Below are 144,179 nucleotides of genomic sequence, written 5' to 3' on the forward strand. Positions count from 1 at the left end.
GCTTTTCTTTTCTTCTTGACTAGATTTATTACAGTTTTTGTACACCACAGTTCCTGTACCCTACCATAACTTCCTTGTCTCATTGGAACGTACCTATGCAGAACTCCACATAAATATCCCCTGAACATTTGCCACATATACTCCATTTAAAATATGCCTATCTTTCTATTCTTCCTGCTAAAATGAACAATATCTTCTACCAGCTCTCCTATTGCACATTTACATTATTGTGTCCTTGTTAACCTTTTACACTCTTCTTCCAGCTCACATCCCACATTTTGATCATTAATAAATCTGCATACTTTACAATTCATCATACCATCTAAATCATTAATCCCCAAATATATGAAACTCTAGTAATGATTCTTGTGTCTCCTGACATGACTCATTCTTTCCTACTCTCATTTCCCATCTTTAACGTACAAACTGATACGTTGGAAACAGTCACCTTCCCTTTCATTCAATAGATTCATCAATGATGGACTATAACCTCAGCTTGGCATTCCTACCTATCCCTTCACCCTCTTGCTTATCAAGATACTATTGTTGTTATTGAGTGCTGTCCGTCATTGTCGACATTGGACGGTGTAGTTGTCCACTGGGTTTTTGTGTAGATTGCCAGGCAGAACTGCGCAGGTTGGGACCCGGCCGGGTTCGACCTCAGTGCCCTCTGCCTCAAAGTCCAGTGCTAATGCCACTACACCACATGCCAGCCTCAAGATACTATTACCAGGGCAAGTAAAAGCACTCAAAGACTCCGTTTTCACTTTTCTTTGAAGATAAGAGCCCCAATCCCCAAGGCATTCTACGCATATGTGAAGAAAAGGAGGATGACTAGAGTGAGGGTAGGACCAATCAGGGGTGAAAAAAGGAAGCACGTGTCTGTAGTCAGAGGAGGTCCTTAATGAATACACAAGGACCTTGACGAATGTGAGGACGGCATAAAACAGGCTGGTACACTTGAACATGTTGAGGTTAAGAAAGAGATGTGCTGGAACTTTTGAATAGACAAGTCCATAGGGACAGATGGGATGTACCCCAGGTTAGTAGAGGAAGTGAGAGAAGACCTCAAAAGCTGAGCCTTTGGTGAGGATCTTTGTGTCCTCACTGGCCAACAGGAGGATGGCGAATGTTGTAACTTTGCTCAAGGAAGGTAATAGGGATTATTCTGATTTGAATTTGAATTTATTTAAATCTTACATCTGTCCCACAACCTCAGGCAGTAAAAATCTTTGCGTTATGACTCTGTCGCAAAATACAGACAAGTGAATTTACAAGTCTAATGGCTTGTAGGAAGAAGCTGTCCCGTAACCTGTAGGTCCTGGCTTTAATGTTGCGGTACCGTTTGCCAGACGGAAGCAGCTGAAGCAGTTTATGATTGGAGTGACTGGTGTCCCCGATGATCTTCCAGGCCTTCGTTCTGCACCAGCTGCTATAAATATCCTCAATGGAGGGAAGTTCACATCCACAGATGCGCTGGGCTGTCCGTACCACTCTCTGCAGTGCCCAGTGATCAACGTTGGTGCAGTTCCTGTATCAGGCGGTCAGGATGCTCTCATGGTGCCTCTGTAGAAGGTCTTGAGGACCTGGGAGCTCATGCCAAACTTCTTCAATTGCCTGAGGTGACCAGTGAATCTTACGCCTGTGTGGGCAAACTATTGGACAGGATTCTTAGAGGCAAGATTTACAAACATTTGGAGAAATATAGACTGATTAGGTCTCATCGCAAGATCTAATATTGGTCCCTCCTAAGTACCTTTGTCTCCTCCTAAAGTCCTCTTGACAACACACTCACCTACCCACTTGTTAAATAGCTATTCCACAGAAAGCTTCCTATCCAAATGCAGCTCGGTAGGGCCATTACTCTACCCAATATCACCAGAAAGTGCAGGGGGTAGTGCCCTCAGCTCAGTCCATCACGAACACCAGCCAAAGGTGCCTCCAATTCCCGTCATTCTCTCACCATCCCACAGCTTCTGCTCCACCGCTAGACGCCTGAACAAACGGCGGTGATGTACAATCGACCTCACCATCACAGTCCTTGCATCCCATTGTCTCTCTGTATGGTCACGGTGTCAAACAGCATGGTGACGGGTGCTTAGGCTGAACTGGTCCATCACAACCACAGCATCCTCCCAGCTAGTCCCAGTTGCCTGGGTTGGGCCTATAACCGCCCCCCAACTCCCCCCTCAGCCCTTCCCCTCCAGGCACTCACCCAAGCCTTAAAAATGAAGTGGTTGACCCGCATTGTAAAGAAGTTACCCCTCGGATCTCATCTAAATCTGTTCCCTTTTAGCTCGAATCTGTGCTCTCTAGTCTTGGACTCCCCAGCACCGGGGAAAGGGCTATGACCATCCACCTTATCCATGTCCTCATGATTTTAACTTCTTTCGAGGTTGCCTCTACAGTCTAAGTAAGAGATAAAGGTCCAGCAATAACTAACCTCTCCCTATAACTAAAACTCTCATGTCCAGGCAGTGTCCTGATACCCTCTCCAGAAAGGTTATGTCATTTCCATCACAGGATGCCCAACCCTGTGCACAATACTCCAGGTGCCCGCTCACCAACAACTTAGGTAAGTGTAACATAATGCCCCTGCTCTTCGGCTCAATGAATGCCAGCAAGCGAAATGCCTTCTTCACCATCTTGTCTACTTTCACGGCAGCTTTTGGTGAACTGTGCCATCATACTCACAGTCCCCCTGTTTCTCAACACCTGTTGGTGCTCTGCTATTCACCAGATAGTCCTACCCTGGTTTGAGGGTCCAAAATGTAGCGCTACGCACTTATCTAAGTCGAATTCCTTTTTCCTCAGCTCAATTCCCTAACTGATTGAGTTTTTTTTGTAATTCTTTGTAATCGGCTTCATTATCAACAAGAACCAGCACCTCCCAATAGAAACAGAAAATCTACAGCACTTTTTTTGACACTGAACAATAGAAACAGACTCTTTTATGTTGAAGTGGAAATAGATCTCTACAAAGTGATCTAAATTAATTATAAACATATAAAACTTAACATAATTGATTACACAGGTATTCACCCCCTTCAAGTCAGTATTTCATGTGAGTTCCATCTGAGATTTCAAATGAGTTTTTTTCAACAGTGGCTTTCCCTTTCCCACTCTCCCATAAAGCTGCGACTGGTGAAGCACCCGGGCAACAGTTGTTGTATGCACAGTCTCTCCCATCTCATCCACTGAAACTTGTAACCCCTCCAGAGTCGTCATTGGTCTCTTGGTGGCCTCCTTCTCCACTCCCCTTCGTACACGGTCACTCAGTTTTTCAGGACGGCCTGCTCTAGGCAGATTTACATCCGTGCCACATACTTTCCATTTCTTGATGATTGACTTAACGGTACTCCAGGGGTTATTCAGTGACTCGGGTATCTCCTGACTTGTGCTTTTCAATAAGCTCTTTGCAGAGTTGCTTTGAGTGTTCTTTTGTCTTCATGGTGTAGTTTTTGCCAGGATACTGACGCACCAGCAGTTGGACCTTCCAGATAGAGGTGTAATTTTACTACATCAATGGAAACACTTTGAATGCACATGGTGATCTCCATTTAGTTAATTATGTGACTTCTAAAACCAGTTGGCTGCACCGGTAATAATCTGATGTGTCATATTAAGTGGGGGGGGGGGGGCGAATACTTATGGAATCAATTATTTTGTGTTTTTATTTGTAATGAATTTAGATCCCTTTCTAGAGATCAGTTTTACTTTGACATGAAAGAGTCTTTTTCTATTGATCAGTGTCAAGAAAGCCAAATTAAATCCACTGTGATTCAACGTTGTAAAATAATGAATTATGAAAACTTCTAGTGGGGGGGGTGGGTTGAATATTTTTTATAGATGCTGTAGCCTCTTAGGTCGATACTCTCACAGTGTTAGCTACATTGAGCCTTCTACTGCCAATATCATGACATTTTCAGGACTCATTCATTTTACTCGCCCTTCAATTGTATGACTTCACTTTCTCCAACAATGGATTTATTTGTCACCTAATTTTCCGTGACCAACGAGCAACCAGCAATGGGAACTCAGTGTGTCAGTGGCATCCGTGGGAGGAAAGGAATTATTGGTGATCAGCATCGAAACCCCCGCTTTAGGATTTCGTTAGTACAGTACTGTACCTCACCACTCTTGTCCACTTCACTGCGTTTCCAGAAAGTATAAGACTCTCTAATCCTTTATTCAAATCATTTATAAACAAAGAGTAAAGCTGAGACCTGTCACTCATTCCTGAAGGAGATCAGCAACCATATGCGGTCACAAAAGGCACACACTCAGCGAGTCAGGAGCAATTCTTCCCCTCTGCCATCCGATTTCTGAGTGGACGCTGAACCCATGAACATTGCCTCTCTTTTTGCACTATTTTTTAATGTAACCTTTAAATAAATAAATTACACACACACACACACACACACACACACACACACACACACACACATGTGTACACTTCTTATTGTAATTTAGTTTTAAAAATTATGTATTGCAACGTATTGCTGTAGCATAACAACAAATTTCATGACATATGCCAGTGGTATTAAACCTGTTTCTGAAATTATTTATTCACTATTGAGGTTTTTGATTTTCTCATCTGATTATGTCATTTGTGTTACGGGGAAGCAAACATCAAAATGCGAATGTCCTGTGTCATACCTGCTTGCGTCGAAGCAAGTGGAGACCAGTCTGGTCTTGTATCACACCAAGATCTCTGACGATATGTCTGAGAAGCAGGATGAGGAAGTTGGGCAAGTATTGCGAAGGTGCAGGCTGCACACTTGGAGCATCACTGTGATGTAAGAGGAGTGAAAGAGAAAAGAAACGGGAAGTTAGGTTCTCTGCAGATGTTCTTGGAAAAGGAAATTGTCTGTAGTAATGATGAAAGGAGTGAAAAGGAGAATGTGTCATAAATTACATACAACCCTCTAACTTCAGAATTGTTATTAATAGTTTCCAGGGATTAATAGTTCCCAGCAACCAAAAACACTTGAGTCATAAGTGAGCCTCTGTTGGTGAGGGTCAATCATGGCTGTTGCATCCTAGCTGTCGAGGACCCTGCAATTTATATTCTCAGTATTTTCCCTTTCTTCCTTTCTTTCTCCACAAACGACAGAACATCTGCAGACGCTGGAGATCCGAGCAACACACACAAAATGCTGGAGGAACTCAGCAGGCCAGACAGCATCTGTGGAAAAGAGTACAGTCGACGTTTCGGGCCAAAACCCTTCATCAGGAAGCTGCCTGGCCTGCTGAATTCATCCAGCATTTTGTTCCTGAAAAGAAAATGAAGTTACGACAGAACCTCTGAAAAAAGAGCGCATGAAATTTTTTGCTAACGCTGCATGATAGGGTTTAAACTAGAGTTGCAGGGGGATGGGAACCAGAGTGCCAGAACAGTTAGAGGAAACAAGTGAGACCTCAGACAAAGTTGGGAATCAAAAGGTTGAGCATGGTGCGACTAATGCCCTGAGCTAATGCAAGAGGTATCGTATGAGCTGAGGGCATGGATCAATTATGATGCTGCAGCCACTAGTGAGACTTGGTTGCAGGAGGGGCAGGACTGGCAGCTCAATATTCTCGGGGTTCCATTGCTTTAGATTTGACAGAGTGGGTTGGATTAAAGGAGGAGGTGTGGTATTACTAGTCAGGGAAAATATCCTGGCAGTGCTCCATCAGGACAGACTGGAGAACTCATCCAGTGAGGTGTTATGCGTGGAACTGAGAAATAAGAAAGGTATGACCATGTTAATGGGGTTAAATGGGAATTGAGAGGAACAAATTTGTAGAGAGTTCGCAGACTTTTGTGAGAAACATAAGATTGATATAGTATTGCATATTGACTGGGAATCCCATACTGTAAAAGGACTAGATGGGATAGAGCTTATAAAATGTGTTCAGGAAAGCTTCCTTCATCAGTATGCAGAAGTCCCAAAGAGTGATCGTGCAATACTGGATCTGCTATAAGGGAATGAGACAGGGCAGGTGACGGAAGTTTGAGTCAGGGAACACTTTGCACCCAATAACCTCAATGCTATTAGATTCAAAGTACGTATGCAAAAAGATAGATCTGCTCCACATGTTGAGATTCTGGATTGGGGCAAGGCCTATTTCGATGGTATCAGAAATTATCTGGATTGGGACAGGCTGTTTTCCTGCAAAGGTGTACTTGGTTAATGGGAGGCCTTCAAAAATGAAGTTTTGAGAGTACAGTGCTTGTATGTTCCTGTCAGAATAAATGGTAAAGATAGCAAGTGTAGGGAACCTGGGCTTTCAAGAGATATTGAGGTCCCAGTTAAGAAAAAAGAGAAGGTGCATAACAGGTATAGGCAAAAGGGGGAAAGAAGGTGCTTAAGGAGTATAAGAAATGCAAGAGAACATCTAAGAAAGAAATCAGGAAGGCTGAAAGTTGATTTATTTAACAAACCCATTGCAATCTTTGCAAAGATTATCTTTTAGATTGGAAGAATATGGGAAAGTATCAGGGTATAAAGTAAATTGTGATAAAAGTGAAATCTAATTATTAAAAAAAAAGGAAGGCTGAAAGAAGGCATGAGGTTGTTCTAGCAAACACGGTGAGGGGGATTCCCAAGGGACTGAATTGGGTCTCTGGAAGATCAGAATGGTAATCCACATGTGGAGCAAAAACAGATGGGGGAGATTTTAAATAATTGTTTTTGCATTGGTATTTATTCAGGAGATGGACACAGAGTCTACCGAAGTGAGGAAAAGTGGCGACCCTATATAGATGACAAAGGAGGAGGTGTTTGCCACCCTGAGGCAGTCCAGGGTGGATAACTGCCCAGGGCCTGATGGGGTATTCCCTCAGACCCTTTGGGAGCCAAGTGCAGAAATTGCCACAGCTCGAGCAGAGATGCTTAAATCATCCTTAGTGACCGGAGAGGTACTCAAGGACTGGAGGACAGCCAACGTTGTTTAAAAAAGGCTCTAAACATAACCCAGGAAATTATAGGCCGGTGAGTCTGACATCAGTTGTGAGAAAGTTATTGGAAGTTATTCTAAGGGACTGGATATGTAAGTATTTGAGTAGACGTGGACTGATTAAGGATAGCTAACATGGCTTTGTGTGTGGCTTGTCAGCATTTAAGAGAAGTTTGGATGGATACGTGGATGGTCGGGGTATGGAGGGCTATGGTCCCAGTGCAGGTTGATGGGAGGAGCCAGTTTTAAATGGTTTCAGCAGGAACTAGATGGGCCAAAGGGCCTGTTACTGAGCTGTACTGACTCCGTGTCTCTAGGAATGATTTGCTTTCAAGAATGTTGTATTGCAGCAGCTAAACTATAACATAACCATTCTCAGTACATTTTGAACGTATGGCTTAAAAAAGTATTCATGTGGACTTTAAGGAGCATCGAAGTAGGTGTAAGAAAAGTTATATTTGCACCATCTAGTTGTCCCTGAAAGAAATGCTACTTAGTTCTACCCCTTAAAACACTGATGTCTCTTGCAGGTATTTACCAAAATTGGCAATAAATATTACAGCTCCTGTGATAATAAACAGTTCAGATCACTGATTTAACACAGTCACCCTTGGGCAAGGTGTAGCACCTGCTTGGGCCCCGATCAGGGTCACGTGAAGCCGGGGGAGCAGATGGTGGATGGTCGTACGAGCAGCGGGTGCAAATCACAAGTCCTGGTCATGTGACCACTGGCACCAGGCAGACCATCTCTGAGTGGTATTGATAATGGCTGGGGAGTTTGGGGAGGGGGGGGGGTCATCCATCTTGTAAAGACACTGCCCGGAAGAGGGCAATGGCAAACCACTTCTGTAGAAAAATTTTACAAGAACCATCATGGTCATGGATAGAGAAGAGAGTAAGAACCACAGATGAAGTGGGCCTTTCCCACAGGCAGATTAAAGACAGATGGAAGACTACGGTCACCCACATCATACGACAGGGCACATAATGACGATAATGACCTACATTTAATAAAGTCTTGCATAACAGTTAGCTAATACACGAATACTTACATTAAAGTCAAATTTAAAGCATGGATAGGAAATTGGTATCGGTTTATTAATGTCACATCTGCCAAGATACAGGGAAAGCTTGTCTTGCATAGTGTTTGTACAGATTAAATATTTACACAATGCATTGAGGTAAAACAGTAACAATGCAGAATGAAGTGTAAACGCCGCTGGAAGCATGCAGTGCGGTAAAGGATAACGTACAAGGTCATAACAAGGTAGACTGTGAGAACAGGAAGACCAGCTTTTTGCGCAAGATTCTGGAAACAGAGGGATAGGAGTTGCCCTTGAGTCCGGTTGTACATGCTTTCAGGCTTTTGTATCTGAGTGATGAGGGCCGGAGAAAGATTGCCCTTTGACGAGGGAAAGAGGGCATCTGTTCGTGATCGGCCACTGTTCCACCTCACCCGGCCAAAGGCTCCGCTCGATGAGACGATGAATCTTGTCTTCACTGTTTGCCTTTGTTGTGGGGTGCTCCCTAAGTGTGGAAAGCAGCCAGTGCTTATCACATCATGGGCTTTTCTTGTTGGGGGGCAGTAGGGAGAGGTTGTAGAGGACACTTGATTTGTGGATCAATCTAAGTAAGTTCTCCGTCCACTTGGTGTTTTTGTGTGATGCTAGTCTGTGAAAATTCAGCTGTTCTGTCTGACATTCTGAATCAAAGGAAGTTCTTTGATTATTTACAGGACAGGAATGTTTTAATGGCACAATTAAGAACGGCGTAAACTTCAAAAGTTCAGACAGTCAGGAGTAAGCTGCTGATGGGAAAGCAGCAAAGGTAACAGCTTCGCCCTCTAGTGGTCAATGCGGAGGTGAGCACGACTAACGAGAGCAAATGGACTTCATTCTGAGCATAAATCAAAATCACCAGCTATGTCGTGAAATTTATTGACTCTGCAGCAGCAGTACAATGTAATACATGATAATAGAGAGAAAAGACTGATTTACAGTATATATATATATATATACATATATATTTAATAGTTTAATTAAGATGAGTATGCAAAAAAGAACAATTTCTTTTAAAGAACAAAATGCTGCCAGAACTCGGCAGGCCAGACAGCATCTATGGGGCCTGCTGAGTTCTGCCAGCAGTTTGTGTTTTTATTTCCAGCATCTGCAGATTCACTCGTGTTGAATTTTTTTTAAAAATTCCATTTAGAAATCAGACGGCAGAGGGGAATAAGCTGTTCCTGAATCACTGATTGTGTGTCTTCAGGCTTCTGTATCTCCTTCCTGACAGTAACAGTGAGAAGAAGACATTTCCTGGGTGGTGGGGGTCCTTGATGATGGAAGCCGTTTTTCGCAGGCACCACTCCTTGAATTTTGTCTTGGACACTAAGAGACTGAACAGAGGTACCTCACTCTTCTGATTATCCAAAAGGAAGGGCAGTTTATTGTGCTCCCTCTGTATAAACCATTGGTGAATCACAGGTGAATCTGTGGAATTTGTTGCCTTGAGGGGCTGTGGAGGCCAAGTCATTGGGTGTATTTAAGGCAGAGGCTAGATTCTTGATTAGTCAGGGCATGAAGGGATACGGGGAGATGACAGGAGATTCGGGCTGAGAAGGAAATGGATCAGACTCGATGGGCCAAATGGCCTAATTCTGCTCCTATATCTTATGGTCTTATGCTTGGGCCTATATTACCAGTCTCCAGGGCTGGCCTGGAATACAACATCAACCTCTGGGAAACACGAGGAAATCTGCAGATGCTGGAAATTCAAGCAACACACACAGAATGCTGATGGAACGCAGCAGGCCAGGCAGCACCTATAGGGAGAAGCACCGTCAATGTTTCAGACTGACAGTCTCTGGGATATTGCTGAAGAATCCTAGGGGCTTTAAAAAGATTATGTTACTATATTATGCATATTCTAATGTATCAGAAGTGGGAGACAGTCAAATATCCTCTTGCTAAAAATGACTTACCATTTAAGGCTACTTTTTTTCCCTTCCCTTTCTTAAGACATTAGCTTGTTATTTAATCTTTGCTGTAATAGTGTACAGAAAGATGATAAAATGGAGCTCAGACACTATATATCACATTAAAAAAAATCTTCAAGAGGAACTCGGCAGGCGGAGCAGTATCTTTGGGGGAAGAAGGAATGGCTGAAAGGAATTCCTCCAGCAGGTCTTGTTGTTCCAGATTCCAGCGTCTGCAGTCAGTGTCTCCACTAATACTCCACTCCCCATTTGCTCCTGTTGCCAATTTAATTTCTGGTTGACGAGAAGGCTGATTCTTCTGCCTGCAGTTGGTACCTCGTAAATAGTGAAGCCCTGGGTAGCGTCATTAACTTTGAACCACACACTAAACCTGCTGGTTTAACGCTGAAATGCTATCTCACTCTTCATCAATTAATTGATTTCAATTAATCTGTTAATTTGATCTCCCTGCTGGTAATAGAAACATTGACTGTATACTCTTTTCCACAGATGCTGCCTGGCCTGCTGAGTTCCTCCAGCGTTCTGTGTGTGTTGCTTTAGATTTACAGCATCTGAAGAATTTATTGTTTGTGACTTTCATTTAAATTGCCTCTCTGGCTCACACAAAGTCCTTGTTAAACTTCTGTATCCTGCCCCATGTGCAGCACAACTCCCACCATAAGGCCATTCAATTTAATTTAATGTTATTTTATATATATTTCTAATTGAAATTTGTGCTTTTTTTAATACATTGCATTGTACTACAACCATAAAATAACAAATTTCATGGCATCTATCAAACGAGCTTTCAATAGAAGTGGTAGAGGCAGGTTCGGTATTGTTATTTAAAGTAAAATTGGATAGGTATATGGACAGGAAAGGAATGGAGGGTTATGGGCTGAGTGCAGGCCAGTGGGTCAAGGTGAGAGTAAGCGTTGGGCACAAACTAGAAGGGCCGAGATGGCCTGTTTCCGTGCTGTAATTGTTATATGGTTATAATAAACTTGATTCTGACTATTGACTTTGTTCAGGAGTCTGGCAGACCACACCACACTCCAGGTCTGATGTGAATTATCGCACCACAGGTGAAGTACCTCGAGGTTTCACACCATCTCGGATTGCAATTACACCATCTCGGATTGCAAGACCCTGCAGCGGATAGTGAGGTCAGCTGAGAAGATCATCGGGGTCTCTCTTCCCGCCATCACGGACATTTACACTACACGCTGCATCCGCAAAGGAAACAGCATCATGAAGGACCCCATGCACCCCTCATACAATCTCTTCTCCCTCCTGCCGTCTGGGAAAAGGCACCGAAGTATTCGGGCTCTCATGACCAGACTATGTAACAGTTTCTTCCCCCAAGCTATCAGACTCCTCAATACCCGAAGCCTGGACTGAAACCTTACTGCCCTGTTGTCCTGTTTATTATTTATTGTAATGCCTGCACTGTTTTGTGCACTTTATGCAGTCCTGGGCAGGTCTGTAGTCTAGTGTAGTTGTTGTGTGTTTTTATTTTCTCTGTGTTGTTTTTTACATAGTTCAGTCTAGTTTTTGTACTGTGTTATGTAACACCATGGTCCTGAAAAACGTCGTCTCATTTTTACTATGTATTGTACCAGCAGTTATGGTTGAAATGACAATAAAAGTGACTTGACTTGACTTGAGGTTTCAAATGCACCCAAGTCTCTAAAAGTTCATTTCATATTACATGACCTCGATGAGTTTGTTTAATGAAGTACTGCAAATAAAATAATTAATTGTGCATATAGACACAGCTATGATTTCAGAATTGCTGTGGTAAAGAAGACATTCATTGCTACCCCTCAACCATCAGGCTCTTGAATAAAAGGGGGTAACTACACTCACTTGCCCCATGTTTGCAATGTTCCTACAACCAACAATCTCACTTTAAGGACTCTTTATTTCATTATCTTAAGTTCTTGTTTCTTATCACTATTTATTTACATTTGCGTTTGCACAGTTTGTTGTTTTCTGCACGCTGGTTGATCCTGTTATAGTTACTACTCTAAGTTACTGCTGCTTCTGGGCGCACACGTTCAGGACTGGAAAGCAACGGGAAAGATGCCAGGTTAGGATGGTTGCAACATGCAGAGCGGCCTGCAGGTGGCAGTGTTTCCACAGGTCTGATAGTCTTCAATGTCTTGGTGGCAGAACTTCCAGCTTTGGAGATGCTGTTGGAGAGTAACTCCTGAGAAAATGCTCTAGATGTCTTTGGTTTCTTAACCCTCCACAGAATTACAGCGTGGTTATAACAGGAAATGATGCCCCCAAATCAAAACTCGTTCTACATTAAAACAATTCAGTATCTCTCTAAACCCTGCTTTTTCTCAGGCCTACCCTGAATGTCAAGGGTAAAGCTAACACTTTTTCTATTTCTATTTGTGCTTTGTCAATTCTTCCATGACGATATACAGTGTTCCCTTATCTTATACCTGTCATTTTATATTGTTAGAGCAAACTTAGGATCTTCATGTTTTATCATTGACAGACACTGTAATCACATGTATCCTGGATGTATCGGGGAAAAGACAGGACAATGGAGTTGAGTGTGATAACAAATGATGGAATGTCGGCGAGGATGATGGGCCAAATGGCCTAATCGTGATCCTATGACTCGGTCTTATGGGGCGGCACAGCAGTGCACAACGCTGTACAGTACAGGGGACCCAGATTCAATTCCCACCGCCGTCTGCGAGGAGTTTGTACATTCTCCCCGTGATCGAGTGGGTTCCCTCCAAGTGCCCTGGTTCCCTCCCACAGTCCAAAGATGTACCAGTGGGTAAATTAATTGGTCATTGTAAATTGTCCCGTGACTAGGCTAGGGTTAAATTGGACGATTGTTGGGCAGCATGGCTCGAAGAGCCGGCAGGGCCTATTCTGGCGCTTTATCCCAGTAAATAAATAAACTACAACACACACAAAATGCTGGTGGAACACCGCAGGCTAGGCAGCATCTATAGGGAGAAGCGATGTCGATGTTTCGGGCCGAGACCCTTCGTCAGGACGAAGATTTCCTCGTGTGTGTTTGCTCGCTAAATAAATAAACTAGCTGTTCTCAACAGCTGTAATTTTGATACCTATCTCCCAATTCTCCCACAAAGCCTTTTATATTGTGAAAACAATCCTTTGAGAATGCCTCAACCTTTCTGACACCTCTCCCGATCTGCAGTTTGCAATACCTAACTGGCCTGTCTAGGTGAGATGTTCCTTTCTTATCTCTCTGTTCCATTTGGTTTCCCATGGACATATTTACTTTTTTTTCCTCCTTTCTGTCACACTCTGAGCTATCTTGTGGAGGTCAAGGAATCAATAATCTTGTTATCAGCATGTATTCTGGGTTAGAGTGTCATTCTAAAGATCTCTTATCCTTTAAATAGCTTGAAACTCTAAAGCTTTATTCATCTATACTTCAAAATGAAATAATCAGTTTCTACTTATCAGTTCTGTCTACCGCGGTTTTGTGGCCCAATTTCATACCGCTACATGTTGATGACATGCTTTTCGACACCGTGCCCTGTGCAAAAATCGCCACTTATTGATCATCTTGCTAAGGTGTCTCCCCAGATAATGATCAAACATTTCTTTAGTTTCGACTTAATAGACCCTAAATAGCCATCATGTAATTAATGTTCTGAATGAGCAAACATTCTAAAAGGTAGAGGAGATTTCATTCAGTTATTTAACATTATAAGACCCTAAGACCAAAAGATATAGGGGCAGAAATAGGTCATTTGGCCCATCAAGTCTGCTCCGCCATTCCATCATGGCTGATTTATTATCCCTCTCAACCCCATTCTCCTGCTTTCTTCCCATAACCTTTGACACCCTTACTAGTCAAGAATCTACCAAACTCTGCTTAAAATATACTCGATGACTTGGCTTCCACAGCTGTCTGCAGCAATGAGTTCAACAGATTCACCACCCTCTGGCTAAAGAAGTTCCTCCTCATCTCTGTTCTAAATGGACGTCCCTCAACTCTGAGACTGTGTCCTCTAGACCAAGACTCACCCACTATAGGAAAGGTTCGCTCCACATCCAATCTATCCGGGCCCTACAATATTCAATAGGTTTCAATGAGATCCTCCCCTGATTCTTCTAAACTCCAGCAAGTACAGGCCCAGAGTAATCAAACACTCCTCTTATAATAAGCCTTTCATTCCCAGGATTATTTCCATGAACCCTCTCCAATGTCGGCACATCCTTTCGTAGATAAGGGGCCTAAAGCCCCCAGTCTTTTTTCCCAGTCCTGATGAAGGGTCTCAGCTCAGGATGTCAACTGTTCACTCTTTACCACCGATGCTGCCTGGCCTGCTGACTTCCTCCAGGTTGTGTGTGTGTTGCTTTAGATTTCCAGCATCTGCAGGTTTTCTTGTGTTTGAGAACCCTCTCCTCTTCCTTAGCACTGAGAGCAGGTAATTTCCGCCATGGAGTTGTGAAGGGTGGGGAAAGTGAAATACCAAATACCGAGTCAATGAGCAGCACACACACAACACTGGAGGAACTCGGCCTGCCCCGCTGAGTTACCAGCATTTTGTGCACCTTGCTTGGATTTCCCAGCATCTGCAGATTTTCTCTCGTTTGTGACAGAGGAAACGAGGTCTAGTTGACGGAGATTCAAAGAGATAGAGCTAAATTTAAAATGCAGAACCTTAAAGATGCCTTATTCCTCTTTCTTGGCACTTCCTTAGGGCTGAGGCCAGATTGTTTCCTCTCTGGTTGTGTGAAGGATGGGGGCGAGGAAAGAGAGCGGGTGCACAAAATTGAAATCTGTTTGAAAATGGGCACAACAGACTCAACGGGCATAGAGCAGGGGACAGATTATAAAACAGGACAAGAAAAAAAGATGTCAAAAATGAAGTGAAAGTTACTGCTTTTGAAGAATGAGATGATATTCACCACTGTATCAGTATTTATAATGGAAAGGAGAAAATAAATGCAACGAAAGATTGTAACAAACCATTTACAGTAGGTGGCTGTGGGTAAATCAGAGTTGGGACTTAAAGAATACAGGCCACAGTACTTAGAAATGGAAGAAAAGGAGTCATGGAAGGTGAATGGTTGTGCGAAACATAATGTTAACAGGAAAAAAATCATTCCTGTGGGCAATAAAAGACAGCAAGGGTTAATCGCTGCATTGGAGTAGAAATGTACAAATTAGGGAAATCAGTAAAAACAGAGAATAATATGGTGGTGGGGTGGGGGGGAAGAGTCTGCGATTCTCGAGTCGGGTGAGCTCCCATAAACGTAGCTTCAGATTGTAACATCGAAACAGTGATGTTTCACCTCCCCTTCTCGCTGTTGAAGGGGAGTCTCCTTTCTGTCGCTTGCTGGGGAGAGAGACTGAGCCCGTGGCATATCAGAGTGCTGGGCTATAGACTGGAGTTTTTGATGGGCCCACGTCATGGTCTGTTTGGAAACTTTGCTATTGCATGCTTGGTGGGTGGTGGGCGATGCTTCCTGCTGGAACAAATGGGGGAGGGGAAGGGGAGGGGGAGGGTTGACGCTTTGCTGCTGCTTGTGCGTGGGAGGGAATGGACGCGGGTTCTGGGGCTCTAACGTTTTCTGTCATTTATATTTTGGGGGTTTCTTGTTTCAAGGATGTCTGCAAAGAGTAAGAATTTCAGGTTTTATATTGTATACGTTCTCTGATATTAAATGAAACCATTAATAATCTTAAGTGAATTTGGCTTCCACAGAATGAATCAGCCTGAGGAATTAAGTGAAGGAGATAAGGGAATGGAATTCTTGTGATGAGTGTATAAATAGTTTCTACACAATATGTTAGATGAAACAAATAATTTCTCAATGGTGGTGTTGAAACAGCATTGCATGAGGAATGAAGTTACCTCCTGTCTACTATTCATACTTCCTGCATCTTCAACCATTGCACGAACATCCACGTAAATTAGTTGGTTATACAGTGTGAATTATATTAAAATTAAAGGGTTGCAACTTTTGGAAGTACTTGGAATGAGGCCAGAACTTATTACACAATTAATTAGTTCATGGTCTTCTGGTGTCCAGTTTCAAGGCTGGAGGGTTGGGGGATAGGGGAAAACAGAGGCCACTAATATGACAATCAATGGGAAATAAAATTGGGGTTTTGAAAGAATTGGCTTAACCCAGTGTACGCTCAGCTCATAAAACAGGCTAAAAGGAGAGAATAAGATAGATGGCAGTGGCGACAGAATTCACTAACGAAAGACTGAATCAGGGTCACTTGGAGTAGATTTGCTTTGTTAGAACAACTTGTTTTCTCACTGTCAGTGAAAAGGACCAAAGAAGCAGTAGTCATGATGATTAAAGGTAGTTGTTTTCCTGATGGGCTGGCGTGCACTCAGCGAAACAGGAACCGACGCTTCTCCTCCGTCAACAGATTTCTGAACGGTCTGTGAACTCATGAACTCTGCCTCATTATTCTTTTTTTTTGGCACTATATACTTACTTTGAAATTGAGTTTGGATTAACTTTATTTATCACATGTCTACCGAAACATCGGAACGTACAGCGATCTGCGACGTTCTGCGGCAGCTCAAATCGGCGAGGGTTATACTGGGCAATTCATTAACTCTGACCCGTGCATCTTCGGACTGTGGAAGGAAACTGGAGCACCTGGAGGAGACCCACGCAGCCATGGGGCAAACATTCAAACTCCTCACAGGCACCAGTAGGAATTGAACCCTGATCGTGGGTTGCTGGCGCTGGAAAGCAACACGCTAACCCCTAATGTCTTTGCTGCCCTAAATTTCACATCACGTATCACAGTGATAATAAACCTGATTCTGATTTGTCGACTTGATGCGAAAATCTCCTGGGCTATAGATGGAAAAGGTACAACTCCAAGTGACACTACAATCTGTGCTCAGAAGATGATGTAAATTGGCCATCTTTTTATGTTTTTCTTTAGGTGATATAATTCCTGATTATGTATAATTTGTGGCAATCAAATTTGCATAAATAGCAATCCCAGTCAGAAAATAACATGTAAATATTTACTGACTTTTTCACAAGCGGGCTCAGTTTGAGCTCTAAAACATTCTCTCATTTTTATTAGAGGCTCTGTAGGTAAAACTCTTCTTGCGAATGAACAAACCACTAAGTACACAGTTGCAGAGTTGAGACAGAGAAAAGGCACACTGTCCCTTTAAATGTCATCCGAATGCTTCTATCATGGAACTGAAGGTTTTGTCGTTGCTTGGCAACTGGGAATTACGCCTCCTAGCAACCACTACACCAGGTATACCAATGTACTTACTCTGTTTGTAAGCAGTGTTACTTGAAACTGAAAAATGAGACTTTAAATTAGGATTATCTTTCAAACCTCTCTGAAGTAAATGTCTGTGAACGGACTATACCGGGGAGAGTACTTGACATCATTTGAACATGGTATGGTATCAGCATTTGGGGAAATCAAGCTACATGTCTTGATATACTTCTCGAAAGCTCTGAGAGTCTGAGATGGCTGGTGTTTCTGTCTTTGTAGCTTTTCAACAACAGATGAAGACTTTGTGCTTGAATGATTTCCCTTGTGGGACTGGCAGCTGGGTAAGGGAATTAATGCCTTTTGTCTACTTAAAGGCTAAGTTAAATTTCACTCAAGTAACTTGTCAAGGAGAAAATGACTAAGTGTTTGAGAACCTGAAATCAACTAAATCTCAGTGAAAATTTTCCTAACAATTGCTCCCCCCTTGTTGTTTGTAGTTTCTTCAAGTTGAATCCCAGAAACGTTAATTCTGTTGCTCACAGGTGTGTCACTATTTCCATCATTTTCTGCTTCTTCTCCGATGGGAATGTGTGAGTTGTTGGTAATTGTATCCCCAAGAGTTATAAGCAAAACCTTGGGATTTTCATCTATAATTCATTCCCCTACTCAACATTGCCTTTGAAATTGTTTTATTAAAATACAAATAAGCATTAGTGTCACAACAAAACAAACGATTGATTCATTAAGTGTAGAAATGGTGGGTGATATATGGATTTTCAGGATTTTCTAAATTTAGATACAGCCTGGAGTAGGCTCTTCTGGCCCTTTGAGCCACGTTGCCCAGCAACCCCCGATTTAATTCTAGCCTAATCACAGGACAATTTACAATGACCAATGAACCTACCAGCCTTCCTTGTACTGCAGAGGGAGACCGGAGCACCCGGAGATCTCCGGGAGAACTACAAACGTTCAAAGAGAAAAAAGTATATTTGCTCCAGAAAGTTTGAACCAGTGTAGCTGCGACTTTGGTTTTTCGGCCTCATTAGAAGAGTAGCAGTGAGCTATTCTCGGCTTTGGAAGCAGCCCACCTCTAACAGAGAAACAAACAAACAATGTTCTTCGTGGGGCGCTGTTGGGTTCAGGAAGGGCCGTCGTGGAGGCAAGGGGGAAGAACTGGGTGTTAAATAGTCAGGGGCAAAGGGGTTAGTCAGGAGGCACGGATTGTTGGCAAATAATGGCCAACTGTGACTTCCGGCTTCTAACTAGATCAGCTTCTGTCGTTTGTTTCAGGATCAGAGGGTATCCCCTTATGTCTAATGAATCGTTGCTGGTATAATCACGGACTTGTGCTAATTCAACAAAGAATGGTGTGGATGTAGATTTGCTTTGGAAGTGAATGTGCAAGGTATAGTTAGTGCCTCTGCAGAAGACATGACAATTAGTGGTGGGATTAGCTGATGTCTGTCACACTGTGACAGGAGACTTTAATCAGGTTAGTTTGCAGAAGCCCCTGCCTAATTGCAACCTCACCTGCAATTCTAGAGCACCCAACACACCCGACCACTGCTCTACCCCCATCAGGGACGCTTACCGCTCCATCCCTCACTCACACTTGGGTAGATCCAGCCACCAGGCATCTGCCTAACATACACACAGAGGCTGAAGAACTTGTCACCAGTGAGGAGGACTACAAACAGCTGGATGGCAGGAGCAGAGGAGTAGATTTGACATTGCGTTCAATTGGACCCTCTTCAAGGATTCACCAGTGGACCTAAATGAATACATAAATCGGTGTCTGCCTTAGAAAGGATCTGGATCCATTCTATCTTAGCCTACCACCACAACAGGTCAACAGCAGATGCGCCTTCTCTGGCTCCTCTCTCTGCTCTGGACCATTTGGACAGAAACTGGAGTGTAGGACTGACATTCATTGGTAAATTCAAGCACAGCACCAGGCTTTAAGACCTGGGCCCCTGGTCCTTCCTATGCAACTCCCTCATCGGCAGGCACCCACCAGCGAGCGTTGGATCATCAGCACGAGGCTGCGTGCTTAGCTCTTCGCTCTGCTCTCTTTGCACGCAAGACCGTGTGGCCAAGTACAGCACCAGCGCCATCTTCTAATCTGCTGATGACGTGATCGTGGTTGGCGGAATCGCGGGGTGTGGTGGCTCGGCTTACTGGTGTTAGATTGGACGTCTGCTTGAGTGGTGCCTCGAAAAACAACCTCTCGCTCAGTAGTAGCAAAACTAAACTTGTTATCATGCTGTATTTCTAAATACAAATAAATAAGTAAATTCCTGGGTGTTAACATATCAGATGTGGCCTGTCCAGGGCCCAGCACTTAGATGCCAACATAGGGTGCCGTCTGGCCCATCAGGCCTGCTCTGCCATTCAGTAAGATCATGGCCGATCATCCCCACTTACCTGCCTCAACATCCATCATCAAAGATCCCCACCAGCCACCTTTTCACGTCTAATACCGAGCAGGAGGTGCAGAAGGCCGATTTCCAAGCACCGCCAAGTTCAAGACAGCTGTTTCCCTTCAACCATTCAGATCTTGGGCCAACTGGCAAGGCCCCAATCACTACCTCAGGGTAGCAACACTATGGTCTCTGTGACCAACTTGCACTACCGTTCGTTGTAATTGTGCTCAGTTTACGTTTTTCCCGGTGAACGTTGCTTAAGTGATGCGATGCTGGTGCAGGTAAGTTCCTTGTTGCTTCTGCGCAGACATGCAGTTGTGCAGATGACAGTAAACTTGACTTGGCTTTGCTGTTTCTGCGGATGGCAGGAAAAGTTTTCTAATGCTACGACAGGATGTACACCAGACAGAAAGTTGGGCAGATGGAGTCTGAGGTGATTCATTTATGAAAGTCACGTAGGGGTAGTACATTAAGAGTAAACTATAGGAGACTCAGGAGCATTGATAAAGATCCAAGGTTATCGTTTTCTGAAAGAGGCAACACAGGTAGGTGTGTTTTCCATCGAGCGGAGGAGGCTTAGGAGGCACCTAATGGAAGTGTTTAAGATTATAAGAGGCGTAGATAGGGTGGACAGATAAAATAATTTTCCCATTGTAGGGATTATTATAAACAAGAAGGCATAGCTTAAGGTGGGAAGGAGGGGTTTTAAAGGGGATCTGAGGGGGAAGTACTTTATACAGGATTGTGTTACCAGAAGAGGTAATGTAATCAGATAGAATTATTAGTCATATTTAAAGGGCTTTTAACACACGTAAATAGTGAATGCATAGAAGAATCCTGACCATGTGTGAGCAAATGGGATTACTATAACTAGGCAAAAAGATCCACATGGATGCGCCGGGCCTGGTTCTGGGCCTATGTTCCGGGCCTGTTTCCGGGCCTATGACTCTAATCAAACAAAAGGGAAAATAAGACAGTTGTTACCTTATTACAGTTTCACGATATAGAAATACTTGCAATTTAAAGTCACAAATTATTTTGTTTGAGTGGGAAAATCGCGTATTATTTCAACAGTAAGGCCCAGTGTGCTTGAGAAGTGAAAATCTCTTTATCTTCTTCTAGAGCAGCGGTAGCCAACCTGGGGTCCATGGGCCCCTTGGGAAATGGTAGGGATCAATGGCATAAAAAGGGGTTGGGAACCCCTGCTCTAGTGAATTTAATCATGTTACCGATAAAGATGAACTTTATTAACTTCTAAAAGATATATCTTTCTAGTATTTACTGAGTTAGTCCATGTCTTTTCAAGGGCACAATGTCATGAACAGTCATTGTAACAATCATAGGTGTGGTGAACTATGTGCCTGTCGGGACATGCCCCCTGCTGACTGCTCCTTTGGCTCCTCCCACAGGCCCCTGTATAAAGGAGATCTGAGGCCTGACGCTCAGCCTCAGTCTCCAGGACATTGTATGATAGACACTCACTCCTGGTTCCTTCTTCCAGTCAATAAAAGCCGATATCTCACCTTACATCTCAGTGTGAGTTATTGATGGTGCAGCAATAGGCAAACACAGCAATGTGCTGCCGACCTTTGTTTCTTTACATATTTAGAACAGGCCCAGGAGCCCAACACAGGGGGCCAGAAGCAGCAAGCTACTGAGATACCATGGAGAGGAGGAAGAGGAGCAGGACAGAGATGTACACGAGGAAGACCAGCGGGCACTGAGGGAATATCTAACGGATAAGCATTCACCTTGGAATGGTGAGGACCTGAGCCCGGAGAATCAGCATCTGAGGGAAATGGCAATCTCTTCGCCATCACTCGTGAATTTAAACTTCTTTTGCTCTAACTTAAAAGCCTTAAGACTTGTGAATAAACAGGTGAGCTGGCTACTTTATTCAAGTTCCTTTCTAGGAAAAGAGGATGTTATGTCTATTTGTTTCTCTTTAATAATCTGAATGCGTGCCAATGGTTTGGATAAACACTGTTTATGGGCATTTGCATAAGTAGCTCTAAACTTCTACACTTCCCTTTCAATTCAGTGCTTTTAAGGCACTTTAAGAATAGTCTCACTTCTCTACTGTCTTTTACAGAATCTAATATTTCCTTCCTGAGAGAAAAGCTAAGGCCCTGATGATTCTGTTTATTTCATGTTATCAGCTGCTGGCACTTCTTCATTTAACCTGCACAGACACCAGAATTTTAATAGCACTGTACAAGATAGGAGCAGAATTAGGCCATTTCTTCATACTTGATTTATTATCCGTTTCAACCCCATTCTCCTGCCCCCTCCCCATAACTTCTGACCCCAGACTGATCAAGAACCTATCAACTTTAAATATACCTGGTGACTTGGCCTCCACAGCTGTCTGTGGCAATGAATTCCACAGATTCACCGTCATCTGGCTAAAGTGTAATATTCAAAGTATTGCCACAGAATTTGTTTCCAGCTGTAGTTACTCTTCCCATCTACAACATCATCCATCCAATACATTAAAAAATCTGCATATGGCAATAATATTATTCCCAGCCAGGTGGTGATTGGATAATCATCATCATCGTCATTCTGTGCCATGTTGTATACACCCCAGGGTTGCGTGCTCAGTCCACTGCTGTTCACTCTGCTGACCCACGACTGTGCTGCAACACACAGCTCGAACCACATCATCAAGTTCGCTGATGACACGACCATGGTGGGTCTCATCAGCAAGGACGATGAGTCAGCTTACAGAGAGGAGGTGCAGCGGCTAACAGACTGGTGCAGAGCCAACAACCTGTCTCTGAATGTGAACAAAACAAAAGAGATGGTTGTTGACTTCAGGAGGGCACGGAGCGACCACTCCCCGATGAACATCGACCGCTCCTCAGTAGAGATTGTAAAGAGCACCAAATTTTTTGGTGTTCACCTGGTGGAGAATCTCACCTGGTCCCTCAACACCAGCTCCATAGCAAAGAAAGCCCAGCAGCATCTCTACTTTTTGCGAAGGCTGAGGAAAGTCCATCTCCCACCCCCCATCCTCATCACATTCTACAGGGGTTGTATTGAGAGCATCCTGAGCAGCTGCATCACTGCCTGGTTCGGAAATTGCACCACCTCGGATCGCAAGACCCTGCTGCGGATAGTGAGGTCAGCTGAGAAGATCATCAGGGTCTCTCTTCCCGCCATCATGGACATTTACACTACACGCTGCATCCGAAAAGGAAACAGCATTATGAAGGACCCCATGCACCCCTCATACAATCTCTTCTCCCTCCTGCCGTCTGGGAAATGGCTCTGAAGCATTTGGGCTCTCACGACCAGACTATGTAACAGTTTCTTCCCCCAAGCTATCAGACTCCTCAATACCCGAAGCCTGGACTGACACCTTGCCCTATTGTCCTGTTTATTATTTATTGTAATGCCTGTACTGTTTTTGTGCATTTTGTGCAGTCCAGTGTAGGTCTGTAGTCTAGTGTAGCTTTCTCTGTTTTTTTTTATTACGTAGTTCAGTCTAGTTTTCTGTACCGTGTCATGTAACACCACAGTCCTGAAAAACGTTGTCTCATTTTTACTATGTACTGTACCAGCAGTTATGGTCGAAATGACAATAAAAGTTGACTTGACTTGATTTGATCATCATTCTGTGCCATGTCATATGACGTAGACGATCATGGTCTTTCATTTGTCCATGACCATGATGGTTCTTGGCAAATTTTTCTACAGAAGTGGTTTGCCATTGCCTTCTTCTGGGCAGTGACTTTACAAGACGGGTGACCCCAGTCATTGTCAATACTCTTCAAGGATTGTAGGTAGGATGGTAGGGAGACCCCTATGATCCTCTCAGCCATTCTCACAGTCCCTTGTAGGGGCTTCTGGTCCGACGCTCGGCTGCTCCACACCCGATGGAAATGCCACCTGTCAGGACGGTCTCATTGGCGCTCCTACAGAATGCCATTAAGATGGAGGTTGGGGGGGTGGGAGCCTCACTTGCCTCAATCTCTTTAGGAAGTGGAAGTGCTGCTGTGCCTTCTTGTTCAGGGAGGTGGTATTAAGGGACCAGGTGAGGTCATCAGTGATTTGAAGTCCCAGGAACTTGGTGCACTTAACTCTCTCTACGGACATGAAGCTGCCAGTGGTATTCCTTTCCATGCGGGTCTCTACCCTTGCAGTAGACTTGCCACGGAATCTGGGTGCCTTCAGCAACTTAAAGAGAACAGATACCCACTCTCAAGGGAAAGGTCCACGCTGGCTAATACTGCCAGTAGGCCAACTGATCATTTGTCTCTTCACCCCCACTGGAGATCATTGTCTAATACTGGTACTGGCTGCCGTAGATGGCCGTAGTTGGATTGTCCTCTGGGGTTGGACCATTTACATATCCTTAACACCACGTGCTAGTGTAGTAAGAGTCGGGGGGAGCCCTCTTTGCAAAAACTACCCCTGAGCAGCTGGTGCTCATTGTAAGTCCTGGTTATGTGACCATGGGTGCCAGGCGGTCAATCTCTGAAGAGTACTGTTCATGGCTGGGGTCACCCGTCTTGGAAAGACACTGCCCAGAAGAAGGCAAAAGCAAACTACATCTGTAGGAAAATTTGCCAAGAACCATCATGGTCATGGATAGAGAAAAGAATACAGGCAACTTAAAGGCAGATGGAAAACAATGATCACCCATGTCATATGACACACCACTTAATGATGACAAGTAACCCCGCCCATATTGACTTTGTTGTTTCCAACAAGACTAGCTAAAGCAGAAAAAATGCCAGTTATTTCAACAGAATCAGAAAATAATGAACATTTTAACAGCCAATTATAATTTCTTTCCTCCTGTAGATCACTGAGGTTGACAAGGACTTGTTGAAATTTCAGAATCTGGAAGAACTTACACTAAGTGCGAATAGGATCTCTACATTAAACTCAGCCAATCTTCCAAGAAAGCTGAAGGTAAATGAGGGATTGCACAATATCATTTTAAATGTGTGACTGTCTCTGCCTCTGTTGCCTGTAGTAACCAAATGAAAAATGTTTATGTTCCACCACTGTGGAAAATGGAGATCCACGTGCAGGATGGTGCAAAATAACATTTTTTTAAAAACTTGTGACCTATTTGCAGATTCTAGAGCTCTGCACCAATGAGATTTCCTCTCTAAATGATCTGGTCGTCAGCCCACCTCCTGGGTTACAACACCTGGGGCTGTCATACAACAAGCTTTCGCTTGACTCCGAGTACAAGTTCCTCTCAGGCGAATTCTGGTAAATATTTTGACACTCTGATAAGTATCTTGAATGTGATTGAAAATGTACAGAAAATATTCCTCTTCCAACCAAATACAGTAAAATGGAGTACATTGATAGAGTAATCCAACATGGAACCGGCCCTACAGTCCAACACATACCTTCTAGCCCATTTAGCCAGTATCCCTCTAAACCTCCTCCCTAACCATGTACCTGTCCAAATGTCTTCTGAATGCTGTTAAAATATGTTAAATGATGGTTTGAGTCATAGAATCATAGAGCCAAACATTGCAAAAGGACTTCTGGTCCAATTTGCCCATGCTGACCAGTGGACACCCTTCTTCACTCATCTCATCTCCGAGCACTTAGAGTCATAGAGTCATAGAACACTGCAACATAGAAGCAAACAGGCCCTTTGCTCCGTCTAAGTCCGCGGCAAAACCATTTAAAACTGCCTACTCCCATCGCCTTGCACCTGGACCATTGCCCTCCATACCCCTGTATCTATCCAAACTTCCCTTAAACGTCAAAATCAAGTTCACAATTACCACCTGTGTTGGCAGCTCGTTCCACACTCTCACAACCCTCTGAGTGAAGAAGTTTCCCCCTCATGTCCCCCTTAAACTTCTCACCTTTTACCCTTAACCCATGACCTCTAGTTGTAGTCCCACTCAACCTCAGTGGAATAAAATCTGCTTACGTGTACCCTATCTATACCCCCCTCATCATTTTGTATACCTCTATCAAATCTTCCCTCAATCATCTACATTCCAAGGAATAAAGTCCTAACCAAATCAATCTTTTCTTGTAACTCAGGTCCTCCTCTCCAAACAACATCCTTGTAAATTTTCTCTGTACTCTTTCAACATTATTTACATCTTTCCTGTAGGTAGGTGACCAAAACTGCACATAATATTCCAAATTAGGCCTCACCAGTGTCTTATACAATTTCAACATAACGTCCCATTTCCTGTACTCAATACATTGATTTGTGAAGGCCAATGTGTCAAAAAAGCTTGCTTTACGGCCCTTCCTAACAGTGATGCCTCTTTCAATGAATTATGGACCTTGTTCCACCATGCTCCTCACTGCCCTGCTGCTCACGGTGTAAGGCGTGCCCTGGTCGGTACACTTGGTACACTGTACTCTATGCCTAAGCAATTCAAATGCTTACCTAGTCACTCCTTAGGGTGCCACAGTAGCATAGTGGTTAGCACACCGCTTTACGGTACAGGAGACAAGGGTTCAATTCCCACCATTGCCTGTAAGAAGTTTGTACCTTCTCCCTGTGACCATGTGGATTTCCTCCGGGTGCTCTGGTTTCCTCCCACAGCCCAAACCACGTACAGGTTGGTTGGTTAACTGCTCATTATAAATTGTCCTGTGATTAGGTAGGGAGCAAATTGGGGAATTGCTGGGCAGCACGGCTCAAAGGGCTGGAAGGGCCTGTTTCACACTATAGCCCCATAAAACAAATGCTGGGAGTGACCAATCTCTGGGTGGAGAAGGTCCATTCATATTTTTTTATGTTTTAAAAAATTTTCAGCCTTTGTAGGCTGAGCCGGCATTTAACTTCCCATCCCTCCTCGTCCTTGCACACCAGACCAGTGTGAGATCATCCATTATGTAAAAACAAAAAGGCAAAAGCAGATTCATGAAGGTAGAGCTGCGGATGTGGTGTATATAGATTCCATGAGGGCTTCTGACATGGTGGACTCATTCAGAGAGTCAGGAGACATGGAATCCAGGCAACTTGGCTGCGTGGATTCAGAAATGGCTTGCCCTTAGAAGAAGGTGGTTGATTTAGTTGAGGTTCTACATATGTTCTACACTCCTCTTGACTAGGGCTTTGCGATGAATAAGCAGCATCATCAGGAGAGTTTAAGCACAACACGTTATGTGCTGACCCCATACTTTTCAATTGTGATTGGTGCTGCATGTCTTCTTAGGCCTTCTACCCTCGTCTGCTCCTAACTGGAACCCTGGCACTTTGAAGGCCATCGTAGCGCAGCTGCTAATCCGACACTACTGCAGCTCGGTGCGTTGGACTTCGGAGCGCAATTCCCTGTGGGAGTGTGTGGGTTTCCTCCGGGTGCTCCACTTTCCTCCAGTTTCGGAGGTTAGTCGGCGTTTTGTAAATTGTCCCGTGATTAGGCTGGGGTTGCTGGTTGTCGTAGGTCTGCAAGGGCCTATTGCCTGCTGTACCTTCAAGAAGAAAATGCATTTCTCAGCTGACTGGATTTATGTTGCTCAAAGAAACTCTGAGGTAAATTGTACATTCACCACTGCATAGATCATCATCAGCCTCCTGGAAAGTCTGTATATTGTGAGTTAACATGCTCAATATTTCCATGAAATACACGTCTAGGGTCACGTGATTAGTTCCCAGAGGAGCAAATGAGCTTCTGTATTTATTAATTTCCATCCATCTGGACACCAGCTGGTTTGCTTTCTAATTGAAACTAAATAGCTTGAAAGATATTTTAAACAGTTCTCTTGTGTATTCTTCTTAATGCCAAACATTAAAATTTACGAGATAAAGAATTGCTGTCAAACACACGAATCCAGAGCATGCATTTAAATAACAAATTAAATTATTCTGTGATTTATAATGTAGTGCATACCGTTGCTGTAACATCAGCTTCTACATTTTCATGCAGTCAGCATGCTTGTTAGCATTAGGATTGAAGTAAGCTGCAGAAAGTTGGGAAGTTAGTCAGCTCCATCATGGGTACTGGCCTTCGTAGTATCCAAGACATCCTCAAGGAGCGGTGCCTCAGGAAGGCGGTGTCCGGCACTAAGGACACACACTTCCCAGGACATGTCCTCTTCTCATTGTCACTGGCAGGAAGAAGGTACAGGAGCCTGGAGATACACTCGCAGCAATTCAGGAACAGCTTCATCCCCTCTCCCATACAATTCCGAAATGGACATTGATCCCATGAACTTTTTAAAAAAATCTGTTTTTGCAATATTTATTTTAACTTAGCTATTTAATATACATTATTCTATGATTCAAAGATTCTATAACACTGTAATTCAGTCATATTAGATCATAAGGCCAAAAGATGTAGGAGTGGAAGGCCGTTTGGCTCAACGTCTGCTCCGCCATTTCATCATGGCTGCTCCATTTTTTTCTCTTAGCCCCAGTCTCCTGCTATCACACCCCTCACCCCATATCCGTTCATACTCTGACCAATCAAGAATCTATCAAACTCTGCCTTAAATATACATAAAGACTTGGCCTCCACAGCTGCTTATGGCAACAAATTCCTCAGATTCACTACTCACTGCCTAAAGAATTCCTCATCATCTCCATTCTAAAAGGACACCTTTCTATTCTGAGACTGTGTGCTCTGGTCTTCGACTCTCCCACCATAGGAAACATCCTCTCCACGCCCACTCTATCAAGGCCTTTCACCATTCAGTAGGTTTCAATGAGATCACCCCCTCATACCTCTGAATTCTAGTGAAACCAGGCCCAGAGCCACCAAATGCTCTTCATATGACAAGCCATTCAATCCTGGAATCATTTCATGAATCTCCTTTGAACCCGCTCCAGTTTCAGCACATCATTTCTAAGGTGAGGGGCCCAAAACAGTTCATAATACTTCGTGAGGCCTCATCAGTGCTTTATAAAGACTCAACATTACATCTTTGCTTTTATATTCTAGTCCTCTTGAAATGAATGCTAACATCACATTTGCCTTCCTCACCACAGACTTAACTTGCAAACTACCTTTAGGGAATCCTGCACAAGGACTCCCAAATCCCTTTGCGCTTTGGATTTTTGTATTTTCTCTCCATTTAGAATCCACACTGTATTCCATCTGCCGCTTCTCTGTCCGTTCTCCTAATCGGTCCAAGTCCTTCTGCAGCCTCTCTATTTCCTCAGAACTACCTGCCTCTGCACCTGTCCTTGTTTCATCTGCAAACTTTGCAACAAAGCCATCAATTCCATCATCAAAATCATTGACTAATAATGTAAAAAGAATTGGTCCCGGCACAGACCACTATTTACCGGCAGCCAACCAGAAAAGGCTCCCTTTATTCCCACTCTTTGCCTCCTGCCAATCAGCCACTGCTTTATCCATGCTAGAATCTTTCCTGTAATACCGTGGGCTCATAGCTTGATAAGCAGCCTCGTGTGTGGCTCCTTGTCAAAGTCCTTTTGCAAATCCAAGTACGCAACATCAATCAATTCTCCTTTGTCTATCCTGCTTGTTATTTCTTCAAAGACTTCCAACTGATTTGTTAGCAAGACTTTTCCTTGACCATGCTGGCTACAGCCTATTTTATCAGGTGTCTCCAAATACCCTGAAACTACATCCTTAACAATTGACTCCAGCATCTTCACAACCACTGAGGTCAGACTAACTGGCCTCTATTTTCCTTTCTTCTACCTCTCTCCTTTCCTGAAGAGTGGAGAGATATTTGCAATTTTTCAGTCTTCCAGAACTAATCCAGAGTCTAGTGAGTCTTGAAAGATCATTACTAATGCCTCCACAATCCTTTCAGCCTCTTTCAGAACCCTGGGATGTACACCATCTGGTCCGGGTGACTTATCTACCTTCAGACCTTTCAGTTTCTCAAGAACCTTCTCCCTAGTTATGGTAACTTGACCACTGACACCAGGCTGTTCCACCATTCTGCTAGCATCTTCCACAGTGAAGACTGATGCAAAATACTTATTAGTTCATCTACCATTTCCTTATCCCCCCATTTCTACCTCTCCAGCGTTGTTTTCCAGCCGTCCAATATCCACTCTTATCTCTCTTACACTTTATGTATCTGAAGAAACTTTTGGTATCCTCTTTCATATTGGCTAGCTGACTTTCGTATTCCATTTTTTTATCTTCTTGATTACTTTTTTTAGTTGCCTTCTATTGGTACTTAAAAGCTTCCCAATCCCCTAACTTCCCACTAACATTTGCCCAGTGGATTATCAGCACCCAATTGCCCACCATTAAGAACATCTGCCATAAACGCAGCCTGGGCTGGGCGAAAAGCATTATCACGGATGCATCTCACCCTAACCATGGACTTTTTATTCTCTTGCCGTCCGGTAGGCGCTACAGGAGCCTCCGCTCCCACACCAGCAGGCTCAGGAAGAGCTTCTTCCCTGAGGCTGTGACCCTGCTGAACCTCACATCACAGCACTAAGCAGTATTGCACCCACATTGTACTGCCTCAGTACTTTTATATCTGTGTGCTGTAGCACTTACTTCTTATTCACAGTTATTCTGTAAATAATACTATTCTTTGCATTTCTGGTTCGATGCTAACTGCTTTTCATTTGGCTTTGTATCTGTACTCGGCACAATGACAATAAAGTTGAATCTAATCTAATCTCTGTTCTATGCCCTCTCTTCAGCTTTTATGTTGGCTTTGACTTCCCTTGTTACCCACAGTTGCGTCAACTTGTCTTTAGGATACTTCTTTCTCTTTGGGTTGTATATATCCTGTGCCTTCCGAATTGCTTCCAGAAACTCCAGCTGTTACTGCTGTGCCGTCATCTCTGCCACTGTTCTTTTCCAATCAGTTTTGCCCAACTCCTCTCTAATTCCCTTTACTCCACCATAATACTGATACATCTGACTTCATCTTCTCCTCAGATTTCAGGGTGAATTTGATCATATGATGTTCACTAACCCCTAAGGGTTCTTTTACCTTAAGCTCTCTAATTAAATCTGGTTCGTTGCACAACATCCAATCCAGCACGACTGATCCCCTAGTGGGCTCAACCACGAGCTGCTCTAAAATGCCATCTCACAGGCACTCTAGAAACTCCCCTTCTTGGAATCCAGCACCACCCTGATTTTCCCAATCTACTGCATACTGAAACTCCCCATGTGTATTGTTTTGCTGCCACAGAGTTGACCAATTTCATGACATATGCCAATGATATTAAACCTGATTCTGACAAGTCATATTTAAACATGAGTTAATTAAGAGAAATAATTGGTGTTCATGGGTTGCTCCTTATTTTAAAAACAGAACTTCTAAAATTTCCAGTTGTCTGACAAGGATCCTCAAACAATTAACAATGCTGTTACCTTCCAGCATCTACAGAACCTCGTGTGTCTCTTATCTTCACTCTATCTTGTCAATGGTTCCAAGCCCGCCACACGTTTTCTCCAACTCCTGCATAAGACATTCATTTCCCTGTGAGATTACACAAATGTCAAATGAACGACATGCCTGCATTTTAGGAACATATCGTTAAGAACTGGATTGAAACTCAACATTACTGACGGTCTGAGTAGTGGTGAAAGACGAACCACCATCCAGTTTTCCCTGGTTATCATTCCAAGAAAATCACCAACAGCCCAAGGTCCTCAGTTCTCCTTGATCAGCAACATTTTTATGGAACAATATTTATTATTAACATTCTAACAATCCTTAGTTTCTCTCTAAGCTCCAAGTGCTTCTTAAATACTTCCATTGAATCTTCTTCAACAGCCTCCTTCGGCAGCTCAGTTCACATACTCACCAACCTCAGCATGGAGAATTGCTCTTCACGCCCCTTGTAAATATTTCTCACCCTAAATCTATGCCATCTGGTTTTGGACTCCCTACACTGCATCTCTACACATCTCAGAATTCTAAACCTTTCTCTAAGGTCACTCCTCATTCTTATACATTTCAAGGCATAAGGATCAAGTCTGGCCTATAAATTGGACTCTCTCATCCTGTCAACTTTCTTTTAACTTTTTTCTGCACTCTTTCCAATTTATCCACATCATGTCATGACGTGCCACATAGACATTACCAAAGATTGAACAAATCTGTAGTTAATGACAGAAGGGAAACTGTTATACATGAACTATAACAGGGAATTTTATGCCCCCTTATAAATTTTCCTACTCAGAGGATATTTTGGCATAAGATAAATTGAATAGTTTGAAATATTTCTGATAACATTCAAAGTTTCAACTGTTAGAAATTTTGAGGATAGTTTCATGAGCACCCTGGGGTTCATGTACTATAACACTTAAAGAAGAAAAAAATTAAAACTTGAGTTTTAAGTTGAGTTCTATAACATGTGCTTTTTTTAATCATTCGGAAAACAGGCCCAATCTAATATCGCTTGACTTGAGTTTTAATGACTTTGAGAATTTGCTGAATATAGTGGCTCACCTTACTTTGCTGCCAAAACTGAAAAACCTTATTCTCCTGGGAAATCCAATTGCCCTTCTTCCCAATTACCGGGGTTATATCATTGACACATTGAAGAACCTTACTGCCCTGGATGATGCGTTGATAACCACAGATGAAAGACATATTTTTAAGCACTTGTCAAAATATGAAGGTAAGTGTTTCAAGCCTTTACTGACCATGTATTGAGAACTTCTTTTATTTCTAAAACTTAACCAATGCAGTGTAGCACAAATTGTCTTGAAGCCAATATTTGTGCCACTTAATATTCTACGAGGGGTTAATAACTCATCTGGGGTGATTGATAAGCTTGTGGCCTAAGGTGGAAGGAGATGAGTTATTAACTTCAAATTTTCTGCATAATCACTCAAAGAGTTAACCTGCATGTGCATGTTATGAGAGCTGTATAACTCATCTCCTTCTACCTTAGGCCACAAACTTATCAATCACCCTTCTGTGGACACTTTCTGGAGGTCCAAGATCCGTATGCTCCATGACTGCTGGACTAAGTGTGTAAATGTAGAAGGAGACTATGTTGAAAAATAAATGTACTAGGTTTTCTAAAACTGACTCCTTCTATCTTAGGCCATGAACATATCAATCACCCCTCATAGTTGACATTCATTATTGATCTGCATTTAACTTTAAAATAAAGTTTTACAGTAAATAAAATGAAATTGGTTTCTCATTGGCATTACTTTCATGTTATTTAACCCATTGATTTAAATATTTAAATATTTCAAGAATTAAAAAACAGGAATAATACGGCTTGGGGTGTAAAATGGATTTATGACTTGAGTCCACCCTGTCAAAGCTTGTTTGTTCTTATCAGTCTGAGGCTCCCAGAGACATTTGCTGCCACCTATAGCCCAAAGATGTATCGGTTATCAAATTAATTGATCATTGAAAATTGTCCGGTGATTAGGCTAGGTTAAATTGCGGGTTACTGGGCACTAGGCTTCAAGGGACCAGAAGGGCCTATTCCACGTTGTATCTCAATCAATCATTGAGTAGGCGCGATTAAAATCAGATTGGCAGAGTTTGCAGTGACACAACTCAGCCAAGTGCACTGACTGGGATGGATTATGATTATTTAGGGTGTCAACTGACGGCCAACCCCAAGTTAAGATCATAGGAGGATTTCTGTGCATTGTAAAGATCAGATGAACATTGAGACAGTTCCACGATGAGGAAATCCAGCGACTATAGATAGTTCCCTAGAGAGATTGCAACAAAAATGTTTACAGCAAGAAACAAAATTAACAAATTAATTTTGATAATTTTAAATAATTTGATAATCAAATTATAAATTAAATTAATCAGAGTATCTGTCTATATCAGCCTTTGATCACATTAACTATTGGAGTGCTGTGATTAATATATTGGAATTGGTTTATTATTAGTACATGTACTGAGAAGCCATATAAAGCTTGTCTTGCATACTGTTCATACAGATCACATCACAGTGAATTGAGGTAGAACAACATAAAACAATAATAGAACAGTGAATAAAGTGTAACAGCCACAGAGGAAATACAATGCAGTGTAAGATCATAATGAGGTAAATTCTGAGGTCAAGAGTACATCTTATTGCACTAGGAAGCCATTCAATGGGGCAAATGCACTCAGTGACCACTCTATTACATACTCCTGCACACCTGCTCATTGATGCAAATATCTAATCAGCCAATCACGTGGCAACAACTCAATGCACAAACACATGCAGACATGGTCAAGAGGTTCAGTTGTTGTTCCGACCAAACATCAGAATGGGGAAGAGATGTGACTTTGACCATGGAATGATTGTTGGTGTCGGATGGGGTGGTCTGAGTATTTTGGAAACTGCTGATCTTCTGAAATTTTCATGCACTGCGGTCCTGAGAACTTAAAGAGAATGGTACGCTAAAACAAACAAAAATAAATCCAGCAAGCAGCAGTGTTGTGGGCAAAAGTGCCTGTTAATGAAAGAGGTCAGAGGAGAATGGCCAGATTGATTCAAGCTGACAAGGTGACATTAACTTAAATAACCATGTTACAACAGTGGTGTGCAGAAGAGATGGGGTCCAGCAGCAGAAGACCACGAACATACAGTAGACTCAGTGGCAAACTTATTAGGTTCAGGAAGTTCATTATCTGTGAGAGTTAAAATAATAATGTGGAAAATTGAAATTGAATCTTTCAATTTCTCGAATCTCTCAAGCAGTTTGAGAACATTTTATAAGGCTATACAAAGAAATGCTCTGTATAGAAATAATTCAGCCATGAATGGTCCCAAGCCCAGCTGTGAAAGGAGGATGACTAGGTATAGAGCTAGTAACTTTATTCCATAAAATCCAGAGCTACAGAAACACTAACCAAAGCTTTGAAGACCTCGTCCCTAGAAGACTTGTGAAGTCGAGTGGTGACAGGGCCAATCAACCTTCTACTGGTCCAGGACAGAGGACTCTGGTGAGCTGCTGTTAGCAGCCAAGGTCCCAGCAGGGGTGACAGGTGCAAGAAGAAGGGGACAATATAGAAATGTATAGTGCTTATTGAAAGCAGAACTGGGCATGTTTGAGCTTATGATAAATAGCACTGCAAATCTACTCAGGAAACAAAGAAAATAACTGAAACTGAACAAAATGAAGTAATCTCTTCAAAAAGGAAGTGAGTGGGGAAACAGAACATTAAATGGCCTATGATAAGCCACTGAAGTGCAGTTTCCAAAACTGATTAACAAGGGAATTACCCCATCCTCTCCCTATGACAAGGAATTATGTTGTCATTGCATGTGGCTATAAATTACAGAAGTACATCAATATTCAATCTATATTTGAAGAAGACTTTCATCAGAGCAATATTTAGGTCAAATTCCAAATCAAACTGTCAATCTACCATTTCCTTCAGACACCAAAGCTGGTGTCTACCATTTCCTTCAGTCACTTTAGTTAGTAAAGTATTAAATGTTCATTTAATAATCTGTTTATATTTGTCTATATAATAGCAAAGTGAGTCAAGTCTTCACCTATTTGAATTCTCCCTTTTGATCCAATTTATATCCTACTCTAGAATTTACAGTTAATCTTACTCGGGCAACAATAAGTGTAGGAAATGTAACGGGCATTCCCAATCCCATTGATCCCCTGGAGGAGTTGCCAGAATTCCCAATTATCACCAGGAATTACTTTGTAACCTATGACTTTCTTGAAGATTCACGAGGTTTTGAGATAAGTACTGAGACAACACAAGATAAAAAGGTGAGTGGCAGTCAGCTCTTCCGATTTCATTTTTCATTATAACAGAGAATTTGGAGGATGGCTGGGGTCTTTAATTATGCTGGTTGCTTAACGGATAGAGCAGGAAGTATAGATAGTCCATTAAACATAGTTTCACTGGAACAAGCCCTTCAGCCTACGACATTTGTGCCAAATGCTTAGTCAAAATTAAACTAGTTCTCTCTTGCCTCCGCATGGTCCACTTCCTTCCATTTTCTGTACGTTCATGTACCTACCTACAGTAAAAGTGACTTTTACACAACTGTTGCACCTGCTTCCATCACTACCACAGGAAACCCATTCCAGGCTGTAGAGCTTAAATTTTCCCTCTCTCACCTTAACTATAGTTTCCCCAGTATTTGACATTTCTACCCTAGGAAAAAGATTCTGACTGTACCCTATCTATGTCTCTCATAATCTCATAAACTTCGATCATGTCTCTTCTCAGACTTCAACACTCCCCTGAGTAAACAACCCAAGTTTGTTCAGCCTCTCCTTATTCCCTCTAGTCCAGGCAGCATCCTAGTCAACCTCCCTTATATCCTTTCTCCATGTCCTTCCTGTAATGGAATAACCAGAATTAACAGAATGCTGCAAGTGAAACCTAGCCAAAGTTTTGTACAGCGGCAACGTGACTTCCTGACTCATAGCCAGTGCCATGACCAATGAACGCAACGTGTCATGTACATTCTTTACCATTCTGTCCACTTGTGTGGCCTCTCTTAGGGATCTCAAGATCCCTCTGTACACCAATGCTATTAAGGTTCCTGCCATTATCTGTATAATTTCCTCTTACAAAAGTGGCACGCTTCATACTGGTTTGGATTAAAATCCATCTGCCTTTTATCTCTGTTTGGACCAGTTATCATATAACCAATCTACACCCTGCTGGGACAGTGGACTGGGCCACGTTCAGGGACTCATCTGTGGATCTGAACGAATGGTTGTCACGGACTTTATGAAACAATTGTGTCCTCACAAAAAACATTGAGAGTCCTCCCAACCAGAAGCCCTGGATGAACCATGAGATCTCCAAACTGCTGAGGGCCAGATCAGAGGCGTTCAACTCCGACCCCCGGAAAGACATCTCATGGGCAAATTGGCAATTCCAAACTAAACTTGAATCAACAAAGGATGCTCAACAGTTGTGGGAGGGCTTGAACGCAATCACCACTTATCAAGCAACGTAGGTGACCACAGGTGAGCTCAATGCCTTTTATGCTCACTTTGGCTGTCAAAACATGGAGCAGCCTTCATGAACTCCCACAGCTCCCGATGATCCTCTGATTTCGGTCTCTGAGGCTGACGGGCAAGCAGCCTTCAGGAGGGTGAACCACAAGAAACATGTCCCAGATGGGGTACCTGGCCAAGTTCTAAGGTCCTCAGCTGATCAACTGGCTGGAGTGTTCACTAAAATCTTTAACCTCTCACCGGCAGTGTGTGGTACCCACCTGCTTCAAGCAGGCTTCAATCATACCGATGCCAAAGGAGAACGTGATAACCTGTCTGAATGACAGGTAGCAGTTCTGTCCACAGTGATGAAGTGTTTTGAGAGGCTGATGATAAAACATATTAAGTCTAGCTAGAGAAACGACTTGATCCGCTTCAATTTGCCTACCGGAGGAACAGATCCATGGCAGATGCCTTCTCATTGGCTCTTCATTCAACCCTGGAACATCTGGACAGCCAAGATGCATACATTCAGGATGCTCTTTATCAACTGCAGCTCAGCATTCAATACCATCATCCCCTCGAAACCGATTAATAAGCTCCAAAACCTCAGCTCAATACCTCCTTGTGCAATTGGATCCTCAATTGCAGACTCCAATCAATTTGGATTGGCAACAACATCTCCTCCACAATCTCCATCAGCACAGGTGCACCACCAGGCTGTGTGCTTAGCTCCTTGCTCTACTCATTTTACACTTACGACTGTGTGGCTAAGCACAGCCCCAATGCCATATTCAAGTTTGCTGATGACGCCCCAGTCGTAGACCAAATCGAAGGTGGTGACGAATCAGTTTAAAGGAGGCAGATTTAGAACCTGGCCAAGTGGTGCCGCAACAACTGCCTCTTACTCAACGTCAGCAAGACGTATTGCCTTATTGACTTCAGAAAGAGGAGATCAGAAGTTCTTGGCCCACTCCTCATTGGAGGATCAGAGGTTGAGGGGGTCAGCAATTGTAAATTTCTCTGTGATATCATTTCAGGTGATGTGTCCTGGGGTCAGCACGTAAGCGCAAATACGAGAAAACACAGCGGTGCCGCTACTTCTTTAGAAGCTTGCGAAAATTTGGCAGGACATCTAAGACTTCAACAGACGTTTATACACGTGTGGTGGAGAGTATATTGACTGGCTGCATCAGAACCTGGTGTGAAAACACCAACTCCCTTGAACAGCAAATCCTATGGAAAGTAGTGGCTATAGCCCAGCCCGTCACGGGTAAGGCCCTCCCCACCACTGAGCAGATCTACAGGGAAGCAACATCCATTATCACAGGACTCCACCAACCAGGTCATCCTCTCTTCTTACTGCCACCATCCGGAAGAAGGTACAGGAGCCTCAGGACTCACCCAACCAGGTTCAGGAACAGTCATTACCCCCTGAACCAACAGGCTCTTGAGCCTGAGGGGATAACTTCACTTGCTCCATCCCTGAACTGTTCCCACAACTTAGAGATTCACTTTCAAGGTCTCTTTGTCTCATGCTCTCAAGATTAATTGCTTATTATTATTATTATATTTTTTCTCGGCTCAGACTGGTGAAACATGAGATACGGGCATAGCCAAACTTGCTCATTTCTCAATTGCTGGGAACTTTCAGACTATTCAAGTGGTGTTTAGTATTGTGGCTTTCTGAAGATTTACGTAGATATTGCTGTGTAGCCCTAATTGTTTAATGAGTTTGGGATGACACCAGTTGTAGATATTACTATTGGGACAATGTATGCCCTGTTCATGTTCCAGAGTCTTTCAATTTCCTCTACTAATTCAGCATATTTCTGGTATTTTTCACTTGCTGATTTCTGTGCGTTACGTGAGTTTGGAATGGCTAAATCTATTAAATAAATAGTTCTTGCATGTTTATCCTGTATTATTATTGTTGTCATTATTATTATTTCTTTCCGCTTTCCATTTATATTTGCACATTTTGTTGTCTTTTGCAGACTGGTTGTCCACCCTGTTGGTGTGGTCTTTCACTGATTCTAACGTGTTTCAATCATTCAATAATATCAGAGAATGTGTACAATAGAAAACCTGAAATTCTTGTGCTTCACAGGCATTCACAAAAACAGAAGTGTTCCCCAAAGAATGAGGAATAGTAAAAAGTTAGAACCCCAAAGTCCCCTACTCCCCCCCTCCCACGGGTAACCAGCAGCAAAGCAACAACCCTCCCCCAATTACACCATCAACACTCTCCACCTACCAAGCAAACAACAGCAAAGCCCCAAAGATCAGCAGTACAACAAAAACTACTCATTCACCCAACAATTGGACATGCCACATGCTCGCTCTCTCTCTCCCTAATAAAGGGAGAGAAGTGTCACCCTTTCAAAGCGAGAGGGAGACCAGCAAAGACAAACAGCTGGCTGATTTGTGATGTTAAACTCTACCGCGTTGCTTTTTCACCCCTGCGTTCTCCGACTCAAGGATCAGCAACAAATTCTCCCCCACTAGCAAGAGAAAGAGAGAGAGAGAGAGAGAGAGAGCACAATCCGAGTACAGGGCCCCTGACAGCCGACCTGCTGCTCCTGCTTTCAGTTGCCGGCACCAGCATAGAATCAGCTCGTCCCCAGGGCCACAAAGCCTCAGAACCCCAAAGGTATGCTCATCTTCTAGGCCGCAATATTGAGAAACGGCCAGTCGGTGAACCGTCGCCGCAAAGTTTCAGCGTAGCTCTAGGTCAGGGTCTTCGACAGAACCCCAGCCACCTTGAAAAGGAAAAAGAGAGACATTAAAAGTAGAAATTAAGCTGATTCTGCAAGGGAGTTCAGAGAAATTGCTGTCAAGCGCCATCATAGCTCTTGTATTTACTGTGAATGCCTGCAGGAAAATGATAATAAATTTACTGTATTTTGAAGTTGGATCATATGAGGATCAAGGTGTTGCATTACTGTACATAATCCGCCTTATACAGCTGACGAACTGAAGGGTTTTCCCTTTGCACATTTTGTCATTGTGAAATGAGCAAAACAAGATGGATATGTCATGGGTTGGGTGGATGTTTACACTGAAGAGAGACACAACATGACAGTGATGGAACTAGGAGCAGTTTCCGGGAACTTGCCATTCAAACAATGTTGTATAAGTGATTGTAACAGTTTATAACTGTGCTTTACATTTGGTTTTAATGGCCAGCCTCCTCCTAACTTTTTTCCATTTAAGCAAAGTGAAAACTCCTCCAGTGAAATGGCTGATGAGACTGGTAAAGTTTCCACATCAGCAGCTCCTGACCCTGTCACCAGCCCTCTCCCAACAGCACAGGACCAGTCTCAAGAAGGTAAAATGAATTCTGTTAAATTACTACTTCTAAACTCTTAAAACACAGGGGGCCACGGTCGCCCAGTGGTTAGCGGGACGCTATGACTGCTCATGGGGTGGGTGGGGGGGTCGGAGTTCGGAGTTTGGAGTTCAGTTCTGGCAATCTCTGTAAGAAAGTTTGTATGATGCTCTGGGTTCATCCCACAGTTCAAAGACTTACCAGTTAGAAGGTTGATTGGTCATTGTAAATTGTCCTGTGATCAGGCTAGGGTTGTCGGATAGCGCAGCTCAGTGGGCTGGAAGGGGTCTGTTCTGTGTTGTATCTCTAAATAAAATAACGAAAATATAAAATCAGGGAAGGATTCGGGCATTTTATTTAACCCTGAGGTGACTTATGGGTTCCTTTTTAAAAAGCCCTGAGAGTTCTGTGACACTGTTTGCTTCATGGAAGCATTGCTGCCTTTTTCTTCTGCAAGACTTAACAGACTCATCAGTGCAAATACTTAAGGAGTTTGAAACTACCCTTAAAATGTCCACACTGACCAGTTAATAGGCTTTGGTAAGGTCTGTGGAAACTGGATGAAATAATAAATCCAGCATAGACCAAGTCTATGTTCAGCTGCCTTAAACAATGTGAGGAAGTTGGTAGAACACTTTACCATCAGATCCACTCTGACTCTCCTCATTATCCCACATAACAGATTAAGCATTCGAAAGTTTATGAAAATTGGGAATCATCAAGAAACATTAAGAGACAAAAGTCTTGTTAAATCATGCAGCTCTATGTAAAAGTGTATGAGGTGAATAAATGTGATCTACCCACTAAGATTAACGAGATTTTAAATTTCATTTTGCTCCTTAGTGCTTACTCACAAGGTACCTCTAAAGCCCTGGGCAGATCCAATTGTGTACAACTATACCAAGGATTTCAGTGTGGCTAATCTGTACGCACTGAAGAAATTGCTCCAAAATGGTCTGACAATAAATGTCATCGAAGAAAAGGTAATCTTTTGCTTCTGGTTAGTAGGTTGCTAATGCCACTATGCTCTCTGTAATGATGATTTTTTGAGAACAATTTTAAATTTTATTTCAACTTCTTCACGTGTAATCAAAGGCTGAAACTCTTTGTGACGGTCTCTGCCAACAGAATTTGGCATAGATATTGTGAATTTCATAAGGCACATTTCAAACTTACCGGCTGAGATCCACAGGCTACTTCCTGTCTGGGCCCTGATTCCAGAATCTTCTCTTGGGTTCTGCACCAGTCTATACCTGGCACAGAATCAACAAGAATATTGACTTGAATAAAATTTTGCAAACCTACACAAAGAAAATGGAAATATTTTAAGTATGTACTTTTAGTGTGTTAAGTGTCGATAATTATATGTATTACTTATGAATTAAATTTACTTTTAATATTTATGAACATCAGAGACTTTCAGAAACATCAAACACTCTGACAGTTTTCAGAGCTGGTTAAACTAGGGATGTGACAATCTCCTGGAGGAATTCTGTGGGTCAAACTGCAGCTGAGGAGGAAAGGAGTTGTCCTTTGTGGGTAAAGAAAGGAATTCTTTTCCTTCTGGGAGTTACGTGTCAGAGGTTTTCAGAGGATTCTGTGCATTAAATTCATTTGAATCTGGGATTTGGGCTCCATCACATTGTCTGGGGCTTTGCTGACAACTCCAGACCCCAAGGGTCCAAATTCAGATATGATAAATTTCAGAGAGAGGTGAATGAACTACATCATACAGATGAGGAGGAAGAAAAATCAGATATTTGACAGGAGAGAATGGGGAGACGGCTCTTGCCAAATATAGTTTTTTTTTAAACGGGGCTGAGGGACATTCTCCAGATCAGACATTAGCTAAAGTTATAAAAATACTTGTGCAAATTGATAAAATTAAGCAGTAATTGAAATAACGTTTAAATAGAAACAGAAAATGCTGGGAAACTAAACAAATCCGACGACATTTGCAGGAAAGAAGTGGGAATGTTTCAGTTTGAAGACTCATTTGCTATCCTTAACAGAGTTGCTGAGAAGAGAGATCCTGGGGTCCAAGTTCATAGCTGCATGGAAGTGGCAACACGGGTTGATACAGTGGCTAAGAGGGCTTATGGAATGCTTGCTTTTATTGGCCAAGCCATTGAGCGCAAAAGTCAAGAGGTTATGTTGCAACCTTATAGAACTCTGGTTAGGCCACATCTGGAGTATGGCATACAGTTCTGGTTGGCATACTATCAAAAGCATGTTGAGGCTTTGGAGAGGGTGCAGAAGAGGTTTACCAGGATGCTACCACGTGCTTTCAAGAGAGGCTGGATAAACTTGGGCTGTTTCCTTTGGCACTGTGGAGGCTGAGGGGAGATCTGATGGAGGTTTATAAGATTATGAGAGGCATAGATGGAGTGGACAGGTAGAAATGTCTAATACCAGAGGGAAAGCATTGAAGGTGAGAGGGGCGAGGTTCAAAGGGGATGCGAGGGTAAGTTTTTTTTACTCAGAGAAAGGCGAGTGCTTGGAATGCGCTGTTTGGTATGGCAGTCAAGGCAAATACATTGGAGGCTTTTAAGCCCCGTTTAGATAGGCACATGGATATGTGGAAGATGGAGGCATATGGACATTGTGGAGGTAAGAGGGATTCAGTCTTAGGTTTTTTTAAAATTTACCTTTTAACTGGTCAGCCCAACATTGTGGGTCGAGGGGTCTGTTCCTGTGCTGTACAATTCTATGTTCTTTTTTTCTATAGAACGGACTTATTGAATGTTCTCAGCATTTTCGAGTTCTCTTTCAGAGTTCCAACACCCACCGTTAAATGCCTTTAAATTCCCACTAACGCTCAAAATACAGTTTGCTCTTTCGTCTGCTCTCGCTCCTTGGATTGGATGCTCAGCGGCTGATTTTGAGAAAGCTCCTTTGTTCTGTAGATCCTTTCATGGCCAGTCAAGACATTGGAAACTTCGGAAGCTCCCACGAAAGAGAAAGGGAAAGGACAAGAGTCTGCAAAGGTGGTAACTAATGAAAACACATAACCATGGAATAAATTAGAATCTGTCGTTCCCCACCCCCCCGCCCCAAGACCTGTTAACAGATCTCATTTCTTCTACTGGATGAGGTCGCAGGAACCCAGACTGAAGTAAATGGCTCAGTCTGGGGTTAAATGCCAAAAGTGAAAAGACTTGCATCCTCGTTGCACTTTTCATTGTTTCCGGTCACCCTACATCAGGGGTTCCCAAGCTGGGGTTGATGGACCCCTTCCTTGATGGTGTTGGCCCAGAGCATTAAAAAAAGGCTGGGAGCACCAGCCCTTCAGAAGTCTACCATCAAAAACATTCTATTCAAATACAGTCTCTGTTGACCTGTAGTAAACGGGTTTGCCAAAGTAAACAAAGCAAATGGCTCGGACCAGACCATCTACGTCTGTCATGTTGGCTGAATCATGACTCTAGAAGTCATGGCTTCCTCACTCCTGGCTTCCCTTCAAAATATGCTAGGAGACATATACATCCCTTCAATATATACATCTGCCTGAGAGAGCCCATGTGGCCACAGTTCAACTTTCATCCAAAATATGAAAGATGAAGGTATTTCCCCATTTATATGATTTCTAATTTAGCAAAATCTTTTTATAAAACTAAATATGGGGACCAATATTTCGGACTGAGTAAAGACCTTCGGATGTCTATTGTGGGCAGGCAGGTATCAGTTAACGTGCGCATACCATACCAAATTCCCCATTCATTAAATAAGCTTAGAGATGTCTGTCACTTTTTGGTGTTTTCCAATGTTGATCTGAGCAAAATGTATATTTGTTGAGGAGGAATTAGGGAGGTAAAAATAGCTCCAAGGAAAAGACCAAAGACAGTGCCAAGGACAAGAAGGGCAAAGACAGTGCCAAGGACAAGAAGACCAAAGACAGTGCCAAGGACAAGAAGACCAAAGACAGTGCCAAGGACAAAAAGAAGCAGCCTTCTACATTTCAAAGCGATGCACCCATTGAGCGAATCCTGGGGACGTGCCATGTCGATCTGTCCTCCATTCTGATGGGAAACCATTTGCTTGAGATGGTCTGTGATTTAGGAATTCCTGAAAATGAACCAAAGCCAAAGCCACCAACTCCAGATATTAAGGTGATGTACAAATACTATAACTTGAATTAGTTAAACGGCTCACTTACTGTGTAACCATGTTTAATGCCATGAAAAGGTAGTATTTTTAGAAATGGAAGTGCTTAATAGCTGCTCTCTAGAAAACTGAAACACTTCGATTAAGCATGTTTTATGTCCACACATTGCTCTGCGATGACACCGGTGCCAAGCTGTATCGGCCCTTGCCCTTCCCTGGGACAACATCGGTGGTGTGGAGAGGGGAGACTTGCAGCTTGGGCAACTGCCGGTCTCCCATACAACCCTGCCCAGGCCTGCACCCTGGAAACTTACCAAGGCGAAAATCCATGGTCTCTCAAGACTAACGGATGCCTGTGTTCTGTAAATTCTAGAGAAACATTACAAGACATACTTCACTCACTATCTGCTTTATTGAAGATATTGGAAGTTCAGCATATCGTGGCATAATGGTGGATCCACCAAAAGTGGATCTTTCCAGTGGCCAGATATTTTAATTTCCATACCCGTTCCAACATGTTGGTGTTCCAACAATGAGGCCACCGTCAGGGTGGAGAAGCAACACTTTATATTCTGTTTGTGTAGCCTCCAAACTGATAGCATGAATATTGATTTTTCCTTAAAATTCCCTCTTCTTCCCCTCTTCTTCTGTTCCCCACTCTGGCCTCACCTGCTTATCAGCTGCCCCCAGGTCCCCTCCTCCTTCCCTTTCTCCTGTGTCCCACTCTCCTCTCCTATCAGACTCCTCCCTCTCCAGCCCTTGACCTTTCCCACCCACCTGGCTTCAACCTATCACCTTCTAGCTATCCATCCTCTCCCCTCCCCACCTTTTTATTCTGGCACCTTGTGGTGAACTACATATACCTTTCTGGACATGCCCCCTGCTGACTGCTCCTGTGGCTCCTCCCACAGACCCCTGTATAAAGGCGATCGAGGCCTGGGGCCGGCTTCTCAGTCTCCAGGATGTAGTATGGTGGTCACTCACTGCTTGTTCCTTCTTCCAGTCAATAAAAGCCGATATCTTGCCTTTATGTCTCAGAGAGAGTTATTGATGGTGCATCACACCTTCCCCCTTCCCTTTCAGTCCTGGGGAAATGTCGACTGTTCATTCATCTCCATAGATGCTGCCTGACCTGCTGAGTTCCTCCAGCATTTTGTGTGTGTTGCTATCAACTCCAAAGTCAGAAACATATTGAACTTGATACTCCTATAATAGTTTATTAGCATGACACATTATCCTAAAGCCTGTGGAACTAATGGCTAGGTCTTGTATTTATGGGCAGCACAGATGCACCAGTGACTTGGGTTCAATCCCCGTTGCTGTCTGAAAGGGGTTTGTCCATCCTCGCTGTGACCATGTAGGTTTCCTCTGGGTATTCTGGTCTCCTCGCACATCCCATTGGGCACAATGTAATTGAGTGGCACTGGCCAGAATGGCCTGTTACTGAGAGGTAACTCTGAATAAATAAGTACTTCGAAGTATCAGCAAAGAACCTTGAGATCCAGTTTGATCCTTTTCCTTCACCACGGATCATCAGACATGTGGCTACATTCCTAACGATATTTCTTCCACCAAGAAGGTGGAAGATGCTCGGATAGGGGTGGCAAACCTATGGCACGTGTGCCCAAGAGAGCACATGCAATAGTTTTGTTACAACACAGTTTGCTGTGCCGCCCTTCAAATCCTTGAAACCCAACCGAAATAAAGATGCTACACCATGAGTATCTTTACTGGTTAATGAAGCTGCCAATGTTTTTTTTTATAACTCAAGAGCACAGAGATGTTGTCACAGAAAATGTCCATAATCGTTGTTGCTAATCCATTAATCAATGCTAATCTCTGCTCCAAATTACCATGGCAAATGAGAGAAACCACCAATCTGGGCACACATTCTCAAGAAGATTTGCCACTCCTGTTCTAGGAACTTGTATTTGCTACACCATACCATCCTGGCAATATAATTGCCCCTCTTTTAGCACTGAGGCGAACAGGAGGAGTGAAGGAATGTGAGAGAGAGAGTCAGAGAAATGAGTGTGTGAGAGAAAGAGAAATAGTGGGAGAGAAAAAATGTTAGAGACACACACAGAAGAGAGAGAGAAGAAGTGAAAGAGAAAGAGAGACAAAAAGAGGGACAGAAAGCCAGGGAAAGAGAGAGAGGGAGAGACAGGGAGAGGGAGAGCAAGAGAGGGAAAGAAAGACAGAGGGAGAAAGAAAGAGGGAGAGAGGAGGGAAAGAGAGAGGGTGAGAGAGAGGTAGAGAGAAAGATCGAGTCCTTCCAATTAGTTGTCAATCCATTTCTCAGTCACCTGATTCAGTCTGCCTTATTTAAAGATTATCATGGTTCACACTGAACATTGTAGTTCACATTGTTTTGAACTAGTTTTAATAAAATGTTACTGACATTGATCCAGACAAAAAAAAACAACAAAAAAATGGCTCAAACTTTGGTTTTACAGAGCAGCATTTTCCTTTCCAGGAGACCAAAAGAGGAAAAAGTGCAAAGAAAAAAGATGACAGGAGTTCAAAATCTGAAAAAGGCAGTGATAAAAAGCCCAACAGTAAATTAAAAGACAACAGTAAGTTCAACAGTGGCATTTTGGTAAACACCTTTCTCAATCCTGTGGTTTATAATAGTACTGATGGTATTATGAGTTCAATAAATCGGCAGTAACACACAATGAATTAATTAATGATTGAATTTGCAGCTGTCAGTATTCACCATCACCACAATGAACATTTGCTCTTTAGAAATGTTGTAGCATTCTGCATTTACTTTAAAAAAAGATACAAAATGAATAGAGTAACAGGGAAGGGGTGTCTGCTGAATGATACCTGCATTTAAAACTGGAGACTAGCGTCACAAATAAACAACATAAATTTCAAACTGTTCCTTTCCAAATGGAAAATGAAACAGATGTTAACAATGGTCAAAAGTCACGGGAAATTTTTTAAAAAATCCTCAGACTGTGACGGTCATTCACGCAAATGACTCCCATGTGTCAGTCTAGAGAATCTTCATGGTAATCCTTCCATTGCGAGTGTATTCTCCTTTGAGTTGAAGTTAAACCACAGAGAGAACAGATTGTGCACAGAAAATCTGAAATGGGAACAGAAAATTCAGAACATTATCAGATCGGTAGTATAACATTTAGCACAAAGATCTATCGCGGCAGCGATCGGGGTTCATCTCCCATCTCCTGCAAGAAACCTGGATCCCCTCCCCATGAGCACATGGGTTCCCTCTGGGCGTTCCAGCCTCCCCCTCCCCCCACATTCCAAAAACTTACAGGTTCAGGTTAGTGAGCTGTGGGCACACCATCTTGGCATTGAAAGCGCATCCTCAGACTGTGACAGTCATTCATGCAAATGACGCATCTCACTGTAAGTTTCAATCCAACCTGGCAGACCAGGAGAAGCTTGCACAGTGCCCAATGGCAGACCAGGAAAGGCTTGCACAGTCCCCAATGGCAGACCAAGAAAGGCTTGCACAGTGCCCAATGGCAGATCCAGCAAAGCTTGCACAGTGCCCAATGGCAGACCAAGAAAGGCTTGCACAGTGCCCAATGGCAGATCCAGCAAAGCTTGCATAGTGCCCAAAGGCAGACCAGGAGAAGCTTGCACAGTGTCCAATGGCAGACCAACAGAAGCTTGCACAGTGCCCAATGGCAGACCAAGAAAGGCTTGCACAGTGCCCAATGGCAGACCAAGAGAAGCTTGCACAGTGCCCAATGGCAGACCAAGAAAGGCTTGCACAGTGCCCAATGGCAGACCAAGAGAAGCTTGCACAGTGCCCAATGGCAGACCAAGAAAGGCTTGCATGGTGCCCAATGGCAGACCAAGAGAAGCTTGCACAGTGCCCAATGGCAGACCAAGAAAGGCTTGCATGGTGCCCAATGGCAGACCAGGAGAAGCTTGCACAGTGCCCAATGGCAGACCAAGAAAGGCTTGCATGGTGCCCAATGGCAGACCAGGAGAAGCTTGCACAGTGCCCAATGGCAGACCAAGAGAGTCTGCTATTGCTCAAAGGCAGACCAAGAGCAGCTTGCACGGTGCCCAGCATCAGTAGAGCTCAGTCTGAAGATACATGCTACTGAAAGGATATTACATTCAACCTTCCTGCTGCATTGTGACAAGGCTGTATTTCTTGATTTTCCTGTAAGTGCTTGCAAGAAAATGTATCTCAAGGTATGTACAGTATATGTACATATACTGTACATACTTTGATAACAAATTTACTTTGAACTTTAAAGTAAGTTGACTTTGAACTTTGAACAATGTATGTACATGACCATTCAGCAAACGTAGGTAGAGGCACAGTCTCAAAGTACTCTCAGCAGCTGCTAAAAATCAGCTCCTAGAGCTAGTCACTAACAGGCAAAATTATTTCAGCTCTCTGCCTCTACCACAGGCATTGTTTTATTCGTAAAAGAAATCTGTAGTCTTCCAAGTACTGAGGGTAGTCTTTCCAGTGCCTCTAGAGTGCAGCCTTGAGTGGTTTTGCTGACATTTGGCAAGTCTACTGTGGCGAGGAGTGCTGTGACAGTTCTGATAGATTGACGGTGGCAACAATTAGACAGATTTTTGCAACGCAGTTTCGCTTTAACCAAATTGAGTGCTTACTGTGATGAGATTTGTTCAAAGTTCAAAGTAAATTTATTTCCCATGTTTTTATGTTCTAATACAGGAAATAAAGATGCATCTTCCTGCTTCGTAAATTATACTGTGATTGGTTTATTTCTGTCACAAGTACTGGGGTACAAGTGATTTTCTATTGCATGCTATCCATAGATCACTTTGCCTCATCAGTGTTATCATTATGCGCCGTGTCCATGACGTGAGCGATTATGGTCTTCCATCCATGACCATGGTTGTTCTTGGCCAATTATTTTACAGAAGTGGTTTCCATTGTCTTCTTCTGGGCGGTGTCTTTACAAGACGGGTGACCCCAGTCATTATCAACACTCTTCAGAGATTGCCTTGTGTCAGAGGTCACATAACCAGGGCTTATGATCTGCACCGGCTGCCAGTGCAACCATCCACCACCTGCTTCCATGGCTTCGTGTGACCCTGATCAGGGGGCTAAGCAGGTGCTACACCTTGCCCAAGGGTGACCTGAAGGTGTGCCTTACACCCCCTTTGGTAGAGACAAATCTCCACCCTGCCACCCACACGTTTGTGTGTTCAGGAGAAAAATATTCACAAGAACAAGACAACAACAGAACGTGAAAAATAGTGTTGCAGTCGCTGAGAAAGTGAAATGCTCAAGAGTGGAGATGTGGAGACAGATCTGGGGTCATTGCACATCAGACAGGGCTCTTTATGCCCAGTGTGAAAGAATGGTTTGACTGAGGTCTGTCGAAGTTTGAAATATAACATAACAAACAGCCACTAATATCCCTAAATCACAAGACCATAAGACATGCGAGCAGAATTAGGCCATTTGGCCCATTGAGTCTGCTCCACCATTCCATCGCAGCTGATTTATTATCCCTCTTAACCACATTTTCCTGCCTTCTCCCTATAACCTCTGATGCCCTGACTAATCAAGAACCTATCAACCTCCACTTTAAACATACCTAATGACTTGGACTTCACAGCTGCCCATGACAACAAATTCCACAGACTCACCACCCTCTGGCCGAAGAAATTTCTCCTAATTTCTGTTTTAAAGGGACATCCCTCTATTCTGAGGCTGTGCCCTCTGACCCTACACTCTCCCTGTATAGGAAATATTGTCTCCTATCTTGACTTTTCAATATTCGATAGGTTTCAATGAGATCCTCCCTGATTCTTCTAAACTCCAGCAAGTACTGGCCCAGAACAGTTAAACACTCCTCATATGTTAACCCTTTCTTCCTCAGCATCATTCTCTTGAACTCCTTTTGCACCTTCTCCAGTGCCAGCACATCCTCTCCTAGATAGGGGGTCGAAAACTGCTGCCCATACTTCAAGTGTGGTCTGACCAGTGCCTCGTAAAGCCTCAGCATTACATCCTTGCTTTTAAAGTCTAGTCCTCCCGCAACGAACGCGAATATTACATTTGCCTTCCTTACTGCCAACTAAACCTGCAGGTTAACCTTTCGGGAATCCTGCACGAGGACTCCACTTTGCACCCCTGATTTCTGAATTGTCCTTCCATTTAGAAAATACCTTACGCCTACATTCCTTCTACCGAAGTGCCTGACTTCCCCACACTTCCTACACTGTATTCATCTGCCACTTCTTTGTCCATTCTCCTAATCTGTCTGTCCTTGTACGGACTCCCTGCTTCCTCAATGCTCCCGGTCCTTCCGCCCCTCCAAGCAAAATGGTGAGCAATCTAGTGATTTATTTAACATAATCTTTGTTCATTCCATGCCCCTTGTTTATAGATTAAATGACCCGGTAACTTTTCTTTAGCAGTCTATCCTATCACCTTCAAAGGCTGATGTTTGCAAACACCAGATGTTTCTCCTCCTGCACCCACTTTAAGCTGGCAAGAAAAAACAAACGGTGTTTATTACAAAGAGAGTGGTAAGCTCAGATCTCACAGGAATAACTTGTAACTTCTATTTAGCAATATTATGTCTATTATGCAATGCAGAAAAGTTGGGCAAATTTGAGAAGTTAATTTATTACAGCAGGAAGGACATGTTGTTAATTTGCTACAAGTTAAAATGTGACGTGGTAAAAAATTTCAGCAAAATCGATAATCCCCAGTGTCACAGAGCAGGTTCTTTTCCATTACCTGCCCACAGCAGAGAAGTTTCCATAAACAGAGTTGACATTATATAGGAAACTGCATCTTCGCCTGCCTCAGAGTGGAAGACGTTACCTTGGCTATTGAATCTTACTCTGCAAATCGAGGGACTGACACGACTGGGACCTAATTCCAGGAACTTACTTACTGTTGGGCAACAATGAAGGCCCAACATCTCTGACGGTGTTTAGGGTTTCTGTCATCGTGTCAGTAGCTTCCTCTCGATTTTCACTTCTTCCAGCCATCCTGGGTGGAGACTCAGGAACTCCCTCGCACTCAGAGGTAGAAGGATTCTTCATTGCTGTTTCTGTAACAGTTTTGTTTTACCAGTCAGGGTTGTTATCTCTGAACCGAATCCCTGCACCTGCACACTTAGTCTGGCCTTTACCCTTTGACCTTTTAGGCACGGGTGACCCTACCAAGAGCCAAAGCACCAATCTCTGACTCCAGCTGACATTGCTCTCCAAATCATTGGGGCACAATATGGTTGTGATCCTCTGGGAGTCAACTCCTGAGAAGGGAACAACTATTGCAAACACCCCAGTGATGGCGTGAATAAACAGGTGAAATATTACAACTATTTTAAGAATGAAATGCCACCAGAAGCTTAGTGGTTCCAGTGACTGGGCTTTCACAAAAATGGGGGTGGGGCATTAAAAAAGGAGAGCTGTTTGCCAATCTGATAAAGGAGGCCATTTCAGTCCATCAAGTCCATGCTGGCTCACAGAGCAATCCTACCCCCCAGCCCCTCCCAAATTTTCAACTGCACTTCCCAGATTCTACACGTTAGATTCAGTCTGAATCATCAATTATTTTCGCAAACTCACTCCTTTGGGATGTGTGGTGGGGGAGGGGGGAATCAGTGCCTCCAGGAGAAGCAAACAATCTCAGTCGTAGAGAATAACAGCAGAGAAACAGGCCCTTTGGCCCATCTAATCCATGACCCAGCAACATTGATGTAAAATTTCTCTGTACTCTTTCAACCTCATTTACATCTTTCCTGTAGGCAAGTGAACAACACTGCATGCACCGCTCCAAATTAGGGTTCACCAAGGTCATATGAAACTTCAATATAACATCCCATCGCCTGTCTGCAATACATTGATTTGTGAAGGCTAATGTGGCAAAGGCTTTCTATATGACTCTATCTACCTGTGATGCTACTGTCAATGAATCATGGACCTGTATTCCCAGACACCTTTGTTCTACTGCACTCCTCAGTGCCCTACCACTCACTACGAAAGACCTACCCTGCTTGGTCCAACCGACGTGCAAACCCTCGCACTTGCCTGCATTAAATTCCACCTGCCATTTTTCAGCCCATTTTTCCAGCTGATGCAGATCCTGCTGCAAGTCATGATAGCCTTCCTCACTGTCCACTACACCCCCAATCTTGGAGTCATCTGTAAATCATCTGGACTGTTGACATAGATGACAATAACAAAGGACCCAGCACTGATCCTGCAGTACGCCACCAGTCACAGGCCTCCAGTCAGTGAGGCAACCATCTACTACCACTCCCTGGCTTCTCCCACAAAGCCAATGTCTAATCCTATTTACTACCTCATCTTGAATGCCGAGTGACTGAACCTCCTTAACCAGCCTCCCATGCAGGACCTTGTTGAACATTTTGCTTAAATCCATGTAGGAATGCCACTGCCTTTTTCATCCACTTTCCTGGTATCTTCCTTGAAAAACTCTATACGTTTGGTTAGACATGACCTACCATGCACAAAGCCATGCTGACTATCCTAATCAGTCCACATCTATCCAAATACTCCTCTATCTGATCCCTCAGAATACCTTTGAATAACTTTCCCACAACTGACGTCAGACTCAACAGCCTATAATTTCCTGGTTGATGTTTAGAGCCTTTTTTAAACAACAGAACAGCATTGGCTATCCTCCAGTCCTCCGTTACCTCTCCTGTCGCTAAGGATGATCAAATATCTCCGCTAATGCCCCGGCAATTTCTGCACTTGCCTCCCGTAGGGGCCGAGGGAACACCTTGTCAGGGTCTGGGGAATTACCCACTCTAATTTGCCTCAGGACAACAAGACCTCCTCCTCTGGAATCTGTACAGGGTTCATGAAGTTGATACTGCTTTGCCTCACTTCTATAGGCTCTGTGTCCATCTCCCTCGTAAATACGGATGCAAAAAATAATTTAAGATCTCCCCCGCCTGTTTGGTTCCACACTAGTGTTACCATTCTGATCTTCCAGAGGACTAATCTCGTCCCTTGCAGTCCTTTTGCTCTTAACTAGAGCCTCAATATCACTTGAAAACCAAGTTTCCCCACACCTGTTATCTTTGCCTTTTATTCTGACAGGCACATACAAGCTTTGTACACTCAAAATTTCACTTTTGAAAGCCTCCCACTTACCAACAACACCTTTGCCATAAAACAGATAATCGCAATCCACACTTGCCATATTGTTTCTGATAGCATTGAAATCGGCCTTTCTACAATTTAGAATCTCAACCCGGAAACTGACCTATTGTTTTGCATATTTACTTTGAAACAAATGGCATTGTGGTCACTGGATGCCAAGTTTTCCCTCATACAAACTTCTGTCAGGTAATGCCCTGCCTCATTCCCTAATAGCAGGCAGAATATCACCTGCTTTCTTGTTGGGACTTCTACGTAATACTGAAGGAAACTTTTCTGAATACATTTGACAAACTCTATCCCACCTAGTCCTTTTACATTATGGGAGTCCCAGTGAATATGTGGATATTTAAAACCACCTACTATAACAACCTTATGTTTCTTGCTACAGTCTACAAATTTGTTCTTCTAAATCCCTTGTACAGTTGGGTGGTCTGTAATACAGCCTCATTAATATTGCCATATTTTTCTTATTTCTCACTTCCACCCGTACTGCCTCACTAGACAAGTTCTCCCGTCCGTCCTGACAGAGCACTGCCATGACATTCTCCCTGACTAGAAACACCACCCCTCCTCCTTCAATCCCTCCCACTCCATCACACCTAAAACAACAGATCCCCAGAATATTGAGCTGCCAGTCCTGCTCCTCCTGCAACCAATTCTCACTAATAGCTGCAATATCATAATACCAGGTGTTGATCATTCGCCTTTCCTACAATACTTCTTGTATCAAAATATACACAGCTCAGGACACTAGTCACACCATGTTCCACATTTTGACTCCTGACTTTGTCTGATGTCTTACCAACATCTGTCTCCACAACCTCTCCGATCTGCCGGAGGAACTCAGCGTGTCGAGCAGCATCTGTTGGGGGTGAGGAATTGTCAACGTTTTTTTTGGTCGAGACTCTGTGCATCAGGATCCAGGAGAAACCACGCAGTCGCAGGGAGAACGGGCAAACTCCACACAGACAGCGCTAGAGGTCAGGATTGATCCTGGACGTGTGCTTTTGTGAGGCAGCGGCTCTCCCAGCTTAGCTACAGAACTAATCAAAGTAATGAGCAGGGAAGATATGTTAGAAGGACTTAAGCTTCATGATTTTAATTACAGAGCAAGTAATCAGCAATCATACTCTTGAAGGTAAACTGAAGATTTTCACCCGCACAAGAGAGAGAAATTACATTTGCAGTCAAGGTTTTGACAAAGGCCTCAAAGCAAAAGCAGCTGAGTATCTCAGTAACCCTGATATTAACTGGGAGGTAGTGTAACTAGTGTACAAGGCATAGAATTTATAAAGCGTGTTCAGGACAACATGGTCAAGTGGAAAGATGATTCAGATTTGGCTCTGGGGATGAAGCTGGACAGATGGAAGGAATATCATTGGGGCGTTGTTTGTTAATAAACTTAACTTAGTTACACTAGGGCGTCAAACCTTGCTGAAGGTGAAGTTAAATTGGGTGCCTTGAAGAAACTGGACCAAAGTGGCCAGAGTCCAGTTAATCTGTGACGGGTTCGACACGAGTGGTGCTCCAATACCATACGTTTTCTGATTTCAGTGATCTCATAGCGATTGATAGTAAACGATCATGAATTCTGCTGTCTGGCAAGTCTATGTTTTCTGAATCCAGCGTGCTCAGGCTGGGGTCTCCTATCTTTTTATTTTTCCAGAGAAAGGCAAAGAACAAAATGATTCAGAGGTTTTGGAGGAAGTCATGCCAAAGCATCTCTTGGTGGATTTTAAGCTACAGTTTCAGCGATGGTTCTCCACAGCAGAAGCGTGGAAAGAAAGAAACAGGAATGAATCCGCATTCGTTTCGCTCAAATCATAACTGTACAATTCAACAATAAAGATAGTGATCTTTACTTTAAATCTTCATAATTCTCCTGGGATTCTGGATTATTCAATCAGTTTCTGTTGTTCTAATGTCAGTGTGTGGAAATGTCTTGTAGTCCCCAGTTTAAAGGACTCACTGAAGGTCCAGCAATGGTATATCCTTGGACACTCAGATGACCTGAACATCAAGGCTAGTCAATATTTCCATTCAGTGTGCAGATTGCCTCCATCCAAGTGTCTTTCAAATCAGAAAAACAAAAGTTATTTATGATTGTGGTGAACCCATGATCACAAAAATAACTCTAAGCTAAACAAATGTCACTTTCAGCTCCTTGACCAAACTTTCTGCATCTAATTTCACTGGAAACAATGATGAGAGCTGAGTGTGTTTTTACAAGACACTTCCTTGGTCAAAGTAGTCCCTGTGCAACTTGCTTCAATTTGCAAAATGGACATGCTATACATAACAGACCCTAAGCCTATCCATTTGCACCAACTGGAGTATTGCACACAGTTCCGGTCACCCCACCAGAAGGATGTTGAGGCTTTGGAGAGGGTCCAGAGGAGATTTACCAGGATGCCGCCTGGTTTAGAGGGCGTGTTCTGTCATGAGAGGCTGGACAAACTTGGGATTTTTCTTTGGAACAATGGAGGCAGAGGGAAGGTCTCATTGAGGTTTATAAGATTATGAGAGGCATAGATAGTAGACAGGGAGTATCTTTTTCCCAGGATAGAAATGTGCAATATCAAAGGGCAGGCATTGAAGGTGAGGGGGGTAGCTTCAAGGGGGATGTGAGGGGTAGGTTTTATACTCAGAGAGTGGTGCATGGTTGGAATGCACTATATTTGGTCGAGGCAAATACATTAGAGGCTTTTAAGAGATGTTTAGATTGGCACATAAATATGAGGAAGATAGAGGGATATGGAAATTGTGTAGGTAGGGAGGATTCATTTTTTGGGGGGGTTTGGTTTACTTTTTAGTTGGTTTGACACAGCATTGTGGACTGAAGAGCATGTTCCTGTTTTAGGGTCTATGTTCTAACTGCATCAGTCTCCGGTAATAGTGGATTCAGAATACATTTATCCATTATGCAGTGTAAGAGGAGACTTGATAGAGGAGTATAAGATTATAAGAGTGGACAATGCCTTTTTCTGAGGGTGGTAATAACTAGTACAAGAGGACACATTTTAAGGTCATCGGAGGAGAGTTTGGGGGAGATGTCAGATGGAAGTTTTCTACACAGGGATTGGTGGGAGCCTGCAGTGCACTGCTGGGGATGTTGGTAGAGGAGGATACATTCGGGACGTTTAAGAGCCTCTTAGACATGGGTGAAAGAAAAATGGAGGATTTGGGCAATATAGGCGGGAAATAAATTTGTATAGGTCAGCACAGCATTGTGGGCTGAAGGGCCTGTACTATCCTGTACTGTTCTATGGGTCTGCAACGGATCTCAGTGCCATAGGCAAGGTGAGATGATCCAGAGAAGGAAAGGCAGAGTTCAGCCAATGTGCTGCTTTTGTATGGCCAACATAGAGAATGAGCTGAATCTTGCTGCTCATTAGTTTCCTTGGACAACTGCCAGCCTGTTATAATGTGAGGTTTCCAACCCTTTGGCAATGCAAAAGTCAGACATAAGAAGGAAGCACCTTTCTCCCTCTGAACCATCAGTGTCAACTCCTGGAGTGGAGTCCAGACATACATATCGATCACTGATTATGTGATCTTCCATTTCACAAAGGTCCAAAGTCTTTATAAATACTTGGATTATTACTTAGTGATGATGCTAGGTTAAAGTTATGTTGTGCATTTAATATTTCTGTAATATTTAAGTAATCTTGTACATATATTGTTTAAGCATTCAAACAAGCTTAAATAATTTATTACAGGTTATATGTAAAGATATGATAACTGCAAATGTTAACACACTATCACATGATACATGCATACTTTGCTTAAAGTAAACTTGCACTACACCCATAGTTTTGGACTCCTACGAGTTTCTTTGAATTAGTTTAATGTTTTGAAGCTACAAAACTTAGCAGGTTCAGATTCACTTTATTTATCACATGTACATTGAGTCATTGAAATGTACAGTGAAGTCGGTCGTTTGCGTCAAATCAAAATCAGGATTGTGCTGGGCAGCACACAAGTGTCATCAGGCCTCCAGCACCAACATAGCAAGCCCACAATTCACTAACCCTAACCGTGCATCTTTGGACTGTGGGAGGAAACTGGAGCACCTGGAGGAAACCCACATGGTCACGGGGAGAGCATACAAACTCCTTACACGCAGCGAGAGTTGAACTGTGGTCAGTAATTGCTGGCACTGTAAGGCGAAACGCTACTCTTCTGTACCCTGCGCTGCCTTGATATTTCTCATGGAGATAGATTATTAAAAGTCAGCCAATCGGATACCAGTTTGAAGCATGTGGGTATAAACCAGAGTGCATGAGTTCAAATATCACAAGTGATTTAAAAAAAAATTTAATTCAGTTTTAAATCTGCAGTTAGGAGGCTATCATAATGGCTGAATGGTACATAAGTACCCTTCATCCTCAGTAACAATCAGGGAACCTAATCTATACGTGAGTTCAGCTTGGAGATAGGCCTTTGGCCCACTATGTCTCCACAAATCCTCAATCACTCATTTATACCAATCCTGCACGGTTTCCATTTTCTTCTCCCCTTGTACCCTTCCCACATTCTCCCACTCACCTAGATACTAGGGACAATTTATAGTGACAATCAGGCTTCCAACCCCACATCTTTGTGACGTAGAAGGAAACAATAGTGTTCGGAGACAACCTACCCAGTCACAGGGAAAAGCAAAAAGCAGTGGAGGTGTTAGGTACCACGGTGTCCAAGCAGTAGTCTTACCCCAACGCAGTGGGTTGAAGTGTTCTCAGCTATCCTGCAACCACCTCCTCAGAGCAACCTACATTTAGTAACGTGAGATGGCAGGACACACACCCTGAGAGTGAGTTATCTTTAAAGACTGGGCACATCGGAAATTGAACAATAAATTGTTGCCACTTTCAAAAGTGGAATCTGCTTCTGGTAAAGTTGAAGAGAAATTTGTCAGTCAAGAGATGGGTCAAATTTATTTATCTACATGCCTTAAAGGGGAGGTACGTTTCATATATTTAGAGTTAGAAGAGAGAAATATTTGTGAAGGAAGTGGCAATTGTTATAGTTTCTGCAATTACAATGCTTTGTATAATGTTAAGATCTAGTTGGGTGTACTTACACACAGTTTATTCTTTTCACTTACTTTAGTTGACTTTAGTTGACTTTCTTCCCAGCATTCCATACACAAAACCCCTCTCCCTTACAATAGCAGCAGTTCCCCTTACACCAAGCTCAGTCATGCAATAGCGGAGAGTTATGTCATGACGGTATTATTCCATTTCTGCAACCTCTTAGCAACCAATAAATCCCTTCTACTTCCTCCATGCACAAGCCACAGATTTTTAACTGACTGAATAGTACGGTGGAAATCCTCCTGCTTTGAGTTGTTCATTTGCTTTGTTCCAACGGCTAAGGCTGAATGTTTTGGACCGAAATGCTAACTGTACTTTTTTCTCCTAGATGCTGCCTGGCCTGCTGAGTGTCTCCAGCATTTTGAGTGTGTGTGTGTGTGTGTGTGTGTGTGTGTGTGTGTGTGTGTGTGTGTGTGTGTGTGTGTGTGTGTGTGTGTGTGTGTGTGTGTGTGTGTGTGTGTGTGTGTGTGTGTGTGTGTGTGTGTGTTGCTCGGATGCCCAGCATCTGCAGATTTTCTCTTGTTTTTAAGGCTGAACTTCGTCGGTTAAACATGAGGCCCAGGAATTCCTGAAACCGTTGCTCCACGGACATCAGAACAATTGCCTGAAGACTGCAAGTATCAGAATCAGATTTAATATCACTGGCATATGTCATCCAGAATGCCTGCCGTGCTATTCCACACCCTCACTTCGGGAAGTCTGATCAGCTGGCTGTACTTCTACTCCCCGAGTACAGGCAGAGACTGAGCCTGCAGCACCAGTAGTGAGGACCAAGAAGGTTTGGACAAGGGAAGCACAGGAGCACCTACAGGACTGCTTTGAATGGATGGACTGGACTGTATTCAGGGATTCATCTTCGAACCTGGCTGAGTATGCTGCAGTTGTTTCCGACTTCATTAAAACCTGTGTGGATGAGTGTGTGCCCACAAAGACTTGCTGTACATTCCCAAACCAAAAGCCGTGGATGCACCAGGAGGTAAGGCGTCTGCTGAAGGCTAGATCTGTGGCATTCAAGTCTGGCGATCCAGGCCTGTACCAGAAAACCAGGTACGATCTGCAGAGGGCTATTTCCAGATGTCCTGGGTACTTTGTAGGCCAGTACCCAAGATGGAGCTGACTAGATTCACAACCCGCTTCGGCTTCTTTCAGTCCTGTGCAGTAGTCCCCACAACCCAAAGACGTAACGATTGGCAGATTAATTGGTTATTGTAAATTCTCCCGCGATTAGGCTAGGGTTAAATTGGAGAATTGCTGGGCAGCATGGCTCGAAGGGCCAGAAGGGCCTGTTTCACACTATATCCCCATAAATAAATTAATGACAGATGCCACCTTCTCGAGGCTTCGCCTTTGGAAGGTGTCTTTGATGCTGGGAAGGCTAGTGCTGGCTGATTAACAACCTTCCGCAGCTTTTTTCCGATCCTGTGCGGTGTCCCCCTCCCCACGGCAATGCAACCAGTTAGAACGCTCTCCACGGTACATCGGTAGAGATTTGCGAGTGCTTTTGATGACGTGGGATTGAGATTAGGAGCCGAGAGGTAATGTTGCAGCTATATAGGAACCTGGTCAGACCCCACTTGGAGTACTGTGCTCAGTGCTGGTCGCCCCACTACAGGAAGGATGTGGAAACCATAGAAAGGGTGCAGAGGAGATTTACAAGGATGTTGCCTGGATTGGGGAGCATGCCTTATGAGAATAGGTTGAGTGAACTCAGCCTTTTCTCCTTGGAGCGACGGAGGATGAGAGGTGACCTGATAGAGGTGTATTAGATGATGAGAGGCATTGATCGTGTGGATAGTCAGAGGCTTTTTCTCAAGGCTGAAATGGCTAGCACAGGAGGGCACAGCTTTAAGGTGCTGGGGAGTAGGTACAGAGGAGACGTCAGGGGTAACTTTTTTACTCAGAGAGTGGTGAGTGCGTGGGATGGGCTGCCGGCGGTGGTGGTGGAGGCAGATACGATAGGGTCTTTTAAAAGACTCCTGGATGGCTTCATGGAGCTTAGAAAAATAGAGGGCTATGAGTAAGCCTAGGTAGTTCTAGGGTAGGGACATGTTTGGCTGTCGTTGTGGACCAAAGGGCCTGTATTGTGCTGTAGGTTTTCTATGTTTCTATGACATAACAAATCTCCTCCAGCTCCAAAAGAAATATAGCCACTGCTGTGCCTTCTTCGTAATTGCATCAACAAGTGGTCCCAGGATAGATCCTCAGAGATTAGTACCCATGGCTGTGACTAGATCAGCTGCTCTTGCGTAACTTGTTGTATGGCTTCCTCCAGAGTATCAGAATTAAAAGCCACAACAACAACCACAGCTTATCATTTTCACGTAGCTATGTAATGAGGAAATGAGATTTATAAAATTAAAGCATCATAACGATCAATCATAAAATAATGTATCTACTCAATCGTTATTTATGTTTATATTCTGTTTAATATACAATGAAAATATAATTTTTTGTTTATGAAACCGTTCTTCACTGATGCAGATATTGGCCCAAGTGTTGACAACTCTCAGTACCGTAGGGATCACAGTGATGTTTGAAATTGTGCTTGCTTCACTTGTAAGCTAATGCTATCTGCACCAACATACCATCAAGATCTAATCAAGCTTTCCCTGTGTGGAAATATAAATCAAGCACTACAGCATAAATACTTAAAACAAAAACGATGAAATGTATCGGACCTGTTTCCTTCTCCGCAGGTGCTGCCCGACCCACTGAGCTCTGCCTTTGGATAGAGAACGTGGAACAGTGCAGCACAGTACAAGTCCTTTGCCTCACAGTGCTGTTCTAAAACTTTAACCCTTTATGGGTGCCAAGGTGACGTAGGGGATAGTGCGACACCACCACAGCTTGGAGTGTCAGAGTTCGGAATTCAATCAAGGAGCTTTCACGAACTCCGCGTAAACGTGTGGGGTCCCTCCAGTTTCCTCCCACCTTCCAAAGACGTACCGGTTAATAGGTCCATTGGTCATTATAAATTGTCCTGTGATTAGGGTAGGGTTAAGTGGGTAGACTGCTGGGCCGTGCGACTCATTGGGCGGGAAGGGCTTGTTCTATGCTGGATCTCTAAATAAATTAATAAAAGTAAGTACTCTAAGATCAGTCTAACCTTTCCCTCCAACATTACCCTCCATTCTTCTTTCATCTATGTGCTTAATGTACCTTCCTCTACTGGCAGTGCATTTCACACTCTTGCCATTCTCTGTGTAACGAAAACAACCTCTGAAAAACCCCTATACCATCCTACAAACACCTTAAACTTATATCTCCTCATATTAAGCGTTTCCTCCCTGGGAAGAAGTCTCTGGCTACTCGATCTTGTAGATCTCTAACAAGTCACCTCTCTTTGCTCCAAAGAGAAAAGTCCTGGCTCGCTCAAACTAGCCTCGTAAGACACCCTCTCCAATCCAGGCAACGCTCTGGTAAATCTCCTCCGCACCCTCTCTAATCCAGGCAACGCTCTGGTAAATCTCCTCTGCACCCTCTCTAATCCAGGCAGCACTCTGGTAAATCTCCTCTGCACCCTCTCCAATCCAGGCAGCACTCTGGTAAATCTCCTCTGCACCCTCTCCAATCCAGGCAGCACTCTGGTAAATCTCCTCTGCACCCTCTCCAATCCAGGCAGCACTCTGGTAAATCTCCTCTGCACCCTCTCTAATCCAGGCAACGCTCTGGTAAATCTCCTCTGCACCCTCTCTAATCCAGGCAACGCTCTGGTAAATCTCCTCTGCACCCTCTCTAATCCAGGCAGCATCCTGGTGAATCTCCTCTGCACCCTCTCTAATCCAGGCAGCACTCTGGTAAATCTCCTCTGCACCCTCTCCAATCCAGGCAACGCTCTGGTAAATCTCCTCTGCACCCTCTCCAATCCAGGCAACGCTCTGGTAAATCTCCTCTGCACCCTCTCTAATCCAGGCAGCACTCTGGTAAATCTCCTCTGCACCCTCTCTAATCCAGGCAGCAACCTGGTAAATCTCCTCTGCACCCTCTCTAATCCAGGCAGCATCCTGGTAAATCTCCTCTGCACCCACTCTAATCCAGGCAGCACTCTGGTAAATCTCCTCTGCACACTCTCTAATCCAGGCAGCACTCTGGTAAATCTCCTCTGCACCCTCTCTAATCCAGGCAACGCTCTGGTAAATCTCCTCCGCACCCTCTCTAATCCAGGCAACGCTCTGGTAAATCTCCTCTGCACCCTCTCTAATCCAGGCAGCACTCTGGTAAATCTCCTCTGCACCCTCTCCAATCCAGGCAGCACTCTGGTAAATCTCCTCTGCACCCTCTCCAATCCAGGCAGCACTCTGGTAAATCTCCTCTGCACCCTCTCCAATCCAGGCAGCACTCTGGTAAATCTCCTCTGCACCCTCTCTAATCCAGGCAACGCTCTGGTAAATCTCCTCTGCACCCTCTCTAATCCAGGCAACGCTCTGGTAAATCTCCTCTGCACCCTCTCTAATCCAGGCAGCATCCTGGTGAATCTCCTCTGCACCCTCTCTAATCCAGGCAGCACTCTGGTAAATCTCCTCTGCACCCTCTCCAATCCAGGCAACGTTCTGGTAAATCTCCTCTGCACCCTCTCCAATCCAGGCAACGCTCTGGTAAATCTCCTCTGCACCCTCTCTAATCCAGGCAGCACTCTGGTAAATCTCCTCTGCACCCTCTCTAATCCAGGCAGCAACCTGGTAAATCTCCTCTGCACCCTCTCTAATCCAGGCAGCATCCTGGTAAATCTCCTCTGCACCCACTCTAATCCAGGCAGCACTCTGGTAAATCTCCTCTGCACCCTCTCTAATCCAGGCAGCACTCTGGTAAATCTCCTCTGCACCCTCTCTAATCCAGGCAGCACTCTGGTAAATCTCCTCTGCACCCTCTCTAATCCAGGCAGCACTCTGGTAAATCTCCTCTGCACCCTCTCTAATCCAGGCAGCAACCTGGTAAATCTCCTCTGCACCCTCTCTAATCCAAGCAACACTCTGGTAAATCTCCTCTGCACCCTCTCTAATCCAGGCAGCATCCTGGTAAATCTCCTCCGCACCCTCTCTAATCCAGGCAGCATCCTGGTAACTCTCCTCTGCACCCTCTCTAATCCAGGCAGCACTCTGGTAAATCTCCTCTGCACCCTGTCTAATCCAGGCAGCATCCTGGTAAATCTCCTCTGCACCCTCTCTAATCCAGGCAGCACTCTGGTAAATCTCCTCTGCACCCTCTCTAATCCAGGCAGCACTCTGGTAAATCCCCTCTGCACCCTCTCTAATCCAGGCAGCACTCTGGTAAATCTCCTCTGCACCCTCTCTAATCCAGGCAGCATCCTGGTAAATCTCCTCTGCACCCTCTCTAATCCAGGCAGCACTCTGGTAAATCTCCTCTGCACCCTCTCTAATCCAGGCAGCACTCTGGTAAATCTCCTCTGCACCCTCTCTAATCCAGGCAGCATCCTGGTAAATCTCCTCTGCACCCTCTCTAATCCAGGCAGCACTTTGGTAAATCTCCTCTGCACCCTCTCTAATCCAGGCAGCATCCTGGTAAATCTACTCCGCACCCTCTCTAATCCAGGCAACGCTCTGGTAAATCTCCTCTGCACCCTCTCTAATCCAGGCAGCATCCTGGTAAATCTCCTCTGCACCCTCTCTAATCCAGGCAGCATCCTGGTAACTCTCCTCTGCACCCTCTCTAATCCAGGCAGCACTCTGGTAAATCTCCTCTGCACCCTCTCTAATCCAGGCAGCACTCTGGTAAATCTCCTCTGCACCCTCTCTAATCCAGGCAGCACTCTGGTAAATCTCCTCTGCACCCTCTCTAATCCAGGCAGCACTCACGTAAATCTCCTCTGCACCCCCTCTAATCCAGGCAGCACTCTGGTAAATCTCCTCTGCACCCTCTCTAATCCAGGCAGCATCCTGGTGAATCTCCTCTGCACCCTCTCTAATCCAGGCAGCACTGGTAAATCTCCTCCGCACCCTCTCTAATCCAGGCAGCACTGGTAAATCTCCTCTGCACCCTCTCTAATCCAGGCAGCACTCTGGTAAATCTCCTCTGCACCCTCTCTAATCCAGGTAATGCTCTGGTAAATCTCCTCTGCACCCTCTCTAATCCAGGCAGCGCTCTGGTGAATCTCCTCTGCACCCTCTCTAATCCAGGCAGCGCTCTGGTAAATCTCCTCTGCACCCTCTCTAATCCAGGCAGCACTCTGGTAAATCTCCTCTGCACCCTCTCTAATGCAGGCAGCGCTCTGGTAAATCTCCTCTGCACCCTCTCTAATCCAGGCAGCGCTCTGGTAAATCTCCTCTGCACCCTCTCTAATCCAGGCAGCACTCTGGTAAATCTCCTCTGCACCCTCTCTAATGCAGGCAGCGCTCTGGTAAATCTCCTCCGCACCCTCTCTAATCCAGGCAGCGCTCTGGTAAATCTCCTCCGCACCCTCTCAAATCCAGGCAGCGCTTTGGTAAATCTCCTCCGCACCCTCTCTAATCCAGGCAGCGCTCTGGTAAATCTCCTCCGCACCCTCTCTAATCCAGGCAGCGCTTTGGTAAATCTCCTCCGCACCCTCTCTAATCCAGGCAGCGCTTTGGTAAATCTCCTCCGCACCCTCTCTAATCCAGGCAGCACTCTGGTAAATCTCCTCCGCACCCTCTCTAATCCAGGCAGCGCTTTGGTAAATCTCCTCCGCACCCTCTCTAATCCAGGCAGCGCTCTGGTAAATCTCCTCCGCACCCTCTCTAATCCAGGCAGCGCTCTGGTAAATCTCCTCCGCACCCTCTCTAATCCAGGCAGCGCTTTGGTAAATCTCCTCCGCACCCTCTCTAATCCAGGCAGCGCTCTGGTAAATCTCCTCTGCACCCTCTCTAATCCAGGCAGCATCCTGGTAAATCTCCTCTGCACCCTCTCTAATCCAAGGAACACTCTGGTAAATCTCCTCTGCACCCTCTCTAATCCAGGCAGCATCCTGGTAAATCTCCTCTGCACCCTCTCTAATCCAGGCAGCACTCTGGTAAATCTCCTCTGCACCCTCTCTAATCCAGGCAGCACTCTGGTAAATCTCCTCTGCACCCTCTCTAATCCAGGCAGCATCCTGGTAAATCTCCTCTGCACCCTCTCTAATCCAGGCAGCACTCTGGTAAATCTCCTCTGCACCCTCTCTAATCCAGGCAGCATCCTGGTAAATCTACTCCGCACCCTCTCTAATCCAGGCAACACTCTGGTAAATCTCCTCTGCACCCTCTCTAATCCAGGCAGCATCCTGGTAAATCTCCTCTGCACCCTCTCTAATCCAGGCAGCATCCTGGTAACTCTCCTCTGCACCCTCTCTAATCCAGGCAGCACTCTGGTAAATCTCCTCTGCACCCTCTTTAATCCAGGCAGCACGCTGGTAAATCTCCTCTGCACCCTCTCTAATCCAGGCAGCACTCTGGTAAATATCCTCTGCACCCTCTCTAATCCAGGCAGCACTCTGGTAAATCTCCTCTGCACCCACTCTAATCCAGGCAGCATCCTGGTGAATCACCTCTGCACCCTCTCTAATCCAGGCAGCACTCTGGTAAATCTCCTCTGCACCCTCTCTAATCCAGGCAGCACTCTGGTAAATCTCCTCCGCACCCTCTCTAGTCCAGGCAGCACTCTGGTAAATCTCCTCCGCACCCTCTCTAATCCAGGTAATGCTCTGGTAAATCTCCTCTGCACCCTCTCTAATCCAGGCAGCACTCTGGTAAATCTCCTCTGCACCCTCTCTATTCCAGGCAGCACTCTGGTATATCTCCTCCGCACCCTCTCTAATCCAGGCAGCACTCTGGTAAATCTCCTCTGCACCCTCTCTAATCCAGGTAATGCTCTGGTAAATCTCCTCTGCACCCTCTCTAATCCAGGCAGCACTCTGGTGAATCTCCTGTGCACCCTCTCTAATCCAGGCAGCATCCTGGTGAATTTCCTCTGAACCCTCTCTAATCCAGGCAGCACTCTGGTAAATCTCCTCCGCACCCTCTCTAATCCAGGCAGCACTCTGGTAAATCTCCTCCGCACCCTCTCTAATCCAGGCAGCACTCTGGTAAATCTCCTCTGCACCCTCTCTAATCCAGGCAGCATCCTGGTGAATCTCCTCTGCACCCTCTCTAATCCAGGCAGCACTCTGGTAAATCTCCTCTGCACCCTCTCTAATCCAGGCAGCACACTGGTGAATCTCCTCTGCACCTTCTCTAATCCAGGCAGCATCCTGGTGAATCTCCTCTGCACCCTCTCTAATCCAGGCAGCACTCTGGTAAATCTCCTCTGCACCCTCTCTAATCCAGGCAGCACACTGGTGAATCTCCTCTGCACCTTCTCTAATCCAGGCAGCACTCTGGTAAATCTCCTCCGCACCCTCTCTAATCCAGGCAGCACTGGTAAATCTCCTCTGCACCCTCTCTAATCCAGGCAGCACTCTGGTAAATCTCCTCTGCACCCTCTCTAATCCAGGCAGCACTCTGGTAAATCTCCTCCGCACCCTCTCTAATCCGGGCAGCACCCTGGTAAATCTCCTCTGCACCCTCTCTAATTCAGGAAGCACTCCGGTATATCTCCTCTGCACCCTCTCTAATCCAGGCAGCACTCTGGTAAATCTCCTCTGCACCCTCTCTAATCCAGGCAGCACGCTGGTAAATCTCCTCTGCACCCTCTCTAATCCAGGCAGCACTCTGGTAAATCTCCTCTGCACCCTCTCTAATCCAGGCAGCACTCTGGTAAATCTCCTCTGCACCCTCTCTAATCCAGGAAGCATCCTGGTGAATCTCCTCTGCACCCTCTCTAATCCAGGCAGCACTCTGGTAAATCTCCTCCGCACCCTCTCTAATCCAGGCAGCGCTTTGGTAAATCTCCTCCGCACCCTCTCTAATCCAGGCAGCACTCTGGTAAATCTCCTCCGCACCCTCTCTAGTCCAGGCAGCACTCTGGTAAATCTCCTCTGCACCCTCTCTAATCCAGGCAACGCTCTGGTAAATCTCCTCTGCACCCTCTCTAATCCAGGCAGCATCCTGGTGAATCTCCTCTGCACCCTCTCTAATCCAGGCAGCACTCTGGTAAATCTCCTCTGCACCCTCTCCAATCCAGGCAACGTTCTGGTAAATCTCCTCTGCACCCTCTCCAATCCAGGCAACGCTCTGGTAAATCTCCTCTGCACCCTCTCTAATCCAGGCAGCACTCTGGTAAATCTCCTCTGCACCCTCTCTAATCCAGGCAGCAACCTGGTAAATCTCCTCTGCACCCTCTCTAATCCAGGCAGCATCCTGGTAAATCTCCTCTGCACCCACTCTAATCCAGGCAGCACTCTGGTAAATCTCCTCTGCACCCTCTCTAATCCAGGCAGCACTCTGGTAAATCTCCTCTGCACCCTCTCTAATCCAGGCAGCACTCTGGTAAATCTCCTCTGCACCCTCTCTAATCCAGGCAGCACTCTGGTAAATCTCCTCTGCACCCTCTCTAATCCAGGCAGCAACCTGGTAAATCTCCTCTGCACCCTCTCTAATCCAGGCAGCATCCTGGTAAATCTCCTCCGCACCCTCTCTAATCCAGGCAGCATCCTGGTAACTCTCCTCTGCACCCTCTCTAATCCAGGCAGCACTCTGGTAAATCTCCTCTGCACCCTGTCTAATCCAGGCAGCATCCTGGTAAATCTCCTCTGCACCCTCTCTAATCCAGGCAGCACTCTGGTAAATCTCCTCTGCACCCTCTCTAATCCAGGCAGCACTCTGGTAAATCCCCTCTGCACCCTCTCTAATCCAGGCAGCACTCTGGTAAATCTCCTCTGCACCCTCTCTAATCCAGGCAGCATCCTGGTAAATCTCCTCCGCACCCTCTCTAATCCAGGCAGCATCCTGGTAACTCTCCTCTGCACCCTCTCTAATCCAGGCAGCACTCTGGTAAATCTCCTCTGCACCCTGTCTAATCCAGGCAGCATCCTGGTAAATCTCCTCTGCACCCTCTCTAATCCAGGCAGCACTCTGGTAAATCTCCTCTGCACCCTCTCTAATCCAGGCAGCACTCTGGTAAATCCCCTCTGCACCCTCTCTAATCCAGGCAGCACTCTGGTAAATCTCCTCTGCACCCTCTCTAATCCAGGCAGCATCCTGGTAAATCTCCTCTGCACCCTCTCTAATCCAGGCAGCACTCTGGTAAATCTCCTCTGCACCCTCTCTAATCCAGGCAGCACTCTGGTAAATCTCCTCTGCACCCTCTCTAATCCAGGCAGCATCCTGGTAAATCTCCTCTGCACCCTCTCTAATCCAGGCAGCACTTTGGTAAATCTCCTCTGCACCCTCTCTAATCCAGGCAGCATCCTGGTAAATCTACTCCGCACCCTCTCTAATCCAGGCAACGCTCTGGTAAATCTCCTCTGCACCCTCTCTAATCCAGGCAGCATCCTGGTAAATCTCCTCTGCACCCTCTCTAATCCAGGCAGCATCCTGGTAACTCTCCTCTGCACCCTCTCTAATCCAGGCAGCACTCTGGTAAATCTCCTCTGCACCCTCTCTAATCCAGGCAGCACTCTGGTAAATCTCCTCTGCACCCTCTCTAATCCAGGCAGCACTCTGGTAAATCTCCTCTGCACCCTCTCTAATCCAGGCAGCACTCTCGTAAATCTCCTCTGCACCCCCTCTAATCCAGGCAGCACTCTGGTAAATCTCCTCTGCACCCTCTCTAATCCAGGCAGCATCCTGGTGAATCTCCTCTGCACCCTCTCTAATCCAGGCAGCACTGGTAAATCTCCTCCGCACCCTCTCTAATCCAGGCAGCACTGGTAAATCTCCTCTGCACCCTCTCTAATCCAGGCAGCACTCTGGTAAATCTCCTCTGCACCCTCTCTAATCCAGGTAATGCTCTGGTAAATCTCCTCTGCACCCTCTCTAATCCAGGCAGCGCTCTGGTGAATCTCCTCTGCACCCTCTCTAATCCAGGCAGCACTCTGGTATATCCCCTCTGCACCCTCTCTAATCCAGGCAGCTCTCTGGTAAATCTCCTCTGCACCCTCTCTAATCCAGGCAGCACTCTGGTAAATCTCCTCTGCACCCCCTCTAATGCAGGCAGCACTCTGGTAACTCTCCTCTGCACCCTCTCTAATCCAGGCAGCGCTCTGGTAAATCTCCTCTGCACCCTCTCTAATCCAGGCAGCACTCTGGTAAATCTCCTCTGCACCCTCTCTAATGCAGGCAGCGCTCTGGTAAATCTCCTCTGCACCCTCTCTAATCCAGGCAGCGCTCTGGTAAATCTCCTCTGCACCCTCTCTAATCCAGGCAGCACTCTGGTAAATCCCCTCTGCACCCTCTCTAATCCAGGCAGCACTCTGGTAAATCTCCTCTGCACCCTCTCTAATCCAGGCAGCACTCTCGTAAATCTCCTCTGCACCCCCTCTAATCCAGGCAGCACTCTGGTAAATCTCCTCTGCACCCTCTCTAATCCAGGCAGCATCCTGGTGAATCTCCTCTGCACCCTCTCTAATCCAGGCAGCACTGGTAAATCTCCTCCGCACCCTCTCTAATCCAGGCAGCACTGGTAAATCTCCTCTGCACCCTCTCTAATCCAGGCAGCGCTCTGGTAAATCTCCTCTGCACCCTCTCTAATCCAGGCAGCACTCTGGTGAATCTCCTGTGCACCCTCTCTAATCCAGGCAGCATCCTGGTGAATTTCCTCTGAACCCTCTCTAATCCAGGCAGCACTCTGGTAAATCTCCTCCGCACCCTCTCTAATCCAGGCAGCACTCTGGTAAATCTCCTCCGCACCCTCTCTAATCCAGGCAGCACTCTGGTAAATCTCCTCTGCACCCTCTCTAATCCAGGCAGCATCCTGGTGAATCTCCTCTGCACCCTCTCTAATCCAGGCAGCACTCTGGTAAATCTCCTCTGCACCCTCTCTAATCCAGGCAGCACACTGGTGAATCTCCTCTGCACCTTCTCTAATCCAGGCAGCATCCTGGTGAATCTCCTCTGCACCCTCTCTAATCCAGGCAGCACTCTGGTAAATCTCCTCTGCACCCTCTCTAATCCAGGCAGCACACTGGTGAATCTCCTCTGCACCTTCTCTAATCCAGGCAGCACTCTGGTAAATCTCCTCCGCACCCTCTCTAATCCAGGCAGCACTGGTAAATCTCCTCTGCACCCTCTCTAATCCAGGCAGCACTCTGGTAAATCTCCTCTGCACCCTCTCTAATCCAGGCAGCACTCTGGTAAATCTCCTCCGCACCCTCTCTAATCCGGGCAGCACCCTGGTAAATCTCCTCTGCACCCTCTCTAATTCAGGAAGCACTCTGGTATATCTCCTCTGCACCCTCTCTAATCCAGGCAGCACTCTGGTAAATCTCCTCTGCACCCTCTCTAATCCAGGCAGCACGCTGGTAAATCTCCTCTGCACCCTCTCTAATCCAGGCAGCACTCTGGTAAATCTCCTCTGCACCCTCTCTAATCCAGGCAGCACTCTGGTAAATCTCCTCTGCACCCTCTCTAATCCAGGAAGCATCCTGGTGAATCTCCTCTGCACCCTCTCTAATCCAGGCAGCACTCTGGTAAATCTCCTCCGCACCCTCTCTAATCCAGGCAGCGCTTTGGTAAATCTCCTCCGCACCCTCTCTAATCCAGGCAGCACTCTGGTAAATCTCCTCCGCACCCTCTCTAGTCCAGGCAGCACTCTGGTAAATCTCCTCTGCACCCTCTCTAATCCAGGCAACGCTCTGGTAAATCTCCTCTGCACCCTCTCTAATCCAGGCAGCACTCTGGTGAATCTCCTCTGCACCCTCTCTAATCCAGGCAGCACTCTGGTAAATCTCCTCTGCACCCTCTCCAATCCAGGCAACGTTCTGGTAAATCTCCTCTGCACCCTCTCCAATCCAGGCAACGCTCTGGTAAATCTCCTCTGCACCCTCTCTAATCCAGGCAGCACTCTGGTAAATCTCCTCTGCACCCTCTCTAATCCAGGCAGCAACCTGGTAAATCTCCTCTGCACCCTCTCTAATCCAGGCAGCATCCTGGTAAATCTCCTCTGCACCCACTCTAATCCAGGCAGCACTCTGGTAAATCTCCTCTGCACCCTCTCTAATCCAGGCAGCACTCTGGTAAATCTCCTCTGCACCCTCTCTAATCCAGGCAGCACTCTGGTAAATCTCCTCTGCACCCTCTCTAATCCAGGCAGCACTCTGGTAAATCTCCTCTGCACCCTCTCTAATCCAGGCAGCAACCTGGTAAATCTCCTCTGCACCCTCTCTAATCCAAGCAACACTCTGGTAAATCTCCTCTGCACCCTCTCTAATCCAGGCAGCATCCTGGTAAATCTCCTCCGCACCCTCTCTAATCCAGGCAGCATCCTGGTAACTCTCCTCTGCACCCTCTCTAATCCAGGCAGCACTCTGGTAAATCTCCTCTGCACCCTGTCTAATCCAGGCAGCATCCTGGTAAATCTCCTCTGCACCCTCTCTAATCCAGGCAGCACTCTGGTAAATCTCCTCTGCACCCTCTCTAATCCAGGCAGCACTCTGGTAAATCCCCTCTGCACCCTCTCTAATCCAGGCAGCACTCTGGTAAATCTCCTCTGCACCCTCTCTAATCCAGGCAGCATCCTGGTAAATCTCCTCTGCACCCTCTCTAATCCAGGCAGCACTCTGGTAAATCTCCTCTGCACCCTCTCTAATCCAGGCAGCACTCTGGTAAATCTCCTCTGCACCCTCTCTAATCCAGGCAGCATCCTGGTAAATCTCCTCTGCACCCTCTCTAATCCAGGCAGCACTTTGGTAAATCTCCTCTGCACCCTCTCTAATCCAGGCAGCATCCTGGTAAATCTACTCCGCACCCTCTCTAATCCAGGCAACGCTCTGGTAAATCTCCTCTGCACCCTCTCTAATCCAGGCAGCATCCTGGTAAATCTCCTCTGCACCCTCTCTAATCCAGGCAGCATCCTGGTAACTCTCCTCTGCACCCTCTCTAATCCAGGCAGCACTCTGGTAAATCTCCTCTGCACCCTCTCTAATCCAGGCAGCACTCTGGTAAATCTCCTCTGCACCCTCTCTAATCCAGGCAGCACTCTGGTAAATCTCCTCTGCACCCTCTCTAATCCAGGCAGCACTCTCGTAAATCTCCTCTGCACCCCCTCTAATCCAGGCAGCACTCTGGTAAATCTCCTCTGCACCCTCTCTAATCCAGGCAGCATCCTGGTGAATCTCCTCTGCACCCTCTCTAATCCAGGCAGCACTGGTAAATCTCCTCCGCACCCTCTCTAATCCAGGCAGCACTGGTAAATCTCCTCTGCACCCTCTCTAATCCAGGCAGCACTCTGGTAAATCTCCTCTGCACCCTCTCTAATCCAGGTAATGCTCTGGTAAATCTCCTCTGCACCCTCTCTAATCCAGGCAGCGCTCTGGTGAATCTCCTCTGCACCCTCTCTAATCCAGGCAGCACTCTGGTATATCCCCTCTGCACCCTCTCTAATCCAGGCAGCTCTCTGGTAAATCTCCTCTGCACCCTCTCTAATCCAGGCAGCACTCTGGTAAATCTCCTCTGCACCCCCTCTAATGCAGGCAGCACTCTGGTAACTCTCCTCTGCACCCTCTCTAATCCAGGCAGCGCTCTGGTAAATCTCCTCTGCACCCTCTCTAATCCAGGCAGCACTCTGGTAAATCTCCTCTGCACCCTCTCTAATGCAGGCAGCGCTCTGGTAAATCTCCTCTGCACCCTCTCTAATCCAGGCAGCGCTCTGGTAAATCTCCTCTGCACCCTCTCTAATCCAGGCAGCACTCTGGTAAATCTCCTCTGCACCCTCTCTAATGCAGGCAGCGCTCTGGTAAATCTCCTCCGCACCCTCTCTAATCCAGGCAGCGCTCTGGTAAATCTCCTCCGCACCCTCTCAAATCCAGGCAGCGCTTTGGTAAATCTCCTCCGCACCCTCTCTAATCCAGGCAGCGCTCTGGTAAATCTCCTCCGCACCCTCTCTAATCCAGGCAGCGCTTTGGTAAATCTCCTCCGCACCCTCTCTAATCCAGGCAGCGCTTTGGTAAATCTCCTCCGCACCCTCTCTAATCCAGGCAGCACTCTGGTAAATCTCCTCCGCACCCTCTCTAATCCAGGCAGCGCTTTGGTAAATCTCCTCCGCACCCTCTCTAATCCAGGCAGCGCTCTGCTAAATCTCCTCCGCACCCTCTCTAATCCAGGCAGCGCTCTGGTAAATCTCCTCCGCACCCTCTCTAATCCAGGCAGCGCTTTGGTAAATCTCCTCCGCACCCTCTCTAATCCAGGCAGCGCTCTGGTAAATCTCCTCTGCACCCTCTCTAATCCAGGCAGCATCCTGGTAAATCTCCTCTGCACCCTCTCTAATCCAAGGAACACTCTGGTAAATCTCCTCTGCACCCTCTCTAATCCAGGCAGCATCCTGGTAAATCTCCTCTGCACCCTCTCTAATCCAGGCAGCATCCTGGTAAATCTCCTCTGCACCCTCTCTAATCCAGGCAGCACTCTGGTAAATCTCCTCTGCACCCTCTCTAATCCAGGCAGCATCCTGGTAAATCTACTCCGCACCCTCTCTAATCCAGGCAACACTCTGGTAAATCTCCTCTGCACCCTCTCTAATCCAGGCAGCATCCTGGTAAATCTCCTCTGCACCCTCTCTAATCCAGGCAGCATCCTGGTAACTCTCCTCTGCACCCTCTCTAATCCAGGCAGCACTCTGGTAAATCTCCTCTGCACCCTCTCTAATCCAGGCAGCACTCTGGTAAATCTCCTCTGCACCCTCTCTAATCCAGGCAGCACTCTGGTAAATCTCCTCTGCACCCTCTCTAATCCAGGCAGCACGCTGGTAAATCTCCTCTGCACCCTCTCTAATCCAGGCAGCACTCTGGTAAATCTCCTCTGCACCCTCTCTAATCCAGGCAGCACTCTGGTAAATCTCCTCTGCACCCACTCTAATCCAGGCAGCATCCTGGTGAATCACCTCTGCACCCTCTCTAATCCAGGCAGCACTCTGGTAAATCTCCTCTGCACCCTCTCTAATCCAGGCAGCACTCTGGTAAATCTCCTCCGCACCCTCTCTAGTCCAGGCAGCACTCTGGTAAATCTCCTCCGCACCCTCTCTAATCCAGGTAATGCTCTGGTAAATCTCCTCTGCACCCTCTCTAATCCAGGCAGCACTCTGGTAAATCTCCTCTGCACCCTCTCTATTCCAGGCAGCACTCTGGTATATCTCCTCCGCACCCTCTCTAATCCAGGCAGCACTCTGGTAAATCTCCTCTGCACCCTCTCTAATCCAGGTAATGCTCTGGTAAATCTCCTCTGCACCCTCTCTAATCCAGGCAGCACTCTGGTGAATCTCCTGTGCACCCTCTCTAATCCAGGCAGCATCCTGGTGAATTTCCTCTGAACCCTCTCTAATCCAGGCAGCACTCTGGTAAATCTCCTCCGCACCCTCTCTAATCCAGGCAGCACTCTGGTAAATCTCCTCCGCACCCTCTCTAATCCAGGCAGCACTCTGGTAAATCTCCTCTGCACCCTCTCTAATCCAGGCAGCATCCTGGTGAATCTCCTCTGCACCCTCTCTAATCCAGGCAGCACTCTGGTAAATCTCCTCTGCACCCTCTCTAATCCAGGCAGCACACTGGTGAATCTCCTCTGCACCTTCTCTAATCCAGGCAGCATCCTGGTGAATCTCCTCTGCACCCTCTCTAATCCAGGCAGCACTCTGGTAAATCTCCTCTGCACCCTCTCTAATCCAGGCAGCACACTGGTGAATCTCCTCTGCACCTTCTCTAATCCAGGCAGCACTCTGGTAAATCTCCTCCGCACCCTCTCTTATCCAGGCAGCACTGGTAAATCTCCTCTGCACCCTCTCTAATCCAGGCAGCACTCTGGTAAATCTCCTCTGCACCCTCTCTAATCCAGGCAGCACTCTGGTAAATCTCCTCCGCACCCTCTCTAATCCGGGCAGCACCCTGGTAAATCTCCTCTGCACCCTCTCTAATTCAGGAAGCACTCTGGTATATCTCCTCTGCACCCTCTCTAATCCAGGCAGCACTCTGGTAAATCTCCTCTGCACCCTCTCTAATCCAGGCAGCACGCTGGTAAATCTCCTCTGCACCCTCTCTAATCCAGGCAGCACTCTGGTAAATCTCCTCTGCACCCTCTCTAATCCAGGCAGCACTCTGGTAAATCTCCTCTGCACCCTCTCTAATCCAGGAAGCATCCTGGTGAATCTCCTCTGCACCCTCTCTAATCCAGGCAGCACTCTGGTAAATCTCCTCCGCACCCTCTCTAATCCAGGCAGCACACTGGTGAATCTCCTCTGCACCTTCTCTAATCCAGGCAGCATCCTGGTGAATCTCCTCTGCACCCTCTCTAATCCAGGCAGCACTCTGGTAAATCTCCTCTGCACCCTCTCTAATCCAGGCAGCACTCTGGTGAATCTCCTCTGCACCCTCTCTAATCCAGGCAGCACTCTGGTAAATCTCCTCTGCACCCCCTCTAATCCAGGCAGCACTCTGGTAAATCTCCTCTGCACCCTCTCTAATCCAGGCAGCATCCTGGTGAATCTCCTCTGCACCCTCTCTAATCCAGGCAGCACTGGTAAATCTCCTCCGCACCCTCTCTAATCCAGGCAGCACTATTGTAAATCTCCTCTGCACCCTCTCTAATCCAGGCAGCACTCTGGTAAATCTCCTCTGCACCCTCTCTAATCCAGGCAGCACGCTGGTAAATCTCCTCTGCACCCTCTCTAATCCAGGCAGCACACTGGTAAATCTCCTCTGCACCCTCTCTAATCCAGGCAGCACTCTGGTAAATCTCCTCTGCACCCACTCTAATCCAGGCAGCATCCTGGTGAATCTCCTCTGCACCCTCTCTAATCCAGGCAGCACTCTGGTAAATCTCCTCTGCACCCTCTCTAATCCAGGCAGCACTCTGGTAAATCTCCTCCGCACCCTCTCTAGTCCAGGCAGCACTCTGGTAAATCTCCTCCGCACCCTCTCTAATCCAGGTAATGCTCTGGTAAATCTCCTCTGCACCCTCTCTAATCCAGGCAGCACTCTGGTGAATCTCCTGTGCACCCTCTCTAATCCAGGCAGCATCCTGGTAAATCTCCTCTGCACCCTCTCTAATCCAGGCAGCACTCTGGTAAATCTCCTCTGCACCCTCTCTAATCCAGGCAGCACGCTGGTAAATCTCCTCTGCACCCTCTCTAATCCAGGCAGCACTCTGGTAAATCTCCTCTGCACCCTCTCTAATCCAGGCAGCACTCTGGTAAATCTCCTCTGCACCCTCTCTAATCCAGGAAGCATCCTGGTGAATCTCCTCTGCACCCTCTCTAATCCAGGCAGCACTCTGGTAAATCTCCTCCGCACCCTCTCTAATCCAGGCAGCACACTGGTGAATCTCCTCTGCACCTTCTCTAATCCAGGCAGCATCCTGGTGAATCTCCTCTGCACCCTCTCTAATCCAGGCAGCACTCTGGTAAATCTCCTCTGCACCCTCTCTAATCCAGGCAGCACACTGGTGAATCTCCTCTGCACCTTCTCTAATCCAGGCAGCACTCTGGTAAATCTCCTCCGCACCCTCTCTAATCCAGGCTGCACTGGTAAATCTCCTCTGCACCCTCTCTAATCCAGGCAGCACTCTGGTAAATCTCCTCCGCACCCTCTCTAATCCAGGCAGCACTCTGGTAAATCTCCTCCGCACCCTCTCTAATCCGGGCAGCACCCTGGTAAATCTCCTCTGCACCCTCTCTAATTCAGGAAGCACTCTGGTAAATCTCCTCTGCACCCTCTCTACTCCAGGCAGCACTCTGGTAAATCTCCTCTGCACCCTCTCTAATCCAGGCAGCGCTCTGGTGAATCTCCTCTGCACCCTCTCTAATCCAGGCAGCACTCTGGTATATCCCCTCTGCACCCTCTCTAATCCAGGCAGCTCTCTGGTAAATCTCCTCTGCACCCTCTCTAATCCAGGCAGCACTCTGGTAAATCTCCTCTGCACCCTCTCTAATGCAGGCAGCACTCTGGTAAATCTCCTCTGCACCCTCTCTAATCCAGGCAGCGCTTTGGTAAATCTCCTCCGCACCCTCTCTAATCCAGGCAGCGCTTTGGTAAATCTCCTCCGCACCCACTCTAATCCAGGCAGCGCTCTGGTAAATCTCCTCCTCACCCTCTCTAAACCAGGCAGCGCTTTGGTAAATCTCCTCCGCACCCTCTCTAATCCAGGCAGCGCTCTGGTAAATCTCCTCCACACCCTCTCTAATCCAGGCAGCGCTCTGGTAAATCTCCTCCGCACCCTCTCTAATCCAGGCAGCGCTTTGGTAAATCTCCTCCGCACCCTCTCTAATCCAGGCAGCACTCTGGTAAATCTCCTCTGCACCCTCTCTAATCCAGGCAGCACTCTGGTAAATCTCCTCTGCACCCTCTCTAATCCAGGCAGCACTCTGGTAAATCTCCTCTGCACCCTCTCTAATACAGGCAGCACTTTGGTAACTCTCCTCTGCACCCTCTCTAATCCAGGTAATGCTCTGGTAAATCTCCTCTGCACCCTCTCTAATCCAGGCAGCACTCTGGTGAATCTCCTCTGCACCCTCTCTAATCCAGGCAGCATCCTGGTGAATCTCCTCTGCACCCTCTCTAATCCAGGCAGCACTTTGCTAACTCTCCTCCGCACCCTCTCTAATCCAGGCAGCGCTCTGGTAAATCTCCTCTGCACCCTCTCTAATCCAGGTAATGCTCTGGTAAATCTCCTCTGCACCCTCTCTAATCCAGGCAGCACTCTGGTGAATCTCCTCTGCACCCTCTCTAATCCAGGCAGCACTCTGGTAATTCTCCTCTGCACCCTCTCTAATCCAGGCAGCACTCTGGTAAATCTCCTCTGCACCCTCTCTAATCCAGGCAGCACTCTGGTAAATCTCCTCTGCACCCTCTCTAATCCAGGCAGCTCTCTGGTAAATCTCCTCTGCACCCTCTCTAATCCAGGTAATGTTCTGGTAAATCTCCTCTGCCCCCTCTCTAATCCAGGTAATGCTCTGGTGAATCTCCTCTGCACCCTCTCTAATCCAGGCAGCATCCTGTTGAATCTCCTCTGCACCCTCTCTAATCCAGGCAGCATCCTGTTGAATCTCCTCTGCACCCTCTCTAATCCAGGCAGCACTCTGGTAAATCTCCTCTGCACCCTCTCTAATCCAGGCAGCACTCTGGTAAATCTCCTCTGCACCCTCTCTATTCCAGGCAGCACTCTGGTAAATCTCCTCTGCACCCAATCTAATCCAGGCAGCACTCTGGTAAATCTCCTCTGCACCCTCTCTAATCCAGGCAGTGTCTGGTAAATCTCCTCCGCACCCTCTCTAATCCAGGCAGCGCTTTGGTAAACCTCCTCCGCACCCTCTCTAATCCAGGCAGCGCTCTGGTAAATCTCCTCCACACCCTCTCTAATCCAGGCAGCGCTTTGGTAAATCTCCTCCGCACCCTCTCTAATCCAGGCAGCGCTTTGGTAAATCTCCTCCGCACCCTCTCTAATCCAGGCAGCGCTCTGGTAAATCTCCTCCGCACCCTGTCTAATCCAGGCAGCGCTTTGGTAAATCTCCTCCGCACCCTCTCTAATCCAGGCAGCGCTCTGGTAAATCTCCTCCGCACCCTCTCTAATCCAGGCAGCACTCTGGTAAATCTCCTCCGCACCCTCTCTAGTCCAGGCAGCACTCTGGTAAATCTCCTCTGCACCCTCTCTAATCCAGGTAATGCTCTGGTAAATCTCCTCTGCACCCTCTCTAATCCAGGCAGCACTCTGGTAAATCTCCTCTGCACCCCCTCTAATCTAGGCATCTCTCTGGTAAATCTCCTCTGCACCCTCTCTAATCCAGGCAGCACTCTGGTAAATCTCCTCTGCACCCTCTCTAATCCAGGCAGCGCTCTGGTAACTCTCCTCTGCACCCTCTCTAATCCAGGCAGCACTCTGGTAAATCTCCTCTGCACCCTCTCTAATCCAGGCAGCGCTCTGGTAAATCTCCTCCGCACCCTCTCTAATCCAGGCAGCGCTCTGGTAAATCTCCTCCGCACCCTCTCTAATCCAGGCAGCGCTCTGGTAAATCTCATCCGCACCCTCTCTAATCCAGGCAGCACTCTGGTAAATCTCCTCTGCACCCTCTCTAATCCAGGCAGCACTCTGGTAAATCTCCTCCGCACCCTCTCTAATCCAGGCAGCGCTCTGGTAAATCTCATCCGCACCCTCTCTAATCCAGGCTGCACTCTGGTAAATCTCCTCTGTACCCTCTCTAATCCAGGCAGCACTCTGGTAGATCTCCTCTGCACCCTCTCTAATCCAGGCAGCATCCTGGTAAATCTCCTCTGCACCCTCTCTAATCCAGGCAGCACTCTGGTAAATCTGCTCTGCACCCTCTCTAATCCAGGCAGCACTCTGGTATATCTCCTCTGCACCCTCTCTAATCCAGGCAGCACTCTGGTAAATCTCCTCTGCACCCTCTCTAATCCAGGCAGCATCCTGGTAAATCTCCTCTGCACCCTCTCTAATCCAGGCAGCACTCTGGTAAATCTCCTCTGCACCCTCTCTAATCCAGGCAGCACTCTGGTAAATCTGCTCTGCACCCTCTCTAATCCAGGTAGCATCCTGGTCAATCTCCTCTGCACCCTCTCTAATCCAGGCAGCACTCTGGTAAATCTCCTCCGCACCCTCTCTAATCCAGGCAGCACTCTGGTAAATCTCCTCCGCACCCTCTCTAGTCCAGGCAGCACTCTGGTAAATCTCCTCTGCACCCTCTCTAATCCAGGTAATGCTCTGGTAAATCTCCTCTGCACCCTCTCTAATCCAGGCAGCACTCTGGTAAATCTCCTCTGCACCCCCTCTAATCTAGGCATCTCTCTGGTAAATCTCCTCTGCACCCTCTCTAATCCAGGCAGCACTCTGGTAAATCTCCTCTGCACCCTCTCTAATCCAGGCAGCGCTCTGGTAACTCTCCTCTGCACCCTCTCTAATCCAGGCAGCACTCTGGTAAATCTCCTCTGCACCCTCTCTAATCCAGGCAGCGCTCTGGTAAATCTCCTCCGCACCCTCTCTAATCCAGGCAGCGCTCTGGTAAATCTCCTCCGCACCCTCTCTAATCCAGGCAGCGCTCTGGTAAATCTCATCCGCACCCTCTCTAATCCAGGCTGCACTCTGGTAAATCTCCTCTGCACCCTCTCTAATCCAGGCAGCACTCTGGTAAATCTCATCCGCACCCTCTCTAATCCAGGCTGCACTCTGGTAAATCTCCTCTGCACCCTCTCTAATCCAGGCAGCACTCTGGTAAATCTCCTCTGCACCCTCTCTAATCCAGGCAGCATCCTGGTAAATCTCCTCTGCACCCTCTCTAATCCAGGCAGCACTCTGGTAAATCTGCTCTGCACCCTCTCTAATCCAGGCAGCACTCTGGTATATCTCCTCTGCACCCTCTCTAATCCAGGCAGCACTCTGGTAAATCTCCTCTGCACCCTCTCTAATCCAGGCAGCATCCTGGTAAATCTCCTCTGCACCCTCTCTAATCCAGGCAGCACTCTGGTAAATCTCCTCTGCACCCTCTCTAATCCAGGCAGCTCTCTGGTAAATCTGCTCTGCACCCTCTCTAATCCAGGTAGCATCCTGGTCAATCTCCTCTGCACCCTCTCTAATCCAGGCAGCACTCTGGTAAATCTCCTCCGCACCCTCTCTAATCCAGGCAGCACTCTGGTAAATCTCCTCCGCACCCTCTCTAGTCCAGGCAGCACTCTGGTAAATCTCCTCTGCACCCTCTCTAATCCAGGTAATGCTCTGGTAAATCTCCTCTGCACCCTCTCTAATCCAGGCAGCACTCTGGTAAATCTCCTCTGCACCCCCTCTAATCTAGGCATCTCTCTGGTAAATCTCCTCTGCACCCTCTCTAATCCAGGCAGCACTCTGGTAAATCTCCTCTGCACCCTCTCTAATCCAGGCAGCACTCTGGTAAATCTCCTCTGCACCCTCTCTAATCCAGGCAGCAACCTGGTAAATCTCCTCTGCACCCTCTCTAATCCAGGCAGCATCCTGGTAAATCTCCTCTGCACCCACTCTAATCCAGGCAGCACTCTGGTAAATCTCCTCTGCACCCTCTCTAATCCAGGCAGCACTCTGGTAAATCTCCTCTGCACCCTCTCTAATCCAGGTAATGCTCTGGTAAATCTCCTCTGCACCCCCTCTAATCCAGGCAGCTCTCTGGGAAATCTCCTCTGCACCCTCTCTAATCCAGGCAGCACTCTGGTAAATCTCCTCTGCACCCTCTCTAATCCAGGCAGCACTCTGGTAAATCTCCTCTGCACCCTCTCTAAAGCTCCCACAGCCTTCCTATAATTAGTTGACCAGAACTGAGCACGGTACTCCAAGTGTGGTCTAACCCATGTTATTTTTTAAGAACTGCAACGTTACCTGGTGCCTCTTGAACACAATCCTGTGACTAATGAAGGGCAACAGACCATATACCTTCTGAACTACCCTATCACCTTGCACAGCAACTTTGAGGGATCTATGAACGTAGACCCCAAGATCCTTCTGTTCCTCCCACTGTTAAGAATACTGCCATTAACCTTGTATTCTGCCTTCTACTTCAACCTTCCAAAAAGTGCATCACTTCGCTCTTCTCTGGGTTGAAATCTATCTGCCACATTTCCACCCAGCTTTGCAACCTATTAATATCCCATCGTGACCTGCATAGTAACCTTCTACACTATCTGCAACACCCAATTTCATGGCATCCACAAATTTGCTGACCCATCTCACCACTTCCTCATCTGAGTCATTTATAAACCTCACAAAGGGCAGGGATCCCAGAACAGATCCCCACAGAGTCCGTCTGCTCACCAGTCTCCAGGCAGAAGATGCTCTAACTACTCCCTTCTGTGGCCAAGTTAATTCTGAATCCACACAGCCAACTCTCCCTGGATCCCATACCTTCTGACTTTTCTGAATGAGTCTACTATGGGGAACCCTGTCAAGTACCTTCCTAAAATCCATATACCCCACGTCCACTGTTCTGCCTTCATCAATTTGCTTTGTTGCACTTTCGTGAGGCACGACCTGCCCTTCACAAAGCCACGTTAACTAATCCTAATCAGACTATGCTTCTCCAAATGCTCAGATATCCTGTCGCTAAGAACCTTCTCCAACAGTTTGCTCTGCACTGGTATAAGACTCACTTATCCCAATGGTGAGCAAACTGTTGCAGAAGGTTCTTAGAGACGGGATTGGTCGGTAACTCCCAAGTTTATCCCTCCTAATTTTATTAGGCACTGGTATAATTGCTTCCCTTTTTGAAGCAGATGTGAACTTTTGGCTGTAGCAGTGGGAGGTTGAAATTGTCCTTGATATAGTCCCGCCAGTTGGTTGGCACAAGTTTTCAGAGCCTTACCAAGCTCTCCATCGGGGCCTGCCTAATATAGCACAGATCTTCACTGCTGTAGTTATATTCTCCCTTTCAAAGCGGGCATAGAAGGTGCCGAGCTTGTCTGGCCGCAAAGCTTCACTGCCATTCATGCTGTTGGGTTTCATTCATTCTTAAGCACTTTACTGGCTATCTTGTAATTCTCCAGAACTCTATCTAATCCTTGTTTCCTAAATCCTTGGGTATGTTTCATTCATCCTTTTGACTAGATGTTTTACATCTTTGGTCTACCATGTTTCCTTCACCCTGCCAATCTTTCCCTGCGTCAGTGGGACAAACCTATCCAGAGCCCTATGCAAGTGTTCACGAAACAACCTCCACATTTCCCTGAGTACATTATTTCCAAGTTACACTCCCTAGTTCCTGCCTAATAGCATCATAACAGAGAAGTACAGCACAGAAGTACAGACAGGCCCTTCAGCCCATCTAGTCCATGTCAAAACCATTTAAAATGCCTACTCCTATCAACATGCACCGGGACCATAAATCTCCATACCCTTACTATCCATATACCTATCCAAATTTCTCTTAAATGTTGAAATCGAGCTCGCATGCACCACTTGTGCTGGCAGCTCATTCCATACTCCCATCACTCTCTAAGTGAAGAAGTTTCCTCTCATGTTCTCCCTAAGCTTCTCACCTTTCACCCTTAACCCATAATCTCTGGTTGTGGTCCCAGCCAACCTTATACTCCATAAGCACCTCATTTGTTCCTACCTGTCTATACCTCCTCTGCACCTCCATTTTTCCCCTTAACCAGGGCCTTAATATCTCTTTAGAATTAAGGTTCCCTACACTTGTTATCTTTATCTTTTATTCTGACAGACACATACAAACTCTGAAAGCTCAAAATTTCGCTTTTGAAGGCCTCCTGCTTTCCAAGTACACCTTTGCCAGAAAACAGCCTGTCCCGAACCACACTTGTCAGATCATTTCTGATACCATCAAAATTTTCCCTCCTCCAATTCAGAATCTCGCTTGGAATTTGCCCTCCTCCAATTAAATTCCCCCACTACACCAATTCTTCAGCCACACATTTGTTACAAAGATTAAGCCTTAAGTATTAATAGGCAACACGAGTGAATCTTCAAAGGCTGGGAATAGATAAAAACACAAAATGCTGGCAGAACTCAGCAGGCCAGACAGTATCTATGGGAGGAGGTAGTGACGACGTTTCGGGCCGAAGCCCTTCATCAGCCCTGTCTGGCCTGCTGAGTTCTGCCAGCATTTTGTGTTATAATTCCTCAAGTATTAATGTTCAGTTAGGCACAGTATTTACTGACAAATACCTTTCCTGCCTCAGTTCACATGCACATGAATTTACACAACAAAGTACCTGCATGCAAACCCGCTAGGTTTCCCAGTGATATCTCCACGTTTCCAACATGGGGTTATCCACTTCCATGATTGTTGCCTTTCGCAGAGTTGTCACTGTCTGTGCTGCCAAAACCCTCCATTGTTATTCTTTTCCTTATAAGATCAATCTATGATGTTTCAGTTCCTTTGGCTCAAGGTCATCTGACTGACCTGTATCAGCCTCTCATTGCACGTTGCCAAGGATACAAGGTTATCGCTTGAGGGCTCTCCCGTCAATCTTGTGACCTAGGTAATGTCTTTTGTTCTGTCTAACTCAGACTGGTTCAGACCAGTTCAACAAGTTCAGCCAAACGCTGGACCTGGACGACCAGAAAACGCCGTTGATGCACCATCAATAACTCTCTGAGACAGGAGGCGAGATATCGGCTTTTATTGACTGGAAGAAAGAACAAACAGCAATTGACCACCATGCTACATCCTGGAGACTGAGGCCGGGCTCAGGCCTCGATCGCCTTTATACCGGGGTCTGTGGGAGGAGCCACAGGAGCAGTCAGCGGGGGGTGGTGTCCAGACATGTATATGTAGTTCACCACAGCCGTTCCTTCCGCAAACCTGTATTTTACAGCAGGAGCTTCTTATCTGAGAATCAGCAGAAACTTATTGTGTCCACGTTCAGTCGCTCTGGTGCAAGAATCACTGAGCAAGAATCAGCTTGCTGGCTGCAAGAACAGTCTCACAAAATGGCCACCTCCATTCTTGCAACCACATGACAAAAACAAAGACCTTTGCTTCGGCTATTTCCACTGCCCTTGCCTCATTCCTATTCACTAATTTCTATACTGTATTGTACTTCTTACTGGCCAACACATTCATCTGCCAAGTCATCCTATACTTACAGTCATACAGCCAGCAGTTTAGAGATCCACCACCCTTTGGGTCCTGCTTTTCAGCTCTTCAGGACTCATCCCTTCTCCTTCCTATGCCATTAATAATATACCGTAACTTCTGGCTGTACACCCTCCCCCCCAAAAAAAAAATGCTGTGGGCCTAATCTGAGACAGTCCTGACACTGGCATCTGGGAAGAAACATCCCATCTGTGAGTGTCTTTCATGTCCTGTCTGTTCCCCTGACTCCTCCAAGAGGACCACAACCTTGTCATAAGGTTTGGAGGCTTACATGCCTCACTGACCTGGAAGCTGATTGGCTGTTCCCGAAACGCCAGTGGGCAGGTTCTCCTAGTTATTGGATCCCCTTCCACCACCTCGTTCCTCTTCTTCCCACTCCCTTTCAATGCCACAGAGCTAATGCCAGAGGTATGGTCGCTCCAGCTTTCCCTGGTTGGTCGTCGTTCCTGATGGGATCGAGTGACATCGTTGTTCTTTCACAAGAAAAAAACCTTACAATTAGGACTATTCTGTTCCCATGAACAATCCCCCCATTGTTCAAACTGGAAACAGGAACAAAGTTAGATATTTCAGACTACTTTGATACTTCTGAAGATGAAAGATTTCTTGCTGTTCATATCGGAAATTTATTAAAACATAGTGCTCATTTAACATATTTCAATCTGCCCGAATTTGCTTTTTCACTTATCGGTCTAAAATTATGTTCTGCTGTGAAATTATGATCTCATTCTCATGTATTTCTCACATACTGAAGAAGGAAATATGTGTTTAGTTCTGACTCATGCTTCTTTTCTGATCTACTGGCTCAATTTTTGGCTTTTGATGTTCTTGAGAAATGTTCCCCCGCCTATTCAGTGTTTCCTTTGTAACCATCCAGCTTGGCTATTTTTGGTGGTGGCATCTGTTGGTCTTGAGAGACCGTGGATCTGCGCCTGGAGTTTCCGAGGCGTAGGCCTGGGCAGGGTTGTATGGGAGACCGGCAGTTGCCCAAGCTGCAGGCCTTCCCCTCTCCACGCCACCGATGTTGTCCCAGGGAAGGGCACTAGGACCCAAGCAGCTTGGCACCGGTGACGTCGCAGAGCAATGTGTTGTTAAGTGCCTTGCTCAAGGACACAACACGCTGCCTCAGCTGAGGCTCGAACCAGTGACCTTCAGGTTACTAGTCTGATGCCTTCCCCACTAGGCCACGCGCCTTCAAGTATATTTTGTGGCCTGCTCTGCTTTTTAATTTCTTTTATAAGTCTATATGTATTTTAACTTCTATAGAGTTCTGCCAGCTTCTCTATTTTATTATTCAGTTATTCTGTAAGCAAGACCCTGAGTTTCATTTGCTGATTTAGGGCTTAGTTCCTGTGTGCTCCTATTTTCTTCACTGCATTTACTTTCCAAATGTGCACGATGCTCGTGTTATGTTCACTGTTAATTGGAATCAGAATCAGGGTTAACATCGTTGGCTTAGGCCATGGAACGCAGCAGCAGTGCCATGCGATCGTTACCATCGTCGTCATGCGCCATGTTGTATGACGTGGGTGATCATGGCCTTTTCACCACAACTGGTCTTGGCAAGTTAATCTACAGAACTGGTTTGCCATTGCCTTCTCCTGGGCAGTGTCTTCACAAGATGGGTGACCTCAGCCATCAGCAAAAGCCTTCAGAGATTGTCAGTGCTGGATAAGTAGGATTTGATATCTGCAGCATCCGCCACCTCCTCCCATGGCTTCACGTGACCCTGGTCGGGGTGGGGGTAAGCAGGCGCTGCACCTCGCCCGAAGGTGGTCTGCAGGCCAGCGGAGAGAAGGAGCTCCTTTCACCTCCTTTGGTAGAGACATATCTCCACCCTGCCGCTCCACAGGGCAAAACATAAAGTTAGAAACTATAAATTGCAATAATATTTATACATAAAATAAGCAGTGTAAAAAAAAGGGGGATAAAATTACTGAGAGATCAAAGGTGTTCGGGGGTTCTGTCTGATGGCAGAGGGAAGGTGCTGTTCCTGAAACGTTGAGAAAACGTTTGTGGAAATATCAGGAAGCACATGCACAGCCACATCGCAGCGAAGAAGTGAAATGGCTGTGGGAAATGCAAATTATTAACCAAATATTCTACTTCCTTCTGTCTGCTCCTTGCCATTGATTCACTTCCAGTGGTTGCATTTGCATCTCTGATCTCCATAGTTACACATTCTCAGGGTCCCTGAGGAATGAGGGTATAGTGCATATCTCTGCCTCGCACTGACGTGCAGTTGCTTTTGCATGCAGTAAACAGCTCTGAGAGCTACCGTGTCTCTCACCTCAAGCGTTTTGATTTATAATTACAGTTTGCAGCGGGGACTGTGAAAACACAGCTGAGCGGAATCATTAACCGGGTAAGACCTCATCCCACCCTTCAAAATCTTCCTCTCATTTCTGTCACTTAGAAATTAAAAATCGCGGACGTGGGGTGTGTTGCTTCTGAGATGACTGGATGATACTGACAGCCTTTGTTCTGCTGTTAGTTGATTTGAATCAGTTAAAATAATCAGTCAAAACTTGAGCATTACTTTAATTATTCTGATCACTCATTAAGATATCCTTGGGAGAATAATATTTTACAGCATATTATTTCACCTTAAGGTAAGAGACTTCTGAAAATAGTTAAATGTGTATCACTTGTACCTTCTGCAAACATGTTTACTGCAAATCCATATTTACATAGAATGATAGAAACTCTGATAACTAGTTCAGTCACCCTTGTAGTTAAATGCATGAGGAGGCATATGAGTTAGTCATTTCTTTGACTTGTGCTGCAGTGTCCCAAGCAGAGTAATATTTGGTCACTCTGAGGGGAATTTAATTCCTTTGTAAAATGAGAATATTCTCCCATGGGAAGAAAAGCTTCATAAAAAGTAAAATATCTGAGCCAATTTCTTATTGGATTGCAGCAAGTAAACACCTTTTGAATCGGATTTACGGTCTTTGCTCCCCATTCAAAAAATATCTCTGTCAGCTGCTCCGAAGATTTTTGCTTGAAATGATTAGTCTGTATCTTTCTGTGGGACTTCAAGTGTATGTGTGTATGTGTATGAGTGTGTGTATGTGTTTGTGAGTGTGTGTGTGTGTGTGTGTGTACATGAGTGTGTATGTGTGTCTGTGTGTGAATGTGAGTGTGTGTGTGTGTGTGTTTGTGAGTGTGTGTGTGTGTGTACATGAGTGTGTATGTGTGTCTGTGTGTGAATGTGAGTGTGTGTGTGTGTGTACATGAGTGTATATGTGTGTCTGTGTGTGAATGTGTGTGTATGTGTGTGCCTGTCTGTATGTGTGTATGTGTATGAATGTGTGTCTGTGTGTGAGTGTGTGTATGTGTGTGCCTGTGTGTATGTGCATGAGTGTGTGTATGTGAGTGTGTGTGTGTATGTGTGTGTCTGTGTGTGAATGTGAGTGTGTGTATGTGTGTGCCTGTCTGTATGTGTGTATGTGTATGAATGTGTGTCTGTGTGTGTGTGTGTGTATGTGTGTGCCTGTGTGTATGTGCATGAGTGTGTGTATGTGAGTGTGTGTGTGTATGTCTGTTTGTGTATGTATATGTGTGACAGAGGAAGTGACTGACAGCACTAACATTCTATCTGAGCCAGAAAACTGCAGATTCAAATGACATTTGTCTGATCCTTCCAGTGCAGTAGTGAGTGATATCTTTCCAGTGTAGTAGTGAGTGAGATCATTCCAGTGCAGTAGTGCATGAGATCCTTCCAGTGCAGTAGTGAGTGAGGTCATTCCAATGCAGTAGTGAGAGATCCTCCCAGTGCAGTAGTGAGAGATCCTTCCAGTGCAGTAGTGAGAGATCCTCCCAGTGCAGTAGTGAGAGATCCTTCCAGTGCAGTAGTGAGTGAGGTCCTTCCAGTGCAGTAGTGAGTGAGGTCCTTCCAGTGCAGTAGTGAGTGAGGTCCTTCCAGTGCAGTCATGAGTGAGATCCTTCCAGTGCAGTAGTGAGTGAGGTCCTTCCAGTGCAGTAGTGAGTGAGGTCCTTCCAGTGCAGTAGTGAGTGAGGTCCCTCCAGTGCAGTAACGAGTGAGGTCCTTCCAGTGCAGTAGCGAGTGAGATCCTTCCAGTGCAGTAGTGAGTGAGGTCCTTCCAGTGCAGTAGTGAGTGAGGTCCTTCCAGTGCAGTAGTGAGTGAGATCCTTCCAGTGCAGTAGTGAGAGATCCTTCCAGTGCAGTAGTGAGTGAGATCCTTCCAGTGCAGTAGTGAGTGAGATCCTTCCAGTGCAGTAGTGAGAGATCCTTCCAGTGCAGTAGTGAGTGAGGTCCTTCCAGTGCAGTAGTGAGTGAGATCCTTCCAGTGCAGTAGTGAGTGAGGTCCTATCTGTTGTTTGTAAAGAATCTTACATTATAAAGAGGAGCAGTTGAAAATAAGTCTGATCATTACCATATTATTACATGGTTGAAGCACGCTAACAACTGACTGTTTGCCATGTCTCATAAGATGAGAGTTTTTTTACTTCAAAAGAACTTTGTTGGCTGTTAAACACTTCTGGGATTTCTGAGATTATGTATAATCTAATAATAGCATAGTAGTTTCTAGCAGCACATGTGCATGTATACACAGACACACTCACACACACACACACTCACACACACACACACACACAGGCAGACACACATATTCACACACACACACATACCCATTATGCCCAGTAGCCAGAAAATAATGTACTTTAAGAATTGTTCTGAGATACTGCCAGATTTTCTAGGGTTGAAATATTTTTTGAATACATGTATTGGAAGTGTAAACTAAAGATACAATATACTGGACACACTCAGCAAACATCTGTGAAAAGATCGCGTCAGGTTGAAGACTCTTCGATGTGACTATTCCCAATATTTTCCTGTGTTTAGAATTACCAGGGACAATTTAGATGAGTTTGGCAGGGGGTTGGGAGCCTCGGTGATAATTGCAGAAAGAATAGCGGGTCTGAAATTGGAAGGTAAAATATTAGTAAGGGAGCCTGGAAGCAGAGGAAACGATGTTTGGAAAGGCAGATGGAAAGAGAATCCACCAGCATATATGAACATATATCTGCATCAGGAAACATGGGTAAAGGCAAATGCACCAGGCACGCAATTAGACTCACAGAGTTGTAATGTTCTTGCAATAATAAAATTTTGGATTAAAGAGGAAAGAAGGGCAAGAACAGTAGTGTAATTATCCTGTTTATATGGTTATCACATGATATTACCATGGGGACAAAAACTAAAGAGGGAATGGCAAAACTGGTTAAAGTAATAATTAGTCCATCTATGTTAACATAACCATCCAATGAGGCCAAATGGCCTGAATACATATAAATGACAAGCACGTTATTGGAGTGTACAGGAGACCTTCAGTCAGTCTTGGGGTAGTTCAGAACAAGGTTTTCAGGCAGATTTCTCACTAGTCCAAATCTTTCCTGGGATATAATCAGTGTTAATGGTCTCAAGGGCATAGAGTTCTTACGCTGCATTCAGTAGAACTTCTTATACGGGAGAGAGATGACAACTTTGCGTGTAATTTTAAGGATTAATGGCGGGAGAAATATTAGTGGAAGGGCGCTTTTGCGATCTTAATTCAGTTCCTTGTAAAATAGTTTAATTTCATTAATTTCTTTATTCTTGTCACGTGCACTGAGGTACAATGAAGAACACCACATCAGTATATTGATGGTACAAGGGAAGGGCAGTAACCAAAGACAGAATGGTGTGTTACAGTTACCGAGAAAGCAAGGTGCCAGCAGACGTAAAATTGCAAGGAGATGTAGATAGTGAGGTCAAAGGTCCATCTCATCAAACAGGAAGTTCATTACAACGTGAGATAGATGCTGTGCTTGGGCCTGGTGGTACGTATTTTCTAGTTACCGTATTTTCCCCCTGGTGGGAGGGAGAGCGAAGAGAGGATGCCCAGGATGGGTGGGATCTTTGATTTTGCTCACAGACCTGCAGAAGTCTGCAGATACAGGAGGCACTGCGCACAGAATGCAGGAGGATCTCAGCCGGTCAGGCAGAGATGAGTAAACTGTTGCTATTTTGGGCTGAACCCCTCCATCAGGGCTCTTTGACAGCTGCTTTTCTGAGGCAGTGAGAGGTGCAGAGAGCATCCGTGGAGGGGAGGCCGGTTTCATGATGCGCTGAGGTGAGTTCATGGCTCTCGGCAGTTGAGGTCTTTCTGGGGGAGGTCTGAAGACAAGTTCTAAGCTGCGACAAGGTCAGGTTTTACATGGCTGAAATGTGATATAAGCAAAGAGATATTGAAAGCAGAAGCTTCTCTCGGCACAATGAAAGGCATTCAAAATAAATCTGTTCTCATCAAGAAAATGGTCAGAACTGATGAATCTTGAGCCCCCTGAGACAAAGTCCTTGAGACAACTGTGAGTGTGGAACTCCGTGTCAGATGCTGAGACCTAATACGACAAAAAGTCTGGAAAAGTATAGACGAAGCAAACCTGCAGATGCCTCACCTCCCACCCCATCAGCCTCCGCGTCCAGCGTGTAATTCTCCGGAACTTCAGCCATCTCCAACGGGATCCCACCACCAAACACATCTTTCCCTCCCCCCACCCCACACATCCTGCTCTCCACGGGGATCACTCCCTACACGACTCCCTTGTCCATTTGCCCCTCCCTCCCGCACTTACCCTTGCAAGGCCTGCCCTTTATGCCTCTTCCCTCACTACCATTCAGGGCCCTCAACAGTTCTTCCAGGTGAGGCGACACTCCACCTGTGGGTCTGTTGGGGTTATTTACAGAATCCGGTGCTCCCAGTGTGACCTCCTGTATATCGGTGAGACCCGATGTAGATTGGGAGACCGCTTCACTGACCACCTACGCTGTGTCCACCAGGAAAAGCGGGATCTCCCAGAGGCCACCCATCTTAATTCCACTTCCCATTCCCACTCCAACATGTCAGTCCATGGCCTCCTGTACTGTCACGACGAGGCCACACTCAGGTTGGAGGAACAACACCTTATACTCCGTTTGGGTAGCCTCCAACCTGATGGCATAAACACCGATTTCTCGAACTTCTGGTAATCCCCCCTTCTTCATTCCCCATCCCCTCTTCCCTTCTCTCACCTTAAATCCTTGCCTGCCCTTTTCCTCCCTCTGGTGCTCCTCCTCCCTTTTCTTTCTTCCATGGCCTTCTATCAGACTTCCCCTTCTCCAGCCCAGTATCTCTTTCACCAATCGACCTCCCAGCTCTTTACTTCATCCCTCCCCCTCCCAGTTTCACCCATCACCTTGTGTTTCTCACTCCGTCCCCCCCCCCACCCCATCCACCTTTTAAATCTATCCCACATCTCTTTTTTCTCCAGTGCTGCTGAAGGGTTTTGGTCCAAAATGTCGACTGTACTGGATAGAACAGATATCAGATAGAAAGTGTAAGAGTGAACGTAGAAGAGTAATAAGAAAACAAGGAAACTATGGGGAGGGGGAGACATTGACAAATCAAGAGAAAGAAAATCCAAGAATGTTTTCTAACTATTTAAAGAGCAAAAGGATAACTAAGGAAAAGATAGAACCTACTGGGAACAGGTAGAACCTACTGGGAAAAGATAGAACCTACTGGGAACAGGTAGATCCAGTGGGAATTGTCTTGGACCATAAGATATAGGAGCAGAAGTCGGCCATTTGGCCCATCGAGTCTGCTCTGCCATTTCATCATGTTTAATCCATTTTCCTCTCAGCCCCAATCTCCTGCCTTCTCCCTATAACCCTCCATGCCCTGACCAATCAAGAATCTATCAGCCTCCACCTTAAATATACATGAAGACTTGGCCTCCACAGCTGCCTGTGGCAGAGAATTCCAGAACTTCACCACTCTCTGGCTAAAGAAATTCCTCCTCATCGCCATTCTAAAAGGACACCCCTCTGTTCTGAGGCTGTGTCCTCTGGTCTTAGACACTCCCACCATAGGAAACATCCTCTTTCAACATTCAATAGGCTTCTGAGTTCCAGTGAGTCGAGCCATCAAACGTTCCTCATATGACAAGCCTTTCAATCCCAGTATCACTTTTGTGAACCCTCTCCAATGTCAGCACATTCGTTCTTAGATTAGGGGCCCAGAGCCGCTCGCTATACCCCAAGTGAGACCTCTCCAGTGCTTTATAAACCCTCAACGTTACACCCTTGCTTTTATACTCTAGTCCTCTTGAAACAAATGCTAACATCACATTTGCCTTCTTCACCACAGATCAACCTGCAAATTAGCCTTTGGGGGATCCTGCAGGAAGACTCCCAAGCCTCTTTTTCAGGTTTTTGAATTTTCTCTCCATTTAGAAAATTAGTCTGTGCTTTTATTTCTTCTATTGAAGTGCATGACATTACACCTCCCAACACTGTGTGCCATCTGCCACTTCTTTGCCCATTCTCCTTATCTGTCCAAGTCCTTCTGTAGCCTCTCCACTTCCTCAAAGCTACCTGACCCGCATGTAGACAAGGAGGAAACGTGCAAGATGATTGATGTGATAAGTAGAGTAAGAAGGGAATTATGCTGAGGTTAGCATCTTTGAACATGAACCAATCACAAGGTTGGGAAGATCTGTTAAAAGAAGCAAGAGAGAAAGTTACAGAGGTACAGATGATTCAATCAACCCCGCCTGCAGGAGTCATGCTGGAAAAGTGGAGGACAGACAACTTCTGCTGTTGCTTAAAAGTGGAGGAAGGAATTAATTGAGTAATTAGAGTTTGAATTCTGTGGCAGATGAATTTTTGGAATCAATGCTGTGACCAACAGTATAAACCTTCTTATGCAAGGATCACCATGGATATAGGACGAAAAGATCATATCTTATCGGAACGCAGCAGGCCAGGCACCAGCTATAGGAAGAAGCACAGTCGACGTTTTGGCCAAAACCCAGTCCTGACGAAGAGTCTCGGCCCGAAATGTCAACAGTGCTTCTGCCTATAGATGCTGCCTGGCCTGCTGCGTTCCACCAGCATTTTGCGTGTGTTGCTTGAATTTCCAGCATCTGCAGATTTCCTCGTGTTTGCGTCATATCTTATCACCTTGATTAAAGTTTTTGAAGAGGTATGAAGGGGTGAAGTGTACCTGACATTGCATGGATGGATTTGAGCAATCTATATTTAACAATATTCACATAACAATCTGTCTAATGGTGCAAGGGACCCCAGGGATTGCGGTGCCTTGCTTCTTGTGTACGTCCATGGCTAATACTTAAATATAGAGGGCTTGTTAAAGACATTTGCAGATGATACGAAGATTGTCTATGCATTTGACAATGAGGTAGAATGCTTTGGACTTCAGGATGTTATTTTCATTTCAGTTGGGCAGAAAGGGAGCAATGAAATTTGATCCTGAAAATAAAGTTTTATACGATCCACAATTTAAAAACGGAAGGGTCACGCAATTTAAAGACCATCAGCTTACACTGAAAACGTTGCCTGCTGAACTAGGCAATTACTTTTTTTTAACTTCATCACCATTTTTGCCCATTAATCGCATACTTAGACCACAAGACCATACTTCTTAATATATAAAGGCGTAGGCTTTCATGGTCTTTCTGGGATCTGCTGGGGACAGTGGGATTCAGGGACCTCTTTCCAAAAGGTTCAGTTGCTTTACATTTCATAGCTTGATAAAATCAGTTTATTATTGTTACATGTACAGTGAAGAGCTTTCTTTTGCATGGCTTCCATATTAGGAGATCAAGGTTGTTGAAGGAAAACCAATAAAAGAAGGCAGAATAAAGTGTTACAGTTACGGAGAAAGTGGAGTACAGGCAGACAAATTATGTGCAAGGCCACAACAAGGTAGATTGTGAGGTTGACAATACATCTTATTGTACCGGGCTCCAAAAGGGGAACCAGGAGATTCTCAGAAACCCCAGCAAAATTGGTGGAGCCATCCATTATTAGAACTGAATTGAATTAGGCCACACTTTTGAACTTAAACTGAAGAGAGATTGGCCTTAGAATTCTGCTAATCCCAAATGTTAGAATTTTTGCCCGAGAACTATCCGATACAAACATGGAGTAGTTCCCTGTTCTTTTTTCTGCTGTTGATTTTGCATTGATCATATTGATTTTACTCAACTTAAAAAGAGGAAATTGAATGGGGTTATTGGTAGAGTTCAGACTGATCATCATCTTCTAGAGCAGGGGCCCCCAACCTTTTTAATGCTAGGGACCCCTACCATTAACTGAGGGGTCCGTGGACCCCAGATTGGGACCCCATCTTTAATGAGAGTCAACATTATAATAAACCAAGTGCAGCTGGCTCAAGGAGAAGTTTAATAAACATTTAAACCTTATTTTAAAAAATTGGAATTTTGTGTGGTGCAATCTGCTTGAAGTCATCCTATTTACTTTGCTGTATAGAAGAAAAGCAGAAGGAATCGTCATGCAATCACTCGAGTCGAGTCTGATGTTCTCCTCAGGGATTGTCAATTGGTGGGTCCTCAGGTGGCTGTAAAGGTCGATCAGATCCAGTCCCCTTCGTCACTTGTTGATCGCCATGGGACACAATCCGGTTTAACTTAATGGAGAACGCTCATGTGTGACTTTGTTTAACATGGGGAGGCTGATGGACAGACAGCCACCGCATGATCCTTGGGAATTTGGGTTCGGAGTCCAATGGCATAGAATGCAAGTTGGCTGCAGCCAGTCTGACCTCACTGTCATTGTAATGTGTCATCATCTTCCACCAGCTCCATCGGTCAGGTCTTGGTTGGATTGCTCTTCGCCTGGATCTTCCCCCTCAACCTTACCACCCTGGATGACTCCACCAGGAGCTGAGCACCAGATGCCTAAACCCCAGACAGTATTGGTCTCGGGATCTCAGGATCTCAGGAGCTCACAAGCCCCTCCACCATGACAAGGTGACGTTTCTCAGAAAAGGGTAGAAGAATTGGTGCAAACTAATCTGTTAGTGCTCCATTTGCCTGAATTTCTAAGAAGCATAACATCATTAATGTTATATATGACATCACAAAATGAGATCATTAACAAATATATTGACTATTGAATGAAATTGTTTTTAATAGAATCTTCAATGCTACATCTAAAGCCAACCCATCACTGTCTTACGGGTATCCCATTAAATAAATACAATACAGCATGCAGCTTTTGTTTAAAATTAGAGACACAACAGTTAATATCGAAAAAGAAAGAACTTCTTCCCTCAGAGGGCAGTGAATCTTTGGTACTGTCTACCCTAGAGGGCTGTGGAACTCAAGTCATTAAACAGATCTGAGGCTGGGATGGACCTTCAGACTGTCAAGCTGGAAGTTTGGGTCCGAAGCAGGAGTTCCCAAAGTTTTTTATGCCATAGACCAATACCATTAAGCAAGGGTAAGAGGTCCAGTGGCTAATGGACTGGTGCAGAGCCAACAACCTGTCTCTGAATGTGAACAAAACAAAAGAGATGGTTGTTGACTTCAGGAGGGCACGGAGCGACCACTCTCTACTGAACATCGACGGCTCCTCTGTAGAGATCGTTAAGAGCACCAAATTTCTTGGTGTTCACCTGGCGGAGAATCTCACCTGGTCCCTCAACACCAGCTCCATAGCGAAGAAAGTCCCGAAGTGTCTCTACTTTCTGCGAAGGCTGAGAGAAGTCCATCTCCCACCCCCCCATCCTCATCACATTCTACAGGGGTTGTATTGAGAGCATCCTGAGCAGCTGCATCACTGCTCAGAAATTGTACTGTCTCGAATTGTAAGACCCTGATGCAGATAGTGAGGTCAGCTGAAGGGATTGTCGGGGTCTCTCTTCCCGCCATTACAGACATTTATACTACACACTGCATCTGCAAAGCAAACAGCATTATGAAGAACCCCACGCACCCCTCATACAAACTCTTCTCCCTCCTGCCGTCTGGGAAAAGGCTCCGAAGCATTCGGGCTCTCATGACCAGACTGTGTAACAGTTTCTTCCCCCAAGCTATCAGACTCCTCAATACCCAGTGTCTAGACTGACACCAACCTCTATACATACATACATACACACACACACACACACACACACACACACACACACACACTTCCCTTTGCAATTTTTGCTCATTTCTTCCTCAATTCCTGCTAAACCATTTACATAATTTATTATCATCTTGTAATTTGCCTTTTACTGTGCCTATTGTCTTGTTTATTAATTATTGTACTGTCTTGCACTGTTTTGTGCTCTTTATGTAGTCTCGTGTAGGTCTGAAGTCTAATGTAGATTTGTGTTGTTTCACGTAGTCTGGTGTAGTTTTGTGTTGTTTCATGTAGCACCAGGGTCCTGGAGGAACGTTGTTTCATTTTTACTGTGTACTGTACCAACAGTTATGGTTGAAATGACGATAAAAGCGACTTGACTTGAAAAGGGGTCCATGGACCGCTGGTTGGGAACCCCTGATCTAAAGGAAGTCCTGCCTGTTAGGAGACAAATCTCAAGGTCGTATAATGTATATGTACTTTGTTAATAAATATATTTTGAACATTAAACTTTGAGTAATATGACAGTGATCAAACAATATACTTCGGCAATGTTGACTGTAGATTAAACACTGATGAGAATACCAGTTCAAGTTTATTATAACTCAACCATACACATGCATACAGATAAACAAGCAACATTGACCAATCTCAGCCTGGCTTTGAAATGTCCACCTAAGTGAACAGATTGCAGTCTAGTGTCAGCTCAGAAACTATTCTTCCTGCTGTCCCAGTGCTCTCAAGTGGAGCTTCCCCACTGGGCTTCACCCTGTTTGCCCACAGGCACGTGAGTTGGGAGGGTAACTGGCCGCTGTACATTGCATCATGTTTGGAGCTGTATGGTAGAGTCTGGAGGAAGCTGTTGGGAATGGGGGTGGGGGGAGTGAATTAAACACTTGATGATCAGTGACACATAGAACACAGAACACAACAGTACTGACCCTTCGGCTCATGATGTTGTGCCAGTCAACTTAACCCTTAACCCTCCATTTTCTTTTATCCATGTGACTACCTAAGTATCTCTTAAATGCCCCTAATATATCTGCCTGTACCACCATCCTGGCAGCATGTTCCACACACCCACCATTCTCTCCAATCATCTTAAAATTATGCCCTCTCATGCTAGCCATAAAAAAGGCTTTTATCATCTTATACACCTCTATCAAGTCACCTCTCGCCTGCCTTTGCTCCAGAGAGAAACGCCTTGGCTCACACTGCCTTTCCTCATAAGACATTCTTTCTAATCTAGGCAACATCATGGTAAATCTCTACTGCGGTCTCTCTAAAGCTTCTACATCCTCCTTATAATGAAGCGACCAGGACAAAACACAATGATCTAAACGCGGTCCGACACAAAGGGGTAATGGGCCTGTTTCTATGCTGTTTGATCCTATGTCTCTAAGTTAGTTGTAGTTCTCAGTATTACAATGGTACATACAGTGCCGTGGAGAAGCCTTAGGCACATATGTAGCTAGGTTGCCTACGACTTCTGCTCAGTAGGTACTGTATTTGTCACTGTGGAGTGCAGAGCGAGTTTGTAACTCTGGTGGGAACAAAGGATGTGGGGAATGGTGAGGGTGGAGCACTGCAGTGGGGGGTGGGACAGGTGGCAGAGAAGGAGTTCTGGGGCGTGGGGGGTGGGGTGGTGGTGCGGGTGCAGACAGACCCAGCCCTGAGACACCAGGCAAGGTCTTTGGATTCCAAACAGTTGGTTTATTGATCACTACGGGACGTCTCGCTGGTGCTTCATCCTCCCTCCCCTTTCCCTTTCTCCAACCATGATTCCCCTCTCCCTGCCCCCTTCCCACTCAGTCCACAATAGAGACCCATATCAAAACCAGGTTTATCATCACTCACACAATATCATGAAATTTGTTTTCCTTTTGCGCTAGCAGTACAATACATTAAATTACTACAGAACTGTGCAGAAGTCTTAGGCACCCTAGCTATATATACGTGCCTAAAACTTTTGCACAGTACTGCACCTTGCAATTTCAATTGTTTGCTATTGAGATGGTATTCCCATCCAAAAGCAAATTAAATCTTTTTTAAATAATGAAAAAAAAATTGTCAGAATCTCTGTATCAGTAATTGGCCCTTGAACTCTGGCAGTATGTGAGATGCATGCTCGGAAATTTGAGGCCTGTACTCAGTCTGAGACCCAGAGCAGATACATTGACCACTGACCAAAACTAAAGGGAGAATCATTAAGCCATTTGTCAAAGCAGTCGGCAAGCATTGATTGCTCAAGCAATAAAATCAATAGAACATGGAAGTATCTAAGTCATTGTAAAAGTGCACATAATTAACATAGCAGTATTTTTGAAAGATACACTTAAAAGCTCTGGTGCAGTTTAACTAATTAAATTCAACTTATTAACCTTCTATACCACTTGGGGTGTCTGGGAAAGTAGCTGTAGAAACTTGGGATTGTTGTTACCTCTGAGAAAGTAGAACATTTTCAAACTCATTCTGTGTTTTATCTCTACCCTGCAGAATGCTGTCCTAGCTAGGTCCTCTCAGAATGCCTTTGCAGAAGAAAAGAAGAACACTATACCTTGCTCTGACTGCATCTGTGTTTTTGCTGGTTCTGAAGTGGCAAAGTGGAATTGTCACAATTGACAAGGATAAGGAAAGGACTCGTCGTGTCGTGGTCCCTACAGTTACTGTTAACGCCACCGAGACAACCCCGTGCTTACCAAATACAGCATACTTCAACAAGTCTACAATACTACCCAAGGTATACCAGAACTTCTTGGAGTATAAACACTGCAGGACTTTCCGAACTTTGAGGAAACCAAAGGAGTGCACAAAAGGACTGTTTCTATTATTAGCTATTAAGTCGTTAGCTTCCAACATAGACAGGCGAATCACAATTCGAAACACCTGGGGAAAGGCAGGGGTTGTCAATGGAGCTGAAATCAAACTAGTGTTCCTTTTGGGCGATATCAAGGACTATCGAGGTCAGCCGCTACAACAGATGCTGGCCTACGAGACCAGACAGTTTGGTGACATCCTTCAGTGGGACTTCCAGGACAGTTTTTTCAACTTGACATTGAAGGAGGTTCATTTACTGCGATGGTTTGCTGCAGACTGTCCCTCGGCAAAGTTTGTTTTAAAGGGAGATGATGACGTCTTTGTGAACACCATAAATGCGCTGGAATATCTCAAGGGTTTTGACCCGAATCAGGACCTTTTGGCTGGGCACATCATTTACAATGCAAAACCCAAAAGGAATAAGAAAATTAAGTATTTTATTCCTGAGGTCATGTACAAGCATAAAACATACCCCCCCTACGCTGGTGGTGGTGGCTACATAATGTCTAGGAAAACTGTATTACGCCTGTATAAGGCAGCATCCAAAATAGACCTTTTCCCAATAGATGATGTGTTTGTTGGGATGTGTTTGGTTCAGTTGGGGATAAGGCCCACCCCACACATGGGCTTCAAGACTCTTGGGGTACCTCACGCGTTTGCATTTGACCCGTGCTTATATAGAGACCTCATTGTGGTGCACAAACTGAACCCGGCAGAAATATGGATGATGTGGAGTTTAGTGACTGACACAAAATATAAGTGTGCGAAGGTACTGTGAGAAGAGGGCCAACGGACTCGAACTTGAGAAAAACCTCAGGGAAGAGTGCTGAGCTGGCTGGCTGCTGGGAAAGTTAAAGTTAATAAGATGCTTTAATAATACTTGTTTTATAAAGCACTGACGGCAACATTTAATGGCAAGAACAGAAGTGAAGAGAGAGGCACCACATGGACTCAATTCCCATATTATGTGCATTTAGTGACGATAGAGCTACTGTAACTAGAATCACTATTGGTCTGTTTAGCACTGCCTTTTTTTCTACAGTCCTCTACTTATGTGTAAAAAAATCATTGATAATTCTGCTGGAAACCGGGAAGACCTTAAATATGCCTAGGATCGGATCAAATATTTCAATTCCTGTTTCAATAGCCGATTGTATTTACAATTTACTTGCTGCCTGGTACGCTGCTGGTGTCTAGGACAGCAATGAAGGTCCTCCATCTCAGGCAGTGTTCAGAGCTTCCTTCATCATGTCTGTAGCTTCCTCTCGGTTTTCACCAGTGCAAGTCCCGGGTGGAGGCTCAGGAATACTGTCGCACTCAGATGTAGAAGGATTCTTCATTGCTGTTTCTGTAACAATTTTGTTTGACCGGTCGGGACTGAACTCTCCGAACTGGAAGACCGGTGGACCACTCTTAGCCTGCCCTCTACCCTTTGACCCGTTTGGCATGGGTGACCCGACCACGAGCCAAAGCATAAAGCCCTGACTCCAGCCAATCAGCTTCCGGGTCAGTGAGGCACACAGGCCTCCATACCCCAACAAGGAGGGTTTTCCACTTCCTTTAAAATAATTGCATGTATTTCTTCACTCCTCAGGGGAAGAGAACATTAGAGCTCCACTAGACATTGGCTTCCACTACATTTTATTCTGTTTTATCTTCTCCTTCATATATGGACCGTGGGTCTTGCCTAGAAGGCCTGATTTCATTGGCCAACTCAAGTGCCCTTGTGAAGAAGGACTATTACAATTGGTGCTGTGAAGGTACTCCTGTAGTATGGATGGGGAGAGAGTTTCGTATCTCAGACCCATGGCTGGTTGTGGGGTGCTGTATATTTTCCATGTCAGGATGGTCTGCAACCAGGAGCCACTCCGCCTGCCCTTCTATTTGTCAGAACTCACGGGTTTGTGAATTGGCCTTGGCGGGCGTGTAACTTGTACAATACAGCAAAGCTATAAGTGGGAGGAGCTGGGGGGGTGGAAATAACTGAAATAGCAAAATAAAAATGCTGCAGGTACAACAAATCTGAAATGAATGCATAGTGTCTGCCGGAAGAGTTTCACTCGTGGAACTGAGCACCAGGTGCAGAATACTCGCACCTGATAGGAGGGTGAAAGTGAATTGCCATCCCCTGAACTTGCACTGTATTTAGCTGGAACAGTGTAGCTGGCCAAGGACTGGGGGGTGTAAGGAGCATTAAAGTGACAGGTGACTGGATATTCAAGGCCATGCTTCCTGATTGAATGGAAGGGTTTGGCAAAGCAGCCATCCCACCTCGCCGAATGAGATTATATGGTGACTCTATCGAGACTTGGTGCGAGATGGAAGTCTAAAAAGGGATCGAAGGGGCAACTTCTTCCTGCAGACCGTGCTGTGTATGTGGAACAAGCTGCCTGTGGGCAGGTACAATAACTACATTTAAAAGTTGTTTGGATTTTTACAAGGGTAGGAACGATTCTGTGGATCAAATAGGACTTGTTTAGACAGGCACCATTGTTAGCGTGGACCAGTTGGGCCTAAGGGCCTTTCTCTGTGCAGTGTCACTCTCAGTTTTTAGAACACAGAAATGAGACAGTGTACCACAATACAGGCCCTTCAGCCCACAATGTTGTGCTGACCTTTTAACCTACTCCCAGACCAGCCTAACCCCTTCCTCCCTCGTACAGTAGTATGCAAAAGACTTATGCACATTTATATATAGCTAGTGTCCTTAGGTACTGTATTCGTCAATATGGAGCGGAGAGCGAGTTTGTAAATCTGGAGGGAACAAAGAATGTTGAGAGTGGCAAGGGTGGAGCGCCATGTGACAGGAGGCAGAGAAGGAGTGCCAGGAGCGGGTGGAGGGGGTGGCACAAGTGCAGGCACACCCTGCATTGAGACACCAGGCAAGGTTATTTGATTCCAATTGGTTTATTGATCATTACAGAATGTCTCTCTGGCGCTTCCCACTCCCTCCCCTCTCCCTTCCCCTTTTCCCAACCGTGATTCCCCTCTCCCTGCCCCCTTCCCAATCTCAGTCCACAACAGAGACCCATATCAGAATCAAGTTTATCATCACTCACATAGGTCATGAAATTTGGTTTGTTTTGTGGAAGCAGTGCCAAGCAATGCGTAAAATTACTACGGTACTGTGCAAAAGTCTTGGGCATCCTAGCTATGTATATATACCATATGTGCTTAAGGCTTTTGCACTGTACTGTAGTCTCCAATTTTCCTTCATTTCTGCATTTTACTTTTGCTAATATCAGCTGCAGAGTTGGTGCAGAACTCTTACGCAGTGAAGGGTAAATGGGGCACGACTCAGTGACTACTACACACAAATATCTTTGGGGCACCCTGAAGTGGAGGCAAGGTTAATCCATGTCCCGAGGCTCAGAACAGTTTGTGTCATCCGCCCTTCGTTCCTTGACTAAAAAGAAAGGTAAAGTTCCTCCCCGCCCCTCGTTTGCTGCATCGGGCGGCAAGCTTGCCACTTCTTTAGCGTTTGTCTGCTTTACGAGGTCGAGTTGCCAGCTCGACGCTTGGCCCAGCACGGGTGAAACGCGTGCGAGGAGCCGGCCGGATTCGAACCCCATACCTCCCGCTCTGAAGCCCAGTGCCACAACGTTGCTTGACTAAACTCGAGGATAAATGATTGTCTCCTGCCACCAAAGTGCGGTTGAAGCCTGGGCCTGGAGTAGATCAACAGAACAGCTTTGAAGGAGCAGGGGAACTACACCTGCTCCTGTTTTCTTGTTTTGATGACTACCGGCAGTCATGGAGCAGTGAGGTTAAGTGCTTTGAGGAGAAAGGGGGAAAAATCTAGCTGATAATTGCCTTTGAATATAAAGGAGGTTGAATTCTGTCCATCAAGGGTGCCAAACTGTTGTAATAGAAACCTGGGTTTGACAGGGTGAAATAGGTCACAGCCAGAGGCTGGGTTTTTGTACTTTGTATCGGCTTGTCTCAGTCAACAGCTTCCATTCACCCGAAACTGGCTCCATCCCTTAGGGATAGATTATTGCAATTCTGACTAAGTGCCTTTGCTAACCCAGTGCACAGTAATTCCAATGCATGCCCGTCCCTTATGAATCTGTATTCATCAAAACCCGTCTGTCTTGAGAACATTAACTGCAGGAGGAACCAGTCTGGCCCTTGATCTTGCACTGCCTTTCTTCAACATTACCATCTCCCGGTGCAGATCCAATTTCCCCTGAATCAGGTTTATTATCACCGGCACGTGCCGTGAAATTTGTTAACTTAGCAGCCGCAGTTCAATGCGATACATGATAACATAGAAATAAATACAGTAGGTATACTTATGTGTATTAAATAGTTAGCTTTTTAAAAGTGCAAAACAGAAATCATATATAAAAAATGTGAGGTGGTGCCCAAGGGTTCAACGTCCATTTAGGAGTCGGATGGCAGAGGGGAAGAAGCTGTTCCTGAATCACTGAGTGTGTGCCTTCAGGCTTCTGTACCTCCTTCGCGATGGTAACAGTGAGAAGAGGGCATGTCCCGGGTGATGGGGTCTTTAATGATGGATGCCACCTTTCTGGGGCATCGCTCCTTGAAGCTGTCCCGGATACTATGGAGGCTAGTACCCAAGAAGGGGCTGACTAATTTTATAACTTTCTTTAGCTTCCTTCAGTCCTGTGACGTAGTTCCCCCAGCCCATACCAGACAGTGCTGCAGCCTGTCAGAATACTCTCCACGGTACACCTATATAAGTTTTGGAGTGTTTTAGGTGACTCCTGATGAAATCTAGCCACTGTCTTGCCTTCTTTATAGCTGCATCAATATGTTGGGAAGAGATAAGACCCTCAGAGATACTGACAGCCAGGAACTTGAAATTGATCACTCTCTCCACTTCTTATCACTCTCTGAAAATTGGTTCACCCTAGTTTTGCCCTTCTTGATATCCTTGTATGATCAGGAAATTTATAGATGGTATTTGAGCTATGCCTCGCCACATAGTCATGGGTATAGAGAGAGCAGAGCAATGGGCAGTGCACACACCCCTGAGGTGTGTCAGTGTTGATCGTCAGAGAGGTGGAAATATTATTCCAATTGGAAGTCGAGGATCCAATTGCAGAGGGAGGTACAGAGGCCCAGGTTCTGTAGGATTGTGGGAATAATGGTGTTAAGCGCGGAGCTACAATCAACAAACAGCATCCTGACATAGGTGTTTGTGTTGTCCAGGTGTGTCGGCCATTGATCTATTGTGACAATAGGCAAATTGCAATGAGTTCAAGTCCTTGCTGAGGTAGTTCAGTCTAGTCATGACCAACCTCTCAAAGCACTTCAATCACAGTAAATGTGTTTGCTACCAGTGCTTAGTCATTAAGGTAGCCCACACGACACTGCTCAGGCACTGGTATAATTGTTGCCTTTTTGAAGCAAATGGGAACTTCCTTCCGTTACAGTGCGAGGTTTAAAATGCCCTTGAGTACTCCTGCCAGTTGGTTGGCACAAGTTTTCCGAGCCTTACCAGGTCCTCCCCCTCGCAAAGGTTCACCCTCCTGAAAGACAGCCTGACATCGGCCTCTGAGACACAGATCACAGGGTCGCCGGGTGCAGCAGGGATTTTCACAGCTGTAGTTATATTCTCCCTTTCAAAGTGAACATTGAGCTCACATCACGTCGCTGACATTCATGCTATTGGGTTTCCCTTTGTAGGAAGTAAAGTTCCTGCAAACTCTGCCGGAGTTGACGTGCATCAGATGTCGCCCCCTCGCGCGAAATTGTTCCTTCTTTGTGGGCACACACTCATCCACACGGGTTTTAATGAAGTCTGTAATGTACCCATCCAGGTTCGAAGATGAATCCCTGAATACAGTCCCGTCCACCGATTCAAACCAGTCCTGTAGGTGCTCCTGTGCTTCCCTTGTCCAAACCTTCTTGCTCTCACTACCGGTGCTGCAGGCTCAGTCTCTGCCTGTAGAAGTACAGCCAGGCGATCAGACTTCCCGAAGTGAGGGCGTGGAATAGCACGGCAGGCATTCTGGATAATGGTGTAACAATGGTCCGGAGTTTTGTCTCCTCTCATGCTACAAGTGGTTTGTTGATGGTAATTATTTCATGACTTTTTCAGTCTGGCCTGGTTAAAATCCCCCAAGACGATGGCGAAGGCGTCAGGATGTGCGGTTTCGTGCATGTTGATCCCATCGCCCAGATCACCTAGACTAGAGCCTGTTTGATGTTGGCCTGTGGTGGAACGGACGCCGCCTCCATTTTACCGGCAGGTAAAATGGATGACACTTAACTGCGAGATATTCCAGGTCTGGTGAGCAGAACTGGGACATCACTGATACATTTGTGCACCAAGAGGTGCCGATTATGAGGCGTACGCCGCCCACTTCTGCTCTTGAGAGACTCGACAGTCCTAAAGCAAACCTGTCAATCTCAATCGCCGCGACCGGTTCGGAAGGGGTTAACCAGGATTCCCGGAAACAAAGGGCGTACGTGGTCCTAATGTCCCTCAGATTCACACCCTCGAATTTATTTCCCAGAGACTGTACTTTCGCCAGCAAGGTCGAAAACCCCGTTTTCTTAAACGCACCTGTATTCCTGACCGGCAGCCACGTTTTCTCCTGACAAGAACTGCGGCCAACATCGGTTTTGTTTCTGTTAATTGTTCAATTGTATCGAGACATCTTTACTAACTGTACAGAGTTTAAAAGCAGTTGTGGTTCTCAGCTGTATCAGGCCAAAATGGGAATATTTAATTATATTCAGCGGGCTGCGCTTACAACGAGATCGCCCGAAGGCGCCCCGGAATTAGAAAGGGTATTTCGCTACCCTTTGATTAGAAATTAAAATTAAAAACATTAGAGATCTTGCGCATTTCATCTGGTTTGAATTAATTCATTAGCTGAGCCTCCGTGCCCCTCCAGGGCAGAGAATTCCAAAAGTTCATCACCCTATATATGAAGAAATTTATCCTCATTTCAATCCATGACCATAAGGTATAGGAGCAGATTTAGGCCATTTGGCCCATCGAGTCTGCTCTGCCATTTCATCAGGGCTGATCCATTTCCCTCTCAGCCCCAACCTCCTGCCTTCGCCCCATATCCCTCATGCCCTGACTAACCAAGAATGCATCAACCTCTGCCTTAAATATACCCAGTGATTTGGCCTCCACACTCTTATCACATCCGCACCATCAGTTTCCTCTCAGTTGTACATTATGTTTCATTTCGCCTGTCCCCAGCTGATAACCTGTTAGCTCACACCTTACACTGCAATTTACCAAGGAAAAATCAGCGCAGACTCGTGTAAACCACGGAGAGCTTCATCCACGAGAGGCTAGACATGAAAAAGGGGAAGAAGATGAGAAAGAATTGGAGAACGTTAAGTAACATAAGACAAACTGCTTAAGGGGAAGCTTTGGAAAGGAAGATGAAAACAGTGAACGATAATTAGAAGCAGGGAGACAGCAGCTGAAGAGAAACCCAAGACATGTTATGTTCAAGGTTGAAAGAAAATTTATATCAAAGTACATGTATAACACCATATGCAACCCAGAGATTCATTTTCTTGCAGGCATTCACAGTAAATACAAGCAACGCTGTACAGTCAATGAAAGACTGCGCCCGACAGGACGGACAAACAACCAATATGCAAAAGACAACAAGTTGTGCAAATACACAAAGAAAAACAATAATAAATAAAAACACAAACAATAAATATCAAGAACATGAGTGGAAGAGTCCTTGAAAGTGAGTCCATAGGTTGTGAGAACATTTCAGTAACGGGGTGAGTGAAGTTAGCCTCTCTGGTTCAAGAGCCTGATAGTTGAGGGTCAATAACTTGATAAGTTGATGATAGTTGAGGGTCAATAACTGTTGCTGAAACTGTTGGTGTGGAGAGGAGCAATTTAAAATAAAACTTCAGAATGTTTAACAATATAACAATTTTATTTGTAAAATTTATGAACATAATCTTTCAAAAATTTATAAAAATAACTTCAATAAATGAATAATTGTAAGATAAATGTCCAGAAGACCGTTGATAAACTTTATAGAAAGGCTCAACAGAAACTCTCGACTGTGACTGTGACTTCAGAATGAGGAGGTTCGGTGCCGGAGCAAGTCTTGCACTATTGCTGTTGGACAGTAGAGGGCGAGCTCTAGTTCAGGTGAAATGGTAAACTGAAGCTGTGTCTGTTTGGAACGAAAACGGGAATGCTTTGGGAGGAAAAGCCTGGATCTACTTGTTTGGGTAGTTGTAAACTATCTAATGGCATCGCTTTGAAGAGGAAGGCAGTTACCTGGCCAGTAATTATTCACCCAAAATCAATTCTTCAGGCAAGGCGTTGCATCAAGGTGTGATTTTGTAACGGTATTGAACAGTGTCACTGGCTGTGTCGCATTGGGGCCTTGTGAAATGGAAATCTTCCACTTGGAACTCATCCACTTGAAGACTGCATTGATTTATAGATAAAACTTTGTTTTATTTTCTAAAATTAAGACATAAGATATAGGAGCAGAATTAGGCCATTGAGTCTGCTGTGCCATTTTAACATGGCTGATCCGTTTTCCCTCTCAACCCCATTCTCCTACCTTCTCCCCGTAATCTTTTACACCCTGACTTCTCAAGAATCTATCAGCTTCTGCCTTATACCTATGATCTCGCCTCCACAGCTGGAGGTGGCAATGAGTTCCACAGATTCACCACCCTCTGGAGAAGGGTCGGCCACACCTTGAGGAAAGAGCCAGTCGAATGTCACTCGACAATCACTCGAATGGAATCCACAAGGGAAGAGAAGAAGAGGTCGCCCAAAGCAAACCTGGAGGTGTGGGCTTTTGGATGAACTGAAAGCCACCGGCCAAACTTGGGAGACTGCAAAAAACATCTGCTAGAGATCGCAGGAAGTGGAGGACTTTTGTTGAGTTCCTATGCTCCATAAGGAGCAAAAAGGATTAAAGAAGACCACCCTCTGGCTAAAAGAAATACTTTTGAAACATCTCCAATGACAGCACACCCTTTCTTAGATAAGGAGCACCAAACTGTTCACAGTACTCCTACTGAGGCCTCTCCAATGTCTTATTAAGCCTCAAAACTTTGCAACAAAGCCATCAATTCCATCATCCAAATCCTTGACATATAATGTGAAAAGAATTGGTCCCAACACAGATTCCTGTGGAACACCACTAGTCATCGGAAGCTAACCAGAAAAGGCTCCCTTTATTCCCACATTTTGCCTCCTGCTAATCAGACACTGCTTTATCCATGCTAGAATCATTCCTGTAATATAATACCATGTGCTTGTAGCTTGTTAAGCAGCTTCATGTGTGGCACTTTGACAAAGGCCTTCTGAAAATCCAAGTACACCACATCAACCAATGCTCCTTTGACTGTCCTGCTTGCTAATTTCATCAAGGAACTCCAACAGATTTGTTAGGCTAGATTTTCCCTTCAGAAAACCATGCTGACTGCCTCCAGGTACCCTGAAATCACACACTTAACAGTTGACGCCAACTTCTTCCCAACCGCTGTGGCCAGACTAGTTGGCATATAATGTCCTTTCTTTTGCTTCCTGAAGAGTGGTGTGACATTTTGCATCCCTACGACCTCTCAAATTGTGAGGAGTGTTTACGTGTCTCCATTAATGGACACTGGATTGTTCTGTTGGTCTCCCCTCTGGCTGTGGGAAAGGTTGATGCCTCTCTGTCCCTTGTTAGGTAGAGACAGAGAGAGCCCATGGCAAGTCAAATTGCCAGGCGAATGATAGTTTTTGTGCAACTGGTTTCCCTTTGGGGGCTTTTCTTTCGCTTGCATGCTGGGTGGTGGGTGCTGATGCCTCCTGCTGAAATGAGGGGGGGAGGGTTAATGCATTGCCGCTGTTTGTGCATCGGTGGGATGCCTCACTGTCATTCATTCTTTGGGGCTTTCTTCCGCTTTGTGGGCGCCTGCAGAGAGTAAGAGTTTCAGCTTGTACACAGTGTACCTGCTCTGATATTAAGTGGAACCACTGATCATTAAGTACCACACTCCAGTCCACATTGATAGGTTAAAAGCCTAATCAAAGTGAAGGCACTATAGAGCAACTTTCCTGGGAATATTCAATCAGTTAACTGAACCAAAGTAAGGGGAAACTGATGACTTTGTGGCGAAGGTTGTGCACGATACAAAGAGAAGTGGAGAAGCTGGTAGTGATGAGAAAGCAGAGAGGCCACAGAATGACTTAGACAGATTAGGAGAATGGGCAAAGAAATGGCAGATGGAGTACAGGGTCATGCACTTTGGTAGAAGGAATAAAAGCATAGACTGTTTTCTAAATGGGGAGAAAATTCAAAAATCAGAGGTGCAAAGGGACTTGGGAGAACCTGTGCAGGAGGAAGGCAAATGTCATGTTAGCATTCGTTTGTGAGGACCACAATATAAAAGCTCGGATGTAACACTGAGACTTTATAAAGCTCTGCTGAGGCCTCACTCAGAGTATTGTGAGCAGTTTTGGGCCCCTCATCTTTAAAGGATGTGCTAAAACTGGAGAGGGTTCAAAGGAGGTTCACGAAAATGATTCCACGATTGAATGGCTTGTCGTATGAAGAGCGTTTGATAGTCCTGGGCCTGTATTCGCTGGAATTCAGAAGAATGAGGGGTGATCTAATTGAAACCTATTGAAGTGTAAAAGGCCTTGATAAAGTGGATGTGAAGAGGATGTTTCCTCTAGTGGGAGAGTCTAAGAGCAGAGGACACAGTCCCGAAACAGAGAACAGAGATGAGGAGGAATTCTTCAGCCAGATGGTGTTGAATCGGTGGAATTCATTGCCACAGGCAGCTATGGGGGTGAAGTCTTTATGTACATTTAAAGGAAGACATTGATAGATCTTGATTGGTCAGGGCATGAAGGGATACAGGGAGAAAGCAGGAGATTGGGGCGGAGAGGGAAATGGATCAGCCATGATGAAATGGTAGAGCAGACTCGATGGGCCAAATGGCCTGTTTCTGCTCCTATATCTTTTATAACAGACAAAAGTTTGTCTTCTTCAATGCTAATAATTATCACTTGCAGTTCACTCGTATTCCACACTTTCATTTTATGAATTTGGGTTAAATTTCCATTGGTACTTTTTCCATGAAGGTTCTAACTAAGACTCACAGGGTTGTTACCTGGAACATACAGAAACAGGCCATTCGGCCCACAGTGCTGTACTGCACCAGCTAAAAATCAAATCAAAAACACCCAAACACTAATCCCTCCTATCCACACCATGTCCATATTCCTCCATTTTCCTTACATCCATGTACCTGTCAAAACGTCTCTTAAAAGCCTCTAATGTGTTTGCCTCTACCACCACACCAGGCAGAGCATTCCAGGCAGCCACCACTCTCTGAGTAAAAAACTTACCCCTCACAGCCCCTTTGAACCTACCCCCTCTCACCTTCAATGGTGTGCCCTCTGGTATTAGACATTTCAACCCTGAGAAATAGATACCCTTTGTCTACTCTATCTATGCCTCTTATAAACCTCTATGAGATCTCCCCTCAGCCTCTGCCACTCCAGAGTAAACAATCTGCTTATCCAGCTTCTAGTGAGAGCAAATGCCCTCTAAATCGGGCAGCATCCAGATGAACCTCTTCTACACCCTCTCCAAAGCCTCAACATCCTTCCTGTCGTGGGGCAACCAGAACTGTATGCCATACTCCAGATGTGGCCTAACCAGAGTTTTATAAAGTTGCAACATAACCTCTTGACTTTTGAACTCAGTGCCTCGACTAATAAAAGCAAGCATTCCATAAGCTTTCTTAGCCCTGTTGGCGAATTAACATTTAATGCATGCCTGTACATTGCTTAAATCTGTATTTTACACCATAATGCAAACTTTGACCCCCATACTTCTTGAGTTATATTTATAACAAGCTTGATAGGTTAAAACCCCCAAAATATTAAGGAGGGAAGATCAGGAATAAACCTTTTAGATTTCATCCTCTTGAAATTATTCCAATTTTGATGTCACATTTTTCCGAGTTAAGCTTTGGTCCCAACCCTGCCCCCACCCACTATCTACAGAGGCGATTTGGAAGTTCCGCAAGTGATCCTGCTGATGATTTGAATCAAGTTTGAAATTTGAAAGTGTTATTTAGCGGCCACAGTGCTGTATAAGATATAGTTACCATAAGCTACAAAAAAGATATTGCAAAGAGGAATAGTTATTGCGAAGAGGGTGGGTGGTGTTCATGGACTGTTCAGATATCTGATGGTGGAGGGGGAGAAGCTGTTCCTAAAATGTTGAGTGTGGATCTTCAGGCTCCTGTGCCTCCTCCACGACGCCAATAATGAGAAGAGGGCAAGTCCTGGCTCCTTCACAATAGATAGAACCTTCTTGAGGCAATGGCTTTTCAAGATTTTCTCAATGTTGGGAAGACATACTCGTGATGGAGCTGGCCGAGTCTACCAGCCTCTGCAGCCTCCTTCAGTCCTCCGCACTGGAACCTCCCATCTCCTACCTCTTTCTCTACCTCCACTCACTTCCCGCTGAAATGCTCATCCAGGCCTCTGCAACTCCCAGACCCCTCCATTCATTTCAGACTAACGCACCTCATCTCCACAAACCTGGTTTACCCAAAATCCCACTGTCCATCTCACACCATTCCATTCACACAGTGCTTTGCTTTAAATTTTCCCCTTCTCCAGTGTTGTACCTTCTCTCTCCTTCCATCCACGTTAAAAGTTCCTTTATCTGCTTAAATGACATTGTTGACACACATTTGCCACATTCAACAGTCACCGAACTGGGCTGAACATCTAATTGATGTTGTTAGTCATGTCTTGATTAGAGTGCAAAGCTACATTTTGCTATAAACGCTATGTAATGGAGGACATTCTTCCCCTACCCCTCTCCAATTATGCTGTGTTATCCCTTCACAGATACAATTGCCTATTAAAATGATATTCACACCAGACAGTCGAACAGCTTCACTGAGAATCTACATATTCTACTACTACAGCGTGACAGACCCAGATGTTTGAGAGACTGTATCATAAAAGAACATCATTTGCATTTATGGGAAAGAGAGAATATATAAAACCACAACTGAGAAATTACTGAAAGCTGACTAAAAATGAGGAAGGAAACAAACCGGAAAGCAAGCACGAAATATACAGTTACATACAAACAGTTACAGGTGCCTGGGAGCACTTACAAGGATGCTGCCTGGATTGGGGAGAATGCCTTCCGAGAATAGGTTGAGTAAACTCAGCCTTTTCTCCTTGGAGCACCAGAGGATGAGAGGTGACCTGATAGAGGTGTACAAGATGATGAGGGGCATTGATCGCGTGGATAGCCAGAGGCTTTTTTCCAGAGCTGAAATGGAGCTGAACACAAGGGGGCTTAGTTTTAAGGTGCTTAGAAGTAGGTACCGAGGTAATTTTTTCCACACAGAGTGGTGGGTGCATGGAATGCCCTGCCAGCGATGGTGGTGAAGGCAGATTCAATAGGGTCTTTTAAGAGACTCTTAATAGGTATAGAGAGCTTGGAAAACAGAGGGCTGTGCAGTAAGGAAATTCTAGGCAGCTTCTAGAGCAGGTGATTGGGAGGCACAATATTGTGGGCCGAAGAGTCTGTAATGTACTGTAGATTTTCTATGCTCTACGTGACTGGAGAATTAATAATATAAAGAAGTGGCGAGATCTTGAGCAAACACTTAAGATCTTTCATCTAGGTGTAACTAAAGGGGTCCCACACGGATCAGCGCTGACACCTCAATTCTTCACAATCTGTATGGATAACTCAAACGAAGGTTCCAAAGGGGATGTAGACCAAATTGAGGAACTTACAGAACATGTACGTTAGCAGATTAAGTTGGTAAAGAGACATTGAGTGGGTATAAATTCAGTTCAGGCAGTAGAACGTGCAAATGAGGTTGTCCATCTTGGGTGGAAGAACAAAAAGCCAAATGTTTAAATATTGTAGGACTCTGCTGCATAGGGGAGGTAGCCGATGGTTGGAACAAGCTGGTGGACAGCTACAGCAGCAAGCAGGAAGCCCTACGCAATGTTGGCTTGAGCGGAGTGTGAGAGTAGGGAAGCTTTGCTACAAATGGACACTTGACACGGTTACTACACGTCGTCTATAATAAACATGAGAAAGTCTGCAGATGCTGGAAATCTAAAACAACACACACAAAATGCAGGTCAAGCAGCATCTATGGAAATGAATAAACAGTTGATGTTTCAGTCCAAGACCCTGAAACTTATAATTTTGTGTGTGTGTGTTTTTTAAAGCTGTGCAGACCTCTGAGCAGGAATAATTTATTTATTTACTTTTAAATAAACAAAGCCTGAAACTGTGCTGCAGATTAATAACACACTTTATAAAAGGCGCAGCAACAAAGGATACGTGCGCGGGAGCATTGCAGTTACTACGCGGCTGAGGACCCGCACAGCTTAGAGGACACAGTGGCAGAGTGAATGTTCCCTTCTGTGCAGGGTCCAGAAATGGGCTAAGTTTCAGAAACAGGAGGCACAATTTTAAATGGAGACGAGAATGAATCTCTCAATACGATCACTGCTGAGCCATTTCTTCAAAGTCTTCCCTTTTTCAGTGTCTCAAAAATGCACTCATTTCCAGTTTCATTGTCCTTGTGATCTAGCACCCGGAACACCTCGGGGTAGAGAATAATTCACTACCTTTCTATACTTAGGTTCTTTCAAATCCATTTACAAGAAAATTATGGTAACACAATAAAGGCAAGGATAGTTGAAATTAAAAAAACAGATGGAACTAGTCCTATCTTGCTCAGCCCTTTGTTTAACAAAATATACTGTTTCAACGTTAATTTGGGAGCTACTATTTTGACTGCAAAGCCCCCTATAAAGAACAATCAAATCCATGGATTATATGTATTATAAATGACAATTAATAAAAACTTTGTTTTGAAAAAGGACAGCAAGAATCACTGCTATAAGAAATTCTATTTCTGAGTAGTCTGTGAGCAATTTTTAAAGTTTCTACAAAAATTACATATTACAAAATTATTGGTAGAATTTACAGATGTCGGCAGACTGGCTAATTTAAGCACACACATCCACAGTTCACTGAATTCTATAGAGTTAAGTATTTCTACAGACTAGTCTTCCCGCAGATACTGTTCAGGTATTTCATCTTCATTCGCCGGCTGAATCGCAGTCTGCTGTCTGCCTTTAACTGACTCCTCTTTCCCCTTGAGACCAATTTCTTCGACCTGAACTTCAGCCAGTTTCGCCTCAGCTTTCAGGGCGATTTGTTTCACTTCATTCACCTGGGTCTGTGACACCTGAATGTGCATGTGCACAGACACTGAGGCTGGGTCTGCACCTGCCGGAGGAAAATTGCAGGCTGGTTATTTAGAATGCACTCGGCCCAAGGCTCCGGGAAACCCTCACTCAGATGTGAACTGAATTGACTTTACTACTTACATTCTTCACATACACGAGTAAAAACCTTTAAATGTTACACCTCAGTCTAAATGCGCAAGTTATAATAAATAGCATGGGTTGATTATACTACAGACCAAAATTATTATAATTTATAATTTCCAGACTTAGGGCCTGTACTCACTGGAGTTTAGAATAACAAGGGGAGATCTCACTGAAACCTAAAAAGTTGAAAGGCATTGATAGAGTGGATTCGGAGAGGATGTTTCCTGAAGTGGGGAAGTCTAGGACCAGAGGGCACAGCCTCAGAACAGAGGAGTGTCCATTTAAAACAGAGATGAGAAGGAATTTCTTTAGCCAGAGGGTGATGAGTCTGTGGAATTCATCGCCACAGACTGCTAAGGAGATCAATTCAATGGGTATGCTTAAAGCAGAGGTTGATAGGTTCTTGATTAGTAAAAGACTCAAAGGTCACAGGGAGAAGGCAGGAGAATGGGGTTGAGGGGGAAATAAATTAGCCATGATGGAATGGCAGAGCGGACTCAATAGATCAATTGGGCAAATTCTGCTCCTATGTCATGGTGAAATCCAATAATCTTTTGGGCAAAATTATCAAAGGCTTCAGAACAGATGTAGGTAAGTGGAATAAGTACGAAGTAAGTACAGTCGGCCCTCCTTATCCGTGGGGGATTGGTTCTGAAACCCCCCTCGGATACCAAAAAACGCGGATGCTCAAGTCCCTTATTTAACCTGTTGCAGTCTGGTGGTCTTTAGGATCCAGCGGAACCCTGGACTTTATTTAACTTGCTCAGTGTGGTGGACATTAGGACCTGATGGTGCAGCTCTGAATCCGCGGTGTTTCCGTTCATGAAAATAATCACGATCACGGTTGAAAATAAAGTGGAAGTAATAAAGCGATCGGAAAGAGGTGAAATGCCATCAGTCATTGGAAAAGCTTTAGGCTACAGTCAGTCAACGATCGGAACAATTTTAATGGAGCATGTGAAAGGTCCTGCCCTGATGAAAGCTACAAGTATTACTAAGCAACGCAATGGTTTAATTATTGAAATACGTATGTTTCTTAAGTGTTTTATATGCATAGAAAGGTAAAATATATACTATATACTAAGAAAAACGCTTGACTAACTATCACTAAATAATAGATAGATAGATAGATAGATAGATACTTTATTCATCCCCAAGGGGAAATTCAACATTTTTCCAGTGTCCCATACACTTATTGTAGCAAAACTAATTACATACAGTATTTAGCTCAATATAAATATAATATGCATCTAAAATCACCCTCCCAAAAAGCATTAATAAATAGCTTTTAAAAAGCTCTTAAATAGTTTACTAAAGTGCATTGAGTGGTAACTTAAGCTCAGTTCTAACCCCGGCACTTTAACATGTCTTGCCCCTGGTGGTTGAATTGTAGAGCCGAATGGCATTGGGGAGTTATGATCTCTTCATCCTGTCTGAGGAGCATTGCATTGACAGCAACCTGCCGCTGAAGCTGCTTCTCCCTCTCTGGATGGTGCTGTGCAGAGGATGTTCAGGGTTTTCCATGATTGACCGTAGCCTACTCAGCACCCTCCGCTCTGCCACCGATGTCATACTCTCCAGTTCTGTGCCCACGACAGAGCCCGCCTTCCTTACCAGCTTATTAAGACGTGAGGCGTCCCTCTTCTTAATGCTGCCTCCCCAGCACGCAGAGGGCGCTCTCCACAACTGACCGATAGAACATCTTCAGCATCTCACTACAAACGCCAGCCTTCTGAGGAAGTACAGTCGACTCTGTGCTTTCCTGCATAGGGCATCTGTGTTGGCAGTCCAGTCTAGCTTCTCGTCTAACTGCACTCCCAGATACTTGTAGGTCTTAACCTGCTCCACACATTCTCCATTAATGATCACTGGCTCCATATGAGGCCTAGGTCTCCTAAAGTCCACCACCATCTCCTTGATCTTGGTGATATTGAGACTGGATGTACCTGTTCTGACTTCAAATCCGACTTAGAGATGGGCTCAGGAATGGAACTCATTCATAACCCGGGGACTGCCTGTACTTTTAAGTCATTTCTAGATTACTTATAATACCTGATACAATGTAAATGCTATGTAAATCGTTGTTATACTGTATTGTTTAGGGAATAATGACAAGAAAAAATAGTCTGTGCATGCTCAAGTAATGAGTGCTGGAGAGATAACTTCCGGGCTTCCCCGATCCGTGGCTGGTTAAATCCGTGCATGTGGAATCTGCGGATAAGGAGGGCCGACTGTACAAACTAGGAGTAGACAACAGAAAACTAACTGATTGAAGGTGGCAGCAGTCATGTTTAAAAAAAAGTCCAACAATTTTTTAAAAACTATTACAAGGGTCCCAGAGGGAAACATGAATGGACATACAATCCTGATTCTAAATGACAAGGGTCTACAGAAAAAGTTTATCCATAATTCTACATACATTGTCTATCATAAGATTTACGTTCTGCTCATATCTGACAATCCACGTGTTCACAATTTAACACAAAAATAACAAAACCTCATCAAAGGGATGCCCACCCTTAAACAGACAAAAGGTCAGAATGGAAGCTTCCCTCCCCCACACCCCCGGTTTTGCTGGTGGTGAAATTTTTATGCTGATATGACACCAAATCATTAGTCTGGTGATTTTTCTCTCTCTCTTTCCCCCCTCCCTGGCATAACGTCCGTGACTCAGAAAGAATAAGGATGGGTTAACCCAGTTATCATTTCCATATTTTCTCTGGCTCTTGTGGGAATTGAAAGAGCTAAGTTCATGGAAGTTTGCTCCAAGAGTGGGAGTGAGTTGATGGAAATATGGGAATGTTGCTTTACCAGGAAAATTAATGTGGCATAGAGTTGCTCTGTGAGTTGGCATAACCTCAGTGAGCTGCAGTGGCCTTGTCCCATGTCACAAAAAAAGTGGAAATTCTTAGAATTATTATTTTTAATTTTGCACAGAACAGCTTTTTACATTCCAAATCAAATCGGAATGTAACATTTACAATATTTTTTCTATTTTAATTCTCACTGAATATTCATTCATTATGTACCATGTCGTATGATGTGGACGATCGTGATCTTTCTGTGACCACGATTGTTCTTGGCTAATTTTTCAACAGAAGTGGTTTACCATTGCCTTCATCCAGGCAATGTCTTTACAAGAGGGGCAACTCCAGCCATTACCAACACTCTTCAGAAATTGTCTGCCTGGTGTCATTGATCACATGACCAGGATGTGCACCGGCTGCTCGTATGACCATCCACCATCTGCTCCAATGGCTTCGCGTGACACTGATTGGGGGCGGGGCTAGGGGGCTAAGTAGGAACGACACCTTGCCCAAGGGTGATCTGCAGGCTAGCAGAGGGAAGGAGTGCCTTACACCTCTTCGATAGAGACACATCCCCACCCTGCCATCCAAGCTAAATATTACATATCTAAACTTGCAGCAGTGTGTCTTATCTACAAGATGCGCGGCAACAGCACACCAACATTCCCAAGGCTGCACCTTCCAGACCCAAAACCACTACAATCTAGGAGGAGCAGAGCAGCAGATACCTGGGAACACCGCCACTTGGAAATCCCTCTCCAAGTCCCTCACCATCCTGACTGGGAAACATACCCCCGTTCCTTCATTGTCGCCGGGTCACAATCGTGCAACTCCCTCCCTAACAGCACTGTGGGCGTACCTACACCTCAGGGACTGCAGCGGTTCAAGATGGCAGCTCCTCACCACCCTCTCAAGGGCAACTAGGGACGGGCAGTAAATGCTGGCTTAGGGGGCGACGCCCGCATCCCGTAAATGCGTAAACAGAAGAAATCTAAGTGACCGCCGCTCCAACATTCACGTACCTGCTTGATACGCAGCCTCTGCTGCCGTTTCACATAGCTGGACTGCGGACATCCACTTGGTCTCAAAACTGAGATAACTCTCCTGCTTCTCTTTCATCTGCAAAGACCCAACAAAATGCAACTGGTACACACCACTTATCTTAAAGTATTAACAAAGTTTCTTAATGTATACTCATTAACACTGATAAGGTAGTTTTGCAATGGGCAGTATGCTGTTGCAATTCTATCCATGTTCAGTGGGGGGGGGGGGGGGGGGGGGCAGCACAGTAGCATGGCGACTAGCGTAACACTATTACAGCATCAGCGACCTGAGTTCAATTCCTCCTGCTGCAAGACCAAAAGAAGCTGCAGAGGGTTGTATATTTAGTCGGCTCCATCTTGGGTACTAGCCTACAAAGTACCTAGGACATCTCTAGGGAGTGGTGTCTCAAAAAGGCAGCGTCCATTATTAAGGACCTCCAGCACCCAGGGCATGCCCTTTTGTCATTGTTACCATCAGGTAGGAGGTACAGAAGCCTGAAGGCACACACTCAGCAATTCAGGAACAGCTTCTTCCCCTCTGCCATCCAATTCCTAAATGGACATTGAACTTGTGAACACTACCTCACTTTTTTAATATTATTTGTTTTTTTGCACAACTTTTAATCCATTCAATATATTTATACTGTAATTGACTTACTTATTATTATTATTATTATATTCTTTTCCCCCCTTCTAGATTATGTATTGCATTGAACTGCTGCTGCTAAGTAAACAAATTTTACGACACTTGCTGGTGATAATAAACCTGATTCTGATTCTGGTCACGTGGGTTTCTTCTCATGTTCCAAAGATGTGTGGGTTACAAGGTTAATTGATCATATGGTTGTGATGGGGAGGGTGTTACCGTGCTGTGTCTCCAAGTAAATAGTGTCCAAAGGGATGGTAGGCTACCGGCAACTCAGCTTTAGTGTAGGAAAGCAGCTGAAGAACAAAGGGCAATTGATGGGGACAAGTTGCAGGGCTACAGGGAAGCAAGGATGGGGGAGAGTGACTGATGACCTAGCTGCACTGTGAGTCATCTGGAAGAATGGCCTCCTTCTATGCTGTGTCAAGGAAAATGCAGAGCTGTCAATCATATCCAGCAGGTCAGGATACACTTTTGGAGAGAGAGAAACAACTGATAAAAGTGCATCCGCAAAGGAAACAGCATTATGAAGGACCCCACGCACCCCTCATACAATCTCTTCTCCCTCCTGCCGTCTGGGAAAAGGCTCCGAAGCATTCGGGCTCTTACGACCAGACTATTTAACAGTTTCTTCCCCCAAGCTATCAGACTCCTCAATACCCGAAGCCTGGACTGACACCTTGCCCTACTGTCCTGTTTATTATTTATTGTAATGCCTGCACTGTTTTTGTGCATTTTGTGCAGTCCAGTGTAGGTCTGTAGTCTAGTATAGCTTTCTCTGTGTTGTTTTTATTACGTACTTCAGTCTAGTTTTCTGTACCGTGTCATGTAAACCATGGTCCTGAAAAACGTTGTCTCATTTTTACTATGCACTGTACCAGCAGTTATGATCAAAATGACAATAAAAGTTGACTTGACTTGACTTGAGTGGATAACTTGCTACAAAATTGGCCCGTTCTGACAACAGAAAGCCAGCCTGTAGAATTCCACAGTTTCATGAAGGCAAGACCATGCCCAGGTAGACGAGAGCTCTTCAAACTCACACTGGGCCTCACTATCAGGGAGCAGGAGGCCAGCTTTTCACTGGCAGACCTGACCCACACAAAAAACGCCTGAATTTTCAAATCAGTTGCACATTTCGTCTGGCTATCATGGGGAATGGAAGTCATGGAATTTTGTTTGAGGGTACACCCTTTACAGTTAAAGGGTCACGGTGTAGCAGATTAAAGAAGGATTATCTCGGAGTAGATCATATATATGGACACTATTGATTGCTGATAGCAGAAAGGTGAAACAGGGCAATGTTCTCTGCCCTCAGTGGCTTGAAAACAAAAAATACAAGAGGAAACTTTATGAAGTACCTTCACACGAGCTTCAATGATGACCTGCCAAATAGCTTCTTTTTCTTTTTCATTTAGCTTGCTAGTTAAGCCATTATACTTCTGTTGAATGGAGATCAGGGTATAGACGGCCTAGAACATACAAAAGTTAATTCTTGAAAAAGTAGACTTTAAATTCATGTTTCCTTAATCAGCATTTTAATCTAACAAACCGCTTCCAGTAAGAAGGTGGCACGTGCAGCCACTTGGGGGCCAACCAAAGCTGCTTCTTTCCTTGTTAAATGTGGGTTTTTTTGCAGGCCAAGACTATTCTTTACTCCAATAACTGCTTGTACAGCAGGTGTACTGCATCAGTGAGCTGCTCCCTGTCAGAGTAGCCGGCCCGAGTTGTAAGAGCCAGCTGGCCAGGCTGGGGAATGAGGTCGAACTGGCCGGTCGGGTCGAGGAGGTGGTTGAACCGGACTGCAGGGCCGGGGAGGGGATCCCAGTCAGCCCGCTGGGCCACAGGAGGAGCCAGATTGGGTTTGGAAGGGCTGACCTAGGTGCAGATCACGCTGCTGCCTGCCACTCGGAGGTGCCAGAGTTGGCGACGTTGAGTTGGCATGAAGGCAGCGTGCAGTGTAACTGTGAGCGATTGTCATGGGCATTTCTTTTGCGATCGCAAGACCCTGCTGGACATTGGTTGCCACAGGCCTGCTTCCCTTGTTTGGTGGGAGTCAGTGTTGCTGCGGTTGTAACTAGAACGAGGACTCAGTCCGCAGGCTTGCGTTGTCGAGAGGCGTTGGGGCTCGGCTGGTCGGTGGTCTCTCCTGTTGGTGCTTCCCTCGTTATTTGAAGGCGCGGGTATGTTTTTGCACCTTGGCCACTGAGGAACGCTGTCTCATTCAGCTCTATCCATGTACGGCTTAAATGTCAATTAATTTGATTTGATTTGAGGTATTTAGTGTGACACACACAAAATGCTGGAGGAACTCAGCAGGTCAGGCAGCATCTACGAAGGGGAATAAACAGTCGACATTTCCGGCAGAGACTTTATCGGGACTGGAAAGGAAGGAGGAGGAAATACGAATAAGGTGGAGGAGGGAAAGGAATATAAGCCAGTTAATATGTTTTGTTCTCTGCTCTCAGCAGCATTAAAAACAAACTTGTCAGGAAGCATTGAGAAATACATTTACACAAGCTACAACTGTGACCTGCCAATTAGTTTCTTTTTCATTTTTACTTAGCTGGCTAGTTAAGTCATTTTATACCTCTGCTGAAGGGAGATCAGAGTGTAAAATGTTCATTTGCTAATCTCCAAAATTGCTCACTAAATAATGGAATTTTCATTTTGTTTTCTTGAGTTACCTACATCACATCTTCCATACTATATTGTAGATTGGGGCTCCCAACCTGGGCTCCACAGATCCCTCGGTTAATGGTAGGGGTCCTGGGCATAAAAAGGGTTCGAAACCCCTGTAGTGGATGCAAGAGCCATCTAAAGTCTACATTCTGCACACTCGTTAACTGGAAGACCAATCATTTCAACCTCTGCAAAAAATGTAAAGTGTCCAAACTTGAACAACAGGAATAAAAGCAAAGCTGGATGTCTCTCACAAGAGGAGTGGAGGACAGTTGAAGATACCACAAAGTGCCACTGCCCCGGCCTTGCAACTGAAAACAGATCAACACTAACTTTCTCCTCCTTCAGCAGTTATGTGTGCTGAAACTTTACAATTCTTACCAAAGACTGAACAAAGTAATTCTGCTTCACTCACCTTGGTATACTCCGTCAAAGCATCAATGAGTGCAAGAGTAGTTTGCGACAGAAAAGTATTGGCACCATCCGTAACCAATGAGACAGCACGTTTGATTAAATCTTCATGATTGAGAGACGATGGTTGATGCTACGGAGGAAAATATACAATTTTTAGATACAAATTTTTTTATTTGGAAATTCAGAACCAATCATGAACATATTACTTCAGTTGAACAGTTTCATTTAATTCTATCATTGGAATAAGTCATTGTTTTAAGTAGCTGTATTTAAATTGCACTAAAATCTAAATTTAATTATGTTATTAAGGTGGAAAGCAAGAAAGAAGTAAATTCACCAATCACAAACACATCAAGGGATTTAAGTAGCATGCTGTATTATAAACACAGTGAGACATGTGGAAAGTTACGGGAGTTTTTTTAATTGTGTTTGTTGGCTGTAAAGAAAAATGTCAACACAGCAAAACTATTTATACTTGTAGGGACAAGAAAATCCGTATTTACAATCTGCAGGCAATTTAGTCTTCTAATGCTTATGCATTTTGCTGACAAAATTTTGCTAAGCCTAAAATGAATAACTTATGTCAAATGTGACCCTGGATAACATATTAAAACAGAGAGCTGCATTTTTAAAAGTAAATCAACTGGTATTTTTACTAGTCCAGTATGAAGATTTTTTTGATCAAAAATGAGGAAAACCACTTTAAAAGAGTCAGATAACACGAAATAGTGCCTTTAATGAAATCCTGATTTTTACTCCTGCGGATGGTCCTATATTTCTGTTGAACAAATACAATGGATTCAGGTTGTTTGGGCCATCAGATAAACAAGGCAGCTGCTTATTTGGGACAACTCTTAACAAACAAAAACTAAGTGAGAAAATAGCCAGGATTCCATTTGTTTATTTGGAATGCAATACTGTTTAATTGGGACAGGAGGCTGCTGATGAACAGTTTCTAACTAGTATCAATCACATGCACTCATGTGATCTCTAAACCCTACACCATGTCTAGGTCAAGCAGTTTTTGAATAGTTGCATGTTCTTTTAATCAAGGAGCAGCGATCTTTGTCACTGATAGTTAGTGAGAAATATAGGCATCCGTTAGTCTCATGAGACCATGAATTTGCGCCTTAGAAGGTTTCCAGGGTGCAGGCCTGGGCAGGGTTGTACGGGAGACCGGCAGTTGCCCAAGCTGCAGGCCATCCCCTCTCCATGCCACCGATGTTGCCCAAGGGAAGGGCACTAGGACCCAAGCAGGTTGGCACCGGTGTCGTCGCAAAGCAATGTGTTAAGTGCCTTGCTCAAGGACACAACACGCTGCCTCAGCTGAGGCTCGAACCGGTGACCTTCAGATCACTAGACCGATGCCTTATCCACTAGGTGGAACACGGTGAGAAATAAGCAGCAAGACAATTCACTGGAGTTTCAAGCATTCGAGCATGCCACTAAAAATGAAATGATTTCACTACTTCAGAAAGTAATTTTTGAAAAATTTAAAGCCATTGTCAATCATCTTCAAGCCTTTGAAGATTTGGCATGACATTTAAAACTCTGACAAACTTCTATAGACGTGTGGTGGAGAGTGTATTGACTGGCTGCATCACAGCCTGGCATGGGAACACCAATGCCCTTGAACGGAAAATCCGACAGAAAGTAGCGGATACAGCCCAGTCCATCGGGGTAAATCCCTCCCTATTCAGCACATCTACACGGAACGCTGCCACAGGAAAGCAGCACCCATTAGCAAGGATTCCCCAGTACTCAGGCCACGCTCTCTCCTCGCTGCTCCGAGTGGGGAGCAGCCACAGGAGCATCAGGATCCATGCCACTAGCTTCAGGAACAGTTATTATCCATCAGTCATCGGGCTCAGGAACCAGAGGGGAAAACTTCATTCCACTTCACCCGTTCCCACAACCTATGGACTCACTGGCAACAACTCTCCTGTACGGGTGTGTTGCTTCTCGAGCTTACTTCTGGCCTTGTTATAAAAACTCAGAGTGGGAACAGAATAAGAATTGAAGTGGCAACCAAGTTGAGAGTCACTGAGCAAAATGCTTCAACTTCTCCAACGTAGAGAAGACTAATTTGAACGTCTCGAATGTAGCAAAGTAGTTTGGAGAAGCTTGAGAGTGTTGCTGCTTTACCTGGAGGGTGTGTTGGGTCTCTGCAAGGTGGGAAGGGAGGTGGTAAATGGACAGGAGTCGGTCACTTGGGGGGGGGGGGGCTGTCCAGGACAGTCAGAGGAGTAGACCAGGTGCCAAGAGGAATGCTAAAAGGAGAGGGCAGGCGGAGAGAGATCTGCCCATGGAATCTTGCTGAAGGGGCAGAAAACGGAAATTGGGTCAGGTAGCAACCGAGGACACAGGGAACAATATCCCATCACGTCATTTGAGTCAACTGGGCACCAAAAGCATGGCGGCACCCTAGAACAGGGGTTCCCAAACCTTTTTTATGCCATGGACCCACACCATTATGCAAGGGGCCTGTGGACCCCAGGGTGGGAACCCCTGCCCTGGGACTTCCCAACATCCCCCCCCCCCAGATTGTTGCTTGTGGGCACAAACTCTGCACTTCACAGGATGATCTGATGTCTCAATGCGCATGCGACAAAGTTCATCTTTAATCAGCTCAGGTTGGGGAAGGGAAAAGTTGTGGGAAACAACGAGGTGCAGCCAAGGGCTCTGTCAAAGTGCGAGGGGAAATCCATAGTTCTCAAAGGAGGAAGTCACCTCAGACACAACTGCATGGAAAGGTTTCACCATTTCAAACACAGCGTAGGCCACGGAGAGCTACGCCAGGCTGTTAAAGCCTATGACTGTCCCAGCTCATTTCAGGAATGGTGCTTTCCACGCCTTTGCTACTGCTCTCTTGGTCTGACATCTCAAGCTGGACAATGCCACAAGCCACCTGCCAAAGGAAGGGATCCTATTCATCTATTAGTGCCTCGCAGACAATCCGAAAGTTCTTAGGACACCTTTGACTTTGAGAGTCAGAATTGCACAAGATTATTATTTATTGTTATCAGACTACACACCATTGTCATCCTTCTCCCAAACACGAAACTCCCGTAAACATGAGCTAGAAACACTCCCGGCTTGAACTACCTTTAGGAGCAGCTACTTTTGGCCAGGATGGGACACCTTCAGAAAGCCTGCGATGTACCTGTAAGATGGGAACAGCGGCCAGCGTTGCTCCCAGCCCCAGTGCCACCTTCCGCCACCCTCCAGCGAGGATCCTGCGCTGGGACAACGCCAAGGGGAATAACCTTCAAAAAGACAGATTAAACGCGGGTGAGAGCGGCAGTGGCTTCGGGGGAGGGAGAGCCGGGAGCCCCGCACAACCGGCGCTCACACAGTACCTGGTCAGCCGGCCACACGGACGCACCAGCCTGCACAACGGAGCAGCCATTGTATCAACATTCCAGCCGCCGGTTACGTCAGCAAGCCGGAACGCTACAGGCCGTCACGTGATCCCGCGCCAGTGACGTCATCGCCGGCCGGTCAGGCTTCTGACGTCCCAGTGCTTACTCCGCATGTGACCGATTCGGACTTTTTTAAAAAAAATGTGGTCTGGTTTTTAATATCCGCAGATAATACAATGTTACATCCAAATATCGGCTTTACTTTATGTGGTGAACTACATACACCTGTCTGGACTCGCCCCCCCCCTCCTGTGGCTCCGCCCACAGACCCCGGAAGAAAGGCGATTGGAGGCACAGACCCTTCCTCAGTCTCCAGGGTGTTGTGGTGTGCTCGTTTGCTGCTTGTGCTTTCTTCCAGCCAATAAAAGCTTATATCTCGCCTCACGTCTCAGAGTTATTGATGGTGCATCACTTTACAATGTGTATGTATTGGTTTCCTGCAAGTGCCCCATTCAGAAAGGGACTTTTCCTGTCTGTTTATTCTGACAGTAAAAATACAACTCCCTTTACTTTCTCTTTTCTTAAACCCATCACCACTCCTGGGACTTAGAAACATAGAAAACCTATAGCACAATACAGGCTCTTCGGCCCACAAAGTTGTGTTGAACATGTCCCTACCTTAGAAATTACTAGGCTTCCCCGTAGCCCTCTATTTTACTAAGCTCCATGTACCTATCCAAAAGTCTCTTAAAAGACCCTCCACCACCGTTGCCGGCAGCCCATTCCACGCACTCACCACTCTCTGAGTAAAAAACTTACCCCTGACATCTCCTCTGTACCTACTCCCCAGCACCTTATACCTGTGTCCTCTTGTGGCAACCATTTCAGCCCCGGGAAAAAGCCTCTGACTAACCACACGATCAATGCCTCTCATCATCTAATACACCTCTATCAGGTCGCCTCTCATCCCCCATCGCTCTAAGGAGAAAAGGCTGAGTTCACTCAACCTATTCTCATAAGGCATGCTCCCCAATCCAGGCAACGTCCTTCTAAATCTCCTCTGCACCCTTTCTATGGTTTCCACATCCTTCCTGTAGTGATGCAACCAGAACTGAGCACAGTACTCAAAGTGGGGTCTGACCAGTGTCCTATATAGCTGTAACATTACCTCTTGGCTCCCAAATTCAATTCCACAATTGATAAAGGCCAATACACTGTACACCTTCTCAACCGTAGAGTCAACTTGCACAGCTGCTTTTAGCACTCTATGGTCTCGGACCCCAAGATCCCTCTGATCCTCTACACTGCCAAGAGTCTTACCATTAATACAATATTCTGCCATCATATTTGACCTACCAAAATGAACCACTTCACACTTATCTGGGTTGAACTCCATCTGCCACTTCTCAGCCCAGTTTTGCATCCTATCAATGTCCCGCTGTAACCTCTAACAGATCTCCACACTATTCAGAAACCTCCAACTTTTGTGTCATCAGCAAACTTACTAACCCATCCCTCCACTTCCTCATCCAGGTCATTTATAAAAATCACAAAGAGTAAGGGTCCCAGAACAGATCCCTGAGGCACGCCACTGGTCACCGATCTCCATGCAGAATATGACCTGTCTACAACCACTCTTTGCCTTCCGTGGGCAAGCCAGTTCTGGATCCACAACGCAATGACCCCTTGGATCCCATGCCTCCTTACTTTCTCAATAAGCCTTGCATGGGGTACCTTACCAAATGCCTTGTTGAAATCCATATGCACTACATCTACTGCTCTTCTTTCATCAACTTGTTTAGTCACATCCTCAAAAAATTCAATCAGGCTTGTAAGGCATGACCTGCCATTGACAAAACCATGCTGACTATTCCTAATCATATTATACCTCTCCAAGTGTTCATAAATCCTGCCTCTCAGGGTCTTCTCCATCAACTTACCAACCACTGAGGTAAGACTCACTGGTCTATAATTTCCTGGGCTATCTCTACTCCTTTTCTTGAATAAAGGAACAACATCCACAACCCTCCAATCCTCCGGAACCTCTCCCATCCCCATTGATGATGCAAAGATCATCACCAGAGGCTCAGCAATCTCCTCCCTCACCTCCCACAGTAGCCTGGGGTACATCTCATCCGGTCCTAGTGATTTATCGAACTTGATGCTTTCCAAAAGCTCCAGCACATCCTCTTTCTTAATATCTACCTGCTCAAGCTTTTCAGTCTGCTGCAAGTCATCGCTACAATCACCAAGATCCTTTTCCATAGTGAATACTGAAGTAAAGTATTCATTAAGTACCTCTGCTGTTTCCTCCAGTTCCATTCACACTTTCCCACTGTCACACATGTTAGGTCCTATTCTTTCATGTCTTATCCTCTTGTTCTTCACATACTTGTAGAATGCCTTGGGGTTTTCCTTAATCCTGTCTGCCAAGGCCTTCACATGGCCCCTTCTGGCTCTCCTAATTTCCTTCTTAAGCTCCTTCCTATTAGCCTTATAATCTTCTAGATCTCTAACGTTACCTAGCTCTCTGAACTTTTTTGTAAGCTTTTCTTTTCTTCTTGACTAGATTTATTACAGTTTTTGTACACCTCAGTTCATGTACCCTACCATAACTTCCCTGTCTCATTGGAACTTACCGATACAGATCTCCACATAAATATTCCTGAACATTTGCCACATTTTTCCGTACTTTTCCCTGAGAACATCTGTTTCCAATTTGAGCCTCCAATTTCCTGTCTGATAGCCTCGTAATTCCCCTTACTCCCATTAAACGCTTTTCTAACTTGTCTGTTCCTATCTCTCTCCAACGATCTTGTAAAGGAGACAGATTTATGATCACTATCTCCAAAATGCTCTCCCACTGAGAGATCTGACACCTGATCAGGTTCATTTCCCAATACCAGATCAAGTACGGCCTCTCCTCTTGTCGGCTTATCTACATACTGGGTTAAGAAACATTCCTGAACACACGTAACAAATTCCACCCCATCTAAACCCCTTGCTCTAGGGAGATGCCAATCGATATTTGAGAAATTAAATCATGACAACTCTGTTATTATTACACCTTTCCAGGATCTGTTTCCCTATCTGCTCCTCGATACCCCTGTTACTATTGGGCAGCCTATAAAAAACACTCAGTAAAGTTATTGACCCCTTCCTGTTCCTAACCTCCACCCACAGAGACTCCATAGACAATCCCTCCATGGTGTCCACCTTTTCTGCAGCCATGACACAGTGCCATGCCCCACCTCTTTTGCCTCCCTCCCTGTCCTTTCTGAAACATTTAAATCCCAGCACTTGAAGTAACCATACCTGTCCCTGAGCCATCCAAGTCTCTGTAATGGCTACCACACCGACAGCCACATGCCAGAGTCCTCTAGTCCATTTAGTTTCGGAAAGGGGTATTTCTCGGAAGCAGTTCAGAGATGTTCCCTTGTGGGGGTGTAGTCAGGTTAGAAAAAAATTAGAATGGGGTTTATTATAACTGACATATGTTGCTTAGTGGCAGCAGTACAGTAAAATACCACATTGATTGGCCTCCTCTCAAACAATAACGAGGTGGCCTACAGGGAAGAAGTCATCACACTGACACAGTGGTGTCAAGAAAACAACCTCTCCCTCAGTGCTGCAAAGACAAAGGAGCTGGTTGTGGATTACAGGAGGAATGGAGACGGGCTAACCCCCATTGACATCAATGAATCTGGGGTTGAGAGGGAAAACAACTTTACGTTCCTCAGCATCCACATCACCGAGGACCTCACGTGGTCTGTACACACCAGCTGTGTGGTGAAAAAGGCACAAAAGTGTCTCTTTAACCTCCGACGGTTGAGGAAGTTTGGTGTGGGCCCCCAAATCCTAAGAACTTTCTACAGGGATGCAATTGAGAGCATCCTGACTGTCTACATCACTGCCTGGTATGGGAACTGAACCTCCCTTAATCGCAGGACTCTGCAGAGAGTGGTGCGGACAGCCCAGGGCATCTGTAGTTGTGAACTTCCCATGATTCAGCACGTTTACAAAGGCAGGTGTGTAAAAAAAGCCCAAAGAATCATTGGGGACCCGAGTCACCCCAACCACAATCTATTCCAGCTTCTACCATCTGGGAAATGGTACCGCAGCATAAAAGCCAGGACCAACGGGCTCCAGGACAGATTCTTCCACCAGGCCATCAGACTGATGAACTCACACTGATTTGAGTGTACTCTATGTTACATTGACTGTTCTATTTATTATAAATTACTATGATTGCATATTTAGATGGAGACGTAACATAAAGAGTTTTACTCCTCATGTATATGAAAGATGCAAGAAATAAAGTCAATTCAATTCAAATACTATAAGTTGCAGTAAGAAATACTTACAGAAAAGTAGTGCAAAGGGTGAGGAAAATGGTGAGGTAATATTCAACGAGTTCATGGATCGTTCGGAAATCTGGTGGCGAAGGGGAAGAAGCGGTTCCTAGAACATTGAGTGGGGTGGGAGGAGGTTGGTCTTTAGGTTCCCGTACCTCTTCCCTGATGGTGGTGATGAGAAGATGGCAAGTCCTGGGTGGTGAGGGTCCTTAATGAGGGATGCAGCATTCTTGGGGCATCACCTGTTGAAGATACAGTATCCTGGATGGTGGGAAGCTTGTCCCCACGACGGAGCTGGCTGAGTTTACAGACCCTTTTTGATCCTTGGTGCCTCCATGCCAGATGGTGATGTCGTCGGAAGGCCCTCCACGGAACATCTGTAGAAATCTGCCAGTCTTTGGTGACAATTCCTCAACCTTCTAATGAGATGTAACTGCTGGCGTGCCTCCCTCGCAATTGCACTGATACGCTGGGCCCAGGATAGATCCTCAGAGATGTTGACACCCAGGAACTTGAAGCTGCTCACCCTTTCGAGTGCTAACCCCTCAATGAGGACTGATGTGCCTTCCCCCAACTTCCCCTTCTTGAAGTCCACAATCAATTCCTCAGTCTTGCGGGTGTTGAGTGCAAGGTCGTTGTCACCACTCCACTCAAATCCTCCTCAACTCCATCTGAGATTCTGCCGACACAATTGTGTCGTCGGCAAATTTATGGATGGTGTTTGAGCTTTGCTTAAGCACACAGTCATGGGTACAGAGAGAGTAGAATAGCAAGCTAAGCATGGTCCCTCGCGGTGTGCCCATGTTGATTGTCAATGAGGAGATGTTCTTTACAACCCACACCAACTGGGGTCTCCCAATGAGGTTGTTGGGATCAGGTTGCAGAGGAAGATACAGAGGCCCCGGCTTTGAAGCTTGTTGCCTAGTACCGAGGAGGTGATGGTGTGGAGTGATGAGTTGTAATCGATAAACTACAACCTGTAGTAGGTATTGTTGTTGTCCAAGTGGTCCAAGGCTGGGTGGAGAGCCAGTGAGATTGCACCTTAATGTGGTAGACAGATTGCAGGGGGTGCTGGTCTTTGCTCAGGCAGGAGTTAATTCCAGCCATGACCAACCTTTCAAAGCTCTTCATCACAGTAGATGTGAGTGCTATGAAGCAATGGTCATTGAGGAAGTTGGCTCCGTTCTTCTTGGGCAGCAACAGGTTTAATGGGAAAGGTTGTGGAAGTTGGGTTTGTGCCGCGTAGAGATTGGAAGGTGAAAGGTGATCAGTCTGGTGATTTTGGGCTTCCAGAAAGTTCTTTGAAAAGGTGCCACAGAACAGGCTTCTCAGCAAAATTGAGGAACCTGGCATAAATGAGGTTTTGGTAGCAGGGCAGCGAAGTTGGCTAAGGATCACAAGGGACTCTACTATTAAGTTAAAACCCTTGCTTTCTTCTGTTCTGTGTAGATGGCCCAGAGTAGGGAACACAAGCCATCATTTTAAAAATGAAAACAGAAAACGGTGGAAACACTGGGCAGATCTTTGTTAAACCAACAACGTGATAATGCAGGGTTTTGACCCCAAACATCGGCAACTCCTTTTCCTCCACGGATGCTGCTCGGCACGTTGAATCAAAAGATTGTTTGTTGCTTCAGATTCCAGCTTCTGTCTCCTGTGTTGAACCATTGTCTGTGTCACCAGGCTAGTGCCAAGAACAGGAACCTCGTGCACCATGTTGAGAAGAGTCTCACAGAGCCTGAGCCAATGAATACACTGTTCAGCATGGAGATTCTGACACTATCATCTCCATAACATCACTCCAGACGTAACATAATGTCCCACGCCATACCGACCAACAGAATGCAAACCTCCTCTGACAATGGATGTTAACCTTCGCAGTGCTGCTTCCTGACACTAATTCAATTGCTTAAATAGGGACAGATATAGAGAAGGAATCGGGCTAAACATAACGTCAGGGTTGTAGACATGATTGTGAAATTTGTGAACCAGAATCCGTATGCTCTTGTTAAAGCTTTGACACGCTTGGTAAATTAGTTTAAACCTAACAAGCAGACAACTGCTCAAATAAAAATCACTGGGAAATTATGCTTAAAATGTGTGAAAGCAAATCAATTTTGTAAGTAATTTCTGCAATGATTTGCTATTTGCAATTTAAAATATCCCTGATTATTAATCATTAAAAATTAATTTTAAATATGATTTAGGATTTATTTCCATAATAAGGCACATTGTTAATCAATGGATAAGCATTCAAAATGAGCTGGTGATGATGGTGAATTGTACTTGATTGAAAAAATATCCTGTCATAATTCTGAACTCCCCCATTATCTTTAATATTATTATTTCTGTTGGGTCTGTAGGATATAAACAAGAAGCTATTGTTACATCTTTAGCATCAGAGACTGTGTTTCGATGAAGGATATGACAAGAACAGTGGTCGGTTACTTGAACTGATACAATGAATAAATATACTGTTTTGGATTGAAATTCATCTTGCCTGTAATCTTTTACACATACTCTCAGTTATAAATAAGCATGAATAAATATGAGATTCAGAGCTTTGGAGGCAGGCAGAGAGGGAGCAGAAGGTTTTGAAGAAAGTTTTTCTTTGTGTTTTCAGATGTGAACAACTACTTTTGTTTAGTCAAGGTTCAGAATACTTCCTCCGGCCCCTACAGAACTCCTGTCAGCGTCCAGCAACGAAGAGCGGCACTTACACTGACCGGGGTGGGGTGGTGGCGAATGAGCAGATGCAACAGAGTGGACCAGGATCTTCTTGAGTTGGACAAAGAGGGCAAGACCTGGTCCACTTCCCGCCACTGGTCTTTTGTTTAAAACGAGTGAGAGAGAGTGCAGGTTGAAAGTGGCTCCAACTCAGCAGTTCTGCTCCTTTTACAGTTAAAATCACGTAGCATTGTATCCAGAGTTAAAAACTGGAGGAGGGATGGGCACAGGTATTTCAAAATGACAGAAATGTAAGTTGGACAATGTCTTCCATCAAGATTTGAATAAATGATCAGACACGCTATTTATAATAAAGAAGCATTTAGAAATTTAAAGAAAGTCGGAAAATAAACACAAAAGTTAATTAATGTTGCTTTAATTGACGTTGTTTAGAAGCATGCTGCTCTTTATATTTTAACTTCCTCCCTTAACCTGTGGGGACCCTCGCTGATTATGTGCTAATTGATACTGGTGTAATGTTCTCTGGAAACACCAGTGAGTAACCTGGACCGAGCCCCTTGATGAACCAGACACGAACGGGCTTGGTCAAGTCTATGCTTCGCAGCTAATAAGACTGAGAATATTCAACACAATATTTTTAATTAATAATTAACACAAAAGTCTTGTTGACAGAGACGCAACACAAAATCACAGTGAGAGAAGAGATGGAAATATAAGATTACCATGATCAGTGTGTAGAATTTAATGTACTTATCAGAAGCTAAGTAGCTGGCTGCACCAAATTTACAGACATCAATTAAAAACAAACATGAGAAAATCTATAGGTGCAGGAAATCGAAAGCAATGCCCACAAAATCCTGGAGGAACTCAGCAGGACAGGCAGCATCTATGAAAAAAGTACAGTCGATGTTTTGGGCCGAGACCCTTCATCAGGACTGGGAGGAAAGCTTTACCCAGGGTTTGGAGATGGTATCCTGGAAATTCTGGCATGTTTTCTGTGAAATGGTTTCACTAAACAGTTCTGACATGGTGGTGTGTCTCCCCCATGTCGTTCCTTCTCCATGTCAAGGAGACAGGGCTGGCAATGCCAGTTTCCCCTTGAACCCCCTACCAGTCCTGCTCAGCCTGCTGCCAGAGGTAAATGTGACATAGAGACCAAAAGTCACTTGATTTCTGAAAGATGAACACTGCCTTCTCCATCAGCTCAGCACAAACTTCATTTCGGATTTGTCTATGGCTGTACGTCCATGCGAGCAATAATCTATTTGCCACATTTATTTTTTAATCCAATGTAACAATGATTAACATTAACCTTGCTGCAGCCTTTTCCTGCACTTTCACATTGCCTCTCCTATTTCTTCTTACTCCCACTGTAAACTTTCTAAAATCTGTCTGGCAAGTCTGTTTCCCTGCTTTGCTTTTTTACTCTTTTACCCTTCATCTATTTCAGTCATTCAATAAACTCCATTGTTAAATGTCTCACTTTTCCCTGCTCATGACATGCTGAAACATCTGCACCATCATTGAATTACAGCACCCGATTCTGGTTTACCTGGGTCAAATCTCTTCTCATCCCACTGCACCTGGTCCTTCTCTAGTTGATAAACTTTACCTCAGTGCACTCTACGTTACTTCTTATAACTTATTCTAAACTTTATGTTATTACGATTAATGCTTCTTAGATTTTTCTCCTGGGCCTGATTTATTTCCCAAAAACAAGCTCAGCATTATTATTGTTCTAAGAATGCTGAACACAATTCAGTAAAACGATTTAGCGCTTTTACAGTTCAGAATCTTTTGCCTGTCTATGTCCTTTATGTTATAGTTATCCCAGTCAATACTTGGAAAGCTGGGATCCCTCATCCCCATTTTCACAGTGATATTATATTTCATATTCTATGGTATGGGTTATTTCTCCCATTGAGCTTGTCCCTGTTCACAGAGAGTTCCATCAATCCCACTGACACCCCTATTGTCTATCATACGTCCATCACAATGCTCCTACCTACAACTTATAGAGACCAATTAACCTGTCTATCTGCATGGGAAAGAAGCATTCAGGGAAACACACACACAGTTGTGCAAACTCTACCAACTTTTTAATTCTGTGGAGCCTTACTGTTAACTGAGGGGTCAGTGAACCCCAGGCTGGGAACCCCTGCTTTACAGAGGCAGCACTGGAGGCCAGGAATGAACCCAGGTCACTGGAGCCATGAGCCATCGGCACTGCCTGTCGAGCTATCATGAGCCCCTCTGCTCTGTGTGCTTTTCACACCTCCCCATTGTCCCCACAGTTTTGTTCCTTCCCACTGGTTGCTGACCCATAGGACAGCCCCACCAGTGTAGTGACACCTCTGTTGATAATAGGGAAATTTGTTGTACGTTGAACACCAGTCAGAAGTTTTGCCGTTTGTCTAAAAGAGCTGTGGAAACTTTCCACAGATAACTGATGTTAATACATTGAATTGGACAAGAAACCAGGCTGGTATTTCAATTTTGGCTGACTTCTATAATTGACAGTTTATAATTTTTTTAATTCCTGCTGCTCATCAGCCAGTGAGAAGGAAGTAAACCTTGATGGATTTAGGTTTAGTTAGATGGAGGCTGTGGAAATTCCAATAATCTCAGTTTGAATTAACATAACAAAAAGCAGAAAAACAGAAATATCTGTGGTTCTGTTCCCCACACAACAGGAAGGGTGTGGTTAAGCTGGAGAGGGTGCAGGAAAGAGTCACCAGGATACTGCCTGATTGAAGAGCTTGAGTTATAAGGAAAGATTGGATCAGCTAATCTGTTTTGTGTGGAGCAAAGGAAGCCGAGAGGAGACATGATGGAGGTATATAAAACAATTATATAAAATGATGAAAGGCATTGATAGGGTAGAGAGACAATGTCTGTTTCCCAAGGTGGGATGTCTAAAATAGAGGCTATATGTTCTAGGTGCTAGAAAGGAGGTTCAAACAGGATCTAAGGAATATATTTTTTCCACATGGTTGGAGGTGTTGTGGATAGTGTGGAGGGCTGTCAGAGGTTACAGCGGGACATTGATAGGATGCAAAACTGGGCTGAGAAGTGGCAGATGGAGTTCAACCTGGTTAAGTGTGAGGTGGTTCATTTTGGTAGGTCAAATATGACAGCAGAATATAGTATTAATGGCAAGACTCATGGCAATTGTGGAGGATCAGAGGGATCTTGGGGTCCGAGTCCATAGGACACTCAAAGCTGCTGTGCAGGTTGACTCTGTGGTTAAGAAAACATACGGTGCACTGGCCTTCATCAATCGTGGGATTGAGATTAGGAGCTGAGAGGTAATGTTGCAGCTTCATAGGACCCTGGTCAGACCCCACTTGGAGTACTGTGCTCAGTTCTGATTGCCTCACTACAGGAAAAATATGGAAACCATAGAAAGGGTGCAGAGGAGATTTAGAAGGATGTTGCCTGGATTGGGGAGTGTGCCTTATGAGAATAGGTTGAGTGAACTTGGCCTTTTTTCCTTGGAGCGACAGATGAGAGGTGACCTGATAGAGGTGTATAAGATGATGAGAGGCATTGATCATGTGGATAGTCAGAGGCTTTTTCCCAGGGCTGAAATGGCTAACATGAGAGGGCACAGTTTCAAGGTGCTTAGAAGTAGGTACAGAGGAGATGTCAGGAGTAAGATTTTTACGCAGAGAGTGGTAAGTGTGTGGAATGGGCTGCTGGTGACGGTGGTGGAGGCAGGTCTTTTAAGATAGGGTCCTTTCCTGGATAGGTACATGGAGCTCAGAAAAATAGAGGGCTATGGGTAACCCTAGGTAATTTCTAAGGTAAGGACATGTGCGGCACAGCTTTGTGGGCCAAAAGGCCTGTATTGTGCTGTAGGGTTTCTATGTTTCTATGGTGATTGGTATCTGAGATGAGCTGACCAAAGAATATAGTGTGGAAGAAGGGTCAGCAAAAGAACTAATGAACTCAGTAGCTTACTTGAATTTTTCTATTTGAACTTTTGTAACCCATTGTCCTAAGCTGAGACCTGCAGACAATAGACAGTCTTTCATAATCAGGTTGCAGCACTGAGTGGAGATGGCCGAAATGAGGAACACACACTCATACAACTTAGTCTCCATGATTAAAAATATCTTGTGCTACGAATGTACTTGCTTGCTCCTGGTTAAGTACATCTGCTTGTGCAACAGATTCAGTCACATGCCAATGGTCATGTGTATTTGCCTGTTCATCAGTATAAATATATGTCAAAATTGCTCAGTAAATTTCAGAGCTTTGCACATTTCTGTAAGCTCCCTGTGATATCATGCTGAATAAAGGTATCACCACTTGAAGTCTTGTCTCTAGAGTAAATTTTCTTCGACAGGTAGTCATGATAGTCAGCATTGACACAGTATAGCTCTATGACTTTAAAAGAAGAGTTTTGCTAAGGAAAACTAAATAACTAACTAATATTATCTCAAAAATAGCTTTGTATTTACTGGAGAAGAAAGAGTATCACAAAAAGCATAATTTCTGTTGGGAAAATAACAAAGTACTTTTTCCAGAAGGTAGGAACCATTAAGCAGCAGACAAGCTAGGGAAGTTAAAAGAAAAATGGAACTTGAAGAAGTGAACTAAGGCCATCAGAATTAAAGTAATTTGCCTTGCCCCAGAATCCAATGACTGAATTGGATGCCACTGCAGGTGGGGCATAACATGCCAAAGTGTATGAGGAGTTACAGCTGGAGGAATGGAGGAAATGCAGAGGCAAAGAGTACGGCAATTCCTAGATAGGCACATGGATGAGAGAAGAATTGAGGGCTATGTGGGAGGAAAGGGTTAGGTTGATCTTAGAGTAAGTTAAAGGGTTGGCATAACATCATGGGCTGAAGGGCCTGTATTGTGCTGTACTGTTCTATGTTCAAATTCCAGTTTGGGGTAGGTTCTTGAAACATATCTGACTATCCTCAACTAGTGTCACCAGGAGTTATTGAAGTCAATGAACTAATTGATGATATTCATGTAGGGTAACCAACAAATCACAACGTTCTGGATACATTGAAGGTTAATTAGACAGAATATTGGAAAACAGCAGATTTTGATGTAACAAAGACATTTGATTATGTTTTTAGTACTTCTCTGTGGTATTGGTATTTTCCCCTTAATCTTTGACTTGCATAATCAAAAAGCTTTCTACACAGAGCTATTTTTTCTCAGTGCGGTCACTGCTCCAAGGTGGGCCCAGGACATCAGAAGATTAATGGAAAGGAATAAGAAATCACCTCAGGTTTGTTAATAATTAGTAAGATTACTCAACATTTTCACATCAAATATGCAACGTAGTTTCAAGTTGTTACCGATATTTATTGTTGATTGTTCTTTAATTGAGCTTTACAGCACTGAAGCTATTCAGAGGCTATCTGAATTATTCAGAACTTCCTGAACAAAGACAAACAGATAATGTTTTGTTCTGACTTTTAGGGTCAAACCATTAACAATCTTCTGCCAATATTTAAAAGGTTCTATAGATTTTTATGCTGAATTGCCGCTTTCTGCAAGAGGTTGAATATCTTTGTCAATTATTTGCTCAATAAATGCTGATGTCAAACACTCAGTGCACATGAGCTGAAGAATCACAAACCAGGTTTTGCTCTAATAACCCTCAATTCCAGTGGTGTTTAGCCAAAATCATGAGAGGGCTTATGATCACTTGGTTCAAGTTCTCTCCCTTGTGGCCCAGATATTCTGTCATACCCAGAGGATCCAGGCTTCGCACTTGACATGTAACTATATATATTGGCTTTAAGATATAAGATATATCCACCAGTTAGGCAATTGCCCAATAACAGGTTAAGTGACATCTGCAGCATCTACAGAAGAAACTCCTTCCTACAGAAATTCTCCGAAGTGCTTGGAGAGGGTCTTTCCTCTGAGCCCGAGGAATTCATCAATAGATTGCAATACAGTGAAGCAGCCTGCATCAATGAGGCTAAAACTGAATTCTTTGAACTCTGACTTCAGCTTTCAGTCAGAACCAGAATCAGAATCAGGTTTATTGTCACCGGCATGTGACGTGAAATTTGTTAACTTAGCAGCAGCAGTTCAATGCAATACATAATCTAGCAGAGAGAAAAAAATAATAATAAATAAAATAAAACATAATAATTAAACAAGTAAATCAATTGCATATGTTGAATAGCAAACATGAGGAAATCTGCAGATGCTGGAAATTCAAACAACACACACAAAATGCTGGTGGAACGCAGCGGGCCAGGCAGCATCTGTAGGGAGAAGCGCTGTCGATGTTTCAGGCCGAGACCCTTCGTCAGGACTCACGAAGGGTCTCGGCCTGAAATGTCGACAGTGCTTCTCCCTATAGATGCTGCCTGGCCTGCTGCATTCCACCGGCATTTTGTGTGTGTTTCGTATATTGAATAGATTATTTAAAAATGTGCAAAAACAAAAATACTTTATATTAAAAAAGTGAGATAGTGTCCAAAGCTTCAAAATCCGTTTAGGAATCGGATGGCAGAGGGGAAGAAACTGTTCCTGAATCGCTGAGTGTGTGCCTTCAGGCTTCTGTATCTCCTACCTGTTGGTAACAGTGAGAAAAGTGCATGCTCTGGGTGCTGGAGGTCTTTAATAATGGATGCTGCCTTTCTGAGACACCGCTTCCTAAAGATGTCCTGGGTACTTTGTAGGCTAGTGCCCAAGATGGAGCTGACTAGATTTACAACCTTCTGCAGCTTTTTTCTGTCCTGTTCCATAGCCCCTCCATACCAGACAGTGATGCAGCCTGTCAGAATGCTCTCCACGGTACAACTATAGAAGTTTTTGAGCGTACTTGTTGACATGTCAAATCGCTTCAAACTCCTAATAAAGTAAAGCTGCTACTTGCCTTCTTTATAACGACATCAATATGTTGGGACCAGTTTAGATCCTCAGAGATCTTGACACCCAGGAACTTGAAGTTGCTCACTCTCTCCACTTCTGATCCCTCTATGAGGATTGGTATGTATTCCTTCATCTTACCCTTCCTGAAGTCCACAATCAGCCTTTTCATCTTTACTGACGTTGAGTGTCAGGTTGTTGCTGCGGCACCACTCCACTAGTTGGCATATCTCACTCCTGTACGCCCTCTCGTCACCACCTGAGATTCTACCAACAATGGTTGTATCATCAACAAATTTATAGATAGTATTTGAGCTATGCCTAGCCACACAGTCATGGGTATTGAAAGAGTAGAGCAGTGGGCTAAGCACACTCTCCTGATTGTCAGTGAGGAGGAGATGTAATCACCAATCCACACAGATTGTGGTCTTCCGGTTAGGAAATCAAGGATCCAATTGCAGAGGGAGGTACAGAGGCACAACTTCTCAATCAGGATTGTGGGAACAATAGTATTAAATGCTGAGCTATTAATGCTGCGCGTTGAACAGCATCCTGATGTAGGTGTTCGTGTTGTCCAGGTGGTCTAAAGCCATGTGGAGAGCCATTGAGATCGCATCTGCCATTGACCTATTGTGGAAATAGGCAAATTGCTAAGGGTCCAGGTCTTTGCTGAATGAAGAGATCAGTCTAACGACCAAACTCTCAAAGTATTTCATCACTAGATGTGAGTGCTACCGGGTGATAGTCATTAAGGCAGCTCAGATTATTATATTGTCATGTTTGCATCTTTAACTTACATTACTTAAATGTCACTTGAAGCAGTGCAGAGAAGCTGTACACATTTTAAAGCACAATCCCAGAGCAAGAGAAAGATAAAATGCATACAGTGGGACTAACTAAGCAAATACCTATTTGCAAACAACGGAGATACCTGAAAATTAGAGTAGTTGGAAGAAAGTATTCCAAACTTTTTCTGTACCTTTTAAGGTAAATTTTAAGCCTAACCCTTTGACTGCCTTGTTTGGTATTGTTGGAGAAAAAGGCATAACTTTGGAGACATCTGATTTGCATATATTGGCTTTTATTTCTCTTATAGCTAGGAGGGCGTTGTTGCTTAAATGGAAGGATGTTGTTCCGCCTACTCACATTCAATGGTTATGTGATGTTATGTCATGCTTAAATTTAGAGAAGATACGTTGTTCAACCAATTCTAATCTGATTTTAACCAAGACTAAACATCGTGGGGACCATTCTTGAACTACTTTCAAAACGTTTGATTTGATGTTAAAGTACAGCTGTTGGCTAATAACACGAATCACTAAGTGATAAGGATTTTTTTTCTGTCTTTCTTTCTTTACCAAACAGCTTCGACTTTGGTAGTGGGTTTAGATTCTTTTTTTAATAATAAAATTATTACAATTCAAATTACAATGTACATGGTTGATTATGAATATAGGGTGCTGCGATTGCAAGTGTGATTTAAATATAATGTATTCGGTACTATTCTATTTTTTTATTCATAATATATATCCTCATGTACTCTGTATTCTTCTACGTGAAAATTAATAAAAATATTGAAAAGAAGAAAATAATAGTAGCTGAAGTGAATGTGAGCTTATCAAAAGCCACTAACTTTATACCGTAGCAACACACACAAAATGCTGGTGGAACACAGCGGGCCAGGCAGCATCTACAGGGAGAAGCGCTGTCGACGTTTCGGGCCGAGACCCTTCCTCGTTAGTCCTGACGAAGGGTCTCGGCCTGAAACGTCGACAGCTCTTCTCCCTATAGATGCTGCCTGGCCTGCTGTGTTCCACCAGCATTTTGTATGTGTTGTTGTTTGAATTTCCAGCATCTGCAGATTTCCTCGTGTTGCAGCTTTATACTGTATATGACATTGTTTATTTTAATATGTTTTTACAGCCTTGGGTAGTGGATAGCGAGCGTGGGGGGGGGGGCGGCGGGGAGAGACAAAAATGGGAACATTATTTCGGCGCTGTCTGTAAGCAGTGTGTAGCTTCTCCCGGTGACTGCTTTGGTTTCCCCCAGGTGCTTCGGATTCCTCCCACATCCCAAAGACGTGCAGGTCCGGGAGGCACACAAAACGCTGGGGAAACTCAGCAGGTCAGGCAGCCTCTATGGAAAGGAACAAACAGTCGACGGTTCGGGCCGAGACACTTCATCAGGACTGGGAGCTTAACCCGCAACGACCGTTTATTCATTTCCACAGACGATGCCTGACCTGATGAGTTCCTTCAGCATTTTATGCGTGTTGCTCTGGATTTCCAGCATCTGCAGAATCGGGTTAAAGGTGGTTAATTCGGCACATTGAGCGGTGCGGTCCCGTTGGCCCGGAAGGGCCTGTTACTGTGCTGTGTCTCTAAACTAAATAAATAAACAAACAAACAAGTAAATAGACGCTTCGCCTCTCATCCTGTACTAGATCAGACAAGCAATCTGACAACTGAGTGATAGCAGAAGCTTTAATAAGGACGGTGATTAGGTGCAAATGGCTGTCGTGAGTGTGCAAATGAAAGTTGACACAATGCTTTCAGATCATGCGCACCGTATTGATTTTAAAAAAAGCAGGATGGGTCCAAGACGGGTCGTACTTGTGGGAAGGGCACCTTCGTAATGGTGGAGAAGGAGGAAGACAAGTGCTGGCGGGCAGTTCTCCGTTTGTGGTTAGCTAGACCCCCATAAGGCGAGAGCCACCTGCTTCTCCCTTATAATCGTTAACGCGGGACCCTAACCTTTGTACTTTCCTATTTTTCGTTAAATTGCAGCCTAGTGTACAGTTTGCTGGATTTCATATCGAAAATCTATCCTGCCACGAAAATATTACCGTTTAGGAGAAAACGGTAGTAATTAATCCCATAATTCTGACGGCAGTGATTATAATTACAGTAATTGATCTTTAAAGTTTAATCGGGAAATACGAATGTTGAGAGAATTGTTAAAATATATCAAACGAATTTTCAATAATTATCGTGGAATTTGTTATTTTAAGTAATTAGACTCTTACAGCTGTCGCTTGTGCGTTAAACGTTTCCAGAATCCACTTTATTAATTACTTTCTCTTGATGTTTTGTGCTTGGCCTGTGCTTGTTGCTTATCCTTGAGAATTTAATGTTCATATCGCCCATGTTAAAACGTGTAGCATGGACACTGAATCCAGCTGCCTTCTTTTTCTTAACGTGCATTTATCTTTACAAGTAAATATCATCTCGGAGAGCCGTGTTTACTGTGGCGATTTTTTTTATTCAGTGTTACATACTTCATGTGAATATGTTTACAATGCTGGATACAGCAGCAAAAATGAAGATCAACTTGAATAAATATGCCATGTGGATAATTACATAGACGCACAATTTTATTCCCGGCAGTATTATGTGATCCGAGGACACTGCAAACACATCATGGGCATTCTACGGAGTTTATCATTTGTTAAAAAAAGCTTTGCATACATCTCATTCCAAACACCGCTTCTCTCTTCTGGACGGCATGCAGGTTACTTAACCACAAGCAGGTATGTTGTCCATCCAGCTACCAGCAACGCTCCCAGTAAAACGGTGTAGCTGAAGAGGATGAAGGTCAGAAGCTCTTTCAGCACCCGCAGGTAGTGGACAGCGAACGGCTCTGCCCGCCCCCTTCTGCCAGCCATCGATCTCGAGATATGGGTTACTCGAGGAAAACGGGGTCCAGCATTCGTTCCTGCCACCTTCAGTCAGCCACCCCTCTGTACGGAAACAACCCAAAGCAGAAGGCGAGGTGAAATAACCTGCCCATTGCATATTATGTTACTACAGAAGGAAACGGCAGCTGATCATATTTAAAAGCAAACCTCAAATCTCTAGTTTTTCAAAACCTAGAAGACCACATGGTACTTTAAGGAGATCGCTCCGGTTATTTTCAAACTGACTTCAGTTTAATGACACTGAAACACTGCATGCGATTACTTCTTTCGCAGCTGCATACAGTATTAAGATTGTTTCTAAATGGTGCGGGAGGTTTTAACCATAAACATTTGATACCGTAGAGATTACCTTCACGTTAGCTTTCAACTCAGATCTGTGTTTTAGTCTCGGGCTTTATAAATACAGAGCAAAACTGCAAAACCAGCGCCAGAAATTGCGAGGTGCAGCGGTCTAATTCACATCGGCTTTCGTCAATGCTTTTGGAAGGTACATTGCAGTTTCTTCGATGGGTCACCATTACACATTACCGTCTTGTAATTCACAAGCAATCATGAGAAATTGCAATCGAGGTAAAATGAGAATTCCATTACCATTTAGAAAGACAGCTTTCAAATTAAACACCTATTTTTTTAAAAAAAAGCATTCCATGTGAGCGATTGTAACAACTGTAATTTTCTGGAGGAATAAGGCTTAACATCTGTTGTTAACTGTTTGACCGTATGTTTTCTACTAACTACCAGGTGTTGGTAAAAAAAAGGTTTAATTAAGTTAAGTTTCCCGTCAATGTCATGTCCCCAAAGCACTCGATTTACTTTGTCTCAGCTGTAATTTGTCCCCGACGTTG

At 45.0% G+C, this 144,179-nt stretch overlaps 2 protein-coding genes and 1 long non-coding RNA gene across 4 annotated transcripts; 1 reads left to right on the forward strand and 2 right to left on the reverse strand.

Moving 5' to 3' along the window:
• The first annotated feature begins 17,187 nt into the window (after positions 1-17,187).
• On the forward strand, positions 17,188-99,332 carry LOC132404145 (leucine-rich repeat-containing protein 43-like). The gene is made up of 13 exons (XM_059988208.1): positions 17,188-17,326; positions 17,424-17,485; positions 21,177-21,446; positions 24,380-24,490; positions 24,660-24,799; positions 31,855-32,093; positions 34,988-35,175; positions 39,580-39,694; positions 40,538-40,677; positions 42,601-42,681; positions 43,501-43,803; positions 86,957-87,004; positions 99,077-99,332. The coding sequence occupies exons 1-13, from the start codon at positions 17,275-17,277 to the stop codon at positions 99,200-99,202; spliced, it is 1,875 nt and encodes a 624-aa protein (XP_059844191.1). The 5' UTR covers positions 17,188-17,274; the 3' UTR covers positions 99,203-99,332.
• LOC132404147 (uncharacterized) lies at positions 35,223-43,516 on the reverse strand. The gene is made up of 4 exons (XR_009515435.1): positions 42,483-43,516; positions 40,871-40,995; positions 39,896-40,000; positions 35,223-39,125 (listed from the first exon to the last, which is right to left on the reverse strand). It is a non-coding gene; the product is annotated as an uncharacterized LOC132404147 (long non-coding RNA).
• A 14,342-nt stretch (positions 99,333-113,674) lies between the features above and the next one.
• LOC132404148 (diablo IAP-binding mitochondrial protein-like) lies at positions 113,675-125,855 on the reverse strand. Of its 2 annotated transcripts, none has more exons than XM_059988209.1 (6): positions 125,734-125,855; positions 125,538-125,640; positions 122,376-122,504; positions 120,640-120,750; positions 118,612-118,708; positions 113,675-114,678 (listed from the first exon to the last, which is right to left on the reverse strand). In XM_059988209.1, exons 1-6 carry the CDS (start codon positions 125,781-125,783, stop codon positions 114,452-114,454), a joined length of 717 nt encoding a protein of 238 aa, XP_059844192.1. In that variant the 5' UTR covers positions 125,784-125,855; the 3' UTR covers positions 113,675-114,451. The 2 variants fall into 2 exon arrangements, with proteins under 2 accessions (XP_059844192.1, XP_059844193.1); XM_059988210.1 differs by lacking the exon at positions 113,675-114,678 and adding an exon at positions 114,702-117,022.
• Positions 125,856-144,179: the final 18,324 nt, after the last annotated feature.

This window comes from Hypanus sabinus, chromosome 13 (assembly GCF_030144855.1).
Source record: "Hypanus sabinus isolate sHypSab1 chromosome 13, sHypSab1.hap1, whole genome shotgun sequence".
In the NCBI taxonomy this organism is placed as follows: domain Eukaryota; kingdom Metazoa; phylum Chordata; class Chondrichthyes; order Myliobatiformes; family Dasyatidae; genus Hypanus; species Hypanus sabinus.

What these genes read in the sequence shown, in the direction of transcription:
- LOC132404148 (XM_059988209.1), bottom strand. Translation starts at nt 125,783, where the DNA reads ATGGCTGCTCCGTTGTGCAGGCTGGTGCGTCCGTGTGGCCGGCTGACC. An exon ending in CCGCTGTTCCCATCTTACAG is followed by an intron (nt 122,505 to 125,537) that starts GTACATCGCAGG and finishes TTTCCTCCGTAG; the next exon opens with CATCAACCATCGTCTCTCAA. An exon ending in TCATTGAAGCTCGTGTGAAG is followed by an intron (nt 118,709 to 120,639) that starts GTACTTCATAAA and finishes GGGTCTTTGCAG; the next exon opens with ATGAAAGAGAAGCAGGAGAG.
- LOC132404145 (XM_059988208.1), top strand. Translation starts at nt 17,275, where the DNA reads ATGTCTGTGAACGGACTATACCGGGGAGAGTACTTGACATCATTTGAA. An exon ending in ATCTTCCAAGAAAGCTGAAG is followed by an intron (nt 24,491 to 24,659) that starts GTAAATGAGGGA and finishes ACCTATTTGCAG; the next exon opens with ATTCTAGAGCTCTGCACCAA. An exon ending in AGACAACACAAGATAAAAAG is followed by an intron (nt 35,176 to 39,579) that starts GTGAGTGGCAGT and finishes TTTCCATTTAAG; the next exon opens with CAAAGTGAAAACTCCTCCAG.